General features: G+C 42.4%; 3 protein-coding genes across 7 annotated transcripts; 2 read left to right on the top strand and 1 right to left on the bottom strand.

The window, feature by feature from the left end:
* The first annotated feature begins 4289 nt into the window (after positions 1 to 4289).
* tent4b (terminal nucleotidyltransferase 4B) lies at positions 4290 to 28217 on the top strand. Its single transcript, XM_080490071.1, has 12 exons — positions 4290 to 5212; positions 17778 to 17901; positions 20752 to 20798; positions 21898 to 22018; positions 23746 to 23853; positions 24325 to 24453; positions 25681 to 25894; positions 25976 to 26102; positions 26235 to 26338; positions 26454 to 26665; positions 26760 to 26906; positions 27786 to 28217. Exons 1-12 carry the CDS (start codon positions 4668 to 4670, stop codon positions 27942 to 27944), a joined length of 2037 nt encoding a protein of 678 aa, XP_080346197.1. The 5' UTR covers positions 4290 to 4667; the 3' UTR covers positions 27945 to 28217.
* A 3392-nt stretch (positions 28218 to 31609) lies between these two features.
* On the top strand, positions 31610 to 100894 carry adcy7 (adenylate cyclase 7). 2 transcript variants are annotated; one of them, XM_080458025.1, is made up of 27 exons: positions 31610 to 31735; positions 65052 to 65752; positions 70804 to 71001; positions 71142 to 71306; positions 73652 to 73801; positions 77333 to 77493; positions 81399 to 81510; positions 81835 to 81962; positions 82289 to 82447; positions 82677 to 82809; positions 83373 to 83561; positions 83801 to 83844; positions 86732 to 86791; positions 88057 to 88134; positions 89474 to 89543; positions 89665 to 89762; positions 89866 to 89950; positions 91507 to 91644; positions 91777 to 91830; positions 93165 to 93361; positions 93590 to 93701; positions 94802 to 94960; positions 96740 to 96886; positions 97006 to 97113; positions 97191 to 97305; positions 99474 to 99598; positions 99700 to 100894. In XM_080458025.1, the coding sequence occupies exons 2-27, from the start codon at positions 65588 to 65590 to the stop codon at positions 99844 to 99846; spliced, it is 3297 nt and encodes a 1098-aa protein (XP_080314151.1). In that variant the 5' UTR covers positions 31610 to 31735; positions 65052 to 65587; the 3' UTR covers positions 99847 to 100894. The 2 variants fall into 2 exon arrangements, with proteins under 2 accessions (XP_080314151.1, XP_080314152.1); XM_080458026.1 differs by lacking the exon at positions 86732 to 86791.
* Positions 100814 to 110261, bottom strand: brd7 (bromodomain containing 7). Of its 4 annotated transcripts, none has more exons than XM_080458027.1 (17): positions 110138 to 110246; positions 109591 to 109784; positions 109419 to 109512; positions 109264 to 109324; positions 108190 to 108334; positions 107916 to 108026; positions 105636 to 105805; positions 104862 to 104976; positions 104508 to 104583; positions 104222 to 104329; positions 104007 to 104142; positions 103039 to 103153; positions 102903 to 102950; positions 102121 to 102202; positions 101681 to 101824; positions 101188 to 101319; positions 100814 to 101096 (listed from the first exon to the last, which is right to left on the bottom strand). In XM_080458027.1, the coding sequence occupies exons 1-17, from the start codon at positions 110184 to 110186 to the stop codon at positions 101026 to 101028; spliced, it is 1851 nt and encodes a 616-aa protein (XP_080314153.1). In that variant the 5' UTR covers positions 110187 to 110246; the 3' UTR covers positions 100814 to 101025. The 4 variants fall into 4 exon arrangements, with proteins under 4 accessions (XP_080314153.1, XP_080314156.1, XP_080314154.1 ...); XM_080458030.1 differs by having other exon boundaries at positions 100924 to 101096; positions 102903 to 102947; positions 103039 to 103150; positions 110138 to 110261; XM_080458028.1 differs by having other exon boundaries at positions 100924 to 101096; positions 103039 to 103150; positions 110138 to 110249.
* Positions 110262 to 116013: the final 5752 nt, after the last annotated feature.

Here is a 116013-nt window from a genome sequence, read left to right as displayed (position 1 = left end):
GCTGCCTCACCTTGAAACCCCAAGTGGAATACAAGTCCGTGTTTGAGTGTCCATGAATGTTTTTCATGTTTGTCTGCTCTCAGCTTTTTAACACCCTAGCGCTGTGTACAGGCTCACAACCATTTTTGGACTATATAAGAAATACCAAATAAGTTTTTAGAGGGGCTTTTCTTGCCTTATTTTGTTTTTGTTTGTTAGTTCACAGACAAAAACCAAACAATGAGATGTAACAATACAACTTAGACTTGATATAACAGATCAGGTTTTGCATCCACTAATGTGTAACCACTGCTGCTATTATCACTGACTACCACAGCTAGAATTATGATGAGTCAATCAGTGGATGCGCACTTATGTGGCCTAAAGTACAATTACCAAGTGTTGATCACACACACATTTATATTTAGGCTTTGTCAAAGGTTTACTCCATTACCTGAGCCATTCAAACTTGTTTTTGAGTCTTTTCTTGCTGTAATTATAGCAACACTCAGTGAAGTTTTCGCGGCGTGTACACCCGCCCTGCCAGCTGAGGCAGTGTCCGTACTGATAGTTTGTTTCATGGATGCAAACCAAAGTTTGAAAGAAAAAAAAAATACAAATACAAATGTTTATTCATTTGTTCTTTGGACTCCTGTGTTCAATGAAGCTGGTTTATAGTTCATTTAAAGGAGAAGTCTGGCCTAACATTGTCCTCTAGTTTTCTTTTTTAGTGCTCTCCAGGTTGTAAACGGCAGCATGAACATCTTACTCGAAGTAGCAATCCCAGCATGGCTCTTATTGATCAGACCAACTGTGACCAGTGTGAGCATGCTCTAAAACATGTGAAGTGAAAGTCAACCAAAGGCTGTTAGTTTTTCAATTTAAGTTGTCCAGTTGTTTTCATGCCTGTTATGAAAGATGAGCTTCGATTGTACTCACAACAAAAGATAAGTTGTACTTAATATGTTGGAGTCGTGGTGTGTGTAAATCTCTGCTTCACAGTCTATGACTTCCTGTTCTGATACCTGGCAGTGTGTCCTGACAGTTTGCTGATGGTCTGATGGGTCTGCAATCCCCCGTCCATACTATAGTCTGTGCAAGAAAAATAAAATGTTCCTGGAACATATTGTACCAGCTCGAGGCATGACTGCCCCCCGACTGCTTTAGAGGGATTTAAAACATTCCTGAGACACGCAATAAGAAATCACTGATGTCATTCTTTGGCACGACTGCCTGATGTCCACATTTCATTCCACCGGACGCTCCACTGAGTGCACTTGTACATCAGAGAGGTTTGCAACCAGATGACGGGGCCCTTGTGGACATGAAAATGTCCTTACAGAACGCGCTTACCCTCAGACTGCCTGATCCATCTCGACCTCTTGTTCAGGCTGATGAAAAGAACGACTGCATGACTTCTCTTTCTTTTCGGGAATTCAGATTTGCTCTGGCCAGTTGCATATATCAGCTCCAGCCTGTTGCAGCTGGCCTTCCCAGGCGTCTGACAGCCGTCAAAGCAGCTGAGAACTTGGCGAATTGCCTCAGAAATACTGTTGGTTTTGTTTATTACAGCTCCTTTTGTTGCTTAAGCGGTTTCACTGCTGTTGTTTTACAGAAAACCGAACATGTCCCTGCGTTGAACTGACTGAGAGACCACATGGTGAACATCACTGTGAAAAATGTACAACATTTAATTAACTGGTTTGGTTACTTTAATGCTGTTATTCCAACAGGTTTCTGTGCACGGTTAAGAAACAATGCACCTCTGACAGCCTAGATTCAATTTTACAATTTTGATATGATGATCCTCAATATGAAAATGTCAGGAGAATTTCCCAGTTAAAAACCTCAGGTAGACAGAAAACACAGGAATCACACTGAGAGTGATTTAAAAAAGTTTAAGACAATTTTATTACATTATTCTTGCAAGAAGAGTACACAGCACAACCTTTGCATGATTGTCCAGGAAGTCAGACAGCGCCTTCTTAAAGACTGAATTGTTCTGAGTCTGCATTGAAGGACACCAAAGGCAGCACAGGGGTTCCAAGAGTGCTGACACAGGTCATCCTTGAACACAGACTGCAAATTACACATCATTCTTTATGAGACAAAACAAGATTTCTCTCACAGAAAATAACCCTAAAATCAGCACTCACAGCTGAATGATGTGTGTTGCTGTTTTTAATCAAGCACGGTGTGACACATTTCTCCTACATGCTCACACGAAGCTGTTTTTTTGGTTGATCTGCGTCACACAATTTCACACAAGACAAAGTTAGATGCGTAAAAATGTTCCAGCACTGTTACTTCGGATGTGATCTGAAGATCTGAGATGTGTGGAAAATGAGGATCCCGAGAAGAAGGAACAGACCTGAAAATCACTTTGAGTGTGACGCCCACGCGGCACAAATGGTCGTACATGGTAAATAGTAAATGTACTTGAGAACAAATGTTCATTACTCTGACGAAGTGTGTTTTTCAAAATTCACATTGATCATCAGAATTTATTCTTTGTGACGTTTTCAAGTTTTATCATCACAAAAGTGGCTGCACAGCGGTGTAGTGGATAGCGCTCACCTGATGGTGAGAATGTCCCCAGTTAGAAGCCTCTGTATACCATGTGTATACCCCCCCCCCCCCCCCCCCCCCCAAAAAAAAAAACAAAAAACTACTACTAACGGCCACAAAAAATATACATTTGAGGCTAATTGGTGACTATGAAGTGGAGCCTTTCTGTGTGGAGTTTACATATTCTCCCTATGCACAGGTTTTCTGCAGGTACTCTGGTTTCTGGTTAATTAGATGAATGCAAATCACCCATTGTGAGTGTGTGTGTGTCTCACCTGTGATGGACTGGGGGCCTGTCCAGGATGTTCCCTGCTTTCACCCATCGTCAGCTGGGATCGCACTGCGGAGGGAAGATGGATGAATGGATCATCATAATGAGCTTTTTTTAAATTCATACAGAACTGGGATTAATGAATGTTCCTAATATACACAATTTGTTCCCAGTTCGCTTGTCACAGAGCTTCCATCTAACTGTTACAAACTATATATTTTTTATATTTTTCCATTCAGTCTCTTACCACGATTTCCTTATACTACAAATGTATCCACTCATTTCTACTATCTGGAGCTTTGTACGCAATATATGTTAGGTCACTCGTTGTTTCTTCCTCCAGAGGTAAAATTACACAAAAACAAGTCAGATTGTCTCTTCACTTTTTAGTGGGAGTTATTTTTCCCTCCACAATACAATATAATTTGATTCAAGCTTCTCAAATAAAGTCAACCTTTGGCGATTGCTGAAAAAAATGCAAACAAGAATGATCATTTTTAAACTTGTAGCTTATTTTAATTTTTTCGTGATTTGAAATGACAGAGTAAATGCAGAAAAATCACAAAAGAAAAAACATTTCCTTTTACAAAGAACAACAGTGACCTACGGCTCTTAGATGGCTGTTTCTTTTTATTCAATCAGTGAACATAATTTGAGATGTTGAGAATTTTGAATCAGAATAATTTTCTAATCCCAGAGGGAACATTTTTGTGATAAAGAATGAGCTTCATTCAAAGAGCATCAGTACCAATGATAATCTTCTTATGAACAATTGGCAGCTTTGGATGAAGTTTGATGGCCGCTGGCAGTGATGATTAATTGGTGACTGCAGGTGTTTTAATGTGAGTGTGTGTCGTGGTCTGTCTCTTTACATTTGTCCTTTGATGGACATACAACCTGTCCAGGTCCTTCAGGGTGTACCCTGCCCTCAGCCATATTTTTTTAGCTGGGATTGGCTCCAGCGCCCCATAACCCTGAACAGGATGAAGAGGGATATAAGATGGATAGATGAATACTGATGATCTGCATCAAAACCTGGTTTAAACAATGAACAGATGAGCCAATAAAATCAAACCAGAAACCAGCAAAAACAAAAATAACACATTGCTTCAGAATGGGATTCCTGAGAAGCTATAAACTGACTAACAACAGCAAAGGTTTGTACTGTTTCTTGGTACCTAAAAGTGTTAATTTAAAGGTGTGGAGTATGTGGGTGGTTTATATGTTTTAACGGGTTTGTGAACATATTCTTGTTCTGTGAGTTCACATTTCAAAGTAAACTGTGTCTGATTATTAGTATAATCACATTAAAGAGCGGGGCTGGTTCATCAGCTGTGATTGGAGAAGAATAAATCAGATCCTGTTATGTAAGAAGAAGAGAAAAAAAACCAAAACACAGTTGTCTGTTGCGTAACTCTACCTGGCCCCGCCCCCTTGTCGCTCCCTCCGCGCACGCGCACACTCCGCCATTGAGGGAGCCAGATCAGGAGGAAAGGGTCAGAGCGGCTCCTCGACTACCAGCGGTTGCACGTTTCCGCGCTCCTCGCCAACCTCCATTTCTCACGCCTTGACTCGCACGCTTCTCGTCGCACGTCCCGTGGGTGATTTCGCCTGACAGCCGTCCCAGTCGCGTCTGTCGGGGAAGGTGTCTCATTCGCCGGGTTTCTAGAAGTAACGGGCGGCGGGGGAGCTCGGCTAGCGGCGGCGATAACGAGGCGATAGCAGGTTAGCTAGCGTTAGCCAGCGACCTGGCTAGCTGCTCACGCGCTGAGCATTGCTCGGTGGCGGAGGGTAGGCTGGGGGGGGGGGGAGGGGGGGAGGGAGGCGGTGTGCCTAGCAGTGCCGTTTGATGGATCCGAGAATCGCCTGGTTCCAGCCAGAACAACGTGGACCCGCTAACAACCTGTGGATGCAGATTTGGGAGACGACACAGGGACTCGGCTATTTGCACGTGAATAACGGTTACAGCGCAGGATCGCAGAGCACGTCGAACCTGAAAGTGACCGTGAACGGGGCGTCGGTGGCCGCCGTCCTGACCGGCAGGAACGGGGCGATCGACTCGACCACCGCCGGCAGCAGGGACGCCAAGACCCAAGGGATGTCGGCATCGACGACGGTCGGGGACCTGATGGAGCAACGGGACTTTATACCACTGGAAGCCAACAGCAACCACAACAACCGAACCGGTGGCAGGGGCGGTGACGGGGGGCAGCAGCAGGGCAGCGGGGTCGCCGTGCTGTGGAGAGGACTCACGGATGGACACCCTAACAAAAGGAAAAGAGACAACAAAGCTAGCACTTTTGGATTCAATTCCAGCCTGTCCAACACGGGGGGCTATGCCGGCTTCACGGGCACGCCATGGAAGGACAGAAACTACTCCGAAGGAATCGTAGGGTAAGAGAGAGTTTGTTGTACTTGACTGTCCCGCGGAGGAAGCCCAGGCTTCACTGTCGCCGGTGCTCAGCAGGGGGAACCCCTGACACCGTGGAGCATGTGGAGGGGTCAGGTGTCGGGAGGGGAGCTCGCTTGATTTTTTTGTTTTGTCTAAATGACAAACACGGAAAGGTTTGAATCTCACCCCACCCATTGAGTTCACCAAGTTTCTGCGGCTCGCGATCTGTCAGATTTACCAGTGGACGCCCACATCAAACATCAAGGCGTTTGAACCAAACCAGTTCGCTGCAGGTGATTAACTCTTGAGCTATTTCAGACTTTAGGAGGCCTGAAAGGCATTTTGACATGTCACTAGGTAACAGTTCATAGAAATTACTTTGCATCAAATGTGACAAAAAAAACAACTTCAGATCTTTACACTGTTTAAATTCTGTAACTTTTCTCCGAACTAAAGTTTCGAGATGTATTCAAATAATGCAAGTTATTATCACTGGATGTTTACAGTGCCTCTCATAAGGCTTTGCCCACTGAAAGGTGCTTCACTAGAGACTGATAAGACAACAGCAGTAAAAATAATAAACCCAGACACTAGTGGTCAAAATCCAAACAATAAACAAACATGATAGCGTCATTACACTCCAATGCTAGTGGTTTAGAAATACAAATCCAGAATAAATGTTGGTATGATATCTTAAAAAAGTTATCTTCTTTTCATACTCATTTAAACAGAGGAGTCTCAAACTTTATTTGTATTTGTTTAGTAAACAATGGCATCTGGTGGACAATAAGTAGATTATGACATTGTGAAATGCTGCTTTTTGGATTTTCACGACTCGATATTAAAAGGTTTATGCAACCAAAAAAGGTGTAGAATAGCATTATGTGTTAAATATAGAATCTCCAGTTTCCATTGTGCTCTAATCGTCTGCGATGCACTTGCATATGGTGATGTATATTGATGTTTCCAGTCCAGAACAATGCTTTTCTTCCTGCCTCACTGTTATCATGTTGGTAGATTAAGAATTACAAACAAAAAACCAAACATTAACAGAAGAAACGTCATGCTGTACACATTACAAGGTGTGGTTTTCGTTATGCTTGGCCAGTCTGTCAACAACATGGCTTTAAAAGGCAGAGAGAGCCCTGAGGAAGTAACAGCGTGCTACCTCCAACAAGTGTGACACTTTTACTAGACGTGGGTTACATCACTGTTCCTCCTCCAGCCTCCTGAAGAACACGCATATCAGCTTTCAGTGGGGACGTTTGCAAAAAGAACCTCAACTCCTAATGTACACAACCACGTGTGGTAAAGCGTGTATGTTGTACCCAAACTAGTAATTTAATTTAATAAATAGTAATTGGCAGTAGCTTAATACAATAGTGCATTGTCAAATTCTTTCCGATCTTATAAAGAACATGTGCAATATTTTGTGCTTTCCGTGTTTTATTTGACAAACTGAATTCTCAAGCTGGTGGAAAACTAACTGATCAACCTAGATTAACACATTTTACCCCAAAATGATTTGGATTTATAACCCAATCTTGGTCATCTAAAAATAGAGATACACTATTACAACTTTTTAAAGAAAAAAAGACTTGTTCATGAATGGCTGAGCTGGCACTGAACGATTTCCATTTGTGCATTTCATGTGCTCGTCAAAGCTGAAAGCAGCGACAGTTAAAGTCTGATTATCTTGACAATTTATTTGAAGTAAGCTACTGTGGCAAATCGTGGCTTTGCCTCATTGAAATGCCAAGTTTGAAAGTTGTTTCTCTCATGACTTCCTCTCATAAACATAATTCTCTCCACGCATTGTGTCATGACCGACTTTTGTAGTTTTCTCCGATAGGTGACACATAAACCCGCAGATGCTGAGTGTTTTTTGACTCGAATAATGTTGGATGCAGCACAGCGCCATCTCAACTACATCAGCAGATGTTGGGTCTTAAATCTCAAAGCCAACAAGACAGGTTGAGACCCAAAATATGATGGGCTTATTCTGAATTTAAACTTTAAGCCAGTTTGAGTGAAAATCTGTTTCTGCTCCCACAACATATTTAAAATTAATTTCATATATTGTTAACATTTTGAAACTTCCATTTATATGCCGAGTGTTGAGTCTTCAGACAAAAGGCTACAGTATGAATCCACAAGATGCATGAGGCATTAAGTTGTAATCCCGTATTTACCTCATCTTTCTTACTTTAGTTCAAGTCATAACTTGGAAGAAACTTATTGGTGGGCAGTGTTGTTTTTCCTTGAGACTCTCTTTGAGCGAAGCTCTGCCCTTTTTCGACACCCGTTTTATCAGACGTGTGCAGACAAGCAGAACACCACAGTGCACAGCTCAATGTTTGGCTGATCCTCCTTTATAGTAATATGGGAGCTCAATGTTTGCATAAGGGCATTCCTTAGTGATTAGCGCGGCTAATACCAGAACCTGACCCTCAGAGCCTCAGTCCAAACTGAGAGCCCTCTGTCTGGCCATACTCTGGTCAATCACAATTCTAGCATGTGCTCAGACATTATAGAAAAAGTCCTTTCAAAGGCATGTATGTACTTGTATTGGTAAATCTTTGCTCATGACGAATTGTTTTGCTGCGACAATCAAGTCTGTAAGTGAGATAATGTGCTTTTATTGGTATTTGATTTACAGGTTTGTCTGTCATACAAAGTGCTGTACAGCAGCTTTGTTTCTGTGAACCACATAAACTGATGAGATAAAAACCTACTTGATTGTCTAGAATGCTGTCATCAGCATAGTTATGTTAGGTAAGTCACTTTCTTTAAAGAGAAATTGAACACAGAGCACAGAATTCCACTTCCCAAATCACTTGGGATTATTTGGTTTTGAGAACAGGGCTCTGACAGTCATTGTTATATTTGGTATTCACAAAAGGCTAAAAGGTTGAATATGGGAGTAAGTTGAAGCGCATTTTTCCACGGGACCGTCTCTGCGCTATATTTGGCCATGTGGGTTGGCTGGGGAGGCAGAGGCATGTGCTTATTTGTGTTTGACGTGCTTCCAGTCTTTCTGGAACTGGGAAGATCCAAGCGAAGCAGGCTCTCTGCACGATGGCAGCCGATCAGTGTTTACATGCTCCACACGGCCTCACTTCCATTAAACAAAGCCAAGCCTCTCGCGAGTGGTAGAAACCAGAGCTCTTTCTCTGTTCGTCCAATCAGACCGGCAGCTCGAAGGGAGTGTTTAGGCCCGATTTCTCCCGTCGCGTAGAACGGGTATTTAGATTCTCAATATGGCCAAAGGAAGTCGGAGCAGCCTGGGAGAGTCGTGGCCCATTTCTGTCCTGCTGAACTGTGCTGTGGGGTTTTATTGTTGGGGCAAGATGCACTGTTCCAAAGTTCCTCTCATTACATAACAGAGACGTTGTTGGAGAAAGTGATAGGTGGATGTACTGGTGTTTTTAGAGTATGGCCACACTCGATCACGTCATGTGGCATTGTTTGATAACCCTTTTATGACTGAAGCACATTTCATCAACGTAGCATCACTATGGCAGCATAATTATGGTGGAAGAAACTATCTCAGCACTCCAGTAACATAAATTTCAGTCTGTGAATATTAATGAAAAACTTTAAGCTCTCCACACATACTAGCTTAGTGGTGCAGTACTCTAAACATAGTCACTTGTATTAAATTCTCCAAAAGCTTTTTTTGTTGACCTCAACAAGCCAAGGTTATGTTTTGGCATCAAGTATGTTTTTGTTTCTTTTATGTCTGAACAAAACTAGTAGTTATGCTATTTGTGTTTTGGTGGCATCAAAGATACAAGAGGTTGAAATGAGTTTTCTCAAGAGACTGGTAGTCTTTCATGACAGGGTGAAGAGTTTGTCCTTCTCGGAGGAAATCAAGTAGAGCTGCTGCGTCGCAACATTGCGAGGAGTCAGATAAGGTGGTTAGGGATTCTGATTAGGCTGCTTGTGGTTCGGTGTATGCTTGAGGTGTACCTGGCACAGCCAAGACAAAGGCTTCAAGGCCACCCAGGACCTGCTGGGGAGACTGTAAGTCCAGTTTGGCTTGTGGTTCTCTAAAATAAACTAGAGAGGATGGACTTATGGACATGTACAATTGATACTTTGCTCCATAAGTGTTTTAAGGCTAATAGTTGACTGCACATTTATAGATTTGTAACAGTAACAGCATTTTGGAATTGTATCCAAAACTGCTATTGGTAAACCTTTCAATCAGTCTGGAGAAAAAAATGCATCTGAATCTTTTTACATGTTTAATACAAATCAGGCTCAATTGCGAGCTGTTACCCAACTTTGAACTCCAGTCAGTGTGTGCTGGACCCTGAGGAATTCATGTGTGACTGATGCTTAGTGCTGTACCTGAACGCCTCATGTCTAGGCTCTATTGCTGACAGCTACATGTGTTGGGCCTGCTACTGACACTCTCCAGAGGCGTTCATTTAGCTTCGCTGCTTACAGAAATAACCTTGACTTTGAAATCAGCCCATAAACAGGACCATGTGGTTTTAACCCCTTCATCCCACCACTGCATGAAAAAGCTACCTCTTAATCACTATATCTCTCATCCCAGGTACACTACTATAGCCCTGTCTTGGCGCTCTATGGAGGAATACCTGCAGTGAGCCAAGCCTTTTCCAGTTCAACTGTTCACAGCATGGTTTGTCCTAACTAATCCCAGCAGAATTGGAAAATTATGGGTTTGAGCTACTCTGCTTTTATTCTGACATGTGCATTCACATATGCTTGGCGTCCTATTCTTGCAAAGCAAATTTCTCCCATGGTTCAAAATTAAATATGAAACGTGGTCCTGATTAATTTTCTGCAGTGCCTGACATCGACAACTAGTTCGGAGTGGTGGTGCAGCGCGTCACTTGCAGGCTAATGAAATGTGTGGTTAAGCGCTCACTGATGACTTGCCCTAGCTCAAACATTCACTGTCATTTATTCGGGCAGCCTCAGAGATTTATGAGAGCCTGCGCTCGCTCACAGATAGCACCCCTGTGACTGAAGCTCTAACATTAGAGTTGTGGTTCATCCAGTCACTACTGGCCTTGGCATTGGTGTCACACTGTTATTGTCTTTCTCTGCTCACTGGTTGGCCCTCAGCCAAAGCGTGTAAGCTTGTGGGGAGAGAAGCCTGCGCACTGGTCCTTTGGACTCTAGGTGAAACAGGCCCCCTCTGAACAGCACGTGTGGGCGGCTATCCATAACTCGGCCTTCCATGTGTAGTCAGGAATGTGTTTTTCTTTTTTTTCCTCTCCTTTTCCTGTCCAATGGAAACACTTCCTGTGCTCCAGACTGATATAGTCAGCACAAAAACACACAGCACTTTGCTTTAGAAAAAGAGCTTGTCATTGGACTGTCATGTTCCAGGCTACAGAAAAATAGGGCTGTGTTTGTTTTAAGATATTGACTAATAAAATAATTGGTATACAGTGATGGTTATCTTTTTGGGGGGGATTCTGATGTTTAGACACAAAATGTTGTCTATATGTTTTACCAGCTACTGTGTTTAGTTTAGTGAACTATGGTGAACCAGGTTGTCATGATTCCTCACAATTAAAAATTTAAAGAACGCTAGTTTAAAATAAGTGTTTTTATTTTTCTGTTTATATAAACTCAATAGAAAATAACTGTAATGTGTCTGGAACCTTAACTATTTCTTAAACTGAAAAATATTTGAAACCAAGCAAATGAGTCTGTTTTATTGCATATTTCGTTTTGTGGCTGAAGTCCTTTAGATATAATCACTTAAGCAGATTAATAATGTTTTCAGTAGCAACTTACTGTAAAGCTGTGTTGGTGAGAAAGGATAGACATATAGATGGAACATAAGCCACAGTGATTCTTAACTCGTGTGGTACCCCAAGCCTACTAAACAATTTGTAATGCCATATTTATAGTCCAGATGCTCCTGTTTTGGCCACAGAGCGTCTGCTGCATCAGCCAGGCATGACCAGTAACAGTCAGCTGTATGTGGGTCTCCTGTGTAAGCAGAGCCGGTTCATCCTAGTGGCCAGACACTCAGATCAGTTCATTGATGAAACATTTATGAATTGGCCATCTGCGAGACACCGACACCTCTGCTTCTGTTTGTGGCTGTCCTCATTCTGAACAAGACCGAGAGCGTCAGCTGGATGTGGAGTCCCTAAAGATAAAGTTACACACAATATTGAAATATGCTATGAATATATATGTTCAACCAGAATGCTTTAAGATGCACTCACTGAGATCAGACACTCTGTGCTACATATGACCATGGCCTTTTAGCAGTACATATGTTAACTTCACACTTCCTTCACACTGCTGCATCCCCTGTACCGCAGTCACGTTGTAAAGCAGTTGGAATGAAAACGACTGTCCACCTGATGATTCTGTCTCCAAGGTCTCCTCTGGGCCTTTCTTCCTGTACATTCTGTTACACACCAGACCACACAAGAAATGTGAAGACGTGCCTACTTGCATGCTGAATTTGTGATTAAATTCAACCCAGGTACAGAGCTCCTGAAAACCAGCTGGAGAGATTACAAAAACAGAGATGTGATCAGATTGAGTGAGAGGTTTCACTGTGTGAGATGTAGCCTCCATACATCTGTGTGTTTCCCCATAGTAAGATTCAGTAGTACGTTTTGGGTATTTTTTTTTTTCCATAATAGTGTATAATAGAAGAAAAGGCAGACAGTCACAGCCAGATGCCCCTCATTGGATTTCTAATTTTGCATACTGGATTATGTTGCTCTGTCTGGTGCAATGTTTCAATAGCTGTATTTCTCCATTATTTCAGGAGTAATTTTAGAAATTGTAACCTACAGAAGATTGTTTCCTAAATATATGAGGTCACTGAGCTGAAAGCTTTGATACAGGTCTTTGTCATCAAACTGGTTTATTTACCCAGCAACCCTTTGTTATGCTGGTTTAAATGGAGATGGAGGAAGTGCAGGCTTGAGTTTATTTCAAGTCATCCCATTCATGCATCTTTTTTGCTTTATCTGTTTAATTTCTTTGCAGCTCTTGTAGGAAAATGAGCTTCGATCCCACCTGATCATCAGACACCCAAGACCTATGCTAATGCCAGGTGTGAACTGGCACATTTGGAGCGTTCCACTTGTGATCAAATTGTTCTGGCTGCATGCTTCTACCAGGTGTGAATGGGGCCGGTTTCAATTACCACTGTTGTGTCTGTGGCAGTAGAGGCAGCCTGTTGCTTCAAACTGAGGCACGGTCCAATTTTTCATGCCCTTGTGAAAAGAGATCCATGATGCTGAGGCTGTTTTTGAGTGAAAGTAGTTGTAATAGTAGCTCCAAGTCTTTCATATAGACAGTGCTCTTCTGAAGAGGAGCACCTGGTTACTGGTCTTTCCAGCCAACAGAAATCCCTTGCTTCATCCTATTGTTTCTTGGCACACAAATATTACGACACTAAAGTATTTGTTCCCAAAGCTATGCTACAGGACACAGGTGCAACGTAGCGCCAACATATGAGTAACCCAGTCTGATGAGACAATAACCTTTTTTTTTTTTTTTTTTCTGTTCTGTCCAGCTTAACAGATGGCTCTCATACACATGAAGGCATTTCAGTACCACACCCAGTCTTTCCTCATTTTTCTGTTTCACATATAAATTTGTGCTGGCCTCACTTTGTCCTCCTTCACACTGTACTGCTTTCGCTTTTCCACATTCATTCTCATCTACACATCAGCTGTGTTCGCTTTCCTTTCTGTCCTCTCATTTTTTTCCTCTTCCTTCTAGCAACCTGAAGGCTGACCTTGGCTTCCTGGGCAAGGTGTTGTACTGTCATTGTGTTGTGTACTGTAGGGATGTAGAGTTTCCTGCTGCAGCTCAATTTGACTATTATGCTAGACTAGAAAAACATGAGTCTCTGCATAAGAGTTGAAAGTAAGCAGTCGAGAGGATCCCATCTTTTACACCTAGGTCTTCGTGTAGTGCTAAGTTCAAAGCCAATATCAGAGATCAGATAAATGTGATGTGTTTAACATTGTATTTATGCATTTTGCAGCGAGAGTTGGTGTTAGAAAGAATTTTTCTGTCTGCACTGAGAGTGGCACTATAGACTAAGTGAATCACCTTTCATGTTTATGTTTAACACTGTCCATTGTCCAGTTTCTAGTACTTGGTCCAGGCCTGGCTCAACTCTACTTCCTTAATTTCTATTGATATTGTTCCTAACTGCAGAAAGTAACTCCCCAGAGTAGCAAATCCATAAAGCAGAACAGCTTGAAACTACAGTGAAGCCATTGTCAATGGGCTTGACACAGAATATCGGATGAACATCAAAGGTTGTTGATTATTGTTATGTGGTTGTTTGTCACAGCGGGGAGCCAACTGTTGTTTTTCACAGGATTAAACTTAACGCAAGAGTCTCAAATAAAACAATACTTTGTCCCAAGCTATTGAAAGGGTAGACTGTGCATGAGATGCCAGACCAGGAACATGCAGTGCAATGCCCCGTTCCAGTTATTACCAGCGAGTAATAAAGATAAAACATCTCGGTTCTACAACAGATGGTTTTTCACAACAGTTCTTCAATATTATGTAAAACCTGGTGGCATCAAGCCCGTGGTCTGAGGCACAAAAGCACAACAATCAAGGGAGTCATTGTGGAAAAGGTTCATAGTATTAGATTGGATCTCGTGGCAGTTCCTTTACCACCAGAAATCTTTATTCACTGTAGCACCTGAGCATGTGATGTGTTACCCAGCGTGCAGAAAAAGAAACTGGGCCTGTTTTGATAGCTGATTAGGTGGTTAGGGAATTTCTTGACGTGTGCAGATGTGAGGATTAGATCTCTTCTTCTCTTAATAAATAAATTTGCACTTTAAACTGTTGGCTGAGCAACAACATTATGTATGAGATCATCCTTCTGCTCTGGGAAATTACAGGAGACCAATTTATATCGTTTAGCAAAACAGGAACAGAAAAAGGACTAACATTTCAAGAAATGTAACTGGCTTCGTTTCAGACTCTAGATTAATGTCTGCAAGGAGTGTCGGGGAGAAATACTGAGAGAGGGAGATAAAAAGCTTCCCCCTCCGGGAACTGCAGCTCTCTGGAAACCTGTTCCACAAGATTACGTAACATTACTATGGTATAGGCATGTGGGATTATCTGATAAGCTGTGCCAATGGTCCATGTGCGTCTCCAGGTAGACTGCAGGACTGGAGTGGGATTTCATCCTAAGAGGAGGAGGAGCAAAGGCATGTTTCCCATGAAATGAAATCTTAATGCTGCAAATCATAAAATGTTCACATTATGCTTTTGTAGAAACAAAATACAGCCTAAAAATGACTATCTTGTATGTTTTAATGAGTATGAGCATTAGAAATTACACAGAACTTCATACCCTCTCAGCACATTACATAAAGCTAAACTCATATAAGTGTAAAGTTTAAGTGTTTTAATGATGCAGCATAGATCCGCAGACGGCCATAGTCTCTTAACCGTGAAATGAAAACTAATGTCTTCATAATGCAGCTCATAGCAACTAAGTTTCTGTTCTTCAGAAATGAAACTCAGTGTGTGTTTGTGGCTGGAGCCTCCACAGTGTGCTCAGGGAAAAGAGATTAGTCACTACAACTTTAAATGGTATTTGGCAGTGACTGTGTTGAATGAAGGCCTACAAATCGAATCGGACACTATTAATGTTGTGAAAAAAGCTGCAAGTTTTTGTTTATTAACTCGAGACAAAAGATTGACCTTGTCATTAATGAAGAGAGGCTGGGAGGCATACTTAGGTGTAGTCCGACCGAACAAACCCAGTCAACAATGGACTTGATACAAAGAAAATGCAGTGAAATAAAACCACATCAATCCTTTCTCTTTACGTTTGTGTTTGTGGTCAGCGATCTGAAGATTTTCTGCAGATAAAACAGCTAATACAAGTGTCATTTTGACAGATGTAATATCAGCTGGCTTGTGTTGGGAGAACAGTGCAATATGCAACTCGATGATCTTGTGTTGTGGTTTGGCCTTCATGTCTGGCTGTATTCGGTGAGAGCGGCTTGTAGCGTCTCATTCCCCTGCCCTCATTCATCAGCTTTATCAGTGACACCCTGCGTTCACATTTGCCTAATTTAGACTTGAGTGCAACCATTTCAGCAGAGCTCGCACCAACAATAGCAAATAATTCCGCACTTTTGAGTGTTTGTACATCATGATTATTCATGGAGTGTGCTTGCCTTGATTAAGTGATGCATTTGCACCTGCTGTTTTCAAGTCGACCTTGTCGGCTATTGGGACGAAAGGCTTATATACACACAGAGCCATCTGTCCATACTCTGTGTTCCCTATATCCACATTCAATAGCATCTAAAGTACCGGATATATTGAAAACTGATGACTGACAGATTCTTACTCTGATTCTGTACCCTTTTTAAATAAGACGCATCACATTAAATTCAGATCACATCCATGGACTAGTGAGTTATTTGCAGCTGTGCCATGTGTGGTTTGATATTAGGATTAGTGTTTTTCTCTTATACTGTACCCAGTGGAGGACTTTGGCAGCTGATGATGATATCACAATGTTGCCTTTGGCCTTTTAAGCCTTTTTTAAAAAAAAAAAATTTAATAGCCCATTTTGATATGAGATGCACAATGGTGTGATGCAATTGTATTTAATCTTATTATTACTTATAAGCGAACATGCTTTGGTAGCCTATGTTAAATTTTCCAAGTAGAAGATCAAGTACTTCAATACCCACATTTGGTTTCTTCGCCAGTGTTTTTGTTCAGCAGCTCAGGGGTATTCTTTTTTTCTTTTCTCAAGGTCAATGTGATAAAGTTTAACCCGAGAGAAGATAGTTTTGTAATCTGCCACGTGATTGGTGGGAATTTTGTGTCACTAGCTTCTGTTCATCAAAATTCAAGAAGTAATAAAGGTGAAATACAGTCAACTTCTACTGTACGCAGGTGAAGAGAGCCTGTTGTCTAAATCTCCGACAACACACACACGCACTTCATGCACACGCAAACAAACATGCTGCTCCTCAGGGCGGAAACCAAACAACAGTTGGTCTGCACCAGTAGCCGCAAGTGTTTTTCTTGTCCAGCTTTCTGGCATGCTTTGCTCTGTTCCCTTATTTCATGTACAAAAAGCACAATGTCATATTTCTTCTCAGTGCATTTGCCATCTGTGGATGGGTACAAGGCCGTTACTGACCTAACGTGGGTTCGCTCTGCAGGTCTAGGTACACACGTGTGGGTGTGTGTGTGCCTTGCCTGCATGTTTGTGTTCTTGTCATGCGACTGCCCACAGAGACTTGTCCCTGCGTTTATGTGCACGCCGGTCTGTGAAAACTGGTCATTGAAAAGGTCAGAGCATGTGGGCAGCGTGACCTGTTCCAGGATATAAGCACTACCCTCGCTTTCTCTGTCCCGACTGAGTGCACTTGTTTGTTTAGTTTTTTTTTTTTTGTTGTTTTCACTTATGTGCTGGGCCACAGTAGGAGTTCCTTTTTGGTTTTCTCTCTGTAGAAGAGATGGTAGATTTAGAACAAATCTGAAATGTGTAGGTTTGTATTTGTGTTGCAAATTTGTAATTTATCTTCAACAAATATTAAGGGCCCAGCTTTTCACTGACGCTTTAAGGAAGAAGCTAACCTGCTCTATTGTGGCAGAAACAGACCTGTAGCAGAGAACAGGGGCAAAATGGGTCACAAACTAATACTGGAACTCATGATTTCACTGATAGGCATGAATTGACCTGGAAAGTTAATAATGGACCTATTCAGAGAGCTCGCAGAGACTCCCGCTCTTGTCTTGTTTTTTCAAAGAGTATTTTATTTGCCAAAGTAAAGTTGGATTTTTTTGGTCACACCCAGCTTTTCTTCCTGGTCTTACATAATTTCATATCTTTGGCTTGCTTGCACATCTTCAAATATGCCTTTGTCATACTTGAGATTAGCTTCTTTTGCTTGAATAAACTTAACTGATTCATTCACATGTAACACATACATTTCCTTAACATAAAATATGACCTTTATTGCAATAATTGAGTTTTTGTTGGTAAATATATCAATGAAGACAACACAGATATAGTTAGTGTCCTGTCATTGTGACTCCGTCGGACATTCGTATTTGTTGCTCTGTGGCGAACAGTCCTTTGGCAGCGCACAATGTTTTTTTGTTTTTTTTGTTCTTGTTTTGCATTGCTAGCAAAGGTTGAAGATTGGATCAATGGAATGAGGGCACCTCTAGTTGTGTTAACACTTAGCTGGAATCAGTATGTGCTATGTGATCAGGGAGAAAATCATGGAAAGAATGTTTGGATAACCTATTTTTTGTTTGTCTGGTTAGTAAAGTTAGCGGTATTTATTCTGAAAGCTTGGTCGGTCTCGCATCATTTTGCTTGTTGAACCAATATCTGAAGTTTGTGTGCTCGCCAAATAAGAAATGGCAATCTGACACAAACTGTTGCTTCTGTTTTTCTTTTTTTTTTTATTTAAAAGCATTCTAGATCTAAATTTGGGGTCAGTTCTTTCCGTAAGTGGAATTATATCCAGTATGTGTCCATTAAACTGAACAAAACTAACTGTTCTTTGTTATCTGCAGGTTGCACGAGGAGATCAATGACTTCTACAAGTACATCTCTCCAAGGCCAGAGGAGGAAAAGATGAGACTGGAGGTGGTGGACAGAATAAAGGGAGTCATCTACGACCTGTGGCCCAGTGCTGAGGTAATCTTCACTTCAAAAACTGAACTCAGATTCAGAAAGGTCATGACAAACCCAATTTTAGCTCATAACTGAAAGAAATTGCTGTAAAAGTGCAAACATGAAGCCGCTTTACTGTGAGTTAAACATTATAATTAGTGCCGTCAAATGATTATTTTTAATGAGATTAATCACAGGGATGCTGTGGATTCATTTTGATTTGATATGATTGAATATCATTTATTTTTTTAATGTATATTAATCGTGTTTTGCATCAGCAAACAGACCCAAGAAAGAAGGGAATATATATGCATTTAACATGTTTGTTTCAACAGTTTGTTAAAAAAAACTTCCCTTTTTCTAAACAAACATTTATCCACAATAATGTGGCTCTGTTGCTCCTGACATTGCCACATTGAGATGTGTCACTCAGGAGCTGTCTGCTGATGGAGTTCAAACTATCATGGCAGCTCGGTCACAAACTTTCTCTTGTATTACTGAAATAGTTCAGCGAAAAGTATTTCTGAAAACATTTGAGGCAAGAAGTAAGCTGAATCTGTCTTTGTTTTTGTCCCACTATAGCTAGTTTAGACGTTTTACGAAAGTTTTGCAATGCACCGGACCTCCGCTCCCCGCGCCTCATTTGCATGAGGTTTCCAATAGTCTACTTTATGCAAATGAGCTCAGTTGACACACCACAGCTCGTAACGCATCCAGCAAGCCCCGTGGTGTGTTTCACATAGACAATGAATTGGAAGTGAGAAACTGAGGAATCCTGTGGACACGCATCTGCAGATCAGTTAATTGCATTAAAAATTTTAAAAATCACAATGATGGATTAATCTGCATTAACATGTCAATCTTGACAACCCTAATAATAATACACGGCAAATTTAACTGTGCCAAGACGGGAGTGTTCACATGGGGATTGTACTTGGAAAGAGATTCTCCAATCTGCCAGTGCTGAGTGGCTGAAGTGCTCATAATCACTGCAGTCGGATGATGGAGGGATAGGATAGAGCTTCAGAGTCAGGAGTGATTAGAATATACCATAATTTAGAGTTTGTGGAAAAACTGCATGCTAAAGACTTTGATGACTGTTCAATAGCAAATGCCTAAAATGCTAGATGCTTTGCTTGTTAGTCACTAGTTGGTGCTCATTTATATATATTTTTTGTAATACAACAATCCACATATGCACGAACAGAGAACATTGAAGCTCCTTGAAACTGCCTTTCCTCATTGTAGCTGCAGTATGAATTAAATGTTTCTCCATGTGATCCAGGTGATGGTGCAGTAAATGTACACGTTGGAGGAGTTCTATTAAATTCAGAACACAGTGCGCAGCACAAACGGCTCTCTGGAGTCCTCCATTGTTTAGTCGATGTACTCGTACATGTGCAGAAGTACTTCCACACATGTGCAGTACTCACTCTGCTGCCAGATTTTAAATGGGACTTATTTTTCTTAGGAAGGTGTTAATATAGTTTGTAGAAAGAGGATTAAATGTGAACATGTTCACAACAGTATTTAATTTTTTGCTATCCGTTTTATGATTCAGCCCTATGCAGATCAAACTGGCTTGGTTGTTTGTGGCCCTCTGATTTAATAAGAGTTTGACACCTTTCGTCTAGCACATATAGAAAAAAGATTGATTTGCTTTTGCTGGAACAAACTGATATGTTGGAGGCTGGTGCAGGCTGTAAATCATAAACCTTTGAGAATGATTGAGAACTATGACCAGGTTACTTTGAACACAGCAGCCGCTGCAATCTACTGCTCTGAATTACCACAGTTGGACTGGATGTGATATCAAGCTAGTGGCCCCAAGCTTCAGCCTTGCATAAAGCATCCTCTTGTTTGGCGTTATCGGCCTCCTGCGTGGCGCTCCGGTCGGGCCCCGTTATCAGCGCCACCTCGGGCATTATTGCACCCACTGACTTTGATCCTGCTGATAGAGCAGCATGCTTGAAAGTGTGTCTGCTCAGAGCTTAGCAGGTCCTAAATTCAGGAGCACAATACTGTCCCAATCCTGTTAGGCTTTATTCTTTTTGCACTGCAGAACAAGCAAGATGAACGTGGGCATCCAGTCGGTGTGACTATAGTTTAATTCATTATATCTGAAATGTCAAGAAGGACACCAGATTCGCTGACATCTGATTCCACTAGAGTGTTTTGTTCAACGTCTGCATGTGTTAAAATTTGTCTGGAGAGTGTGAAGTCATGACGGGGTGCAGCTCACCTTCATGGCCACATGCAGTTACCTCAGCCTTCGCAGAAATCTTCAGGGCTGCCTTCATTCACAAACGCAGCTCAACAATCAGCTTAGCCCGGGACATGTGAACCAGAGTTTATACTACTGACTATTGTGGGGAGGAGGTTTAAAGAAGCAATGCCAGGGTCATGGCTTAAGTCTATTTGTGCTTCTCTCTGTTATGCGGGGAGGCTTGGGTATATTTTAGTTCCTTCCAGGTTAAAAGATCAGAGACTAAATAAATTGTTTTATATGCAAGTTTTAACTATCACAGTGATGTGAAGGATTTTTCATGACATGATATTTATCATCACAATTTTGTTTTCATGCTGTGTTTGGTTTAGTTTTAACTTGTCATTATATCAGCACCATGTGATGCTGTGCAGAAATATTTTTGCAGTCTTGAAGAACAGGTTTTTGGAGTAGTGGAACTGTAGTGTGGGAAAAATGAAAAGATGCGACTTTCGCGCTTGCTTTGCACCTCAATGCAGTCGTATCTGAATATGGAGGAGCTCATATAAAGCTTGTGATATAACATCATGAAAGCGTTTATTATCCAGCAAGACAAAAATCAACCATTTCTGTACAGTGTGTTAACCGTGTTTGTCCTTTGCCTTCAGGTCCAAGTATTTGGGAGTTTCAGCACTGGTCTTTATCTGCCAACAAGGTGAGCTCCTGCTGATTGCAACACTGATTGTGAACCTTCTCTCTATTGGGAAATGAATAGATTGTTTTATATTGCTCATTTTAGTAACACATTTTGACTGTCAAAAGGCTGCAAGACGAATAAAGTGACTCTGATGTTCATCTGAACATTAATGTAACATTCAAATTAAAAAGATCTGTATATTCTTTCCCCCCAAAGCAACTCATACCGCCTTCTGTAGATATATAACTACTACTAAACCAATTATGTTTTTGTGTTTGCCTTCCTCCCCCCCCATTAATTTCTGTATTGTGATCTCTGGTGGATCAGGTGGTTTAGTAGCTTTAGTGCTGTTCATCCTGGATGTTTTAAAAACATTCTGAGCGAGGCCAGCCACGCTGCCTAAAGTCAACAGGAAGGGAAACACAACAGTCAAGTGTCACTTCAACACACTAACACAAACACGTCTCTGGGATTAGTGGACTCTTGACTTCACTCTTAACACCCTTAATAAGGCTAAGTGACACACCGATACTTGCACGTCACTGAGCAGTGTGTGGAACCTATTTTGGGAATACTTTTTAGAGCGTTTGCTTATAATGAAGTTGTATACAACTGGCCTACTCTGTGGATACATATGTGTGTTTGTGCTTCTGCAAGAGGCAAGTCACATCACAGACAGATGGTTTTCCTTCCCTCTTGTGGCGAGAGCCACCATGCAGGGGAGAATTAAAAATAGCTGTATGTAGTTTTGTTTCTGCTGAAAAAAAAGTAAACCTAAAATGTTAATGGCACCAAATAATCTGATAATTTGATGGTCTGGTACAAATCTCTGTCAATTCCAATAAGCAGTACATAGCACAGACGCTTGTCAGATGATTGGCTGTTCGGTTACATGACCTCACCTGAAAGGCATGCGTAGCTAGAGTTGTCCCACTAGGACAGTTTATCATCAGAGTCAACCAATTGGATTCATTGATCTTCCTTTCATTTGAAGTGATTGATGTTGTAAAAACGTTTTGACATGATTGAATGTTGGGGGGGGGGGTCATGCACATGCATTGTACTTTATGTTGGTTTGTATTTCCTGTGTGTAAATCTTCTTTTTACCCCCCCTCAGTGACATCGATCTGGTAGTTTTTGGAAAGTGGGAGACACTCCCGCTCTGGACATTAGAAGAAGCTCTCCGGAAGAGAAATATCGCTGATGAGAATTCTATCAAAGTTTTGGACAAAGCCACGGTAGGCATGATTGGTTAAATAATTTTTGCACTCTTATACCGTTACCGGACTATGTGTCAAAAACATCACAAAAAAGAAAAGACAAGAGTAGCACTGATGTAAAAGATGCTTTATTTTTACAAGAATACATGGAAAACACTTTTGTAAAGGTCTGTTGAGACAATTCTGTCAAGACACTTGCCTAAAGAACAGAGGCAAAATATCTTTGCAGAACACACTTTTAAAAAGTTTTTTCACTGCGTTTTCCTCTTGGTCTGGAAAGACTATACAGTAGCCTTAACATCAATTTATTTGTCCATCTTTTATGCCACTTTAAGTAAATCTGAGTGACGGGGAGCTGGAGTTCGTCCAGTGGGTGAAGGCACAGGGAGAACATGCAAACTCCACACAGAAAGGCCCCCTGGCTTCACCAGGAGTGTTAATCCCTCTATCACTGAGTTTAGCCTAAACTCCATAAGCTAAATATTTCTCCATGCAAATCATCAATAGTTTCTAAAGTGTCCTGATAATCCGCTTCATTAAATCTGTTAAATTCTCCATCTCCTGTCTCTCTTATAAACAACTGCATCTTCTTCAGAGCACAGTGAAGCATCCTCTCATGCTCTGACAGACTCACCATTGTATAAGATTTGAACAAATGTGTCCTTTCTGAAACCCGACGGGACGATTCTGTCGTCACTGAAATCTATGAAAGTACAGTAAACTGGAAAAAATGGTACAAACATCTGTTTTAATTGTGATCATTTTTCTGCTCAAAATAGTTTGTTTAACATCTGATCTTCTGACAAACTCTATCTTTGATTATTATGACATAATCAAAAATTTGTTTTATGAATAAACATTTGAAGGGACCTGTGTATGTTCCTATATATGAGCCAGTAGTCGAACCATTTATTCTTGTTTTGTTGTCAGTTGTAGGACTTGAGACTGTTAGAAAAGGTTCTCAATAAAGTTTAAACATGGTATTAAGCAATCACACTTTCCCTCTCCGTTATTATTTAATCTGGCAGTAAAGATGTAACTTAAACAGTGGGCAAGTTTGGGCGTATATATTGAAACCTAAGAGTCAGTCAGTGATGTTTCCCTTGGTAATTAATTTATGTCGTCAATGATATAAAAGTCTAAGATGCTGACTGATTGTCAGTGTTGAGTTATATCATAAAAAACTGTGACGGTGCCAAAATGCATGTGCACAGGCATGTGAATAAATGACTGCAACCGTCTGCTGCAAGTGATTCACTGTGGTTCGATCCAGGTTGTGTGTGTTGGTGAGTCTGTATTTACAAGAGGCACAGCTGCAGTGTGGGTTTTTGAACTTGTAGCGCTTTTGGTTTGGGATCGTTTCAAAATCACCAGAGAACTCTGATTAGTGGTTTTGAGCTATTTTTGTACCACAATAATGGATTTGTCCCTTCATCTGAGTGCATTTCCTTTACAAACTTAAAGGATTTGTGGAAAGCTTGTCCTTTGTGTTTCCAGTTTTCACTTTTGTTGGGGATTTTTAAGAGCCGATTAGTACGTGAAACCTTTGCTCAAGGATTTTGGGCGAAGGATTAGTGTTGCTGTACGGCTGCTTGTGCGTGCGTTACTTTCAGGTTTACTGTAGACTTGAAGCAGATTACAAATGCAGGGATTGTTTTTTTTTTTTTTATCACAAATTTGATTTAGCCTGGCTGCTGGACGGAGCGATTTGCTCACGGAGTGCTGTGTGTTGTGTGTGTTTGCAGGTTCCCATCATCAAACTGACGGACTCCTTCACTGAGGTCAAGGTGGACATCAGCTTCAACGTGAAGAGCGGCGTCAAAGCTGCCCGGCTCATTAAGGAATTCAAAGAGGTGCTCATCGCATGCTACACTGCTGCTGTCTTAGAAATATATGCAACTGATGGAGGAATGGATGCTACTTTGAGTATTTGAAATATCTTTTGTTTATGAATGATTGTAGATTCTCCGTCATTATTAAAAGGTTCCACACTTACACACAGAGCTTGGTACTGCAACTAAAACTGCCATCAACCTCCTTGAAACTGCTGTGTGATGATAACGTGTGTGAAGAAACCTGTAATGTGGGACTGTATTCTTTTTTGTTTTATGAAAACAGTATCTTGATTGGGTTTTTTTTGTCCAAAAGTGATTTATTAGTGGCTCATCTAACATTTAGGGCACAATTTATTACACTGTTACAAGTTTTCTTCATTCAAATCGACTCATTTCATTCTGACCAGAACAAGTTTTTCCACTACTTGCCACCTCTAGAGGGTGCTGTGCTACAAGCTGCTTACCAAAGCGTCTGCTTCCCTCCCACAGAAATACCCCGTGCTGCCTTACCTGGTCTTGGTGCTGAAGCAGTTCCTTCTGCAGCGGGACCTCAATGAGGTTTTCACCGGTGGGATCGGCTCTTACAGTCTCTTCCTCATGGCTGTCAGCTTCCTGCAGGTTGGTTCTGTTGTTTCAGCTTCGTCAGCCTTCATTTCTTTTATTTGTTCGTGTAGAAGATCAATTTAGAGACACTGATTTACCTTGCAAGCACAGATTTTGATTGAGGGAAATGGCCTTACTGCCTGACACACAAACACAAGAAAGACAAACGCAACACAACAATGTCTCGGAATTAAACTGGGTTTACTTGGTGGGAGGCGAAAGTGTAACTCAGTAGTTTATCATGCCAACTGCAGCAGCTACTGTGTCAGAAATCTACCCACTCCTCTAAACAGACAGGAGACTGAACTTGTTGCATTATTAAAGATGCCAAATATTTCAAAAATGAATAATAATTTAAAGTCCTACCGTCAGAGATCCTGAAACGTGCTCAGAAGGTGTAAAGGTTCATATGTACAAACCTGGTACATTTTGGTTGATTCTTTGTGAGAGCAATACTTCTTGATGATAATATGCTATTAGGAAAGTCTGATTATTCTCTCTGAATTGGTGCCACATTTGAAAGGAATATGCGTTTTTGGGACGATCAGCAGAGCCAAGTATGTGACTTAACACCCACGAAAAGCAATTCCAAATCTTCTGCACAAATGTCAAACAGCCATTTATTTATTTATTTATTTATTCATTTATTCATTCATTCATTCATTCATTCATTCATTCATTCATTCATTCATTCATTCATTCATTCATTCATTCATTCATTCATTCATTCATTCATTCATTCATTTATTTATTTATTAAGACGCTCTCACTATGACTAAACTTAGAGGTCTGAATATTGGAAGACATTTTTACCTGCACGTCTTTCCTGAACTGACTGCCTTTCTGTTGAAAGGGTCATAGATGATGACACTGAGCTGCTGTGAATCTGCTCTTTTGTCACATTTAGCCATATGAATATTACTTCCTGTGAGAAACTCAGTAGTCGATTGAGGTCTTTTGACATTTTGTTTTATCTTGTCACATCTTTCACTGATGAACAAAAATATCGTAGCTATGTGCTGATGTTCAGACCTTTCAGGTTTGTATTGATCATGATGTGAAGGAGACACACAATGATGGAAATAAAATCAACTGTATACGTCAGATGTAAACTCCACTTAGACACAATATAGAAAATACATTCACTCATTATAGATACCTGAAAACTCAAGATTCCTTCTCAATAATGATTTCCACCTTTTGTGACTCCCTCTTTTTGTTTTCTCTCCCTCGATTTGCCAGCTCCACTACAGAGAGGATGTGTGCAGTCCCAACATCAACATTGGTGTTCTGCTCATCGAATTCTTCGAGCTCTACGGTCGCCACTTCAACTACCTGAAGACGGGCATCAGGATAAAGGACGGAGGCTGCTACGTTGCCAAAGACGACGTTCAGAAGAACATGATGGACGGCTACAGGCCCTCCATGCTCTACATCGAGGACCCACTGCAGCCGGGTACGAGGAGCAGACGCCCAGGTAGAGAGTAGTGACCAGAATCAGATGCTCCATTCTAACAAACAGACTTGTGCCCAACAGACAACGACGTTGGCCGGAGTTCATACGGCGCCATGCAGGTGAAGCAGGCATTCGACTACGCCTACGTGCTGCTCAGCCACGCCGTCTCGCCCATCGCCAAGTACTACCCCAACAGTGACAGTGAAAGGTAGGAAACCTCACAGGACAGTTTCACGGGATGGGCTGTCGCTAATCTGGGTCTTCTGTGGTACACAGTACATGTGTACACAAGTGGTGTTGTGCATTCACAAGATTTTCTTACTTCTACTTCCCATGGCAGTATACTTGGCCGAATAATCCGAGTCACTCAGGAGGTGGACGAGTACAGGGAATGGATCCGGAAGAACTGGGGGAGCCAATCTCAGAACGATCTGCCACTCAACAGTACGTTGAAGCTCTTAAATCTCGTTGTTTCTTGGTGTTCTACGGTGTCTTGTGCCAGATGGCTATAACCTTGTGTCTTAGTACGACTCACAATACAATATGTGGTCCTCTGCAGGAAACGACGTCACGTTATTCGAGTCCCAGCAGCTGGACGAGTGCAACAACAATGTTGCAGATGACGACGACGACGACGACGTCGTGGTTCTGCCCTCGGCTCCCAACAGCAAAACCTCTTCCAACTCGTCGTCCCCGTCACTGCGCTCCTCTCCCTCCTCTTCGCCGCTCTCTCCGTCTTCCACGTCCACAACTTCCACCTCCAGCGACGCGGTCAGTCCTGAAGCTTTGCATATCCTCCATCTGGGTTTATCCGTCAGCTGCTTGTTTTTCTATTGGGTCACGCTTTCTGTTGGCTTCCCTTCAGGACTCTGATGGCACGCCGTGCAAAACAGCCAAGCAGCAGACTGGTCGCGGTTCAAGTGCCCACAGAGAAAAGTCGGCTGTGGTCAGTAATCACAGGACGCCGAGCCACACCACCAGCACTCCATCTGGAAACAACAAAGGAGGAAAGGTATGCTCAGCTTGGAATATTTGAGCTGTGACAGCATGATGTACTTGTCAATGTGTCACAGATATGGTTATTGTCACATTTACAGAATAGTTTACTAGTTTAAGGAGATGGAGAAGAAATACTTCAATATGCTATTCTTTTTTTTGCCATTTCTTTGCACTCCCAAAAAACCTTTACTAGACCATGATGCCTGCGTTCTTAGTGAGATTGTAACTGGCTGACATTCTATCTGCACTGGTCTAATTAGAAAATAGGTGAACAGACTTGAAGGAAGAAGGACACAGAGCGACCCTGGCTGCAGCAGCGTTATTGGAGTGTGGCTTCACATTTAAGGGTTGAACCTGCTGCTGCAACGTTCAGATGCTGTTGGATATTACAGTTTTTAATATTTCTGCCAAAAGGAATAAACATGAGCAGATCTAAATCAAACCTCAACAGAATTCAAACAGATTGCGAGCTGTAGTTTTTAGACGTTCTATTGTAATTTGCAGCATGAGGCATCATTAAGAATGTTAAAATAACACTTAAACATTAGTGTTTTGAAGGTAGTAATTAATTGCATATAGACTTCTTTTTTTCTTTTTTTTTTAAATAATGTGCTCATACCTCATTGCTCTAAAGTGAAACAGGTTTTTTTATGCTCCCAGTTTACTGATCTGACACACTCAAGATTGAACTGCTTTGAATTTGGTCCTTGACTAAAATAATATTAACATCCATACATTAAATAACGATGATTCACCTGCTATCAATACTGCTGCAGTCATTTTTAATGTTCTATAAAGTGATCCTCAGATATATATATATATTTTATTTATTTTTTTATTATTGTAACGAAACGCTGCATCATTCAATATGTCTTATGTGGTCTGTTCCCAGGCCAGGATGTCTCGTTCGCATCACAAAAGCGGTCACCACGGGCAGCAGAACTCCTCCTCCAGCACCAAAAGTCATCCCAACAACAAGCCACACCACCAGGGCAACAGCAAGAGGAGGAAAAATGTGCGGGACTCGACACAAGAGGACCTCTGCAGATAGGGCTTCGCTTGGCTCAGCGCCCGCCCCTCCTTCACCCCCGTCCTCGTCTGCAGCCGACTGTCTTGTCCCACATCTGCTGCCAGACTCCAGCCTCGAGAGGTTGCTTGTAGTATTTTTTCGGTGGAGAATAAAAAAGAAAACCTTGAGTCAGTCTCTCTGACGGGCTCACCCCCCCCCCTTCCACGGGTGACAAGTGACAATTTCTAGCAGGAAAAAAAAAAAGCAAAAAAACTGACAAAACAACAAAAAAAGGAATTGTTAATGGAAATGGGTTTAATTACTCGGACCTGAACTGAAATCACAGAACAGTAAACAAACAAAAAAAAAAAAACGCTCATTGGCTTCCCAACAGCTTCTTTTAGGGAGCTTTTTTTTTTTTTTTGCCCTTCTCACAGCCAGCACCTGCACAACATGCCTCTTGCGCCTCCTGCTGTACAGGAAGAGACAGGTCGGGTGTCTGGAAATCCACTCTGGAGCAATACCTGGAACTGCTGGCTGGAATATAGGAACAAAAAAAAAAATTTTATTAGAAAAAAAAAGAAGAAGAAAAGCTGATGGCTGAAATGTACAAAAATTGAAAAAAAAAATGTTATGTTGAACAACAAATGTGTACACAGATTTTTTAAAAGACGGTCATTTACAAATGCAATCAGTAAGAGTGGAACTTAACTTATGCATGAGGTTTTTCTTTTTTCCATTGGTTGATTTATTGTATTTTCCTCTATTGGTTGAACCTGTTTCGTTATGTCTAAACAAGTTATTCAAAGATTTGTAGGAGAGAAAAAAAAAATGAACGAACAAAAAAAAAAAAAAAAAAAAGTTAACAAGTAAAATGACTTTGTTTCGTATGACCTTTTTACAAGATATACCGATTGAAGTCATGTAAACATGCACATCATTGAGCCCGCTGCTTTTTTAGGGGGCTCTGATTGCCAACAGAAATCATCAGCAGCATCTCTTAACTCCTGGTTGCTCCCTGTGAGCGTGCTACAGTGTTGATGTTTAATCGAGCCAGTGCGCCACGTCACGCCCCCTAGAGGTGACTGGAAGCAGCTCAACAGTACAGCACAGTGTAGAGGCTTTAAGACGACAGGTAGAAATGAATGATTATGGTTTTTATTCAAAAGAGAAAGCAAATCCTACACTTGAAATGTGTCAACAATACAACTGTGGGTGATAATCTTTTTTTTCACCATTTTTTGGGAGGGGAGGGGATAATTTACCAACCACAAAATCATTTGTATTTGTTAAATGTATTTATTTTTTCATTAATTGTATAAGCATAGTATGCATAAATGGAATATTAACATTAGAGCCCATATCTTTGAAATCGAAGAATTTGCTGGGAGGTGCGGTAGGAACTGGTGTCTTCAGGTACAGTGGGGAGGGGAAAAAAGCCTTTTATTATTTCATTTTGTTTTGTTTTGTTCCAGTGACAGTTGAGTGACCAAGTTACTTTGAAAATTTAAGACATTTTACATATGAATGCATTTTTTTTTTTTTTTTTTTGCTTTGTTTTAATATGTGGCTGGTCTGCTTACTCTAAAAGGGAGATGATTGATTTATTTTTTTCCTCCAATTTATATAAACTGTCAAACACTTGTTTCAAAAATGTCAATGTCCTGCTGTCATTGCAGTTCCTTAACTAACCTGCAGATGGAGTCATTGCTCTAAATCTTAATCCACACAGAGGCAATGCTTGTATACTGCATTTTGGAGCGTTAGTTTGTGATTGACTGATAATGGGCTGATATCTTAACGGAATGGGCAGCTGCACATAGAAAACCTGATACGAAGCACAGTGCAACCCCCCCTCTCCCCCCTCCCAACATCTCCCAAATGTGACAAGTATCACCCACGGTGAAACAAGTATCCAGCAATAAGCACCTCTTTACGTTACATAATACTACTCCACAGTTCCTCCTGCAGCCACATAATGTCCTGCTCACCGCTGAGCCAGGTAAATATGTGTTGCACAGTGAAGCACATTTCAGTCCACTTACTGTATATTTGGTGTTGAATTTTTTATTTTTTTCTAAGCACGGTTCCACTTCCTCCCCACCCTTCAACATCCACCAGTTGTGGTTGAAATGCAGTATATAAGCGCTGGTCTTTGTGATGGACAGACGAACAGGAAAGATAATTGAAGTTCGCTGTGCCATGTTGAATGTCCACTGACCATCTCTCCTCACTGCAAGAAGGCTTCACACCCAACTGTACCCATCTGAAACGTTGTTTCTCTGCAGCTATTTACAAATCATGCAATAAAAACAGTACCATCAAGCCATGTGTGGAGACGGCTTTCTTTGCGTTTGTGGCTTTGCTGTGAAGGAGTTGCACGAGGGCTACCTGAGATGTGACGTCAGTGATGGAGATTACAATCCAGTGACGTGGGACTAATCAATCCATGACTGGCTGGTGACCAAATGTGACGGAACACAGCTGGTTTGGTGTCTTTATCATTTAAAAATACTTCATGCTGATTAGTGCACAACTAAGACCTTGACTGTACATTTAGCTTATCTTTCCCTTCTACATGTGGCGCTCTCGAGGTTTAGCGAGTTGTTTTGTGCTTTAAAAAAGTGAATTAATAGATAATTTATTGAGGACCAACACAGAGGGAAGCACGGGTGAGATGGTTGGCACCGTCAACTCACAGGAAGAAGACTGATTTCAGACCTGATGGTAAATGTGGAGTTTGCCTCTTCTCCCTGTGTCCGAATGAGTTTTTCTAAGCTTTTCTCAATCAAGTTCCACATCGCACAACTTCTCTCCTGCTGGAACTTTATGCAAAGTCACAACTGTACCGCCAAAAACTTTCATTTCATTTAGTCTTCATTCCGTTTAAGACGGCAAACTCAGTGTGTTTTAATGAAATGAATTTTCTCTCATGTATGAAGGAAATAAATCTTTGTGGAAAAAAGAATCCCTCTGATCCCCCCCCCCCCCCCCCCCCCAAAAAAAGGCTCTCAAGCACCCCACACTAACATCCAGATTAGAATCTTGAATTCTCCCACTAATCTTTGTAACTTCCACTAACGCCCCCATTATAAATCATCTTCCTCCTCTAACATCCAGATTATAGAGCATCTCCATTCCCCAACACCCAGATTATAGAGCATCTTCCTTCCCCAACACCCAGATTATAGAGCATCTTCCCCCCACCCGATCTGGATTATAGAGCACCCTCCTCCACGAACACCCGGATTATAGAGCACCTCCCCCATCCACACCTGGATTATAGAGCATCTTCCTCTCACCTGATCCGGATTATAGAGCACCGTCCCCCACGCACATCTGGATTATAGAGCATCTTCCTCCCACCCGATCTGGATTATAGAGCATCTTCTATCTTCCTCCCACTAATTGATGTTACTTCAGTAAAATCCAGATACAGTTTATAGCAAAGAAAATGGAATAACAGCGACATATTTAAGGTTTATGTCTAGGTTTATGAATGTAACAGAACTGAATGTGCCTGTTTTAATTGAATATATCTATCTCCCCCACCCGGGGCCACGCACCTCGCACTGTGACGCGCAGGATGCCGCCGTGCGTGTCACCGCTGGGTCGGTCCTCTCACGTTATAACGAGAGAGAGAGAGAGAGAGAGAGAGAGAGAGAGAGAGATAGAGAGAGAGAGAGAGAAGCTCGTGGAGGAGGGGCGTTCTCGCTCCGAGCGGCGCGCTCACGGACAGAGGGAAAGTAGCGCGCAGCAGCACGCGCTCCCAGTCTGTGCCCGTCGGGTCGCTAATGACCGCTCGCCGCCCGGACTCCCTCCGAACCTCTCAGGTAAAGATGTTTAAGTCGTTTGTCTGTGAAGCGGAGCGACCAGCGCTCCTTCCCACTGTCGCGCCTCAGCTCGGAGGAAGCCTCGGTGTCCCTGCGCGAGGAGAAAAAGATAAATATGACAAAAAGACGAGTCTTCGGAGAAAAGTTTCCCCACCTGTTAAAGCTTCTCGATGCGGGTCGACTTTTGTGCAGATGTTTGCCTCTGGGCTTCGAGAAGCGGGGCTTTATTGGGGCTTTTCTCCAGGCTGCTCTTGTCATCCAGAAGAAGCAGAAGTTGATTTGGAGCTTTTGGGCTCAGTTGAGGCATCAGAGGCAGCTTCTCCTCTGCTCACAGTTGATGCTGGTCTGAACCTGCATGACGACCAACATTCAATCAGATGAGGGTGCAAATGTTTACATGCTGATTTCTTATGTTCTCACGTCGGATAAAACCTGATTTGAAAAAGTCCTTGGATGTGTTTCCCTCCTTTGTGTGATCCTGTGTTGACCGGTTCTCCTGGACTGTGTGTCGGGGATCCATGAGAAGATGTCCACAATCCCCGGCGGACTAGAATCAGTACCTGTTTCTATTCGTCTGTAGTATTACTGTTATACTATTCTTTTCACTCTGCCAGAGCATCAGCTCAAACGTAAGGCTCAGTGTTTCTGGGATGAATTTTCCAGCTGACAAATCTGTCAGATTATGTTTGGCCTCTTTCAGTTTCACCCCCAAAATATTTTGAAATCAGGGAATGTTTGTGTTCATCCAAGTATGCAGAAGTGCTCCTGCGCTGACTGACGCTGACTTGGAACGTGATGCTGGGGGATTATTCCCAGAGGTTGACCAGGACCTCAGCCTCGGTCAGAGCTCCGGCTCACACTAAAGAAGAGCGTTCAAACAGAAATCCCACTGCTTTGTGGACGAGTCCTGTTCTAATGCGGGCACTAGTCCCAGTCTTAGATTCGCCCACATCTGCACTGTTATAAATGTGATGTTAATCAGGATTTGAACATTTATATATTGTGTGACCTTAATATGCATGTGGCTGATTCTTAATCATGGTGGATTATTATACAGAGCTGTGGCTGTAGCTTTTAGTCGGCACTGGATGAGAACGTAATGCCATGATGTCGTATTACTTAACAATGAATTAAAGAGAGACAATGTACAATTTCTAAACTTTAATGTCAGGTTATTGATCATTTCATACACTTTTCTATCTACTGAAGTATAACATGGTAGCATGTTTCAATGAAAGAAAACAAACACAGTTTTGACGGCATTTAAATGGGAGAAAAAAGATTTATTATTAATAAAATAGAAACTCCGTTTCTACACGAGATTGCTCACTTGTGACAACGTCATGTGAACCAGGGGTAATGTGGAGCCTTTCTCAAATCGCTTACCAACATATTACAGTGAATGGATTAAATTGTCATCCTGTTTACCGCAGGGCCAAATTGTAACTAATTATTTAACAATAAATGACAATTGGCACTACTAGTTTAATGTACAGTGGTAACTGATCAGCTGTAAATTAGCAGGAGCCTTCACAATGAGAGTAATGGGGAGTTTCTCAGGGCTGTTTTAGATGATTACAAATGTTTTGTCTCGGTTTTCCTCTCAGAGCAGGCTGCCCTTTCCACCCTTGCGACCTCCAACCCCGTAAGGAGACTCTGGACCCCCACCACTGATATTAGCAATCATAATAGGGCAAACACAGAGATACACACTTACGCTCACCTGCGACCAATTTATAGTTTAAACTGCACATCTCTTAGTTACATGAGTTGCCTCCAGTATTCCTGATTGAACATGTAAACTCCAGACTGTAATTTACCCAATATCTCTTAGAGAGGCGACGGTGCTAACCACTGAGCCACTGTGTCTTCCTACAGTAAACCACTTTGAAGAAACATAAACAGAAAGTTCTGGCTTTATGAGGGTTTATGTTTCCATTAGTTGCATGATGCTGCTATATTTATTAAACCACAATACCAAAAAAGTTAATTATTAATACACCAGATATTAATGCCTCACCACTCAAAATTCATACTTTTTTGCTTAAGTAAGCATAAATGCTTGAACTGCAAAAAAAAAAAGAAGAAAAAAAAAGTGTTTTATGTTGAAACTTTAAAGATCGGATGTGATTCAGCGTGAAGTTAAGTGCGTGTTTTGTAATGAACGACCCAAATATTACCACGTTGTTGTCAGGATTTGACTGGCATCTGAGCTTGGCACCCCCATGGACTATAAACACTGGATGAAAAGCAGCGGTGGAGTGTGTCCTAAGTGGCAGCAGGAGATTGTGTCGCTCTGCTTGTGTCTTGTAAAAACTTTATAGAAACTTGTTTGCTCAGGCTTAATAGCTGCAGTTTGCATTGTAAACTAAACGCCTTGCTTGCAATGAAGGAGAGTATAAAACGTGTGAAGCGAGAGGTTGGCCGATGGAGACATTCCTGCCGCCGTAGTGCAGGCCACACATGGCTTTCTGCTCCTGCTGGTTGTAAAGTCGACATACTGTCACTGACTGCACGAGCGCGGCGGACACGGCCTGTGTATGGCGGATACGTATCATTGGGTTGATTGCATCACTAATCCTTTTGGTCAGTTCTGGTTCTGGTAAATGAAGGTAGCTTATAGGGCTGACCAGGGTAATGAGGATGTACTGTACCTCCGCCGATCTGATCCAGCCGGCTAAACGTATTTATTTCATGTCAATCAGATTGATTCTCCAGTTTTGATGAATGGGGACAGGGACCATCTGTTGAGGGTAGCGCTGCACAGACGCACCGGAAACACACCCAGAGTGACGCCAGAGCCCACTGTGCTGTTGTTTTCCACTGAGCCTCTTAACAACCAGTGGTGGAGTTGTTTTGTGTTTCTTTTTTGCTCTGTCACACAACCTCAGCTCACCATGTAGACAGCGTAAAGAAGCGGCTCCTAAACTGTGGTTTAACTGTTCACAGGGGTTTGTCTTGTGTCGTGTATTTTACGAGTACTGTACCCGGCTAAATATAAGACGACTTTAATTATAATATGGCTCCCGCTCTTGTACAGGGATCATAATTGGAAAGAGGTTTTATATGAAGACATGAATTGGATTGTCTAAAGTAAAGATAATAAAAACACGCAATGAAACAATGGGCATAGGCAAACACTGGACACAGGACACATCGGTGTGCGCACACACTGAACGGTACAACTTTGGTGAGGATTTTGGCTGTTTCCTGGTTCTATACAGTCTAATGTATGGCTTCCACACTGAAAAAAGAAAATAGTTGGACCAACTGAATTAAATTGCTTCAATTGGTAACACTTAATGTAAATATCTTGTTCATGTCACATTGAGGATTTGATTTCTAATAATTACTTCCAGTATAAAAAATGATCTAATCTAATCATGCTTTATTTCTCCACCACTTTACGTGGAATGTTTCTCATTGCAGTTGACGAAGTTCATTTCAGTTTTTAGCAAAGCAGAGATAAAGATGCAGCAGACGATAAGTCCTTGTGTGGAAAGTAGCTAAGAGCAGTAGGAAGGTAAAGTTTGAGATGTATTACCACTATATTGCTTACTATTCTACAGTACTGTCTACGCAGTCCCTTAAACCCTGGAAGTTCTGTGTCGAAGTTGTATGCGCCAGGAAGTAGTTCACCTCCATAACACTAGGGGGCGTAGGAGGCTCGGTTGCGAAAAACTCATGAAACTCGTTGGTAGTGTTTATTTTTAGGTTGTGTATTTGTAGCCATAATAAACAATTTAACACAAAGATTGGCTCATTGCAAATTCTAACTTCAGGTGCAAGCCAGAAGACTGTCGTGACGAGCTACAATCTAACTTCCTGCAAGGTGTCATCAATATTATCGCTCTGGACGGCATCGCAAATAGAATTTTCTGCTCTGACCCTGGGCGGTGTGTTCTGTTCACTCTCGTGTTCTGTGTTCGCCAAATGTATCGGTACACGTATCGTCAACGCAGTGACTGCGGAGGGACTTCGTGACGACGCACATCCTGAGCGTAACCTTCGATTTAACAGATGTGTCAATGAAACAGAAATTAAATAAAAAAAAAGTTGTGATGGACGTATGGATTAAATTATGGCAGTGTACAAAACGTGCAACTAAGAATGTTATTGCAAAACAAGCAAAGACAAGACAAGACAAGACCCGACAAGACAAGACAAGACCAGACCCGACTAGACAAGACCCGACACGACACGACAAGACCCGACACGACACGACACGATAAGACATAAGACAAGAGACGGTGCCGTGACGTGACGTGACGTGACGTGACACTTTATTAAGACAAGACAAGATACGGTGAGGTGAGGTGAGGTGAGGTGAGATGACATGACACTTTATTAAGACAAGACTAGACAAGACAAGACAAGAGACGGTGAGGTGAGGTGCGGTGAGGTGAGATGACATGACATGACATGACATGACATGGCACTTTATTAAGACAAGACAAGATACGGTGAGGTGAGGTGAGATGAGATGACACTTTATTAAGACAAGACAAGATGAGGTGAGGTGAGGTGAGGTGAGGTGAGGTGAGGTGAGGTGAGGTGAGGTGAGATGAGATGAGATGAGATGAGATGAGATGAGATGAGATGAGATGAGATGAGATGAGATGAGATGAGATGAGATGAGATGAGATGAGATGAGATGAGATGAGACTGTATTAAAAAAAGACAGGACAGGACAGGACAGGACAGGACAGGACAGGACAGGACAAGACAAGACAAGACAAGACAAGACAAGACAAGACAAGACAAGACAAGACAAGACAAGACAAGACAAGACAAGACAAGACAAGACAAGACTCGATCACCTACAATTAGTTAATCAGCTTCCACCTTCCATTCATAGTCCAAACCTTGTTAATGCCAGGGAAAATAAATCACCTCAGTTGGGTCGTTGTGGACTGATGTGCTCGGACCAGTCGTCATTATCATCAGTCTGAATCTTTTGGTTGGTCTGTTTGTCTGACCAGACTCCGGCCCTGTTCCCGACCAAGCCGCCCTCTTCTCTCTGACTCTCTGAGACGAGGAGTGTTTGTTCCCTTTCGTTCTGAGCCTTTCTGAGTTTTCTTCCACTCATAAAAGAACAAACCCCTCCGTGGTCAAATTTGTTTCTATCCTCTTGTCACCAGTGCTCAGGAGAACGGTGCTGACTTGTGCGGTTTTACCTCAGCGTTCTCTTTGTATAGACTCAGCCTGCACTTGACAGCGACTGTGACCTTGGCAGGAAATATAGGGAACCTCCACAGGAAATGCAGCTTCTCGCTGGTTTTCTTTAGAACCAGGGTTGACGCCGTCTGCACACAAGCTCCCCTTTTGGGCTACTTTCAGAATCGTTCTTGCTGTGCTGCTCGCTGTTGAGGCTTGAGTTGAAGCAAATAGAAAAATGCTTCTTTCCATTAAGGTTTGAAATTAGTGCAAAGAAGAGATAGCAACAGCCCTTTTCATTGCTTGATGCAAGGAACTCTACAAATTCAAACTTGAACCCTACACATGCACGTTTTTATCCAGTTGTACATAATGTGTAGACGTAAATTGTGCTCTGTGTGCATCAAACTGCCAGTTTGAGTGTCCATCTGTATTGCATGGACTTTTTTTTTCCCCTTTTCCCCCGGTCGTCCATTAAGATGTGTTTTGTTGATGGTTGGCCTTGTGATCAACCGCAACTTGGATAAAATAGTACAAAAATTTGCCGTTTGTCCAATTTTAGGAATATAATAGTATTAGCAATAGATGTCAATACTATCACCTTACAATATCCATAAATATTAAATTAATACGATACAGTAGTATGGGCTGAGTATACACTGTAATCATTCAGCGATAGCGCCTCTAACATACATGATAAACATGGTCGGTTAAACCCACAGGCCCTCTTTACTGTTGGATGCTTTCTATTGCTGTTTCAGTGGAGGAAAACCATCGAGAGCTGCCTTTGTTCAGACACGCACGCACGCAAGCACGCACGCACGCACGCACGCACGCACACACACACACACACACACACACACACACACACACACACACACACACACACACACACACACACACACACTCAGGCAGGGATGCTCACATAATTGCCATTTTCAGTTATTAGACCTCATAATGTCTTCCAAATGCTTCTAGCCACTCACAGTGTTGATGACTTCCTATCTTCTCTCTGCCTCTTGTTACCCATCCTAACTTTCACTCATCCTCTCTGTAGCAGCACCCCCCCCCCCCCCCCCCGCCACCCCCCCACCCCCCCCACCCCCCCACCCCCCAGGCTCACAGTGAGTGGGGTTCGTCTTGGTGGACACTGTGCTAATCCTTGAACACACACTGGGGACTAATCTGACTCATTAACTCCAACTCTGGTGCTTCCAGCCAGAGATCAGCTCTAATCCTTCTTCAGCACAGTGCATGTTATCAACCCGGGTCCTCCTCCTTTTTCTTTTTTTTTTGTCGTTTTCTTGCGCTCCTCTCACTCGTAAATGAAGAGTGACATCAAACTCACTTCAGAAAATGCTTCATTATGTGAGGCTATAATGAAGCTGCTGTAGATGAACCAACAGTCTTCTTTTAGCTTCAACCAAAGTATTTATACTCCATTTAGTCAGCAGGTGCCACATCAGAGTGTTTAAGTCCTGGATGTAAACATAGTTCTAAAAACACTGGTCATCAGGTCATTGGTCAGTGAATCAGACCACTTACTGTCAAACACACATGCACCACCAAACTCTCTGGATTGTTTTCACACTGCCTAGGCTTTGTTTGATCTATTTAAAGTTAACCTAACCTTTCCTCGGGGCTCGCCGGTCTGGGCACGAGAGGCAGCAGAGTGGAGATGATGACCTTCACTTTGGGTGATGCCGCTCTCCATCTTTCACTCCCAGGATTTCCCCCCTTTATTGTGCAGCAAAACCGTAAGATGCCCCCCCCCCCCTGCTGTAGAGAAAATAATGAAAATGAGCAGGATGCCACAGGGGCCGGCGGCCCGCAGTCCCCCAAGAGTCAAAGGTTTCTTTCGCTGACGTCATCTCATCCGCAGGAGTCTCGTCTCCTCTGTTTAAACTGTCCACGGCGAGCATTTTTCTTTTTCTTTATGCTTAATGCTTATTTTTCTTGCCCCAGCTCTTTGACTGTGCGAGACTTCAAACTATGGGAATTCACACTGAGAGAGTTAGCGGTTTAAGATCTCATGGTGTTATCATAAGGGATTGTTTTATAACTGGCTGTGATCTTTTAAAATGAACTCTGTCATCTAAAACCTGATATCGTATTAGATAGAAAAAAACATACTTATTAGAATTACATTGCCATAACAGACATGTTGCATCACTGCAACCACAAAGATAAAATAAGAGACTCACAGGGTATCTAGAGAGATCCGGATAAAAACAGGCTTTTTTCACCTGAGCCAAACGTACAGAGCGATAGTCTGAGTCAGCACTGTTAGCGCTTCATCCTGGGAGGCATTCAAGGACTGTTTACTGCGTCAGTCACCTGCATTTTGGAGGCGCTCTGAATTCAGCACAGCATAACTTCAACAGAAGAAGCAAGGATACCCAAGTTTCTTGGTAAATTAATAGTTGAAATGTTGACAATCTAGGTCCAAAACATTTTGAGGGAAAAGCTTCATCAAGGCCCCCCTATTTATTAATTTTTAGTAATCATCGTCATCATAAACAGTATAGTTATTCTATAAATACCCTGAAATATTGTAGTCTAATTTCACACCTCTTGAGGATGTTTGAGTTGTGCATTCACAGATTTGATGATGTTTTTTCCACGCTCTGAGGCAGATGTGGGGAATTCCCCGGTGTTTTTTTAACTTTAAGGCTCCTCAGAGTGGGCGTGGCAGCGAGTGTTTGGCATCACTGTGCGTTTGGGCAAATCAAGACTTGAGAGGGCGTGCAAGCCTTTCTTATATAGGCAATCTGAGAGGAGGACTGCATGGGAAATAGCTCGAGAAAAACGACTCTAGAAAAGTCCTTTTTCTACAGGAAATGCTATTACTGTGAAGCTGTTGTTTTGTCATGTCCCAGACAAGTTTTATTTCTTTGTTTGTTTAGTTTTGGGAAACGAGCCCCCCTGCAGAGTGACACAGTCTCCCTACTATCCACATTATGAACAGCTGGAACATCATTGTTGGGAGACCACTGTGTAATGTGGTCAGGCCTGCTCTTCACTCGTCAGCGTCGCAGCCACTTGTGGTCCCACGCTGTTTCCATACACACTCGGTGTGCCCTCATCCTGCCGGTGGTCGTGTGACAACACTTTGTGCCCCGGTTAAACAGCGGAGATCCTCAAACGTGATGTTCGTGCCCGTGACGTCCCCGATGATGGATTTCAAAACGGAAAAACAAAAAGAAAGGAGAACATTGAGAAAGATTTGTACTATTTATAGCCCAGCATTTTAAGTATTGTTCATGTATATCTTGTGTGCGTTGACAGCCATTTGAAGGCTTCAAATTCAGTCTTCATCTGGAGGTGACCTTCAGTTTGGCAGACTGGCACAAAATTTGCAGCGAGTTCCTCCTGAAATGTACTTCAATCACGATACATGAACAGAACTATAAATTCTGTCGCCGAATCCACTACACATCTGTTCACCTCCATAGAATGTTCCCTGGCACCTCGAATCTCTGTTCTAAATGTGAAATGCATAAAGGGACTTTTATTCACTTGTTTTGGTCATGTGATCACATTCAGACTTTCTGGAAGGGGGTTCGCTCTATACTTCAGGAGATCACTGGTAAAGAGTTTTCGCTCCTTCTTTCTGTCTTCTAAACCACAATCCAGAAATTCTTTTCAATAAGGACACTAAATCCTTGTTAACAATGCTTTTGTTTTTAGCTAAAGAATGTATCTTGCTGTGGGGGTCAACTCCCCAGGTCCCTGTAGTCGACATGTGGTCATCGTAGATTTCTGCATTCATCCCTCTTGAAAAACTCACTCATGACCTAAAACATCAATCTGATAAATTCTGGAGGATATGTAAACCATCGTATTCCTTCCTTCATAAACTATGAACGATCAACTGTAATTACTGACTGTTTTCCCTTTTATTTATGCTAAATGCTACTGTCTCCTGTCGTCTTTATGTTTATATTCACTTCTCCACTTCCTTATTTCTTGTATAAGTATGTGATTTTTGGGGCGGGGCTTTTGTTGTTGCGTTTTTATCTTTTTTTGTCTCCATTGTTTGTGTAAAAAACTTAAGAAATCAATAAAAAGAGCATTAAAATGAATGTAAATAAATACAGTCTTCAACAGCTCTCCTGGATTATAAATGCTGCGATACGAGCCGCTCAGGTCCTACAGCATCTCTGGGTAAACGAGACCTGCCAAGCGCTGCTGGGAGCAGTTGTCTTGGTTTGGTGCAGGTTGATGTGCTACGTTATTTCAGTGGAGTGAGTATATGCCAGTTTTTATTTTATTTTATTTTATTTTTTTTGTGGCATAGCCTACATGCTGCCTTGATGATCCACTTTTAGTTTGCTGTTTTAAAACCGTTGTCTCCTCCTCCACTGGGAGGCTGACGGCTTTCTGACGGCTCTGAATGACAGATAAGCAGTACCTCATACACGAATAAAACAATAACTGATGAATATTTCTGGTGCAAACTAGTGAAAGGACCAACATTTAATCACACTGATATATACTTTTGCTCCCAGCAGATGTTGATCATGTTTGTTTTTCCATCTTTTCGGGTCAGTTTGTAGGCCAAAGCTCCCGATGTGCTGCCATTGTTGAAATGTTATCTAAGCTATTGCATTGTGTTCTCTATTATCCTGATTTAGTGTCTCATTTCAGTCAGACATATTTAGGACTGCTAATGCATCTTGGCCAGTAAAGCTCTTGAGAGGCCAACAAAGGCCGTACTTTTGCTTCTTTTGCTGTTAGCAGAGGATTAGTGCAGCTGAGATGGGATGCTTTGGAGTGCCATTAGAGAAATGCCTCTTCGCCCTTTTTGTTAAATCGTTCCATTTCCTGGGCACCGTCCCCGCCTACAGCCCTTTTGTGAAAACACTCATTATGATCTGCCTTTAGCTGTCAGGTGATAAAATGATTTTCGATGTATGGCACACACTCAGAGTCAAAGTGAATCATTTATTTATATCTAAATAGATGCAATCGATCAGATATTCAGACTTGTGAATCCAGCTACTGTACATGGCTCTGATGTGGCAGCGTGAGACAATACCAGTGCAAAATGCTTTAAGTCACGTGGAAACATGTGCGATGACCTTGTGTGTCTGTAACTTCAGAGTGTTGAACTACCCTGAAGCCAGCGTGAGCCGGCGCCCGCCTCCTGCGAACGCTCGTTTGAGTGAGGATTGTGCTGATGTGTGGGTGTCTTATTTTCTTCTTTCTCTCTTTCTCTCTCTCGCTCTCTCTCACTCTCTTTTCCCAATTTCATTTCCAGAGCATTGTGCCTGCTGCAGCTCAAGGACATTATATAATGCTTATGAGAGCACCCCATCTGGAGAAGTGCCATTGAGACACAGAGTTTGCAGAACTCTGGGAGTGAAAAAAAAAACCAACCTCACCTGTGAAAGACATTAGTAACGACAGCGATTGGATGCAGAGAGCGATACGTGGGATCCAGGTGCACAGGTTGAAGGAACCACCAAACTCTGCTATCATCTGTAGTCGGTAGCTTTTGGTGAGTGAGATAACACCTGGAATGATATTGTTAATATTACCTGACCCACAATGCATGAACTCCGGTGGTATGCTTATTCACGGAGCACCTACGGAGTGACGTTTGAGAGTAATTAGCTGGTACACAGGTGTGTACTTGATGCCTGCTGCTTTGTGTTGTTTTTGTATGCGATGATGCATCGGCTCTTTCAGTAATGTGCACCGCTTGTGTGCCACCGGGAGGTTTGTGGCATTTTGCTGTTTCAACAAGCCACTCATTGTGCTTGGCTGGTTAATGAGTGATTTGCCAGGATTGGCTCTCTGTTGGAGAAGAAGAGCTGGTAGATGAGCCATCAAATGAATAGAAGTTGAGAAGCTAAGATAAAAGCTGGGTATGCTGCTGGATCAAAGCTCGGTGGCAGCGGGGCCGCTCAATTCAAACCGCTCTAGATAAGATTAAATATTCATCATGTGCGTTGTGTGTGTGTGTGTGTGTGTGTGTGTGTGTGTGTGTGTGTGTGTGTGTGTGTGTGTGTGTGTGTGTGTGTGTGTGTGTGTGTGTGTGTGTGTGTGTGTGTGTTTTGAAAAGAGAGGCACTTATGCTGTTACTTAGCCAACAATGCATGGCTGTGCAATATCTCATAAACCTACATGTCTAATAATTGCATTTCGTTTGCGGTTACAATCCCCAAACGCAGAGCGATATGAGACTCAGACCACTTTAATCCCACATGTTCGTATTATCACTCGGCATATTCCTGATGACTAATATCTCTTTAATTACAACGAGATGACTGGTTTATGAAAGGGAAACGATTTGTCTTGTAGTTAGGTATTTCAAACATTGCCGGTGAAGATATTGTATTTATTAAGAGCCCCTCGGCACCTTTAATCACATTTTTTAACAACTTTATCAGGTTTTAAATGCAGAAATACAAGGCACTTTGTGCAAGGTGAACTAGTGTCCCGACGTGGTGCCTTCATATTCCATATATTACATTATTATTATACACATATAGACTTGTAACAAGCTTTTTTTACAGTATAGTGAAGATAATCGAAAACAAAAGGCTTTGAGATTGTCCTTTTTTCCAATTGGTTCATTGATTGTACAATTGGAAGCTATTCCAGTCTAGTGATATTGTCAATATAACATCCACTGGAACACTGTTGCATCCCTCGTTCAATAAATCAGTGGCTATTTGTTGCCTTGATATGTTATCAATGATAGTTTGCAAAAAATTGTTGCAAAAGGTACGAGACATTTTGCACACTCAAATGTGGGAGTTTCTCATTTCTGTCGCATCACCGTCTCATGTAGTCGCTGAAGCGCCAGCAAAGTAAAGCTCATATTTCAAGCTGCCTTTAGGAAACTCTGAGATCCTCCATGAGATGTGGGCGCAGCTTCCTACAAGGCACAAATACAAGTGATCAACAAACCTGCCCCTGTTGTTGTGACATCTGTTCTGCGCAGAGAATTAGCCGAGTTTATTCTCAGTGTGAAAATCTCGGAGAAATTGGCCCAGAGCCCACAGAAATATCCCTTTTTTTTTTGTTGTTTTATATTCAGTCTGTGTGAAAATACAAATAAGAAAAAAAACTTTGCTCGATGAAACGATGTTGGAAAACGTAAGTAAAAACAAAACACCAGCGACAGGTGAGACCTTCATCCTTTGTCTGTCGGTTTAAGCAGAATCATTCAGCTCGTCTCTTGTCAGTTTGTTATCAAGCGTCGCTGACAGGTTTAACAAAACATGTGTATATCTGACATACTTCCACATCATTTATTCAGGGGAACACAAGCCCACTCGTTGAGCGCACGATGAAAAGACACTTCAGACTCAAACTGTTCAGAGTGAGCATCTCATACAGTGTCATTCACATGTACACGGTAGTCCTGCTGTGTATCGGTTGCTAGACTTTGGCTGTAAGTGCAGTCGGTGCAGTGGGATTCATTCTCAGAACATAAATTTTGAGCTAAGCTAATCACCTCCTCCTGTAGCCCTTGTTAGCCCGGTCCCTGTCATCAGCAGATCTGGTTTCTGTCACAGACGCAAGCGCACGCTCACTGCATCCATTGTGAGGCTGTCTCACGGGCCACTGCTGTCACTCTCTGGGATGAAGAGGTCCAGTGGAGCAATGCGAAAGCTTGAGGCTCACATGTCACACAGTCAAAAGAATGCTGATCCATTAATGAACTACGGTCGGCTTCTCTGTACTGCGGGGTCGGCCTTGCTTTTTAGGCTTAAGGCCGCCGTTATAATCTAAATGCATTCGTGACATCATCTTGTCTGCCATCGTACGAGAAAAAAGGGTTTCACTCTTACAGCCTTGCAAGCTCACTGCCGCTCATCTCCAGGGGCAGAAATCATGTGTTCACTAATCAATAATGAACATCTGGCTCTTATCTGCATCTCTTCTAATCTAACTCCGTCACTTATTTGTCCTGACATAACTTCAAATCGGTGGCCGCTTTCATAACAGCATCCATCTCTGACTAACTGTGCAGTGGCTGCAGGTTCCCTTTTTCTGAAGCTGTCCTTGCAGAGTTGTTAGGGAAATGAGTCACGGTTGCCAAGGAAATGAGATGGTGTGCGGTCGACTGTACGTTGCAGTAAAGGCTACTGGAGAGCTGTCAGAGCACCGTACTCCGCTCGAGATCTGTAGAAACACATTCAGACTTTGGAGAGGTGAGAAGAGGAACGGACGGGAAGGTGGAAAAGTGGAAGGAGCAAGAGGAGTGTGAGAGGAAATGCAGACGGCGTGTTTATTTCCTGACACTTAAAAGCGGCCTCAACTTTCTATACACCGAGTTTCCCGTGAATAGAGTCAATCACACCAGAAACACTTTCTTTCAGTAGGTTGGAGGCCGTGTGTACGTTACTGTCGGTAAAGGTTTTAGAGGTGACCGGGTCATACCAAACTTCCAGCACCTTCTTCATGATGAAACGTGTTGCTTCTGCACTGTGTAGGGAATGAAATGTACTATAGTTCAAAAGCATTGATTGCTAACAGCTGGCAGGAGCTGGACAAAAAGCTCTTTGTCTTCATCGTTGTATGTGTGATGCAAGGAAGGGTGAGTGTGTGTGTGTGTGTGTGTGTGTGTGTGTGTGTGTGTGTGTGTGTGTGTGTGCGTGTGTGACGTGTAACCATTTCTCAGTGTTAAGTGTTCAGTTGAGATTAGATTTGGACAGCGGTGAGAAATGATTTGGAAAGTTTTAGTACGTCGGGAAATTCCAGCGTCTCTGAAAAGGGAAGGACAGTAAAAGCATCTTTCTGAACTGCTTCATGTGAACTTTGAATCGGATTGATTTGAGATATACCTCTTTACTTCATCTGTTTTTTGATGAATAACATTTAATGGCAATTAAATAATTACAGAAATCAATAAGTTCTTTCAAAGTTTTAAACGGTTCTGTTTGCAAATATAAAACTATGTCAACGTATTGTAAATGCGTTTATCTGTGACAATCTTCAGGTTCAGGAACTGACTTAATAATGCCTGAACAGTTATGAAAATGATTGGTTACTCGACAGTTGCAGCCCTGATTAGCCTTTTATTCATTCTGCCTGTTATCATATTTGGTAGTAACTTGAGTTACTGGTGTATAAAACTAAGAAACATCTATAGAATGTCATTTTGATGGTTTATTTTGATGGGATTTAACATGGTTGTCTTTCTTGTGTCCATGTGGCGTTGAAAACACTAGAACTCTGCCTCTGTTTCAGCTGCACAAACATAGTTATTAAGGCTGACAACATGGTTAAAAATTAACAATGTTTAAGAGGACAGCGTTAACTACAGTTGTACTGATTCTTATTCTCCATTGTTGGGTTTTGAGTCTGATCCTTGTATTTAGACTCATAAAAGTGCTCCAATACATCCCACCTGATACCCGAAGCTCGACTGACATTAACCTTCTTAGCAGAGCAGCGAAACTTTAATTTATGAACGAGGGTTGTGTGGATTACCGATACGATCATATGTGTAGCTGAATGGATTCTGAGATCTCAGTGATGGTGAGAGGCCTTTTGTGTAGTCAACCCCCTTATCTACATGTCGGCAAGATCGGACCTGGTGGTCTTGAAAATGTCAAGTTGTGCAGACCAGACCGAGGCAAACAGGAAGTATGAACATTATTCAACATTATGCCTCATCCCTGGTGGTAACAGGCCCAAAGTCAGACACAAAAACTCAGTTTGACGGTGTGGATATGGAGTGACAGTCAGGAGAATATGTCATTAAGTGAATGAACAGGAGGTGAAGGCAGCCTGAACAGGAGAGACAGACAACAACACACGCACTCACTCAGTGAACCTCCAGTTAACCTCACACGCATGAACACAGAAACTCCAGACTGGATTTGAATGCACAACATTCTCACCCAAATGTTCGGCACTCGTTTTTGATTTGGAAATAAAATTGTTATGCGTGCCTCCGTAGCGTGAACACAAATCACATCAAAATGACCTTTTGCCAGCAGGTCACTGCCTCATGATGTGTCTGGTAGAAGATATCACAACCTCCATCCCTGCCTCCCTGGTAGTTTGAAAAGTCCTGTTTGACGTAAAGTGATCGACTGTCTAAATGAAAAAGTGCTGCATGTCGACACCAGGGTGGTGTTTTTGTTTACTTTTGAGAAGCCGCCCAAAGAACCGTGACTTTATCAACTCACCATAAACACAGAAACTTGTCATTTATTTGGGATTATTCCCACATAACTGTATAAGCCTATTTCTGCTTTTTCCAAAATAGAGCTGAAAATACTCTACAATATTTAGAACAAAGCAAATGTTTGGCAAAGATATTATAAACACAAAAAAGGCTGCAGCCACAATCTCCATCAAAGGCAGACTAAACACTCCTACAAAGGGACAAATTGTGGAAACACTTCCAAAATGTATTGTCCACATTGACTATGTGATTGAAACCTGACTTTCTTAGCAAATTATCAAGTAATCCGACAATTAATCAATTGTTTAGTGGTTTTACTTGTTATATTACCTGATCTGTGTATTTCTGTTATGTTTTGTTGGTAATAAGTACAAAAACCCCAAAGGAGTCTAACCTTAATCCAAATAAATGTGGTATTTCATTTCATTGTGGGAATATTTAGAAATGCACTGACCTGAAGAGTTGAGTTCATGATTTATTAAAAGCAACAACAAAAGTTTATTTAGTTTGTATGACGTCTTCTCTGTCTTATTGCAAGAAATTCTTTACATTTTGACAGTAAATTGCTTTTATCAGCTTGTATTTGTATTTTATTTATTCCATTCATTTAAAAAAAGAAGACATTTGTTTTTTAATATTAACACAAAAGTTTACAAACATCTGAATGGAAAGGAGCAGAAGGAAGAATAATCTTATGTAATCCGCCCCTTTGTGCCAATAGTCAGTTGACAACAGCATAAGAAAACAACAACAAACAACAAAATGTCTGTGATCATTGAGAAGCAGAAGTATCTTCTGAACCTTGGTATTATGATTATCAGATCCAGTACATACAGGTCTGACTGTGCTTTATAACATGTGATATATTTTTTATAACTAATTTAGAAACTACACATCAGATCAAGTATTAATAAGTATTTATTAGTTCATATTAGCTGGGAGTTTGAATTAGAGATGTTTCTTCTTTCTCTAAGCTGTATTCAGGGTGGGATTTGCTGGAGGGATTATGAGGAAGTCCACTTCCTCCGTCCTCTGGTCTATCATCCCCGCTTCGGCTGAATAATTTCAATTGCTAGACATGATAATAATTTTCCTCCTCCACAGACTGGATAAAGTGCATCAAATGTATGTATTTTAAAGTTTAAAGTAGTCCCTTGGATCGCATTGACGGTGAAGCTCTAAATTCATTCACATCCTGTTGCAAATTTTGGTTATAACCTCTTGTATTTTGACGATATAGCCTCAATATTTGGGCATTCTAATCCCCGTTCGCACGACCAGTGGCATTTCTAGATGTAAATACTTGGTGGGGGAAGATTTTATTTCAGGTGTAAAATCGGTGCACAACCTTTTAGCCACAACATTTTAACAGCCATATAGGTGCTGATCCCATGAAAATGTTGAGCCTTGGAGATAGCTGATTGAAAAAAAAAATTCTATTAAAAAAAATAAAAATAAAAAATTAATTAAAAGTAGTAATCGAACCAGGCCAAGCTGATTCATAGATGGAAGCTTAACCACTCAACCTCACTGATCACTCATTTTACCACAAGTTACCTTCAGTTCCTCAGCGAAAGTAAGAGTTTCAAACCCGTCCTCGTAACTAATCGACCTAATTAATTTTTATTCTTAACTGTTTGTTAGCTTTGGCTGCTAACAAGCTGGTATTTGTGACGACTCGCTCCGGTTCTGTGAAGCAGAGCCTCAATCAGCACCAGCCAATCAGCTCTCTCAATGACGTTGTTCGTGGGGCTTCGGGCTTCAAGCCCCACGAGGCATCAAAATCACGTGATCTGAATGAACGGAGCCACAGCCTGAGCATGTGCACTTTCACTTTACTGCATCCAATACACACTGCATGGTGAGAGAGGGGTGAGCCCCACTAATGCACCATCGGTGTGGATCAGGAGGAAACACAACCTGAAACCGCAAGAGGAGACCAATAACCAGGGAGTACAGTCCTCACACTGTAATTATGTGCTATATAAGAGGAAGTTTTATTAGAATTAATAGCATACTTTGCAGGCAGTCCTTTAAGATGACACCAGATGGAGCTCAGCCCCACCTGCCCCTAATGACCAGTCGCCCCTGCACACGGCAACGTTTCAAGTGACAACACCTCATCCGTTAAACAAACGGATCCCCAAAAACTGAAGAAAGTTTTGCGGCTACACTTGGATTCGTTGTCGTGTAAAGGGGACCTAAGTGCAAGTTAGAAGCGTTAAGGTCCCGTCCAAATGGACACAAATATAGGTTCATAAGCATACTTCTTTTTAAAAAATTAGATAGTCAAAATTTCCTCAGTATTTTTAAAGAGTGAAAAAGCACATTTTTGAAAGTGGTTACTGGGTGAATAAATGTAAATTTATCTGGTGAAAATGCTTACATGATAACCCCACCTCTCCCTTAACCTGCATTAGCTAACCCTGCCAACCAACAACACAGTGATGGTGGATTCCAGCCTTGTGTTGGTCCTCCAGAAGCTTGTTCTGGATTTTACAACAAAACCTTCTACTCCTTTTCTAGTCTTCTTTTCAGCAACAACAAAGGAAGCTAAGAACAGCATACGCCACATGCTCTTGGACAGACTGGGCTGTTTTGAGTTTCATATGTGCGCTTCATGTCTTCTTTGTTCTTGGCTTTATTTCTGTGGCGGTGTCATAACGTCACTACTGGATTCGTACAGCATTTTGACTGCTTTTGGTTGTCCGTGCTGCGGTTGCACGTTTGGAAAGTCTCTGCAATCGATGCACATTCAAAATGTAGTATGAGTCTATACGTTCTTTGCTACACATTACATTATTTCATTTATTACATCGATTTTTACCAAAATAATAGGTTCTATAGCTTTGTGCGTTGATAAAGCATCACATATTGCACCCTGGCTATATATAAAAGCGTTTCATTTGTATGCTACTTGTGGAATAATCAGTTGCATCGCACACAGTGTACACAGACTGGTCCTTTGTCGTTTTGGTTTGTAGTCCTGCACCACACATTGGATGAGGTCTTCACACCTGGACCACTTCGACTATATGCAGCACAGAGTCAGACTGTGACTCATGTTCGAGAAGGGCCGCTGTGAAATCATTTTAAAGCCAGTTGCTGCAGAGCCGACAGATGCTCGGTAGGAGTAACCTCGGCTTCACCCGGCTCAGCTGAAAACTCCTCTCCCCACAGAAACCTAAGGAAGGGTGCTGCTGCCTGGAGACATTCCTGACTGTGTGGCCGACGCTTCCCTCAACATTCCTCATCTCCTGGCGGCAAAACATGAGGGGGGTAGCTTTTCTGAAACGTGTACCTGTAGCCCTGCCCAGTACTGTCAGACGGCCACAGACAGGGCTCCTATTGAAAGCAATGAAAGAGAGTGGTCTCCCACTTCTCCAGCCAATGTAAAGACCACCTCACGGAGGAGCTACGAGGCCCGACTGAACACAAATTGGCTGACATTTATCTGAAGAGGCTGGTAGAGGAACAAACATTTTACGAGAGCTAATGAAGACACTCAGCGGAGAGACAAGGATACAATTAGTTAAATCCTCAGCCTCCATCCACTCCAGTCACCCATAGCTCTCAGGGGGCATTTGAGGTAATGAGATCTCTCTGTGCTCCTTCTGCGTCACTCCCACCGTCTGACCTCTCTGATGCTGCACAGCTGTAATTGAGGGCTTAGCAGAGTGTGCTGTGCCATGCTTCGCTTATAGCACATGCAGTCAGCATTTCTGCTCTCCGTCACACATGTGATATTTTTCTCTGCACAGCTGTTCACCCAACACGTCTGCAGTCACTACGTCCACCTTCCGCTGAGGCGCTTGGAGCTAAATGTTTGGCTTACTCAGGTAATTTATAATGTGCTGTTTATTGCTGCTGGGAAATGTGTCACGGCCATTTGGCCTGAACCAATTAGACTCATCCAGCAGCCATAGTTCAATGCCAACAGACCAGCTTCAGCTCTGAAGCTGACACCTCGATCAGAGGCAGCGCCGCTTCAAGCCGAGCCACCCTTCTACTGGTCGAAGCCTTTTCCAGTCGACCTCTGAACGCGGCAGGGGCAGTCGGGGTTTAAGTGCTTGGATAAAGGGCAGCTTGTCAGCAGAGTTTTGAGCGTCACCTCGCTCCCCTTGGCTGCTGTCAGAATTTTTTCCTGAGCCATGTTCTTTGGGTCCGTCTGGATGGGGAGCTCTTTGTGAGTGTGCAGACAGGGTGCGTTTGACAGCACTCATTGGTCCTCAGTGTTTGGGCCGGTGCCAGGCTGCTGTTGGACAACTTACAGAGCAACTCCTCCCTGCTTGCACACCCGCTGCCAGACAGAGGCCAAGCCAAGGAAAAGATGGAAGCCATTTTAGTCTACTGTGCCGCTTACTCCCACATCTGTTTGTCTGTTATTGCTGTTGATGGAATGCTGTTTAATTTCTTTTAATGATGTGTCATTTAGAATGCAAGTTTATAATGTCTGGTTGCCTATTCACATGTGCCCACCTGCTGTGACGTAGAAGACCATTTACAATGGGCACAAAAGGTTAAAAGATTACTGGGGGGGCTTAAAATTAATTCACAAAGCTCAAAGCACTAAAACTTTTTTGTTCAATTTATTAATTTGTATTTTCATACAGATAATGGGTTACACCTACTCCCTCCCAATCACTGTGTGCACAGATGTTTTGACGACTAATGATCTCCTTCTGTTCACCCACAATCGCTGCATAAATAATTCGTCTACGTGGCGCAAGTGAGTGGTGACGTTTCTCCTGTGGCCGGATGTGTTGTCGATAAAGTAAAGATATCAATTTTGAAGATAGCAGGAAGAGGAAATTTAACAACGCAGATATCACTTTTCAGCAGGTGGATGGTGACCATTAAATCCAATAATAATAATAATAATAATAATCACAATTGACTCAGAAAGAAATCTATACAGTTAGAATGGTAAACTAAAATAAACTAAAATATTTTTAAGGATGTTTGAGGATGAGAAACAATAGGATGTGGTAACCCGTGCAAGGCTTTTAATATGAATACAGGGAACTATATATATATAGAAAGGCGTGGGGCATCATTCAGTTAGCGGCTTCTGAAGGTGGAATATTAGCGGCATCGTAACGTAACCGTGTGCAAAATAAGATAACGTTGCACTATTTTCTGGCAGCAGAAAACACTTGAGTGAGAAATCCTGTCTCACTGACTTCTATGGAAGAAAATGACATGAGGAGATGTCCAAATTGCCTTTTCCAGCCTCTTAGTGGCATTTTGTTTTTTAATAATGAGGCTGGTTTCCTTTCAGTTACACACAATGTGGTAATGTTGAATGTTTGATGTTGATTATGGGGAATTGTAGATGTCACAAAGCCATGGATGTGGTGGTGCTTTTCTTTTATAAAGACTTGTTAAAATTTGATGAAAACGTTGCTTTCAATATTGCTGTGTATTGTGATACCCTTCTAGTGTGATTATGTACTCAGCCCTAATAAACAGCCTGCTCATATAAAATATACTGTGATCAGTATCTGCACTTTACTAATGTAAGCATTATTTATCTTCTCTGTTCATGTCCATTATGATTTCTCGTGATATGTCAGTATCTGCCTGGAACATTCGCTCCCAGGATACACGATAGAGTAACTGCGTCCATTGTTTGCCTACCAACCTGGCAACCTACAGTACTTCTTGCTCCACTGCCTGTCACACAGCATAAATCACATTGGTGATACAAGACACGTTATATGTTTGGCAAACTGGAAACTTTAGTATTTTAAAAGTTCTGTGTAACGTTTTCATCAAAGCAGTAATAACTACTCAGTTTTTGTCACACGCACACTCTGATGTGATGTTCACAATATAATCTGTTTAAAGGCCTGTATCAATAATGTCCAACAGTCGATATAAAATAGTTTTTCATCCTTTTTATTGAACCCGTTCTGTAAGTTGCACATTGACCGTGGCTCTTACGTTTCTCCATGATCTTCAGTGTCCTTATGTGCTGTCAAAATGTAGACTTGCATTCGCACTCTGCAGTGATTTCAGCATGAATCTCTATTTTCAGCAGGAATTCAGTCTCATATATTTTTTTTTTCCATGAAGTATTTGCCGATGTAAATTTATTGAATCTTGTTGCTTTTGCTAAAATGTGATACACATGACCTCCCCTCTGATTTACGTCATTCTTGGCTATTATGTGTTCGGTGCTGTGGTAGAGACCTTGAATGTTTCTAAGTAGGAAAGAAGAGCGTGACAGGCAGCAGTAAGCCTGAACACGATCACAGCTTCATCGTTTCATATATTCTTACACAGGAATCATTGTAACCAGGGATGACGACACAGGGCATGCTTTAACTCGGGGAAATGTAAATTCTCTCAATCTAAAAGCTTTAGTCCAATGTCGATTTATGCAATTAAACATTAGAACAGCCAAAGTGAAAAGCCTTGATTTGCTGCGTTATTTAAATCAGGAATTTTGAGGTTTTGACTTAGCCTCCAAATTCTCCAGATTTTAATCCAATGGAGCTTCAGTGGGACGTGCTGGACAAACAAATCTCATCAATGGAGGCCCACCCCGCAACTTCCAGGACTTAAATAATCTGCTCCTCACATCTCAGTGTCAGATACCACAGCATGTCATCAGAGGTCCACTGGAGTCCACATGTCAATGTGTCCGGGCTGATTTAGCAGTAGAGGAACTTACACAATGTGAGCCAGAAGGTCTTAATGTTGTGGTTGAGTATTTGGACAAAATGGTGTTTTTTGCAGTAAGTGAGTGAAATATATGGAGACATAAGAAAAAAGGTTAATAGTGCAGGAGATGTGGACAGACTCATAAGCTGCCATTTTTAGCTTTGCCAACGAAAGTTGGGGCGAAGGTTATGTTTATGTTTGCGTGTATGCATGTGTGTGTGTGTGTGTGTGTGTGTGTGTGTGTGTGTGTGTGTGTGTGTGTGTGTGTGTGTGTGTGTGTGTGTGTGTGTGTGTGTGTGTGTGTGTGTGTGTGTGTTTGTGCGTGTGTGTGCGTGCATGGATGTACGTACTGTATATTTTACTAACTTTTCGCAAAAACTGTTTTCATACCCGAATTGCATGAACGGTTCAGGGATGGTTTGACATCATCCAAGGACCACTCCATTAGACTTTGGGAGCCAACAGATCCTGGAGAGGTAAGATATTTACTCCATTGTAGACACGCTGGAGCTCCACTCTGAGCCGTCCGTCGGCGCTGAAGCTGCTGTTAGCCGTCCGCTCCACGCCCCCCTTCTCCACTCTCAGCCAATCACAAGCCAGCTCATTCTAATCCTGTGTTCAAGTAACACAAAAGAATGGGAATCAACAGGACATCATTTAACGTTGCAACAAGATGAAGCAATTCAAACGACCTTGACAAATGATGGAAGGAGTGAAATGGTGGATATACTCTATCGAGTGCCTTTTCTAGTTTCTATTATTCATTCATTCATTCATTTTCTTCCGCTTATCATTTTCCGGGTCGCGGGGGTGGCAGTTTGAGCACCGTCACCCAGATCACATTGTACCGATTAAGAACCTTCCTGCAGGTGGTGAGCCCACGGGAACACGAACCCACTACCCTGAGATTGTGAGTCTCATGCTCTACCAACTGAGCTAGCTGGGGACTTAGTTTCTATTATCTAACTCCATTGTCAAGGATCCATTAACCTAAATTTACTTTTAATGTGCGTCCAGACCTCCCCCTGTTCAGAAAAAGAATAACAAGCTAATATCGAGGCTCATAAATGCATTTCCAGACTCAATATGTCTGCATGCACTGCACATATTTTGCATTTCATTTCAGCGAATTGAATTTAATCCGAATGTAAAGCCACCTCCTGTATCTCTGGTTCACTTTCTCCAAACATCACGAGTTTACCTTTACAGCTGGAGTGTAATCAATGAGCTGTAGTATTACATGTTTGCGTTGGTGTATCTCTCTTTATTTCCCTTGGGAGCTCGACCTGTTTATGTGTTTCCACTCTAGGCTTACGGCCTTTAGTGACCTCGCCACAGGATGCAGGTCAGACATCACAGTTGACAGCTACGGGTGTGGTGGCAAAGTGACACATCTCGCACACACACACCAGTACAGCCATGCATTCACAGCAATATAAGAATTGTGTAAAATGAAGCCGTAGAGGAGTTTTATTGCCACCTCGGCCTTTGTGGTCTTGCCGATTCCCAGTGTGGCCTCTCTTCTCAAAGATAATACACAGGATGTTTCAGGAGGAATATAATAGGATATGTTTCCCGTTAAATCCTGGAAATCTCCTGTGGGGAATACTTAATCCTTGCTTCATCAAAGGGCCTTATACAGATACTGTTGGCCGGCTGGAGTCTTTGTGCACTCCCGTGTCAACCCAGTGTCTGTTTGGCTCATTGTTCTTTGGTGTTTAAAGGAATTTTTATACATGCTGGCCAACAGTGAAAGTCAACCAGTGGAGTTATGGCTGCTTTTGCACTGTGAATCATGAGCACAGTTAAAACAACACCAATTATGACAGTAGATTGTAGAAAACATGCACCAGATGGCCCCGTCAGCAGCCAGAGCTTTATGATAGCCTGGAAAATTACCATCATCATGCTGATCTGAAGCTGTCACCAGTTTCTGTTGCAGTAGCTTTGTGTGATATCTCCACTAGGTTCTGCTTAGATGTGTAAACAACTCTGTACTGTGCTGCCTGCAGATGTTGTGGTTTCTATTTGGATGCCGGTTGTAAGCTGACTGGCCCGCTAAGGGATAATTATGGTTTTCTTATTGGTGGTGTCAGTGGTGAAAGGGGCTGGGCATACACCGGGGCCCCGCTGCTCCAGAGCTGCATGATGGAGTGAGTCCAGTTACGAAACCTGAAATGGGGATGTGGTTGGCTACAACAGTTGGAAACAATGGTGTGTCTCACTGTGGCACATTCTTTCCTGTTGTGTTTTTTCTTTCCTCCAGGTCATTTCCAAAATATGCTTCTTTTGGAAATAGAAAAAAACTGTGAAACTCATATTTCAATGTGCAAAACTGAACGTTTTTAAAGTTTTTTTCTTGTAGAAGCACTCAAATATGCAGTGGAGTGAATTTTACTTGTGTACTATTTGAGGGCTGACATGGGTGACAGAAAGCGAGAAGTTCCGAGGTTTGCAGTTAGTCTTGTGGGCTGCTTTCAAAAATCTTCAGACGTTCTCGAATTGGTGAAGCCTGTAGTTATACTGATAAAATCGATGTCTGTGAGTAGCTGTTTTGTCAAAAAACACGTTTTTTTGGGGGGGGGGGGGGGGAAGCACATGATTTTCTTTGCAAGCAAGCTGACATGTGAGCGATGTGTGAACTGAGGACTTCAATCTGGGCTGGGAATGACTCAGATAGTCTACTACTGTATGAAAACAAAATAATGTTTACATGCATTAAAAAAACTGATATCACGCTAATAGGGATCTTAACTCTAAAGAAGATGTCATTAGAGATGCTTTTGTCAACACTACTTATTCAGTGAATCCACAGTTTCTGATCAGTCACAACTCATTCAGCTAAATAATACAAACGCTTTTCTGAGAGTCCTCGAATTTTTAACTGTGCCTCCATTATGTTAAGGACTATGTGAAAAGCTGCTCGGCCACACTTCTCCTTTGTGAGACTGCAGGTGTTTTTCAATCCCAACAAGCGCATGAGTAGGAAATGGCTTCGACTAATCCAATCACTGCCATTTCAATATTGGATTTGCCCCACGGTTGATATGTTTAGATCTAAATTGTATGTATCTTTAAATCAATAAACTCCTCTTTGTGTTGCTGCTTGTGTCATAATGATGGCTTCACTTGTGGCGGTGGTGCGACGCGGCCGCAGTTTGTGGAAGTAAATGTGAAACACTCGAGCAGCAACGTTCCGCTTCCGAGCACGTGGCGCTCCTCCTGCTTGCACTTCCTGTATTTATTCTGAGCAGTGGCATTTAAGGCTGAAATCAGCGCTGAAATAGCATCCTGTTAATATTGTTAGGTATCAGCAGCTCCTCCTGGTGAATGCGCTTAATTCAATACCAGTAGACAGTACTGGGAGGAGAGGAGGAGACATGGGAAAGGACGCTGAGCCTAATCTAATCTGCAAGCTGCATTTCTGTATATATATATATATATATATCAGTCATTAGTTTGTAGAAAAGCTTCTGTGAGCTCTTGCAAGGTTACATAGGTGCTCTCAGTTCTGCCTGGGCAGGTTGAAATTGTTCCATGTGCTTGGTGAAGATAATATTTATAGATCCTGGTAGGTTTTGTGGTTCATGTTTTTAAAAAATGGCCCGTTACTATTTACACTTTACAAAAGGTTTTCATGCTTAAGAACTTATTGCCTTCCCTCTTTATGGAGCTCGGTTAAATCATGACTTTGTACATGCAACACGCATTTATGAGCACATGGTTGTCCAATAATTGTGCCGTATTACTGGCACACTGGCTTTACATTTGGCACTCAAAGTAGGAAATGGCAACGCTGACATTTCCAACACTTTTAAATCCACCATAAAATCCCATCCATCCATCTTCTTTACTGCTTTTTCCAATTCTACAGGTCGGGTTACAAGTCCATCATATATTTTCTTTGGACTGTAGAGGGGAAGCTGGAGTAGCCAGAAGAAAACCCACATACACAGATGGGGGAGAACATGCAGACTCCGCACAGAAAGCCCCCAATGCTAGGATTAGAGCCGGAGATATTCTGGCTGTGAGATTAGAGACCTAACCACTACACTTCTGTGTGTCCATCCAATAAATTCTCCAAACTTTAAAATTAGTTGCTGCAGACGACCAAGATAAACTTCTAAAGTGTGTAAGCCGAATTGAATTCTTGTTTGAACATTTCCTGACTTGGTTCATGGGATTTATGGGGAGAAAGAATATCATAATAATATTGACACTGAATCACATCATAGTTTACATGCATACTGATTAGGGCCGGGCAAAAGATCTATTTAATCAATTTATTGAATTTGTCGCTAAAAAAGATTTTTATTTTGCAAACTCGAGTTTTATTTCCCCCACAGTTTTTCCACATTTTTCGCGTTCCGTTCTACCATTCCTTATAGGATTCCGTAGTTGCTGTTGCACTTTTGCTTAAACCTGGGTTAAAGCTTGATTTTGAGGATGACTGAGCCTCGTTTACTTTTTATTTTGTGATTGTTTATTTTAGCTCTGAGGAAAATCACAGCAATAAAGTTGCACTTTTGACAATATACCCCGAAACGAAATCACGCAGCCTTAATACTGATTCAAATGGTCCGCAGATCAACAGCAAGTGTAAACCGTTACACGATTATAACGTAAAGAAAATTAAAGTTTAAAATGAAAGTGTGTTTCTGCATTAAATTGTAACCTACAAAAGTAAGCTGCTTCGGAGTTTTATTTGCTAACAGCAATAACTAAACATAAACCTTCCTCATATGAGTGGTTCAAGTGTATATTATGAACTAACCAGAGAGGAGATTGCAATGTTTACTCTCTTTAATGCTTGGTCGAAGAAAGTCAGCTCCACAGGGAATGCCCGATTCCTTTGGTCTGGAGTTCTTTTACCCACGCAAACTTTAACCCTGGATGTGTGCAGTGTGGGCTCAGAATGTTGTTCTCCTTCCTTTGACAGAGGTCACTCTTTGTCCCTTTTTTGTCCAGGCTTATTGAATGCCAACAGAAAGGCGGCTGTAAAAGCAGAGTGATTTGCTTTGGAAGGAGTCCTGCCTGTTTGCTCGCTGTGAAAAGGCTTTGAATCGGACCGAGGGTTGGTGAAGATCCGATCCGATCTCTAGATAAGCTCACTTTATTACCAATGAAGTGATTATTTGCCATAAAGAGAATGAATTGTCAATTTTAGGCCTTTACTCACTCATGAGCCTGCAGCTCTTTGCTCCAAACCTTTGCCAATTAAAATAGCTTTAAAGCTGCTGGCCTTTAATGGGACTCGATGGATGATTAATAAACAACCTTCAAGCTGAAAAAAACTCATTAAATAGGTTCAGATTTAGTATTACGTGGCCCAGAACCAAAACAACAGACACTGCGTCACTATCCAAATACTCCAGGGCTGCACTTCATCCAGCAGCTTCAAAGACGTTTTCCTGTTTGAGGAATTGTCTGGTGTTTGCAGGCAGCTGCGCAGACACCTACTCCCGCCCTGTTTCCATAGACGTTTCACATGTCGTTCTGCGAGCACATCAGGATGAGACCAGATCAGAGTGCAAACACTCTGCACAAACATCAGCACGGTTTATTGATAAGACTTGATAACACTGTTCTGTTTGGTCATTAATTTGTTTGTATTAATTGACGGGACGCCATGTTTTCTCATTGTCCGTCTTTCAGATCAAAATGATATTTACTTTAGTTTATTGTTAGTGTGAGCATGGAATCCCAGATAACAAACAACACTCACCGATTACTTCAGTGATACATTGTTTTTAAAAGTGCTAATAAAAATGTTTGCAATCAATTATAAAGTCTGATCCAAGAGTCTAAAACCTGCGGCTCTGGAGCCACGTGACTCGCTGAAACTTTCACTAAATTATGCCTAAATATACATTTGAGCTTATTTTTTTTAACTTTATTTACACACCAGAGTCATTTTCAAAATGAATTTTATCCCTTGGATGAAATAGGTTTTAAGAAAGACACAATAACTAAATACAAAAAATAGCTAAAATCATCAGAAAAGAAAATTAAAAAAATACTAAAATTACGACAATTGCTCAAAGGAAAAAAAGGTTTTAAAATAAAAAACAAAAAACAAACAAACACGTTAAACTGCTTAGAATAGAGATGAAATGTTTAAAACAGATTAAATGTCCTTTCTTCCTGTGGCCGTCAGACTCCACATCTCCTCCCTGTGAACAGTGAGGAGCTGTATTTTGATTCATTTCATCATTTCTGTGCTTCTCTTAGTCACTGTTAAGCCTTAAACATATTTAAATCTAAAATTACTTTGATTTTCGAACTGCCGAATACAATTATTCAACTTTTTTTTGTATTTATTCTGAGAGAGGAGCAATGCTCAAAGGAATTTCCCTCTGGGATTAATAACGTAATTCTATTCTATTCTATTCTTAAATGTCAAAATTGTCAGAAAGATATTGGAAAACAATAATGAAACTGATAGAATTGGGTACAAAAACAGCAAACGTAATGAAATGTAATGACATGTAATGAAATGTTTACCATCCTGTATATAGGAAACTTTAGAAGCGGCGTCAGCCTCATCTTAAAGGTTAAACATGATTCACGACTCCAAACAACTTTGATTTGGTGGAAAATTACAAAAAAGAGTCTTTTCAGTCATTAAAGCTGCAGAGCCCTGGTCTAGTCCAGCGTAATTTCCCAACCAGCCCGTTTTCCACATTCACAGCAGTCACGTTGTCGTTCTCCTGAGCTGAAACACACGCGGAGAGAGAGAGAGAGAGAGAGAGAGAGAGAGAGAGAGGGAGAGGGAGAGAGAGAGAGAGAGAGGGAGAGAGAGAGAGAGAGAGAGAGAGAGAGAGAGAGAGAGAGAGAGAGAGAGAGAGAGAGAGAGAGAGAGAGAGCACCCAGCCTCTGTCGCACGTCACCCCCTCTTTTCTTTGACACAGCAACCGGTGCGTTCCTGCCGCTCAGAAGCAAGAGCTCAGTGACGTTAGTCGGTTTTTGTACGGCTGCTGTTGAAGGATTCGGTGACGCCAGCTTTATAAGGGTTCTATGCGTTTCCCTCAGTTGCTAAGCTTTTCTAGTGAAAGAGCTGGCAGTGGGTTCAGGAGAAACTCTGCTCCATTGAGGCGCACTTCCCTCCCTGTCTGCTTCTCTCGGCTCGGTGCTCCAGCACAGCAACAGGTCCCATGGCGCTGCTTTCTTTCTTTTGCTATGGTAACTTTAGCAGCAGCAGCAGCAGCTTTAACATCTGGTGAATGGGAGCTCTCACAGCGTCGAACGATTGTGTCTGAAAGCAGGACGGCGCCCCAAAACCATGGCTCATCTGACCTCCGTTGTTGAGCTTTGAGCATCTTTTTTTTTGTTCTTCATAAATGAATTATTGGGTAGCTTATAGTCATGTTGGCTTCAGTCCACCATCAGATTGTTTTCTGGTCTTGCCACTCTGTGGTTTTTCAGAGTGCTTGAGAGAGTCTAACAAACCATAAAAGTCAGTGTGTTCACAGGGACGGGGATTAAACTAAACACCTAAATCAGGATTTCTCCCTGAAAACATGTGTGGCCCAGCACCCAAGGATTTTGAATAAAAGTGTTTTTTTTTTGTATTTTCTTCTGGCATTGAGCCTACATAAATCCTTTTTTAAATATTATTTATTTTCATATTTCAATAAAAATGCCTCGTGTGATATCAGAATACTTAAATTACTAATCCCATCAGAAAGTCTTACGAAATCAGTCATTTAATTTAATCTTAAAGACTTCCAAATGTAGAGGATCTAAATTAAAAGGACGCTTCAATGCCTGCCATTCGTCGGTGGAAGCAGCTGCTGCTGAGTTGGTTTAGTGATAGTAGGTCATCTTAAGTACCGAGGTTGGTGGTTCAATACCGCATCCGGCCGTGTCCATATATTAAAATGACCTTAAGAAAAACAGTGAACTACCAACATAAGCATATCATTGGTGTGTTTGTGTGCGTGTGTGTGTGTGTGTGTGTGTGTGTGTGTGTGTGTGTGTGTGTGTGTGTGTGTGTGTGGATGAATCTGACTAACTGTCATAACCTGGAGAGGTGAAAATGTGCGTCACAAGTGAAACTACATTTTCCATTCGGGCTGAGTTCAGTTGTGCTCTCATGTGGAAGCAGCCGCACCAGGATGCACAATTACTGCCTCAGTTGTAAGTTTGCCTTGAGGTTTGTTCTTGAAGCACATCACCTTTGATCAAACACAGTAAATAGAAATACTTTAACACTGCCACTTAAAATGGGCATACTTCTGTCTCCATTGTCAATTTGTCGAATCCTTCACAGTTTTCTTTTCCTCTCCAGTCGGTATAAACATGCTTATGTCATCATGGGAATATTTTTCTGTATTGTTGGCATCCTCGCCACCAAAGTTGAGATCATAATAACTAAAGATGTGCACCCGAACCGGCACCTACAGGCTATAAGTGTGATTAGATTTTTGAGACTGTTTTTCTCCAGATTCCACATCGACATTATACCCTGGAGTCTGAATTATGATGAATTTGACTCGTTATTTTTCAGAGACCAAACAGTCAAAAGCGAAATAAGTGTTACCCCTGAACTCACATCAAACATAATGCCACAATTTCATCCGGTGCAGCACAAATACTGTGCTGATGATATTACGAAACACCTGAATTTCTCTTTCCTTTGCCTTGACATTCGGTGCACTCAATTCTTCAAAATCATGACTGAGCATCCGATGTTTTATGCTCTGAACACATTTGTTCCCTCCTTGAAAACTGCCTTTCCATCCATCCATCTAAAGCCAATCTGGACTCATCAATACTAAGTGATCATGCGTCAAGTCTTCTCTTGACGAAGATCATCTAAAAAGTGTAATTGAAGAACTCTTCTGATGATCCTGTCATGTTTTGGTCCTTTTCAGGTCTCCAATGACAGCCTTAAAACATTTTCCCCTGTATTTCCTTTGTATTATTTTCAATGTGATTTACCCTGATGAATACTAGAACCCCTGGAAAACTGAGTTTTCTGGCCCAGTATATTACCGGCTTGATGAAACACAGGCTTTTATTTTAATAATGAGTGACAGCTAATATCTAAACTCAACAAAATTACATAAGTTCCACACACGTTATATGCTTTAACCTCCAGGTGAAACATTCGGGAATTGAAATGTAAAATGAACGTCTTTTGTTTGTCATTATCCTGCAAATCCTGCAAATAACCAGGATGAAAGCAAGTGATTACTTTGCCTCATTGTGCAGTATTTTCTCAAGTAGGAAGGTAGATCTGAAGATATCACATAGTTTCCTTGAGGTCTGCTCTTTGTTTGATAACGTCTCTCGTGTTCCCTCGCCGGTACGAACTGTCTGGACTGTTTGTGTTGCGTCTCAACCGCTTCATACACTCAGTGCACTCGATTTCCCCTGGTTTAGTTTCCACTCTTACCACTGACTTGTTCCAGTACCATCGGCTGGCGAGCACTTTTACCCGAACTCCACATTCCCATGTAGGCGATCACTAATGTTCCTGATATCTTTATTCCGGCCTAACTTGCTTGTCTCGATGACATTTATAGTAACAAGTGCGACTGAGAGCGAATCAGTGCGAGACTCAGTTGCTCCCAGGTTTGAGATCTAAACATTGTGTTTGGCCATCATGTGGAGTAAATGACTCCCTCGGTTTAGAGCCACTAAACATCCATGCAGGCTTCCTTTGTAACACACCAGCTGGTTTTTTTATTGATGCAGGTTGAAGGCACCGTACCCCACCGCTGCCGTGGCCTTTGTTTTTTTACCTCTATGTTCGCCCTACTGATTTTACTGCCTTCAGACTGCCGGTAGGTGTGATATCTGAAGCCGGGGAGAGCCGAGGAGATGCTGCTCAGCATCGGCAGCGACAATGAAAGGGAAGCTTAAGAGTGGTCGTAAAGCAGTCATCGCACCCATGCACATTTTAACTCTACTAAAGCTTAGGCACTGACCCTTCATTCACACACAATGTAATAGGTCTGCTTTTTTTTCTTGACCCTGCTTTTACCCCCTCTTACGTTTTTTTCTTTTCTTTTTACGGCACATAGCATCTGTTGCAGTTGCTATGTGAGAGACGACCATGAAGCAGCATAATTAAATGGAGGGAACAAGGTTTTTATTGACAGCAGTGCGAAGTTCATATTGTTTCCATTGATCTTGAAGCCTGCGTCTCCTCCTCTCTGCCAGATAAATATGTATTGGAAAGCTGGTGATACACAGCTACATGCTGATTGTCTTGTTCTTGAGCAAAGGTTTCGCATTTCTTTGAAAGGATTTTAATCTCAATGTGAGTCATTTACTTCCGCTTCCTAGAACCTTTCTTTCATCTCAGACCGTGGCGTCCTTGGATGGTATCGCACAGTATGGTTATATGGACTCGCGCAGGATGGCCAAACAGCTTGAGTTGTTTAAAGAGAAAATATGCAACAACGCTGCTTTCAGGAGACAATTAACACAGAATGGGAGCTTGTTTCACATCGACAATTGTCTCTTTGTAAATTAATTATACAAACCTCAGGTGGATTGTTTGTTCTCTATTAAATCTTTATAGATGGATAATTGAAATGTTTTTGAAGACATCCCAGCTGATTCGTCGAAGCAGAAATACACTGAGATTTACAGAGATAGTTTAAGAGCATGGTACAGTAATTGTTAACAAAATTGAAGCCCTTGATTCAAATTAAAACTGAGAAGTATAATTTAGATTGATACACTCTCCAGACAGGTTTGGATCTGGTCAGGGTATTGCTGATTAAAAAAAACACTGAACCAATACTTTCTGTGATCCATTACCCCCCTTCGTCTTGTTTACATGTGTGCAGTTGTAGGTAATCTAAATTGATCGATTCCCTTGGTTTGGCTACTTTTTTGACAGAAACCTCAGTCTGGGTTCCGTCTCGGCTGGGAAGTCAGACGCTTTGTGTGTTTGTGTAGAAGTCCTCCCCATGATGTGGTATTATTCAGCTAATGGCTCCTAATGCGAGCTCCTCTCACTCCCCAGTGCGGTTATCTTGACAGCTGCTTCCCATGAAAGCTGCGGCCAAAATACTGCAGGTCCAAGGTAGAAATGGGGCTTTCTGGATTTGGAAATTTCCGTGGTCCAGTTATGAGTAAGCTTGTGCTCATCAAGGTCTCCGGATATTTACAGCTGGCTCCCACAATACTCCCAGTGAATCAGCTTAAATGTTTGAATACTTTCTTTGTATCAGTCAGTTTTACAAATGTCTCCTTAAGCAATAATTCCTCCAGATTGCATGGAATAATCCGTGACTTGAATGATTCTATCAGTTGATTTTTGTGTTGTTTGTGTGTGTTTGTGTGTGTTCATTTTCTGATCTTCTCTCATTCCAGGTACCTGAATCCTGGTGGGATCCCCATTGACCTTTGTTCTCCCCCCACCCCATCAGCTCCCGTTCTCCTCCTGCTCTTCCTACATACCCCTCTCTCCTCCCCTTTCAAAAAGACGAGGAAGAAAAAAAGCTCCCCTCCTACTGTGTGTCTCCCTGTCTCGGGCTTATTACTCAAACCCTCTGAAGAGAGCAACACAGTCGCTGGCAGAGGATGAAGCGGGTCTGCTTGCCAACAGCAGACAGAGGATAGAAGACACAAAAGGCCTAGCGAAGTGTAGAGAGACTGTGAGCGAGGCTGAGAGGACAACCAGTGCACAGAGCCACTACAAAACAGAGGGAAGCAACAGCAGCGATCAAGATGCTCCGACGAAGGAAAGATACACGTTTCACTTCAGCGTCATGAGGTAGCAAGGACCTGCAAGCATCTCCAACTGTGGAACTCTTTTTTTTTTTTTTTTTTTTCCTCCACAAACCTCTGGGTTACCAAACTTATACTTGGAGACGTCTGCTATGCCTGTGTGAGTAGTGTTAGTAGCCATGCCAGCCAAGGGAAAGTACCTGCTGAATAATCAGGAGCTGAAAAATGAGGCACTGTACCGCAAGTTCTCCTGCATCAGCCAGTATCAGCCTCTGGTGCTCCTGCTGGGCCTCTCCATGCTCTGCTGTGGGATCCTCCTCATCCTCTTCTTCGCCCTACGACTGGTGAGTCCTCACAACCACGCTACCACAGCGGGTATTAAAGGATGGTTGATCATCATAAGGGAGCGGGGTAAATAAATGTAACTTTAATCTTCACCTCTGGCAGCAGATTTTTCTTAATACTCGTAATCTTTCCTGCCAGACGCCTCTCAGGCCTGGGAACAGAGACGTTTGCCATTGGTCACTAGTTGTTTTGGAGTCTTGCACCGGAATTATGAATATTTTATGCCGGAAGCAACAGTGACTTTTTTAAATGTTTGGAGAAAAAAAAAAGAAGCTTTTTTCTGATCATGATTTTAAGGCGTTTTTAAGGAAATCTCTCAAATCCTGATTCATAATTATCATTATTAGTTTTCCTTCGTCCTCCTTGTAAACTTTAAAAAAAAAACTTTTTATTGTGGATTGGTACTAAATAAGACAGTTTTCTGCACCTCAAACTTACAAAATACTGCATGATAGTCTTCGTTTTAGTGGAAAATAACCAAAACATGACTCACTAAAAGAAGTAATTACCTGTTGCAGGCCTTCTTTCTGGAAAAGAAGTCATCGCATTACGAAGTGAACCAAGTTTGAAAACACAGCCTGTCCCATTCCGCCGACAGAAGAAAGGGAAGCGGGGTTTATGTGAAGGCTTGCGTCAACCAAGAGGGGGTCATAGATGGGCTACGTGAAAGGCCGACAGGTGTTAGTGTGAAGCCATGAACAGTACACATGTTGACATTAGATACAGAGGATATCACCTTTGTGCTTCAAAAACCTGTCATCCAAATACAGTTTCCTTCAGAAACACAGTACAGTAGCGGGTGAACCGGGAGTGTTAAATATGTGTTAAAATCTTGTTTAAGGGTTTATGTCACACGTATTCGCCAGCTCCCGTAATCACAACCTGGGTCAGGGATGTGTTATTTTCCTCCTTCTGTACTTGATGAAATTATATTAGATAAGCAAATTAATGACTCTGAAACACGCCTCGGTCTATGTAATTGCAAACTGCGATGCGCGTGATAAGAAAACACATTTTCAAGTGCCTTGTTTCAACCACAGTTGAGAAGATCAATAACGGTAATAGCATCTCTGGGTTCGGGTGGCAGTATTCCATGCACGTGCACACTTCACATGACTAAACAGCTTTGAATAGGACACATTATGAAGAACCAATGGATCCCACCACAAGGACAACTTTCATTGATGATGACCACAGTTTATTCAAATTTCAATTTCTTTTCTCTACATAACCGTTTTCTTTAATAGGAAGCCCGTGTTTATGTGAGTGTTGGGGTCAACACAGATACATTTCCACTACACTACAGCATCGCCTGTTCTGCTATTCCCCGCCTAATTTTGTTTTGTCTTGTCTGTCCCATGTCTCTCTCTCCTGTTATTGTGTGTAAATAAGTAACTGCAGGTCTCTACAGAGAGTCTGGTCTCCACCAGTGCCAATGCTTGTCTATCAATCTATTTAGGATTCGAGCACTGAAAGTGCAGGAGGACCCTATTGAAACCAGAGATTATTTATCTTATTTTCTTAAGCTTATTTTACATTTATTTGTCACCTTCTCATAAAATGAGACAATTAGGATTTCTTGTCGAAGTGTATTCACTTAACCCATGGTTTAGATTTTGATTTAAAAAAAAACCTAAAAGATAACATTTTGGAAAATGTCAGGAAAAACCACCTGCATGAACATTTCTTATGTTATTTTAACTCGAGAATAGCAGTAAAGGAATTTTTATTATATGGCACATTGTCCATGATCATTCACATTTGCCCATTCATTCAGGCAAGCACACCCACAGTGCTTTGCTAAAAGACACCTTGGAACATGGTTGGAGGGAGATGACAGATCGAACCACTTTGGGTTTAAAAAACAGCCCAATATAACCGTTTAAAATGAATACTTATTTCATCAAAGACTGAAATGAATGTAATGTGAATGTAACAGGACAAATTCAAATTATTTTTGTAAAGAGCAACAGTGAGAAATTCTTAGTCTAACAGGCGTTACAGGTACAATGTGCCTTTATATAATGATCAACCAACTTCACTTCCACCTTTAGAGTAAAAGATTCCAACTGGCTTCCCTTTGAAAGTGCTTTTGTTGCTGATAAATCCTGACATCCATTGTTAAGAACACCTTTTAATGTAAAATTCCTCAGGAGGTGCAACTTCAACCACAATTTGCTTCTTAGCAAGAGATAATAGGGGCCGCATGAGGTTTTTGAAGTAATAGAAACAGTTCCTCTCTCAATGCATGAAAGTTTGCAGCGCTGCTTTTAGAGTACAGGTATTAGGTGTTTTTTTATGCTTTTGCAGTAACTTCAATCACAGTGAGTACCAAAGTTCAGGAAGCTTCAAACACGAAATCTATTAAATCAAAGTTTACTACAGCAGCAGTTGTTGTTGATGTCCAGTTTTGTGGGGTAAAAGCAATACTTACAGTAAGTACCGGTGTGTGGGGGACTGGTGACCGATCTTTCACCACGGGCTGCAGTCGCTACCCCCTGTGACCTCTGGCTCATTACTGAAAGTGTATCAATGGCTGGATGGACGGATCAATATCCAGTATCGGGTCATACTTAATTACACCTGAGGTTTTCCTGTTGATCGGCGTTTGGAAGGCACCGTGTCACATTAATGAAGCGGGTTTCGACGCTGCGGTCAGTTTGAATTCAGTCGATTTTGAAAACGTGAAATGAAGAACTGTCCTTTCCCACGATGGCTACTCAAATGAAGCTCTCAAACATCATTGCGGAAGTGGAGATGAGTTCGTGATTGTGTAACTGTTTGAATGCCAAGGAGGGCACTGCTAAAATAGACATGCATATTTCTTTTTTGCTTTTACTAGATTATATAATGGGAGAAAGGAAACGCACGTAAGCAATCAAGTGCATCTTCCATAGAACAAATGGCACATTTCTGTCGGGGATTTTTCTCTCCTGCCTCTGCGCACAGGAAGATCAGAGGTCATGTTCAGCTCCAGAGTGCTCCAAATATGCTCCAAATACTTGAACTCCAGTCTTTTCACTGAAGCACAATCTCCTCGTTGAATACACGACCCTGCTGCAGGCAAAATTTAGCTTCATGTGCTTTGTTTCGAATATGAATAGAAGAAAATGAATCTCGAAGGAGCTCGGGAAATGAAATGGTGGTTAAAACAATGCGGCTGTCAGTGTGCAGAAGGTATAATTGTGCCTCCGACTGTGACAGGAAAAGGCAGGTATTCATTGACTTCTGCGGATCTGCCGGGCTTTGTTGATTTTGGCGGGGTGGCAGACGGCGGTTCATGCCGTCAGTCCGGCCGGGCGCACGGCCCTGTCACCGAGGATTCTATTACTTTCTCCCTGCTGGAAAAACCACCCTAACCTTCCTCCTATTGTGCTGCTGCTGACGTTCTGACACGCTCCCTTATTCTTATGTTTCACACTCACACAATAGCTTCATCCCTCATGTTTACACTGTGCATGTGCACTCGCAAACATTGATTTCATATCTGACGCACACACACGCACGCACTCACTCACACACACACGCACGCACGCACGCACGCACGCACGCACACACACACACACACACACGCAGTTTGTAGTCCTGTGATTTTCTTGTCTTATTTCGACATCAAATATGCAAAATCTGCTCCGTCTCCCTCGTTCCATCACTCACTGCCTCTTGTTCCCTTCTTTATTCTCAGCTGTCTCTCCCACACACACAGTTGCCGGGGGTACTGAGTAGTCAGGGGAAAATGTTGACATGGAGCGTGTATTACAGCAAAGGAGGGGCAGGATGTTGCTTGGAGGTTGGGAGCCGGCCACCGGTGTCAGAAAGTCACCGTCAACTTATACAACTCCTCTCCAGCAGTGGACATTGGGTGGACAGCAGCGCCGAGATGAATACTAGCAGGACGGGTGTAAAGTGCCACTTGTACCTCCATTCTCATTCCTGGATTTGATGAAAGGGCGGTTTTAAGCGGTCTGTAGTTTGGATTCTTTTAATGTTATCCAAACATAGCGTGTTTACATGTGAGTCGTAGAAGGAATTTAATGGTCAACACAGATGACTGTTGTTTTGTTTCTCACCAGTGACAAATTCAGAAGTAGGGTGTATGGAGGTAAAAATGTAAATACAAGTCTAACATATAGCTGTGTGGACAGGGTCAAACATCATAGCTGTATTTACCCCCCCCCCCCCCCCTTTTTTTTTTAAATCTCTGGTTGATGTAAAATAATTGCTCTTTTTCTGCTTACAAAAAGGTTTTGTCAAGACTCACAGCTACACAGGGAGCGGGAAGTGCTTTAGTCCACATTTGGCCTTTTCCAGTGCTGCCATGGTTACCAGAAAGCTCCACATACAATGCAGAGATGGCCTTCTCCTCAAAGAGATCTATTAACACTGACTTTGTGTGTCTGTCTCACTCTTGAGCACTCCTTTAACTCCTTGTTTTCCCTCGTGTGCTCCCTCCATCGCCCACTCTCTTTCTCTCCAGTTAAACGCCCGTGCACGTTTGCATAAACGTATTTGTTGCCTACGCTTTATGCCGGTGACATTTTCTACACAAACATACTCACGAGCAGGCTTCTTTGTTGCACGCACATGCGCACGTACGCGCCGTCCATCCACTATACGGTAATTCAATCAGGAAGACGGTGGCCTGGAGCGAGCGGGACACGGAGCAGAAGCAGATGTGATGAAAAATGTCTGGAATCGTACGGAGGCTGCGACGCTCAGGCTGATAGTCACTGTCTGTCTGGAGAGTCATACTCTTGTTTGGCCCCTCAGGTTTAACAATGCAAGTGCAATACTGACTAACAAACAGAGAGCTGCTGAACATACCTGGTTAATGTTCAGTAAATCGTTCATGACAGGTCATTTGTACCTGTGTACCTGCAACTCATATCAAACTCTTTCAAACATCTAAAATCATATAAACTTTGATGAAACAGCATCACAGGACACTGTACCACAGCGTCCATGTTAACTGGCAATAACTGGTCAAGCCTGTGTGACGGTGTGACTGTAATTAAATGTGTGTTTATTTTTCTCTCCCCGGCCGCTGCAGAGTGCAGAGGAACATTGTGCCTTTGTGAGCGTGGTGAGCGGCAGCCTGTGTGTGTTCCTCGCCGTGTTTGTGCTGGTGTGCACAGACATGCTCTCGCAGCGATGGAGGCGTCTGCTCGGCCTGATCGTCTGGGCCACGCACCTCACCCTGGGATACACCTTCATCTTCAACAGCCCCGTCATCCTGCCTTGGGACCAGGTATGTTCAGCTCACGGCTGGGAACAGTTTTTTTTTGGGGGGGAGAAAAGTAGATTTGTCTTCAGGGGAGAATTTAACAGCAGAGACCTAAATTAACATTTATGAACAAATGACTGAATCTTCTTCCTTTCTGTTTCCAGGTGCCTTTCTTCCTCTTCATCATTTTCACAGTGTACACCATGCTGCCGTTCCAGCTGTGGTACGCCGTGGTGTTGAGTGTCATTTCCTCCCTGTCCCACATTTTGGCCCTGACACTCCGCCTCACCCTTTACAGCGAGGAGACCCCTCCCTATCTCGCCCACCAGGTAAAAACCATTTCAGTTATTTTGGTTCATGGATATAAAGTTTTACTTGTATTAAAGCAGTTGTTCGGTAGGTTTTAAACAATCAACTAAGTGTCACAGAAAGTGTAGAGGGCAGTATTTTTTAGAATTATGAAAAGATTGAGCTCACTTTCTGTCGAGTCGACTCGTGAAACGATTGATTTTCTTTATGTACATTATAAGACTAAGCTTTATTTATTTGTTTGTTTATTGTATCCTAATGGTCTACTGTCCAAGTTGCCATGGCTTGCAGTTGTGACCCCTGTACCAGAGAGCTGCTGCTGTTGATCTCCACTGTGTCCTGAGCAAAGTTATGAAGGAACTATTAGCGCTTTTTGAATGGGATTTAATTATGCAGCACACACTTTGCTTCAACTCTCTGTAACGACTTGGGAAGTCAGATGACCTATTGCTGGAATTTTTTGTGAGCGCTATTGAACTGTAGGAAGGCCAGTTTATGTTTTTTTTTAAATTAGTGTTTTTTTTACTTACATTTAGACAAAATCTAACCTTTTTGGGGGGTTGCTTTGAATAATTGATGTTATTGCCAAATTAGGGCTCAAATTCATGGAAGTCAAACTCTCAGCTTTGTAATGTCAGGCCTGTTTGAAACAAGATCCAGTGATCAGGTGTCCCCTCCTACAAGCTGAGAAACAGATGCTTCATTAGGCAGCTTCACTAAACATAAATTTAAATCAGTGACAGTATGAAAAGTAGCTTGAGTGGTGCCAAAATGTTACCAGAACCACCTGGAATACAAGCCTGCCAAAAAAAACCAAAACGTCATCAGCTGAGTACCACATATTTCAGTGTTTTCACATTCTTTCAGGAACACTTTATAACCGGATCTTGCAGCCCTCGGCCCTCCTACAGTAGTTAAAACATTGCAATTCAGCCAATTTTCTATAATGTTACATTTCTCTCTTGTTATATCTCCTTCAGAAAACTGAGAATTAACAGAAATTCTGTGACATTTACTGGAGTCGACTCCAAAGAAGGAGCCGTCAACATCAGAGGAGAGCCCTCTCACCCCGTCATGTCCCGTTCACCTCCCTCCCCTCAGGCTGTTGTGACTTTTAATGCCCACTATGACTGTCATGCTGCAATTGCCTAACTGAATTCCATCATATTTTATGTACATTGATAATAAAGGCATGTCATCTAAAAAAAATAAAAAAATAAATAAAAGCTTCAAATGTTAATAAATATAATAAAGTCAATTTATAGTTATCTTAGATCATCATTGAAGCTGTAATGTGACCACAAGAGAGCATTCCAGCAATATCCTCATTAAACATGCCATTATTCCATCCAAACTACGATGCAGTGAGATTATTTCCTGGTGGTTTTGTTGCTTCTGCGCCACATCCTGAAAAGTGACTTATCAAAGATGGCCTCTGTTTTGTGTTCCACGATTTTGAAGCTTGTTAAATATTTTTTCTCCCCTGTTTTTAATGCGAAATGTTGAGGACCTGTTTTATTTGTTATTCTGTGCCATTTCCGTTGGTAGGCCTTTCTGTAGATTCTTGCAGTCTATGCAAACTCCATTTGAAAAGAGACATTTGTTCTGTTTCCCAGAGCTGTGAGAAGAGAGTAGTGTCATTCCTTTCCTTTGTTTGGGGTTTCTTACGGATTGTTCCTCGCTCATCATCTGGGAAGAACTTTTTTTTCTCATGTGGTGTCTGATGACTGTTTTGAGATTGGTCTGAAATTAAAAGTGGGTATGGCTAAAGTGGGAAAATTCGGCGCTACTTGTGATTTATGTAATATGCTGGACAGATGGATCTTGGTTCTTGTGAAACCTCGAGAAAGCAAACAAAGTTATCTGTTGTCATGAAGTGTGTCTCCAACTTTAATATACAGAGATGTGTACTCTCCTGGGAGGATAAGGACAAAAAGTGCATCGGGGTGGTTTGTCCACATTAACCACGCCCACTTCAAATTTCTGATAAATCACATAATAGTTGTCAGACAATGTATAGAGAACAAGCTGCGTAAACTCCCAAACCAGGGCTGTGAGAACATTATTATGTCATATTTGTCTTGCAGTCTTGGGAGTTAAAACTGTGTCTCTGTTCTTGTGAAGTACGTTTAGACTTCAGTTCTTGGTTTGATGTTTCAAAATGATGTCACACATGTGACCACGTTGGATTACATTAGTATTAATTAGTATTAATGCATATAGAGCAATTTCTGATATGAACATGATATTGAACTGACTCCAATATGTAGACTCCAACCCAACGGATGTGACCTTACATGTCAGCATGTGAGGGTGGAACTAAGTGTTTCCATTCCTAACGTCACCTTTGCGTCTCTTTCTCTAGCTGCTGTCCAATGCGGTGGTGTTTCTGTGCGGCAGCGTGGTGGGAGCCTTTCATAAAGTCCTGATGGAGAAAACCCTGAGGCAGACTTTCCAGGACACTCTGAGGTGCCTCAGCATGCGGATGAAGCTGGAGATAGAAAAGAGACAGCAGGTTAGTGTCACAGAGCGACTGTCAAAAGGCTGTTTCATTCCGAGCTGGAAGCACTGAGCAACAGCGACATTTTGCCCCCAAAGTAAAATGGAATTCATCATTAATGAACGTTTATATATTGTTTCCAAACCTCTTGAACGTTTGGCAGCTTAAGCAACAGTGATTCAGTGTCTAACTATGCATAGAAATTCAACAGGAAATGTGTATTTTACCCACATTGTGACTATTTTCACTGCATTGAAAACCTCACTAAGCAGAAACCATCAGTGCAAACAAACAAATGATGAAAATAACTCATTCGTAATGGTTAATGCCAAACTCTTATAAATTTATTTTGTCTTTAAGCTTTGCCTTTGGCTGGCCTCCTATTGACTCTCCCATGAATGTTTTCATTGCGACTAACAAATCCGCCTCAAATTAGATTTTCCTGCGATGCCTTTTAAATTAGATGCATCTGCACTGACTTGCTTCGACTTCAGAGGCCGTTTTAAAACAATTTTCTCCCTTTTGTGATTTGTTTTGACTGTCGCTTAGTATGGGGCATAAAGCACGCTGACAGGGAAGCCGCGGCGTTGCCTGGCAGGGCCAAAAGGAATGATATAATCATTAACATTTAAACCTCATGTTGAATTTGAACCCGGAGGCTGGAAAAAGAGAGAGTGAGCGGTACACAAAATGACAAACTCACGTTGTGTTCCCACATTAGTTTCAGCAGGAGACCGTGATGTTCCTCCAAAATGTTTGTTGGCGACGTGTAAAGGTTGTGAAAATTGCATTCAAACCATGTGATGCTCCTTTTTGACAAAATAATCATGTTCTCTGAACTGATTCAACCTTTTCTTTCACCCAGAACCTCCCCATAAATCAAGTTAATGTGGCTCTGCACAATAAATGTTTTGGTTTCAATATAAATACATACTTACCATGAATGATATAATGCACGGATGCAGACTGAGAAGTAATATTTATAGAGTGCCATGTAATGCGCCCAACCCGCATTTATCAACCGTCTCAGCAAACACCACTTTATGGCAGTGGATATTTTTCGTAATGAAAGTCTGTGACGGGGACTGTGAATGGATGAAGGTTGCAGCACACACACACAAGGACACACAAAGATTGCTTTGTGTGAGTCTTCAGCCTTTCTGACCTCTGCCACCTTGGTTTATTCATTAGAAAAAAAAAGATTTCATTCCACAGATCACTGAAACGGCCAATTTGTGTATTTGCTTTTCTTTTCTTTCTTCTTATTATTAAAAAGAAAAGCTCTGGGAGTTTTAAGTCGAAACACATTCACCTCTCCAAATTAAATGTCATTCTCAGGAGTCCTTGAGATGTCTTCACGGCCTGGACAGTGTCCAGAGACACTCCAGGGAAATAAATAAGACTCGTGATAACACACACAGGGAAAATCCTGACACGTTAGACCAAAAGACCCTGAGATCTGACAAAAGTTAATAACGAGCACAAAGTTGGGCGAAAACTGGTTAAAAAGCAGTGGGTGCATAACGTGTGTCATTAACTGTAATCACAGCAGGAAAAGAATTATACCCAGAGTGGAGGATGCTTTCATTGTTGCTGACTTGCAGGAGTAAATGAAAGGATGCAGGACTTGAGTCAAATACCAGACACTATTCAGCCGTTTTTTTTCTACTTTATTTATTAGACTTTGTAGACAACCAGCACGGTCACCTGAAAAATAAAGCTTAATGAAGACAGGAATGGCTTCACAGCGGGAGAGTTGATGACCTGAGGTGGCCTGTCTGCAGCTCAGATGTAAATCCCTTTGAACGTCTGTGCAGCGAGTTGAAAGCTACTGTTAACACATGCGTCTCTCTTTTCTCATCTGATCTGCCATGGCCACAAAGAAATGAGACGAGAGAAAAGAGAGGTATAATTTAGTCTGCTGTATAAAGGCGAAGGTCATCTGCTTAATTACGTGTTTACAAGAGATATTTGTTGTTAATTTTGAAGCAATTTTGTCAAAGTAATTTAGTTTCATCTGTAGTTGAACTGAACAATGAGACAATTAGGAGGTGAATGTTCACTGCATTTTCTCCCTCAAACCCATACGTACACATGTACACCAACACTCACACATGAATCACCTTTACGTTCACTTTTTAATGAGCGTTGGCAGTAATAACCATCTTGTGAATAATGGAGGAAGCCTGGATTCCCTCAGTGGAGTGAGCTGATGTGCCCCGATGCGCCTCTGATTCTATGAAGAGGGATTAATCTTTTTGGGAGATTTTGCTTTTCTGCATTCCTGTCTTAATCAATCCATTGAACTCTGAACACTTCTCGGGAGTCTGATTGTTGAAGCAGATCAACACTGATGGGGTTGATCTCCAAGTCAAATAACACATTGTCCTGTATCCAAACTGACATGTTTTTTTCTGCCTTGTCATGCTTTGCTAACGTCGCATCATTATTATTTAATTGGCACAACCTTTAACCCTAAGGGTATTAGGGATTTATGGGAAGAATTGTTACACTTGTGGATTGTAATGTTATACTTATTGGTAGCACACTGATTCCCAAAAACACTGTGTCCATTCTTAATATTTAACTGGATTTTGTCTTTGCTGAGAAACATTTTCCATTTCAGCCATCGATTGCTTGTTAGGCTGATGAGCTAAGAGCATCTTGTCTGTGTGGGGCAGTGGTGGCCGAGAGGTTAGAGAAGTGCACTTGGGATAGACAGTTTGCAGATTTGAATCCCACTGCTGACAGGAACCCGAAAAAAACCCGCCTGCTCCCTGGGTGCCGCACTGTATGCACGTATTGTTAAAGTTAACTGTGAATAGGATGGGTTAAAGACAGTGAAAGAATTTCTCCAAGGGGAAACTATGTTTCCTAAATGTGACTGGGATATATTATATTGGCGAGCATTCTTTGAAGTCCCAGGATGAGCTTGGGGGCCTTTTCTGTCTGGAGTTTGCATGTTCCTCCAGGTAACCTGGCTGAAAACATGACAATCTAAAAATACGCATTTGAGGTGAATCCACATTGCTCGTAGGCGTAAATGTGAGTGTGTATAGTTGTCTTCTCTCTCTATTTGCCTTGTTATGGACGAGCATCCTGCCTTCAAACACAGTCGGCATGTACAGTATATCTCAGGATAAAACTGTAGGGAAGATGGATCAATACATATTGACTTTCCTTGCTAAGACATTCATTCATAATCAGAGAATACTGTTTCTAGCTTTTGTACCACAACCTGCTGTCTGTCTTTGTCTCAGGATTAAAAATGGGAAGTGATGAAAAAGAATTAATTCTTTCAATGTTCAATGATTGAAAATGAATAAGGAACTTGACAGGTGAATAGCACTGTCAAGTTTAATGAGAAAGAACTCAGCCTCCCTTGTGTGTGTCTTGGTGTTCTAGTTGTTCTCAGGTAAGCTCTAATTTCAGGGCTTGACCACTCATCATCACATTGAGTGCTGCGGTCAGATAAGCCCCGTGTCCCGGCCTCTCCTGAAATGCAGTTACATAATTGTGTGTGTTCATGTTTTTGTGCGCTTGCAGGAGAACTTGTTGCAGTCTGTACTGCCGGTGTACATCTCCATGAAGATGAAACTGGCCATAATGGAGCGCCTGCAAGACTGCAAGGACAAAGAAGAGCAGCAGCGGCTGGTCAAGGACAACAACTTCCACAGTCTCTATGTGAAGAGGCACGAGAATGTCAGGTACAGTCACACGTCCCACTATAAAACAGAAACATGCAGGATTTCAGATGCATTGGTTATAACCTTATCTGCAGCAACAGACAAGATCAAACCACCAAGTAGCAGTAAGGGTGAAGAAGAGGGGATGTTTGCTGTATTTGTTTTCAAGAGGAGATCATGATACAAAAGACAAAGTAGCTTTTTCAATTTTCTTCAAAAGCGAAGAAGTGAAAGTTTTTGTGGAAACTAATGTGAAGAAGACTGACTGAATTTGTATAGTTACATTGCTGACACGACAGTTTAACATATAGGAGCTTGATCGATTCGAAGCGTTGGGTAAAGGGCAGGTGGAGCAAGCGGTCAACAAAACCATGATGTAGAGACAAAAACCTAAATACAGGGAAAAGCCTGGAGTGTAAGGAAAGCAGAAATCACAGGAACACAACCGACGCTGAAACGCAAACGAACCAGCAAACAAAACTCACAAAAAACTCTCGATAGACTAGTGTACAGTAGACCACATCCACCAGGTGAAGACAGTTCCACGCTCAGGCGCAGGTGAAACACATCAGCGAAGGGTGAACAGTCAGACATGAGGAGGGGAAGTTGAGGAGCCAAACGCAGAAAGTGAAGCTAACACAAGAAACTAAACGTAAACATGACAATTGCAATACCATGAGTGAACCAGGTACGAAGGTTTCAGTCAATATGTACAGATATGTAATATGTAGAGACGCACCATAAAAATACAGGAAGTCTGGTATTTAACCAAAATGTACTACTTGCTGCGACTTGGCTGGCTTGTTTTGTGCAGCATGAGTCGTCTAATTTCACCATTAGATGATGTTTTTGTCCAGTTTGCTGGTAAGGAATCTTTTATTACTATGAGTGGGGGACACACCCTCTCTCCCTTAACGATAAATATTTAATGAGCAGTAAGTGGGACATGTAGATATGTAAGTATATGTTTTTGCAATAACCTGGAAAGAGGCCAGTGAGCCAGTCACTCAAACCTAACACATCAATGTGTGTTTTGTTTAAAAATTCCAGATTATTATATTATTTCTATACAGTCCGTCTGCAGAGAGCAATCTAGTCCAATGCGCCTCCTTCACTTTCAGCTCCATACAAGATGTTTCAATTTCTCGCCACTTGAGGTGTCTACAGGAGGAAGATCTCACCAAATGTGACATCTTGAATTGTTCTCCAATATTATTGGCTGCAGCTTTAATTCAAACTTTAACCTCTTGAGGACTACTACTGCTTTGAGTTGATTTCCTGTGATTGTACATCCTCAAATGCCAAAGCGTACTGTCCACAGAGCTCATCACCTACAACCTTCGGCTATGCATGAAATTAAACTAAGATCTTCTAGTTTCCGGTGATGTGTATAGGAAGTGTGTGAGAAACCTAACAAGGTATAATTAGCATACAGTGAAAAATATGAAAAACCTCTGGAATACTGGGTTGTCAACAATAAACTGTCCTCAGGGAGGACGGTCCTCAAGGTTAAAAAAGTAGTTTTTGTGTATTAGTTTTGCCCAAAAAGTCTAAAGAAGTAAATCTAATCCCTCTTCTAATAAGAGTATCATTTTAATATTGCTGGCCTTTGTGTAAACCTTCATTATTAAAGGCTAACACATAAATGCAATATTTACTCACAGGTATTTAATCTGCTTTCTTTGTTGTTTTAATCTCATTAATCCTCTGTGTCTCAGAAAAACCTGAGTTCACTTCATAAAACAAACAAGGCGGACAAAAGGAAATAAAAGCGGGGCATAAAAAGAGAATTTCTCTTGGCAATTCTCATAATGCTGCGGATTAGTACGTCTGTTTCCAGAGCAGTGACCCAGTTGAAGCTTTTGTTTTATGAGAGTTTCATTAATTTAGCAAGTGCTGACAGACATTGGGGCAGCCTCAACTGAACTTTGGCAGATGGTTTGCCAGCTGATTTTTTTTTTTTTTTTTTTTTTTTTTTTTTTTGTTGTTGTTTTGTTTTTCATGTAGAGAAGAAACAGTCCAGTCTTGCCTCAATAGAGGAATCGCCTTGTGGAATTTCTTAATCTGTAAAAACATTTGAATTGTTTTAATATGCATCTTTAGCATATTGGTATGTATTAATTAAAAAAAATAAAAATAAAAAAATTGATATAAATTAAAAAGCAGTGCAAAAAACTGACTCTTTACCATTCAACCTATTAGGATTCTTTATGTTTCTAGATTAATTTCCTTTCTTAATCAAATAACCCCTCTACTGCTTGCATCTGATAGTTAAAGTTTATTTGAAAAGTTGTTCACCTCAAAGTCAAGTTTTTACTTTGTGCAGATATGTTTTGTAGTTTTTTTTCAACTATCTCAGCTCTTATGAGATTTATTCATATTGTAACCAGTAACTTCTGAGACCTCTGGCCATTGGTTCCTTTCTTCTTCAAATCTTCTTCTTTTCTATTTCTATTACACGTCTGGTTTTCATTTTATGATTTGACAAATTTTAAGATCATCTGCTCCACAATCTGATGTTTACCACATTTCAGGATTGAACGGATCCATCATTTGTGTTCGTGTTAGTTTCAGGTTGTCGTATTGTGGTGGAAAGATGTGGAATGATGGGATACATACCCTCGGTCTGCCCAGTAATGACCTGTGTTTGTTCTTTCTGATGAAGAACGTGGCCTTCAAGCATTTGAAATGACTGCTGGTCGTCTTATGGGCTGCTGTGTTCGGGCCAGGCTTCAGCAGAGCCGGTAATCAGCCTGGTTAGATGTGGTATGCCTCATTACTGCATCATTCAGTTCATGCGGCAGCCCACACAACAGCTCTTTGTGGGCAAATAAACATGCAGTCAGTGGACTTTTGAAGTGATTTTTTTTATTTTTTTTTATTTTTAAGAATATCTTTGTATTAAGTCAGAAATAATAAGAGCGCTGGGTTTTTTCTCAGATGTTGCTGACCGCTTGATTAGCCTGTGAGAATGATCCTGCAGCAGCGACTTCTCATTACTGAACATCTCCAAGTCAAGCTGATTATATCCCATCATGCTTTAGTTTCCATGTGCAGCATTCATCACACAATTATTGACATATCCTCTAACTCGGTGAGATGAACAGTGTTCGTTGTTGAGAGTGCCCCGAGAGACGGAGGTGTGCTGAAGCAGCGAGTCAGGTGCTCTCTTTTTGGTTGGATCGCTGCCAAACTCCCAGCTGCTTTTCCTTGTTGGCGTAGGGGTCTCGGAAAGGTCAGCGCGGATACCGCCGTCCCTCTGCGGTTCGCTTACGACCAGCTCTAATGAAGCTGCGGATATGATTCAGCACTGACGGATTATTAATCAGTCGCCAGTCACATCTGCTGGAGGTTAATGGGAATTTTTGCCTGAAAAGCATCAACCTAATTCAGCCAGCATATAGTGGTCACACTGCAACACATCCACCAAGGAGGTTGTGCAGAGTCAAGCAGCCTTTTTGGCTCATATCTGAACTGCGAATGCTGTAAGCTGAAGTCCTCCCGTCCACTGCACACTGGTTGATTGTCTCCGGGTCCTTCAAGACTGTTGATTGATTGTTCATGAGCAGAAATTCAAGTCAAATTAAGTCTGATGATATTCCACCTTTTTACATTTTTTTCGTGGAAGCTGTAATTACCTGCAGGGTCTGCAGCAAATGTATTCAATTCAACACGGTCATCTCAAACACTTTCACAGAGAAAAACCTAACAATTTCACACGAGCAAGCATAGGAAACTGTGGAAAGGAAAAACTCCCATTTAATGTGAAGAAACCTTTGCAGCAGCAAGTTCACGAAGTGAAGACCTTAAGCGTTACTTTAAAACACGTTATGACTGCAATGTGCATGAATTTTTAATGTCCTATTTGCTGAGTTCTTTTCACCTGTGATGATAAACTTTTATAAAACCGTGTCTATGTGTTACAGCATTCTCTACGCAGACATTGTTGGCTTCACCCGGTTGGCCAGTGACTGTTCCCCCAAAGAGCTTGTCATCATGCTCAATGAATTGTTTGGCAAGTTTGATCAAATCGCCAAGGTGAGTTATTTGTCACGCTAATTGCTGAAACTCTTTAGTCTGACTTGCTGATTGAAGTTTTGCCTCTGAAAACTCTGCCGCCACACTGATCTAATGATTACAAGTGAGTGTGTTCATGACTTCCTGTCATAGGCCTTCATCTGGGAAAATCTGGATCTGGTTGTTTAGTGAGAAAATACTTTAAGGAAGCACTTAATCATGTCCAGGCAGTTAAACCTAATTACTATGACATGCCGGTTTTGGCTGCTCAAAAGTTGTTTCCTAATTTCATTGAGTATTTTTCTTTTTTTTTTTTTTTGGTGTCTTGTTTCTCAATCTGTGAAGGAAAACGAATGTATGAGGATCAAGATCCTCGGAGACTGTTACTACTGTGTGTCTGGGCTGCCGGTCTCACTTCCAAAACACGCCAAGAACTGTGTCAAGATGGGCCTTGACATGTGTGAAGCCATCAAGTGAGTCAGCCATCAGCCCTTTGTGTAACCTCGCAGAACCCCGTGTGGTGTAACGTGAGGCTGAAGGGCAACCGTGTGTCGAGTTATTCTCAGTTCTGTTTACTACAGTGCTTGAATGGTAAATCTGAGGCTTTTGATTCAGTAAAAACAAGAGTTTGTATGTATTAATGTGTATTAAGGATGGCCTCGGGCTCCAGATAAGCAGAGCAAAATCGAAACGACTACACTGTTAATGTACTCCGAAGGACTGTGTTTACACATCAAAACAATCTTCTACACTTTTAAGTTTTTTTATTTTTTTTTTAATGACTGTGAAACTCCTTCAGGCAGGTGCACGAGGCCACGTCAGTGGAAATCAACATGCGAGTGGGAGTCCACTCGGGCAACGTGCTCTGCGGTGTGATCGGCCTTCGCAAGTGGCAGTTTGACGTCTGGTCACATGACGTCACGCTGGCCAATCACATGGAGTCAGGAGGGCTCCCAGGGTGAGTGTGTCGTAAAAAGCTGTCTGCAGTGTATGTTTCATATTATTTTAATGCCACACCCAAGCTGAGAATACCCGCGGTTCTTCTTCACGCTCTTTCTGTGAACCTGAGACGCTTCATACTGCAGCGTTTGGGATGATGTTTTCTAAATTTAAGACTTCCAAAATGACCACCTTGTGGAAAAGGAATAACTTCAAGTTAAATGGTTTTCTTTTTCCTTCTCGGTCAGACGTGTCCACATCACAGAGGCCACTCTGAAGCACCTCAACAAAGCCTACGAAGTGGAAGAAGGCAATGGCCACCTCAGAGACCCCTACCTGAAAGAGCTCAATATCCGGACCTACTTAGTCATTGATCCACGGGTAAGTTTGTAAATGTTCCCTCTCAGGAGGACACATTTCCTCCACACACAATAAGAAATTGACCCTGAGCTTCAGATGCAAGATGTTTTTTTTTTTTTTCTTGCTACGTCATGTAATTTTCCTGTAATTTTTTGGGCCAAAGTTCATGCATGGTGCTGGGTAAGAAAAACCCACGCTCCGATTTGTAAATACAATCAGATGTGTCTGAATCACACACATCACCTCTCAGCTGTCCAAAGCCGAGTGTCAGTCTGCTCTATTCCCAGAATTCCTCCAAAGCTTTCTGAGGTTAAGAACTTTTTCTCCATTGATTTTGTTCGGTCGATCCAGGGTGCAGCCCGGGCACTTCACGAGTCCATAACTGAGACAGACACACTGTCAGCATCGAACCTGCGGTCAATTTAGAGACGACAATTAATCGAAAGCTCATCTTTTGATTACGATAGGAAGCTGGATAACTCAAGTGTTTCTTCTATATCAAGATAAGAAGACGGCATTGGTATAGTGGTATGAGATCTTGAATGCTGAATGTGCTTTGTTTATGTCTTTGTGTTTGTCTCAAGTGTAAAGACCCGTCACTGAACACCCGCCCAGCACCCAAACCTCGGCTGAACGACGGCCTGAAGATGCGGGCGTCTGTGCGAATGACCCGTTACCTTGAATCCTGGGGTGCCGTCAAACCGTTTGCCCACCTCCAGAGCCGGGAGGGCTTCACCCCCGACGCCATCGTCAACGGCAAGACGCGTTTCAAGGTAAAGGTCACCTCATTTCCAATCTTGGTTTTGTGTCCAATCCTTGTTCGTTGGTAATAAGATACAGGTTGGATTTGGAAGTTTATTAAAAAAACAATATATACAATTAACTCACAGGGATTGGAAACATTTCCAGACCAGAAAGTTGCATCAGGGAAATCTGGGTGTGCCGTATTACACACGTCATCATGCATTTTTACAGCGTGAGTAATGTATTATTCTTTTTTTATTTTTTCCAGGACATTCCTCTGCGATCAGCCCCTGTTTCCAATATTCCTGACAGGTAAGACGAGTCCAAAGCTGCCGCTGTCGCTGCACAATTTTACAGTACGTGTCTGTGACTGCAGCAGAGTGTGAAGCTTGGTTTGGATGGAAAAAGACTGTAATTTCACTTATGATTCACCCTGACCTGTCGAGCCAACCCTGTCACTCAGTCGCATTTCTGTGCTCATTGGTTCAAAAGGGAAAGCTGCTATTCCATCTGTTCATTAAACCTAACACCATCTCTCCATTGCATTTCTTTAACAGCAGCATACAAAACTCTTTGTGTCAAAGAGATCACAGGACCATAGATGTTTTCACATCATTGTGGAAGTTATACCGATACAGATGGAGAATAATGAAATAAGTGAGACGCATGTAAGCATTTTATGGAGTATTTTGACATTTGGTAGCATACTCTTACATGTTAGTACTTGTTGCACTTGTTTTGTTAGCAGCTGCATGCAAGATTTCAATACGAGATTTTCTTATAGTTGTTTTTTTAAACCACAAAGAATGCTTCGATTACATTCAATGCAGGACTCATTTAGAGTGAATATAAGCAGTGTATTTATTGTCCTAGACTTGTGTCCGTAATATGTCAGAAGAAACCAATTATCTGTCCAATGTTTTCATATTTTATCTTTTCATTGTGCTCATCAGCCTGCATGCAACGTTTTAGGCTTCCTGCGATCTCCTGCTGAAGCTTTTAAAAGGGTCATAATCTGCAAAACGCGAGTGCAGCAGTAAAATGCCAAGGTTTGATAAGTCGTTCCTTTTGAATTATTCATAAAGGGTCCTTGAGGTTTCCTGACATTGTTCTACATTACGAGACGTCTAAACATGACTTGGACATTTTGTTCCTCCTGCGATGTTGCACAAATGTTACACAAATGTTACCTCTTCATCAATTTTGGCCACAAGCGCTAAACTGCCTAATAAACGGCTCTGGAATCGTGAGTCTGCCTGCAGATAAAGTCCTTTGGTGTGTGTGGAACAGGAAGAACAAGATGTACAAGTAACATTTAACCCTCCTGATATTTTCAGTGGGAGGAAAAGCAAAAATAGTCCAAAGTTAAACTGACCCTGTGTGTGTTTAATCAACCTTAAATGTTTTTCATCGAACATTCAAATCATCAGCTTAACTAATGTTTAGTACAATCCTGTTTTTCCACTCCTATGCGCAGATTATAGTTTGTATATGGTCATCTTGTTTATCTTGTAAATTAAATTCGATAACAATAATTAGGCTTTAGTCTAATGAGACTGTTCTGATATTTGTTGTGGAAACTGAACCAAAAAATACATATAATCCACATGTGCAATAAAGTAATTTAGCTTAGAAGAAAAAGTTTGAGGCGCCAAAGGTTATGTAAAACTGACTCTTTAAATTTCAGGATCAGTTTGACCTCCAACATATAATGCATCAACGTGGTTTTAGATGGTTGTTGGGTCGATTTGATGTAAAAATCATTGTGAGGCACAGCTTGAAGACAGTTTAAACATCCACAGTGTTTATATTTGATTCCTTGATTAATGATTTGTTTCTAACTACTCGCTCAATATATGTTTAACTTACTAGTTGAATGCTTTTTTTTGTGGTGAGATTGCTTTTACAGTTGAAATATGCAACAAAATGATGGTACAGATTGAATAGTGACAATGCTCATTAACATGTAAAACCCAGTTCAAAAATGTTATTATAAAATTAACCAAATAAATCTTTTTGACTGTCCGACACCTCCTGAACCATTTCTTTCAGATATTTCACTTATAGACACATAAATCTAAAGAATTCACTCTGATGTTACTGAATTTCAGTATTTGATCAGGTTCAGTGTGCAGGTATACTTACAATTTCTGCAAGAAATAACCAAGGGTAATTTCTTTTTTTTAATAATTGAAGCAATGTAGACATCACTGTGTTGGTCTTCTCTGATCTGTTTCATCCTTCTGTTTGGAGTTTGCATGTTCTCCCTGTGTGTGTGGGTTCTTCCTTGGTTACCCAGTTTTCTCCCACAGTCCAGAAACAGGCATTTGAGGCAAACTGAGCCTGTGTCTCTCTATCTGTTCCCCGTGATGGACTGGAGATCTGTACAGGATGTACTCTGCCCTCACCAGTTCAAAATGCAAGGCTCACATTTTTTACACTGATTATTTGGTACATTTACATTGTCATTAACAAAATTTAAGCAAATCTAAACTTCCAGACTGGAATTTTTTTCAAAACCAGCTTGCTTTACCCAAAAGTGATCAAACTACTTGAGCCACTTTCCACACCCACAAAGAAGATGAAAATGAGAAAGCTGGTGTTTGATTGTTGCCGGAGTCCACCAGGAGATTTGTGAAATGAAGCCGTCACTAAAAACCCACATTGTGGCGCCGCGTGTCAGCTGCTCCTGCAGGACGGAGCACAGACAATGCACAGACAAATTAATAGTGGTTATAGCTTACAGTGGTTAATGCTTCATCTGCCCTTCTGGCGCAGGCAGTGAGAAAACAGACAAACGTTTAAAGTGTAGCTGCCGATCAGTGGGCAGGACTCACCTACGCAAACAGCGGGGGCTGGAGTAATGCGACCAGAAGAGATAAGTGTGTGCACAGGAGCGTAAGCGTTCTACTCTGCAAGAACATGGGATTGTTTTGTTTTATCTCGGAAACCATTAATTTCATTCATGTATTCACGGTCCACTCAGGCACAGGGAGAACATATCCGAGGCTGAAGCGGCTGTGAAATAAGGTGCACGCCCACTCAGTCTTCATACCTCTGCTTCGCAGAAGGAATTGTCCATGATTAAAATGTAACAGCTGTGCTTCTCGGTCTCCTAATAAGATGTTTGGTTTTGTACATGGATGTGATCTTCTGCTTTGTCGTGACATGTTTGTGTCTGATTATTGAACCCTCACAGCTTTGATGAGTCTCTTGAAGAGCCATTCTCCTTGCCCACCCCTCCATTCAGCAGCCTGAAGTGAGTCGGGCCTCCGTGGCCTGCAAGCTCTTTGCTCCCGACAGAACAGTAGTTATCAACCCGGTGGCTCCATCATGACAATGGGGGAATCAAATTTCCACTGAAAGCACATAGAATTTCCTTCGAGCTTGTAGATTATTATCTTATATTCACTTCAGTATCCTCAGAGAAAATCCTGTCTGGATTTCGTTAGTTTTTATTTCATTCTTTGACAAAAGAAACCCAACACAATATAATACAAAACAAAAGTTTCCAAACTTGTGATCTGCCCCTTTATATCAAACACTGATTTTACAATGAGCATTCGAAACAGATTCGTTGTGATCAAAGTTGATTTTACACACAGTTAGTACAACACACAGTTATTATCTACAAAAATCTGAATTTCATCAAAAAGTTTTTTGCTTTATCATTTTCTTCTGCATTCATAACATATAAACTCAAAGATTTCAAATATTGAAAAAGAATTGTGATAAATATGACCTCTCGTTAGAAAAAATAGGTAACTTACAAAATATTGGCATATGAGACTATGTCTTTTTGATTTTAAAATCATATTGACTAAAATTAAAAATGTAAACAAAAAATAAAAGGATTTTCATCATTTCAAGTTTCACAGTTTGAATCACAACGCAGCTCAACTTTATCTCTCAGGCATTTTAAAAGCAACCACATCTGAACTGAAAGGTCACACATAAATTCACACAATCAAAGATAATTGACAACTACGGGAACTTTTCCATTGCTTTCAGACGCTCATAATGTGACTCCCTCACGGTGACAACTACTGCCGCAGCGAAGAGCCTTGCCGTCCCGACACTAACCCGAGCAGTGGTGGTCCCTTTTCTCAGTGGCTAACCTCCCCGTCTTCGTCACAGGGCAGCGTGTGATCTCCAAAGCCCCCCTAACCTCCGTTAACACTAACCATTAAGTGGGGCTTGTTTGGAGGTGGGGTCTCAGTGTCTTTCCTCCCTGATGGAGTAAAGGGGGGCTGCCTACCAACACATCCCACAGCGATCATCTAACATGCAGCATAACGCTGAGTCTGTCACCCACCCCCCTCTAATACAAACCATCTCCCTCTTTCTCCCACTAACGCTCGGAATCACTTTAACCTCCACGTTGCCTCCAAGCACAGCTATACTGGACCCGAGTAATCCGCATGGCCTGATCTGGTTTCCCAGCATCTGTTCCTGCCAGCATGTGTGTCTCTGTGTTTGTCTGGCTTCCCTCTTCCCTAATGATCTCTGTGCTTTCTGGTGCAGGAACAAATCCCAGAAGAGCAAGTTTGATGAGGAGCTGCACAATGAGATGACCACAACCATAGATGAGCTCAGCAGCAAGTACGTCCATGTTTAACCACCGGTTAACTGATATTTACTTCATGTGCACCAAATCTGTTCTGAAGTGAGCTTGACGAGAGATTCACTTGCAGTAATGCAGCATTTTCTGATTTTCTGATGTTTTTCTGACGCTCACAATGTGAACGAGTGAAAGAAACTGTACGACTCATAACCACATTAGCTTCAACACATCGACTCTTTCATGTAACATGTCACCTTTGTGAGCTTTTACCTTCAGGTGCCTCGTGTCGCTCTTTTCAAAGCTGGTTTATTAGCGTCTGCCGCACCAACTGAACGGAGGAGTCGTTTCTTCTGAGCGTGTGTGTTTAGTTAACGTCTTGGAAACAACCTGATTACATCCTCTAAGATCATAAAACACGAATCACCCATATTTGTGAGAAATCACAGTCATTGTTGATCAAAGGATCAATAGTGGCCTGTTTGTTGGTTGGTAGGTTAATGCAACATTCACAATCAAACTAGAATGCTCCTACAACTATTTAACAAACATAGAAATGTTTATCCCAGTGAAGAATCAGAAGGTACATAATGTAATGTAATATACAGGCATTGTTCTTTTTCTTATAGATACGGAGGTGATATTTTCATAGCCCTTAAAGACTGAATTTGAAAGATTGCCAAAATAGCACAGTCTGCATGAGCCTTCGAATGTGTATTGTCGTACACAGACCCTTCATAAAAACCACAGGCTGCCCGTCACAGCTGCTGTGTGAAGACCACAGATCATTTATAAAACTGCTCGGAAGAAGAGACAATTCTCTAAAAAGCTAATATAGGGTGCTCTTAATCCGCATTGCATTTGTGGATGATACAAATATTTATTTACTTCAGTCAAAATGAAGCAGTTGCATGTCTGCTCACAGAAGGTGTCAGAAATAACCATCCAGGTGAAAAACAAAACAGTTGACAATATCATAAATGTGCTTTTAACTCGTGAATTGTGTCACTTTTCAGCCAAAAAAAAAGGAGCAGATTTTAAATTAACTGTGGGCCAAATGTAACCCATGATTGCTGTCTGGATGGTGCTGGGATAAATAGGGAAATAACTTTTCTTATTGTGCAGACCATAACCAAAGTTTCCATGTTGCTTTTCCCTGTAAAATATTATTTTGTAATTCCTCTAAGCCGCTGAAATAAAAGGTGTCCCTCCTGCTATGTGGGACCTGGTGCTGCTGTCCTCTATAAAACAGCGTCTTACACAGAATCACAACTAATCTTTAAAGCTGAAGCATAAAAGTCAGAGCAATTATCTCCTCATTGTTTTCTCCTTTACTTCCTTCGTTATGTTTATTTTCTGTGGTCGATCTTTCTTTTTCAGGCGGTGGTCAAAATCTGAAGAAAGCAGCAGTTTAGCGCTGTGGTTTCCAAAGAAAGATCTGGAAAAGCAGGTTGGTTTTGACACAAACTTCATTGAAAGTATGAAAAACTTGATGCACATCTCAGTTCAGTTCATTTGGTCTCATCCTGAATAACGAGGTTCATGTTTGGTTCTTGTTTTGTCCTCGTCAGTACCGAGCTCTTGACTTACCGATGTTCAAACATTACGTCGGCTGTGCCACTTTCATCTTCCTCTGTATCTTCTTGGTGCAGATGTTTGTCACTAAAGAGTGAGTATGAATCTTTGAAAAGATTCTGATGTGATGACGAGCGCAGAGAACACTCGCTGTCTTTTGTCCTGGGAGTCGCAGTGATCTGGTTTCTCTCCCTCAGCCGACAGATGTTGGGCATGTCGTTCGGAGTCTTGGTTTGCGTGCTGCTGCTGACCCTCTCCATCTGTTTCGCCGGTCACTTACAGGTCAGTGCCCTTTAGTTGTCCGATTGCACGCAGGTGATCCGGTTTCTTCTCTAACCCCATTTACCATACGAGCTTGCAGGAAGGGGAACAGAGAAGAAAAAGCCTTTCGCGGCTCTCACCAGCGACTTCTGCAGCCGTTCTGGTTGCAGGTGAAGCTTCGGTTCAAAAGGGTTGACATTTGTCCAGCATAACGCTCCCAAGTCGTGTATTACATAATCCACCCTGGGCTTGTGCAACACTACACGTGCATGACTCATGGGTGTTTTTTTAGCTCTAAAGGTCTATTCATTGAATCGAATTTCCTTGCACCAGAAAATAGGAAATTGAATGGGAAATTCTTTGTAGATAATTACAGTGAGACCACAGAGGGAAATGTCAATACTGCAAGCCGTCGAGAAGAATGCGTTTCTACTCACAGCGGCTCTGCAGCACTGTCCTTTCTCATGTTTTCTCACTATTGTTCAGGTTTTATACAGGCAGTGCACAGACCGGATTTATCCTTGGTATCAAAACTAACCGAAGAATTAGTCAAGAATTTGAAATAAAATCATTTGATGGTACAGTAAGCAGAGGTTTAGTGGTTACAACTTTCACTTCACAGTGGAAATCTGTTTGATTTGAGACTTTAAAGCTTTTCTGAGTGGACTTTGCATGTTCTCCCAGTGCCAGTCCCTGTGTTTTGTCTCTGTACACTACTTTTTTGCCACTCTGACCCCTAACTTGGATAAAGCAGGTTTAGAGAACAGATAATCGGTTTCTTACCCTGATCCTGGAGAGCTCCTGTCCTGCAGTGAGAAATTCCTATTTTAGGCTTTGTTAGGCGCTTGATGGTGGTAGAAACATTAGATTCTAGTGTTTTGAGGCAGGGTGACATCTGAACTTTCTTAGACATGTTCTCACCAGGACCCAGGTTGGAGACCACTGGGACAGACGGATGAAACATAAACTCCACCCTTTTATCTGTGATATCATTATGTGATGTGATATTCTTATTTCTGGAAGGGGACATGGCATTGGAAACTCCCTCAGCTTCCCTGGGCACAGGGCATATTACATCCTGTACTGGTTAGTCAATGAATGTAACGATCATATTTTGGGATTGTGGAAGCCAGAATATCTAGAGAAACCATGACCTGCATGAAGAAGACCATGCAAACTCCACACAGAAAGGTTCCGTACCTGGTGAGCGACTCAATGCAAACGCACATGAGAAGTGCTCAGTGAAAGATAGGAAAGGGTGAAATGGTCATGTGTGTGTATGCGTACAGTATGTCGGCCTCTGCCATAATTAGCCAGCGTGAGAATGGAAAATTGTCATGGAAGCTATCTGGATTCACAGCTCCGGAGCTTTCAATAGCTTCGCCGCTGACTCGACAGGCGACGTCTGACATTCAGTCCCCGGTCCTCCCTCACACAGAGATTCCTCCTCTGAAAATAACCGGCCGCTGCTCACTCACATGGCGTCTGGAGATGTCCGTCTGTACAGGAGGCCCATGTACCTGTTTGTCTGTCCTCTCATCTTGTCCCCCTCCTTCAACTCTCTTTATCTACCGCAGCGCCTGTTTCCAGAGAAGCTGTCAAGGTGTCAGTGGCTGCCAGCCGTGTCGGAGGCGGTGGTTAAACGGCCGTGTGTGCGCCTCCCTCTTGCAACCATCACCGCCGCGGCCATCATAATCTTAGCCGTGTTTAACCTGGTAAGGCCGTGTCCGGACCGCCGTGTCCCGGGCTATTTCTAGCCATGGCGCTCTTCACGGACGCCTCCCTGAACTTCAAAGCGCGCTGTCCAGTGGTTGTATCTCGGTCAAATGTTTTTCTGCTCCCTGCAGTGCTTCGCCCGGACAGGTGTGAATGGGGATTTGGCTGACCTCTTCTGTCTGCCTGTGAGTGATGAACTCTTTAACCCTTCGACACCAATATATAAAGTCTCTGTCTGACTGTCACTCAGACATGAACTCACATTGCCACGGCGGTAATATTTCCCCCTTTCAACCTGCTTCAGTCACTAGAACTCATTGATGAATAAAAGCAAAGGCATTAGATCGTGACCGTACAGCAGCTGGGAGCTCAGACTGAGGAAGAGTAACGCTTGCAAATGATGAAGGCTCGGCTAAGGCTGTCTGGCTGATTATTAAATCATTAGACTGCGAGTCATAAAGGCATTTCAGCTGAAGATGCACAGATTATCCCTCCTGCTTTGAAGAAACATTTGAGTATTTTCCTCACTCTGAAGTCAGAACTTCCCGTTTCCGATGTGTCACCATGAGATCTCATATAATGTCAATTGGTTATTACATTTACACAATTATGTGAGGAAATTAATCTCAGTTTAGCTGAGTTTTAACACATAGATTAGGTAATCAGATTACACCTCCCAGTCAAACATTCCAGTCATGACTTGAACTTCATAAGTTTGTATGAACCTGTGTGGAATTAAACTGTTTCTTTATGATTAGTGTGGGAAAACTGAGAGAAATGACAAACAAGAGGATCAAATATTGGCACTAAGTAAATGTGACAGAATAGAAGTAAATATTTGATATGTTGGCATATGGAAGTAAAGCCTAAGTCGAAGCTACGATCACAATTTGAAATGATATTTAAACGTTTGTATCAGTAGTTTTGGAGCCAATAGCTTTTACATCTTAATAAAGAACAATACTGATTGATCAACATTTCCCAATGAGCAAAAAGTCACTATTAATGCAGTTAAATGTGGTTAATACGCAAATCATATTTCAAATAGTTTTAGAGAAGGATACTTTTACATATTTTTTTTTTTTCTAATTTAAGTGCTGTAATATCAGTTTTACTAAACTACAGAATTCTAATATTCTTCGAGGCCTTTGCAATGCATTTTTTTTCTTTTATTGAATTTAAAGTGTTTTATTGCATTTTGGTTCATTTTAATCATGCACGTACCCCTTTTATCTATCATCTAGTCCACTGCTGGACCTGGGATACAATACTTTGTTCCTTCATGTTCTTAATTTGTCTGAATGGGTTTAAATTCAGTCTTGGAACTGAGGATTGTTTTTGCCAAACATCAGAATGAGTAGTGGATGCTGCAGTCACTGGGTGGAGGCCGTAGAGACCTCTATATATTAGGGCGTAGCTCCCTATCTATTCATAAAATACTGAACTAAGCTGCAGATGTGTTGAATCTCATTATTCCTCACAGTTCTAATTCCCGTCCCGTCCTCTTTGTGTCCCTCAGTACTCGGTCTACTGCTGCATCTTGTCCCTGATCGCATGTGGAGTTTTTCTTCGGGTGAGCTTTGAGCTCAAAGTGCTCTTCCTCGCGGTGGCCTCCATAGCGTACTACATCATCATCCTCAGCACCAAGCGGGACCTCTTCGTGGAATACGGGTTTTTCCTGGATAGTCAGATTAATGGCAGCTCAAACTGCAGCAGGTGAGACAGGCACAGCGTGGAAAAGTATGAAGAAATGGTTTGTTTCCTCTTGTTGAAACACTTATTCAGAGACCTGTTATAAGCCAACTTCTAATAGTATTTTTAATAAGTGCAAGCAGTGAAAGTCCTGGCACCATGAGGAGGATTGACACTACATTTTGTCTGTTGGTTTAACAATGGTGTGAAGAATTGTGCTTTTTAAACTGGAGTCTGGAATTCACTTTGCAGCAGAGAAGATGGGTCCATCCTCAGATGTCTCGGGCTGGTAAAGCACCCGCAGATTATGAGCTGCATATACATCACTCTGTTCCTGGTGACCATCCTCATCATCGCACAGCAGGTAACTACAGCCGTCGGCTTTGTTCTTTTCTGTAAGCCAGCTCATTGAGTGGAGAGGTCATAGTACAGTACGTAGACTCACACCTGAACTTCGCATGGCAGCACGTGGTCGAGGGATCAGTGGTGAAGGAGGAAAAGGCAGCGACCGAGCCAAATAGTGTTGGATTCAAAGCTTTACAAAGAGGGAGAGTTTGTGGAAACGTGATTTCGAAAGGATGCAGATATCCTGTGTCACGAGAGAGAACTGACTTCACCAATATTAGATAAGAGAAACACACTGGCTCCTTGGATTTCAGATTTAATTATTAATTAAGTTGTTAATAATTGATGTAGAAACATTTTTTAAATGCAAACAATTTAAAAATTTTCAGAAAGTAACGTAATTTCCAGACTATAAGCCGATACTTTTTCCACAACATTGAAATCTGCAGCTTAAACAATGAGGCTGTGTAAACAGCTTCATGCAGCAGATACATGGGTGATGCGTTCAGGTGCATCACGTAACTCCGACCTTTCTTTTTTTCCTTTTTAAATTTGGTAGGTATATTCAGGTGCGCTCAATAGTCCGGAAATTACAGTACTTTTTTTTTTCATTCATGCTGCGATTTGTAAATAAACCAAAGATGTGAGAAGTGGAAATTTTCCCCAAGAAATTTTGATAAAATAAGTTGACTGTCACACTAATATTTGTTTATTTAAAACAGATTTTTAGAACAAAATGCAAACGTGACACAAGTTAAATTGATGAAAAAAAAAACTTAAGCATGCCAGTTGCATCTCTATATACCGACGTACCTGACTTTTAAGTAATACACCCCCAAAAGGGCTTTTTTGCCGATGGATTCCAACAAGTATGAATATCATAGTTTTAGTTTGATGCAAAATTCCTTACAAAGGCAACAAAAAGTTTCTATGTAGCTTGAGAATAAGCTACGACTTTCACTCTTGACGTTCTATATTTACCTTCATTGGATTTTTGAATGCATTTTGTCTGGTCTGCTACCGAAGTAGCTTTAGCAGCATAAGGCCTAGTCGAGCTTTAACTCCCTGCCAATGCAAAATAAGTAAGTTCTCTCCTTCCTCTGTGACGTCGGCTCCCAGAACGAGTCCTGCTTCCGCCAGGACTTCCTGCTGAAGTACAAGAACCGCACGGAGCAGGACGAGATCGAGACGAGGGAGAACCTGAACCGCCTGCTGCTGGAGAACGTGCTGCCGGCCCACGTGGCCGCGCTGTTTGTCGGGGAGAACAAGAAGAACGAGGTGAGATTTCCACATAGTCAGTTTGGACTTTTAGAGGAAAACAACCTCCCTGCTTGTAATTGATTGATGATCAACGGGACACAATCAGACATTCATCGCTCCTTGTTTGATTCGCATTAGGTCAGTGGATTGTTCTGTTTCCCATAACAAGAGGGGCTGTTTTCTTTCTTTTTGACCAGTCACCGTCTTCTTTCTAGAGATCCAGTGTTGTTTGATATGTTCTTGCCTTTACGTGAGGTCAGCTGTGTAAAAAAACAAAACAGAAAGCTTGCATGTCAACGGGTGAGATATTAATGTTCAAGGACTCGTTCTCGCCCCTGAGAGAAACATGAGAGCGTGCATGTTCAGGGGACAAACTGCGTGGTCGTCAGGTCACCGCCGACAATGACTTTACTGTGGACAGTGGAGAATGACACAGAGCGTCGTATGAGATGTTTCTCAACACAACAGCGGCTCTGTGCCGGGATGCCTCCCAGTGTCCCGCCTCTTAATTAATGACGCTGAGAGTAAAGGTGATAGTGTGGGAACCACACGTCTCCATGGAGCCGTCTCATTACGGCAGATCACTCTGCACTCATGCTCAGGTTTTCAACAGCCTGTACTAAATGTTTTTATCAGTAATTAAACTAAATCTAATTACAAGCTTTTCCACATTGCCCAGAACAATGAGTTTCTATTTTCACTTTCATATTCAGTTTAATGTCAATTCTCAACATTTTATTTTTGACTTTTGTCTGGAGATGCATAACGATAAATAGAATCTACTTCCTATTGCTATGTTTTCTCATGAGTGGCCCTAATACTCTTCTGTAATTTAATGATAATTAATCAGAGAGAATTGAAGTCTCTTTTTACATAATTATTATAGATGGAAGACACAGTTAATTTAACGGTGCTCAAGATATTTTTAATAGTTTTACTGTAAACGTTTCTGAAATTAAGACATTTTTTCAGTACCGTATAGTTTCCAATAGATGCACAGTGCGCGAGTGCAAACCTCAGGGAACATGAATAGTTTTAAAATTAAAAAGAAAGATGAAAAATAGTGAACGGTTTGCTGAAAGCTGTCTAAATAATGTGGACAGTAGAACCTCGGACGAGCCGACACATCGTCGTGGATGGAGAGGTTTTAACTGTTAACACACCTTAATGAGAGGACAGCCTCTCGTCAGTCCTGTGCTGTGACTCGTCTAAGTTCCACTTTCCCTTCACACCAGGGGAGTCAAACATAAGGCCCGTGGGCCAAAACCAGCCCGCAAAATGCTCCAATCCGGCCAAACCACCAAGCAAGGTGGTTTTATGGATTTGTAGGAGGTTTTATTTTTACGTTTCACTGTATTTTGCACCAAAATGTTTCATTAAAATTGACTTTATGTTGAGATTGTAGTTATTTTCAGCACTAATTGTTTGATCTTGCCAAAATTATAGACAATTTCATCACCACAACAAAGCAAAACTTCCTTTGTGTGCTCAACATCTTTGGAAAAGGGGGGTGCTCTTCTATTGGGAACTATACGGTATGTCATGATGACGCCAGTAGTGAGGATCATCTAAGTTACAACAGGGTGTTTCAGCTGCTCAGTTCTGGAGTGAAATGAAGTGATGATGGGATCCAGATGTTTGGGCTCCTGGGGTTTGATTGTGGGAGTCAAACCAGTAAACATCCTTCCGTCCGTTCACTGTCTTCACAGCTTGCAGAGTTTTTACAGGCTTTATTTCTAAATGTGCCTCACGGCTCAACAATACCGATGTCTTTCTGTGTGTTTGTCCCTCCAACAGGATCTGTACTACAAATCCTACGACTGTGTGTGTGTGATGTTCGCCTCGGTGCCAGATTTCAAAGAGTTCTACACAGAGTGCGACATCAACAAGGAGGGCCTGGAGTGTCTGAGGCTGCTCAACGAAATCATCGCCGACTTCGATGAGGTCAGGAAAATAAAAGGAGGGTCCGCCCCCACCAACAGATAGTAAATGTGAACCGTAGCTGCTGACATGGTTTATGGATCCACCCTTCACTCACTCAGTTCTCCTCTCTCTCCTCTCAGCTGCTGTCCAAACCAAAGTTCAGCGGTGTGGAGAAGATCAAGACTATTGGCAGCACGTACATGGCTGCCGCCGGGCTCAGCGGGACGCCCGGGCAGGAGAACAACCAGGTAGGCTCGGAGAGCGCTACGCAACACCGTCTTTAATTGTTCACGAGGTTTTCTGAGTGACTGGACTCTGCTCCCAGGACGAAGAGCGGCAGCAGGCTCAGATCGGGATCATGGTGGAGTTCGCCATCGCTCTGATCGGGAAGCTGGACGGCATCAACAGACATTCCTTCAACAGCTTCCGGCTTCGAGTGGGTGAGTGTGGCTCGGCAGCAGCAGCAGCAGCAGCAGCAGGAGCAGCAGCAGCAGCAGCAGCAGCAGCAGCAGCAGCAGCAGCAGCAGCAGCAGCAGCAGCAGCAGCAGCAGCAGCAGCAGCAGCACAACCTTTTCACTGACTCCTCTCCTCTCGGGCCGGCACAATGACCCAGCCAGCCGGTTTCCGTGGTTACACAGATGACTGACGTGCAGCCCATGTTTCTTGCAGTGTGAGCGGCAGATTTCATTGAGGACGTTGCAGATTCTCTCTCACCCTGCTGGTTTATCACTTCATGGCTGCAGGAATCTTCAGATTCTTCACTGCACACAAGAGTTAAAGGTCATAAATGATGTCTAAGTTACAGTGGAGGTAGAAGAGTCTGGGGAACCTTGTTCTCAGGGTGTTGTGTCTGCAGTCCAGACAGTTGACTCTGCTCAGGCATCTCGGATCGAAGTCCTGGTTCAAATATTTACATTTCTGTGGAGATAAAAACCTACGTCAGGCATCCGCTATGGGAAGTCTCAGTAAGTGGCATAAATCTCTGTCGGACTATCGTCTCAATCGGCAGCTGTGTCTGAACCCGCCAACTTTAAAACACAGTGAAGTGGATCTTGGCCCAGTTCCTCCCTCCCACCAGTTCTTCTCACTCTGAGCACAGAAACTGAAGTTAGGATGTTTTCTGCAGTGAATTAATTCGTCTCTTTGCTGCGAAAAGTTTCCAAAGTCACTTCACAGTTTCACAAATATGTTCATGCTGGCTGCATTGCCTAAGAGCACTAAGGCTGCTATGTTGTTATTTTTTATAGTTTTGAATCTGCACTTGTTTCCTTCTTTGTTCCCTGAGTATTGTTTTGTTTGCTATTGTGCTACAGACACAGCAGCAACCACCCTAACAATGATGCTGGTGTCAAATTACAAAATACACTTGATTGAGGTTTTTTTCAGTGCCGTTCAGTTGGAGTTGGGCTCTCAGGATGAAACGACATGAAACGACCTGCAGAAGCTGAAGCAGCTTGTTTCAGTCACAATGAACTGAGTAGAGGCGCGACAAATAGAGGCTCTATGAGACACGGATAGATTTCATCTGTAGATCAGTGAACACATATCTAGAGCTCCAGAACATAGAAAGGAAAATGTTAGAGGTGGCGAGAAATGAGCATCTTCGCATTCCGTTTTACAAAAGCAGCTGGTTTGGCAAAAATGTAAATATGCAGCTCAATAAACCCGGTGTGAGAGTCAGCAGTGCCGTCAGCAGGTAGACTCTAGTCCCTAGACTCTAGTCCCTAGACTCTAGACTCTAAACTCTAGCGATTCTCCTCCCAGAACTACAGTTAAAAGAAATATATTGATATCCAAACATTTTTTTCTTTCATTAGAAAACACACATTCATTTTTTCGACTGTATTTATATCAAGTGAAAAATTTGAAATGTAAAATAAACATTCTTGCAAAAATAGTTGGAAGAGTTGTGGCAGTTTTCAGGTTGTTCATTTTAAAAACTTCCAAGTCTGGTTCTATATTATGGATCACAACATCTGTCAACAATAATGTCAGATTATTTGTCTTGGTCTAAAGCACCAAATAGGCACTGCTGACCCGATGAGTGGAACTGGATTATTTCCATCATCAAATCTTGAAAAACACTTTAAGGTTTTCAATTTATTCTTTAAAACTGAACTCTCACAATAGAACCAAGAAAAACAGACCTGACAAATTGCCTTCTATATACTGTTTATTTGCACAATTCAGCACTGATCTACCAATATTTATCTATTTATCTTTTATCTTTCATGTGCCTTCAGTTCCTTTATTATTGTTAATGTGATATCGTGCGCAACTTTCATTATTTGTCCTCTAGATTTTTATTGTTATTCTTCCATCCCATAACAACAGTTATTTCAGTGAGGAACAGGTACTTAAAACATTTCACTGCACATTATACTACGTCTAATTGTTGTGTGTGACGAATAAAGGACTTGACTTGAAAAATTAGTTTTGACATATTGATTGTGTTTTTAACAATCTTTGATTTCCTGCTGGCCGGGAGGGAGGACGGGTTGTTTCCTTACATTCCTCTCACAGTTTCCTCTCCTTGTTGCCTTGCGTTCTTTGTAGATTCGACCTGATAACGACACGCTCCTCAACTCCGGTTGTTTTCCTTCCACAGGTATCAATCATGGCCCGGTGATCGCCGGAGTGATCGGAGCGAGGAAGCCTCAGTACGACATCTGGGGAAACACGGTCAACGTGGCCAGCCGGATGGAGAGCACCGGCGAGCTTGGAAAGATCCAGGTACAGGATCATTCCAATCTTTCTTCTAAATGTCTGAAATAGTTCCTCGTGTCTGCCTTGGCGCCAGTCGATCTGTTTTGAATCCATCGTCCTCGTCGCAGGTAACGATGGAAACGTCGGCCGTGCTGAAGAACCTGGGCTACTCCTGCGAGTGTCGCGGGTTCATCAACGTGAAGGGGAAAGGCGAGCTGAAAACCTTCTTTGTGTGCACCGACATGAGCAAGCAGCAGGGTATGGGTCTGAGCTGAGGCCCGCCGCCCGGCGTGGAGACAGACTCTTGCACACAAGGTCCAGAGTTTACAGACTGTTGCACGCCGCCCGGCGTCGGCGCCACGGGACCAGCTGCAGTGTGTTCCTGCGATGTCGTTGGTTTTAGAGGAGCGGCTCCTCCGCTCCTCGCTGGACGTTACATTCAACACGTTGCACCCTCTCGTCCGATCAGGCGAAGGCCGCTGAGGGAAATGAATGGTCAGTATGTACAATCACTCTCCTGTTCTAGCCGCAGACACCTTTTTTTCCCCCCCGCGTCCAGTGATTTAGTCACTTTTGTTTTGTCTCTTAACTAAATGTGATAGAAACACGTGTATTGTACTAACGCCAAATACAGTTGTTATTTTATACGACCCGCTGGGTCCTTTGCAAAAGACAAACAACAGATTCTGTTCGGATCATATTTTGAAAGTCTGTGATGGTTCCTCTGCTCTTACTGTGTAATGAGCAAGACATTTGAAAAGTTTTAATGTCACCGACAGGAGTTAGACAAAGGCGTCCCTCCTTCCTGAGAATAATAGGCCAAGCTACAAATCCTAACACCACCTGCTGATGAGTAGAACCGTTCACCTGAAGAGACTCTGGATGCATTTTTTTGGTTCTGCTCATTCTAACAATTGTTTATTAGGAAATAGATAAATCAGTGTGCTGTACGTACGCCATCTGTTTAAAGTGTTTACTCAGCTCGGATAAGAAGTCTGCTCTCAGTGTCCTTTTTGCTGCCCGTCTGCATATATGCTGCAACGAGGGAACTCCGTGGCGCTCTCTTCAGTGTCCTGTGAATGTTTTTAAGCGGCCTCGGCTCAGACGACCAGCCGACCCGATCCCGATCGCTCTCTGTGCCTCTGAAACTCGATTTGTCTCGTGGCCTTATGTCCTGAGATCAACATCTTGTCATTGTGGTTACATAATAATGATAATAATACTATTATTAATAATAGCGTATTGCCCTTTCTGTGAACAAATGTGTCTTTTGTACAGTTGCAGAATGTAATAAATGTTTTCTTAAGCCTGCCGTTTGTGCTGCAGTGGACGACGGGAGCCGGCGTTTCTATCACAAACACTTTATTGGCTGAAATGCATAAAAATGTCACACAAAGAGCACCTTTTGTACAAATCTTAAGTTATTACACTGAAAGATAGGAGCTGGGAATTCATCAGACAGCGACGGCCGGGACAACATCTGGACAGCTGGAGCAGGTTTCCATCGGTTCAGCCGGCTCCTGCACTGGAGACGTGGAAGAGTGTGTCAGACGCAAGTTGAGTTTGGACTGAACTTTGCTGTACGAGTTACGATTAACGCTCTCAAGGTGTTTTACCTGTAGTGAGGTCTATGAACGGCTCGGCGGGGACGGCGACCCCCATGGCTTTCCTAATACCGTAGACGCTGCTGACGTCGCAGGGGGCCACCTGGCCGGTCAGCTGGGCCAGGTTTCCCGTCACCTTCTCGGCTGCACAGAGAGATCAGAGGAGGAATCGACACAGGCTTCTTTGTGTGTGAGGAAATGAGAGTCCAGGCCCGTCGTCTGTCGTAGTTCAACAGTAGGTTGTCCCAGAAATGTAAAGAGTTTAGACTCAATAAATAAATCAACGTGTCTAACACGTAATGTAAAAATGAAATGACTGTTAAATGCATCTGTGGCAATGAAGTCCACCATAATATGAATCAGAACACTGTGCGGCCACAAACTCTCCTCTGAAGTCTAAAGTCAAACCACAGCTGGACTCTTCAGAGGAAAAACGAAGTGCTGGAGGTCTACAGCTGCTGTGAGCGGCGGTAACAGAGGGGCTCCTGCACCGACGGGATCTTACCCAGCTCCAGCTCCTTGGCGGTCGGGGCCAGCAGGCAGATCATGTTGGGCGGCTGCTTGGCGCTCAGACGCTCCTTCTGTGCCTCCTGCAGGTCGCGCAGCAGCTTCGTGGTCTCGTCCAGTTTCTGCTGGAATTGCAGGGCCTCTGCCAGAGAAGAAGGAAAGACGCACAGTCAGTTAATACTTCCTCCGGGTTGCTCCGGTTACCTTGTGGTGAAACCCCCTCCCTTGAACAGAAGACATGCATTGTTGTGCGACACAGACCCTCAGTGTTACTGCTACAGCAACACACCGGGGGGGTGGGGGGGGGGGGGGGGGGGGGGGGTTGTAGGATGATAAATGACGAACCAGGTCATGACACAGCAAAGATAATTTAGATTCCAAGCTTTTCAACTTCATACACTCAGTTCAGTGTTTAAAAAGCCAAGTGAGATGTTTTACCCTCGGAGAGTTCCTCGGCCATCTGCAGGCCGACGGCAGAGCGAAGGAAGTCCAGCCTGTTGGGTTTTTCGGCTCCAGCTACCTGCGGGAGACACGGGGGGGGCATGTTTAGTCAGATGAGAGAAGCTCATTCCAAGTCAGACAGCTGATGCTTCAAGGGATCATCCTGGGCTTTTGTCACGCTGCTTCTTTGCTTCCCATAAAATCAAGCTTCTACAGCAACATCGGAGGAACGGGGGGGGGGGGGGGGGGTACTGGAGCGCAGCCAGAAACAGCAAACAGGCAGCACAGAGGGGATGCTGTGTGTCTGGCGTTGAGTTCTGTGCTTGGGTTTCTTCCGCTGCTCTGAGGAACGATTCAGCGTCGCGGCCAGCGTGCGCTGAAAGAAAACACAGTCCCCTCCAAATTCTCCGACAGCGGGCCCCGAGCGAGCGGCGTGGCCGTGTTGCTGAGGAGAAATGTTCTTTCCATGGCTGGACGGAGGGCAGCTCGCGGCGGGGCCTCTCGCCGTGTTGACACAGCTGGTGGATGTAGTGACCAGATCGGCCGGGGCCGTCTATAACAAATTAAATGAAGTATCCACGTATGGGCTTGGGTTCGAGGACGCGTGACGGCGGGAGCTGCTCCCACTCTCGGAGTACGAGCTGCAGCGGCATGGCGCTCAATGAGTCTCGCCATTCGATAGACTTGATGCCCGGTTGTTTCCATCGCGCTGCACCTTTGTGTAAAACAAGCCAGTTTCCTGCTGAGCGGCTTTCTGTCTGGAGTTTTAGGAATCTCACCTCCTTCTCATCCTTGTCCACTGGGGTGTTGGCTGGCGCCACCACCTGCTGGACACGAGAAAATGAGCCCATCAGACAGTTGCATGTTCAGCTTGACCGGCTCCCATTGGCCCAAGAAGCGGCAGTGTGTGCTTACCGGCTCGCTGTCCTTCAGGGTTCGGGAGTGTTCTCCGTTGGTCATGGCGTCCAGCAGGTTGTCGGCCAGTTTGTACACGTACTCGTCTGGTTTGGACAGGAAGTCTGACAAGCTGCTGAACAAACATGCACAATAACACCATCACGGCCTCGGCTGCAGGGCGAATAAAAACAATCTCAATCACTTTGTTGCCGAGGAACAAAGTCGTCACTAAACCCTGCATCTCCTACACAGAGGGAAGAAACAAGTGAGGATGTGCTGCTAAAACACAGAGATGATTTGGGCTACAAGCTGAGGAAGGCTGCTCTTTTTCACCACATGGTCTTCATCAACAACGTTTTCCTTCCTCACTTGTCAGCTGTTGTTCTGACGCCATTTGTCCGTTCTTCTGAACGGACAAATGGCGTGACGGCACAGTCCATGGCTCGGAGTATGCCGTTCCACTGTCTTGAGCAAAATGTGCTTCGTTTATGTTGGTTGGCAGCAGCCGTGTTTTGCTGCGTACATTCAAACGGTTGTGACGAAACCGTGCGCGTGGCGTGTTGAGATGTTTCGCTTCGCTTGTACGAGGGACGACAAGCTTTTTGATTGTGCTGGAACTCGCCAACACTGAGCGGAAGAGAACGATGTTATGAAGAGGAGCCAAGTGACCCACTGAAACAAGTTTGAGGAGCTTGAAGGGAGCGTATGTTTTTAAAAAAAAAAACATTTCATCCACTCATGTATCCTTCATGCTCATTTACATCTTGATTCAACCCTCCTGTAGTCTGAGGCACAAGCTGCAGTAAACGTGGCGCCACGCCAGGAGACAATAACATAAGAGCGGAGGAAATCACACTGGGTGTGATGACGTCAGGCGGCGGCCCGTTGACCTCCCCCGAGGAACATCTGGAAAGCGCTGACGCAGCGATGCCTCCAGTGACGTTTTTTACAAACCCGCCACTGAGCGGGAGTGCGTCTGCACATACCTGTCTGAGCCCTGCTGACTGGACTCCTCTCCGAAGAAGCAGTAGATGAGGTCGGAGTCGTCCTTGCCGACGTTGGCGAAGCTGGAGTCGTAGGTGGGCGCGTAGGACGTGAACGGGCCGTAGTTCATGTAGGACACTGTGGAGAGACGACTCGCTGTCAGTTTCTGGTGGCCGGGTGACGCGCAGACGCACATTAATGAGGAGCGGTGCAGCACCCGGAGTGATCCGGTTCCTCTTGTCCTCCCTGAAGCCCTGCAGGCTGTTCACGCCGCTCTGCAGCCGATTGGACATCATACCCAGTTTGACGGGACAGTAGCCAACATCTGGAACGGGACGTGAACAAATTGTCTTTGTGTCAAGAGTTACACCAAACTAAACAAAACCTCAAAACGACACGTATTTAGGTTGTTGTTCTTCGACACAAGTACAGAGAGAAACAACTTCATTTTGATTTCAAATTAAAAGTTGCCTCAGCATTTAGTTTGATCATTCTGAACTGACCTCCTGCTGAAGGATCTGCTGGGTTCAGGATGGCCAGTGTGGTCGAGCCGTCAGACTTCCGCCGGGCAAACTCCAACTGGAACAGTGAAGTTTTTTTTTTTTAGAAAACACATCAATCATTTAAGATGAACACTCGTTTGAAGCTGCTGATTATGAGGACGTAAAAACCCTCTAAACTGAAATGAGCTTTTGTTTGGTGACATGGTGGGGGTGTGTGTGTGTGTGTGTGTGTGTGTGTGTGTGTGTGTGTGTGTGTGTGTGTGTGTGTGTGTGTGTGTGTGTGTGTGTGTGTGTGTGTGTGTGTGTGTGTGTTGATCAGCGGCAGCGTTGTGACTCCATTCTGGAGGCGCTCACGTCGGACTGAAGCACTCTGTTGGACAGCTTCCCTCCAGACTCCTCCATGACCTTGCGGATTTCCTCCAGCTCTTTCTCTGCCTTCGCCGCCTCGTCCTTGGTGTCCTTTTCCTGTCTGCGAACCAAAGGCAGATTGAAAGACGGCGGATGAGACGCTGTGGCCGTGAGCGAAAAGGTTTTTTTTTTTTTAAATCTGTGCCGACAACAAAAAAGAACCACGCAGCAGGAAGGAACTTCTGCTGGAGCTCTTATCCAACACCTACATTCTGCGTTCATTCCTCTCACAATCTACCTGCAAGTTTTTTGCTGACGTCAATAAACGCCACCATGAGTTGTTGTTTTTTTTGCACAGGGCCATCTCCTATGAGCTGAAGGTATTAAGTAAGCTGGATGAAAAGCCGGCACAACTAACAGGCTTCCTGAGGCTGATCCTCTGACTGTGACTCAGACTCTGACAGTTGTAATTTCGCTCGTCAGCTTCAGTTACATCATGATCGCTCAACAACAAAGCCCACGCAGAAGGTGTAGCGCCACAAGAGGAAACAAGCCCCAGCATGCTCTGAGGCATTCCTCACATTCTGAGCCTGCGGCTTTACAATGGAAAAGATGATTGGCTGAGAGGAAACCGTCCCCGGCTTCATGCTGTAGTTTGGGGTGGTTTTTTTTCTCTGCTTAATTTGGTAGAAATGTGACGTGGTCGCTTCCCAGTGTTCAGTGTTGGTCGCAGTGAGATGGTGAGAGCGTGTCGGACTGCAACGCAGCAGCTCGCAGCACCTGGGCGTGCTGGGAGTCTGGGAGCGCTCGCTGCTGTTCTCGGTGCTGGGGGCGCCGTCTTTCTGCTCCGAGCTGCTGCCGCCCCCTTCCTCAGACTTCAGGCTCAGCTTGGCCGCCGGGTCGAGGCCGGACATGAAGTCGATGCTCTGCTTCAGGCTGTCCAGCCGCTCCTGTCAGCAAACACACAGACGTTTGGTCACAGAGAAGCAGGAGAGGCAAGTCAAACCGCTGGCGCCGCGGAGGAGACGTTCACGGCTCTCTGCTGCCTCCACCTGTTGCTCTGGCGGCAAAGCAAAGCCAGCGTCACTCCACCAGCTCCATGGGAACACAAGCACAACTCCGCTTTTAAAGCGACGCTACGTTTTCTAACAACATTTTTATGAGTGCCAGTTTTGTATACAGGAATGGATGTTTGTCTCTCTCTGTTTTTTCCTTCAACCAACCCAAACAAACACAACGGCTAATGAAGAGCCAATTAGATTTAATGTGTGATTCATTTCAGCAGGTGTGAAAACTCAGCAAACTGAAGTTGAGGTACAAGAAATTTATTAAAAAAAAGGAAACGTTTCCCCATAATAGATTTAAAACTACGATACTATGTTAGATTTTCAAAAAAACTGAAGTTATTTCCAGTTTTATTTAAAAATGATGGCTGTAAGTAATAATAAATAATAATAAGAATTTAAATAATTCAGATCTAATCTTTTAAATAACTTTACATTCAAATGTCATGAGTATAAAAGTAATTAACTGCCCCCCCCAAAAAAACATTATTGAATTGAAAAGATATTTTTCCAGGGTGTATACAAAAAAAAAAGAGACTTATTTCCCTGCTGTTTGTTTGGTCTAACGTTAAAAAGTACAGTGTTATTGCTGCTCAATCAGGAGCAAAAAGCAAAAAAACCCAACGGTTTTTTAAATTTCAGAATCAGATCAGATTTATCAAATAAAAACAAAATCTTTACTGAGCATTGTTTGTCTGTATATCTTGCTAAGAACAACTTAAGATTGTCATTGTCACAACAGAAACACACTGATTAGTCAATAAATGTGTTCGCCTCACTGAACAGGAAGAAACTCTTTAAATTGTCTGTGTTCTTTAACTGCTAAAATAACCTTGTTTCAGCTTTAAACAAGAATTTATTTTTTGTATTTTGAGTCTTTTATTCTAAAAGCCTGAAAATCTGTTAGCTGTGGATTGTTAATGAGGGCCAAAGAAGAGTTTGACGGCTTTTTGTCCGGCTTTAGGAGCCACATTCTCTATGTTTAGGCCAATTGAAGGCTCAAACAACTAATGTATTTTCTGTGAGGGACCGAGGCGGTCACCCCGACTCGGGATGTGTTCGGCCTGGTGGTGGTTGCGAGGATGAGAAAAGTTAAATTAGATTTATTTCAAAGGTTCTTTTTGCAAATGTTGAAAAACTCATTCACTCCCAGCCTCACAGCAGGCTGCCCGCCGCAGACTTGCTCATTCAGTCTGTCCAGCCTCCTTAAATAAGGCCCGCCCCACCCTTAATTTGGCCAATCAGGACAGGCCGGAATAAAACAAATGTCCAAGGGGTATTTAACCCACCGGAAATTAACATGACTGAAAAATAATAATAATAAAGTATCTGAGCAAACAGAAAAACCATTATAACATTTAACTCATATACAATACACTATTTTAACCCGTCGCCAATTCCTCACTATACATATTTACACGTACCTATACAAACAATGCACCCCTACACCTAGTGGACTGTGCCATCTGCCGTCTGACGGCTGAAATGCAGCTCCTCCAGCGGCACGCGCTCCGCTGAGGAAAAGTCTGATGGGCCAGTGCAGGAAGTGCGTGCGGTGTGTTCTGTTGGGAGTTTTGCCACTATACAGAAGTTATACAGTGTGCCACTGACACGGGATGTAGGGGGTACCTCCCTACAGGCCCAGGATGTTTGATAACTACTGTCAGCCGTGGTGATTGATGGATTTTCCATCTCTGTTGTGGCAAAATGTGCGCTGACAGGCACTCCGGCCTCACCCACGCCAGTGCAGGTGACGCGACGCCACAACCCGTCTCCAACCCACACTCCCCATGTTCACAAGCACTCCCGTTTTTCCACAGTGTGCAGGTGCCCTCAAGTCTTTATTTTAAAGGGAGAAGGCAATATCACCTTCTCACATTCATCCAGAAAACACAGATACATTATGAATATTTAAAATAACCCCTTGGTGTCGTTGTAATTCACAAAACAGTGAAAAGAAAGCGAGGATTTCTGCTGTGAATGTGCAGCTTCGTACCTGGCTGAGGATCTTCATCCCAGAGTGCAGCAGTTTCCGAGCTGCTTTGTGATAAATGGTCTCCGGCTTGTTGTAAGTCATGGCGTTTTGACACATAACCTGGAAATCCCCCTGCATGAAAACAATAAACCACATACTGAAGACGTGTTCACACCCAGTCAGACAAGCTCAAGATGTTAAACTCCTGTTGCTTTATTGTTATTTTGGTTTATCAAACTGTGTGTCGAGACCTGAATTCTAACAACACAGCAACGTGCCTAACGCCCACAGATACCTTGAGCTCCTCCACTGACTGGTAGCACTCTTTCTTGACTTTTTCCTTCATGGTGCTGAAGTCCATGGGATGCCTGATGACGCAGGAGTAGCCGGGAGCAATGAGGTCGGTCACCGGAAATGAGAAGAACGCACTGGGATCCTTCCTACAGAGGAAACAAGCAGTTCAGGAAGACATTAATATTAGATAAATATGTGCCAAAGCTGAGGCGTGAAGACACAGAAGCACAGTTGTGCTGAATCAGGAGATGATGACAGACTGAAGATATTTGAAAGGAGAGGATACTAACGTCACTGGGGGTTCTTTCTGAACTGAAAGTTGTAGGGTCTTTCTTTGTTTGAATTTACAGCATCAAGAGATACTTTGACATTAACTTACACTGTTAGTTACGTAGCAGATCAAATTAAAACCTACATATCAAAATGAATTCTTAATTGTGCGTAATAACACAGAGTCCCCATGAAATGGAAAATTAAATAATAAAATTCTTCAGTTTTTAACCATGTATCAGTCCGCTTGTTCAGTTTTTTTTATAATCCGTGTCAAAATATTGTCAAAGCACATGTGTTGTATTTTGGATCACGTTCAGAAGAACAATCCTGCACTAACAGGCGTTCAGTAACTCATCAGACTGAAACCCTAATCATCAACTGAAGTTTTACACTAAAGCTACAACGAGGGCTGCATAATTCATCGTCACTGGAATATCAGCATGCGTACAGATCGCAAAAGACCGACCTGTGATAAAGTGCATGTTCCCATGTACTGTGCAATAATGCTTTGCATGTCAATATATATCTAACGCTCCCCCTGGAAAGGCCCTGGCCGCTATTGCTGTGAGGCAAGAGAGGAAACCACTGCAACAACATGTGGCTCTGGGCTGGATAGCTCACATGTTATTAACCTGTGCATTCACATGCATTGGCATCAAGTTGTAATAACAGGTTACAAAACTAGAAAGTGATTACAATAGAGTATTATTCCCCAACTTCAGTTGTCCTTGTGCAAACATACATGCGCTCCGTGTGTGTGTAAAGCTACAGAGAAAATGTGTGTTAATAATCCATGCTGTACCTCTGGAGCTGCCTGATGAGCTGATTCAAAGCCTCCTGCAGAGGAGTTTGTTCTTTTTCAGCTGGAAAGAGCAAAATGTTAAGTAAGAAATACAATCAAAGTCAGATTTGAGATGGAAAGCGATCATTTTGTGATGAGACACATAAAGAGATCACCTTCCAGTTTATCAAGCTCTGATCTGATGGGAGTTCTGCTTTGCTCTCTGTCATCGTCTCCATCTGCATCCTGTCCCTTCTTCTTCTTGGTCATCTAAACAAAACACCAATAAACTAAAGTCCAGACAAACACATTCCCTTAAAGCGTGTAAATACGAGGTGAGGACTTTACCTTTTTCTTCCCCTTGTCTTCCTCTGGTGATCCCAGGCTCTTTTCTTTATCTTTCTTCTTCTTCTTCTTCTTCTCTTTGGATTTATCTCCGTCCGCCGGCTGATCATCGTAAAACGTGTCCAGACTGGAGCTGCCAGTCGTCACTTCGTTTCCAGACACTTTTAAAACGAGTTTCAGGGGCCTCTCTCCGTAATCTGAACACATCAAACCAATCAATCATCAGCCCAATAATAATAAACACGCCGCTAACAGCAGATGCTACCAACAGTAGCCGCGAACACTTGTTTCGGTCAAAAAAGCGGGATGCTATAGAGGATTGTCAAATCTCAGGCTCCATAACTCAAAGCAAAATATACGAAAGTGACAAAAACATGAATGAAAATTGGATAAAAATCAGCCCGATAGTCGCGAACAACAGCTAGCTAATAGCGAGCAGGATGCTAACACAGCGAACAACCGCAAGAAGAGCTCCAGTTTTTACACTAGAAACACGTTTACTTATGTCAGGGTATGTGGTTGAATTGTAGCGCTCTCAGACACAAAATACCTTCATATCCGTGTTTTTCGGACTTGTGCTTCTTGTGTTTCTTGCCCATTGTGTGTGTTTTGAAACCGGCCGGTCGATCTCTCTGCTCGCTGTACAGTGCTGGCTTGGAAAGGGTGCCCCCTGTCGGCCCGGCGGTGGTATCACTACAAACTGTAATATTCTTTTTATTCGGCAGAGGGCGCGATAAGCCTTGAAGACAACTTCATACAGAGAGACGTTTAGTCCTCCATATGGAACGCCTGAATAGAATAGAATAGAATAGAATAGAAATACCTAAATAATCCCACCCAGAGGGATATTTTTTAATTATGGTGTTACAATAATTTCATTTAGTCACCCTGACATTTCCACCCATCCAAGGGCAGGGTACACCTTAACAGGTCACCAGTCCATCACAGTACAAACACGGAGCGCTACCAGGACACACTTGCAAAAGAGATAGTTAATCTCAATGTGTTTTCTCCTGAATAAATAAAGGCTAAATGAATGAAAAGAGAGACAGACAACCACAAACACTCACATTCATGCATGGATGCAATTTAGGGTCACCAAAAAACCTCACATGCATGCATGTTTTTGGACTGTGGGAGAAAACCCATGCACACACTGGGAGAACGTGCAACACATGCTCCACACATAATGGCCCAGGATCTGAACGCATGACCTTCGGCGAGGCGAGAGCACTTACCACTGTTGCTCCGTGCGGCTCCCACTTACAACCAATTTATTCATAAAAGTGTGAGTTTGAATAAAATCAATGGCTTTATCCTCCACCATCCTTTGTATTAGAATTTCTTCACAAAAAGGAAAAGAGTCATGCAGGGAAAATCCTCCTGACCCTCAGCTCTTTCCAATTGCTGCACCCCTCTGAAGCTTGCTGGTGCTCCCTAAGGGAGGTCCACACTGTCAGAACCACTAGTGGATGTGGATTTAACTGTGTAATCTCACGTTATGAAACCTTGGAATATTCAATGACAGATGTCAAGAAACTATCTTTGAGCTATAGTTAGGATTCTCAAACATTCCTCTTGAGCAAGATGGGATGCTTCTTTCAACTCCAATGGGCCATCGAAATATAGTCAAGTATGGTTGAGATACATTTTACAGATGATTAAAGGAGTTTCCCAAATAGTCAAGGAGCACTCCAGTGCAAAAGTAATTCAATTTAATAGGGTTGTGATGATTGCAGGTGACAACAATCAAATAGATTTCAAAAGAACAAACTTTTAAGTGTCCTGTTTTAGTAGCGCCTTCTTGAAAAATCCTTCCAAAACATTACAGCCTCCATATCCCAGAATGCATCATAATAGCAAAAGTCATTGATTTATTACTGCTTTATGAATGCTTAAGTTTGTCAAAACTTCTTACCCAACGTATTGTGAAGACGACCCTGAGAGCATCATCAAGATTGTTTTTGGCAGGGTTGCATTCAGACACACACAAAAAAAGACATTTTAGCTGTTTAAACTAGCTGAGAATAATATTCCTTAGACTTGCATAACACGTAAGTATTCTTGAAAGACCTTCCTAGTGTTTACATTAGCCAACATACTTGTGCCAGCGAGCCTTTTCATAAGACAAGTTCACAAATGAAGTAACTCCATCTTGAATAAATAAAGAGCCCTAATCTCCAAAGGCAGACGGATGACACTTGGTTGGATTTAGGCTTTTGCAGGATCTGTGTACATTCTGGAGTTCCTCTGCCTCGCAGAGCCTTTATGCTCCGTTAAATCAGCACACCTTGTACCGGCTGATGAGTGACAGATGTTTTATTCATGGGGGAAAAGATAGTGTGCATTCTTTGAAGCACATTCCAGGTTTTATGAAGAGGGCAAAAGATGAGGGCCGAAGGTTTGAAAGGAATGAAGATTGACTGAATTTCAGCCATTCCTGCCGTCAGATGAAGAGGTGAGTCTGAAGCTCTGTTGATGTTTGAGTGTCCTATCTAAGCAAAGCCGTTCTCGGCACATTACGTCCTGACATATCAGTCATGACATATCAGCGCCACGGTGCATTCTTCACATGCAGATTGTTTTGCTGCCACATTGATGAAGAGCCACAAGATCATCAACACATCTTTATCTGGAGCGTTTAATATTCAGAGAAATATTTCATTTGGAATCATACCTGAACTATACTTCTTTATCTTCCATAAAACAAATCACACTGAAAAATGCAGTTTGTGGTCGACAGAGTTAGATGATTAAAACGGCTTCTGCTAAACTCTTATTTACCATATTTACTTTGTTTAATCAGCAGTTGCATATTTATTCAAGCTTATTTAAGAATTTACAATAATGTATCTTGTGAAATGATTTGACAACCCTCCTGCTACTTTTCATCATATCTATTTGGCAAAAGGCATTCTCCAACCTCGAGACATTTTATGTAACTGAACTGCCCCCATTTGTATCAAACATTAAGCAATAACCCACAAAATGTGAAGGAAAAACCCAACAACAACACTGTAACATCACTTTTCAGCTCATTGTGGTTATTTTTATCGGGGTTAATTATGGAAACCCAATTCCCATAACACATTAACATTTATTGACTATTCTTATATAAGCTTTGGTTAATGTGGCTTTCAAGTCACATTTGTAATTGGAACATATTTCAAATTAATATAAATTGTGGTTTTCTTCAGTCTGCAAAACATATTGTGAGTCATTCACTGGTTTGAGGGGAGTGTGTCTTAATCAAATCTTGCATACACAAACACTGTAAAAAATATCTCACATATTGACAGACTGAAAATGTTGACGTAACCAAGATCAGACCCTCGCTTGTAGAGATCAGACAGTTCATCATCCAGAAGTTTAAATCTATATATTTGAATCAGGGGTCAAGCACCGGCAAAGGTATGACAATCTACAAGACAAAATCATAAAACCAAGAATCCATGAGAGAAAATGCTGGAATATCTCCAGACAAAAGCAAAGACAATCTGGAAAACAATAGGTGAGAGAGTGTATCAGTAGACTGAACTGATCATAAATAAAACAGGAAGTCAGATCAAAGCAGATAATTGTCACAGTGCACAAGAGACATGGAATGTAGGGTAGTTCTTGGGAGTCGAAGCATAACTGCAGCAGAGCTTCACACCTTGATAATGAGGAGGGGATCAATTTGTGGTTTTTTTTTAGATTTTCTTAAACACAGGTTCCGAAGTGGGGAAATTCTAAAACGCCAGCTTGGCTTTGAGGTGTGGACGGGCAAAGATGCACATTTGTGGAAAATGATAATGTCATCGCCCTCGGCCCCCCTCCCCCTGCCATGATGCTCTCCGTGATGTCACTTGATAACAACAATGGCAGACTACATGCTCCAGGTTGTGCTGCAGAAGCCATAGACATGATATATACCTTTATAATGTCTATGGCAGAAGCTTCTGACGTCTGGTGTTATTTGGTGAGTTACAGCACCCCCTAAAGACTTAAGACTTTGCTTTATTAATCCCTTGGGGTGACATAAAAGCATATGGACTACATCATGTTGAGCCGCGTTCATATAGACGTGTGGACAGGATTTTTATAAGAAGGCCGGGGAGACAAAAGATAATTTTGGCTTGTGTGCAAAGGGCCTTAGTGTGTGGCTGGTGTGTGACGACAGTTAGCCTGCCTCTGGTAGGACTGGGAAGTACGAGACAAGGACAGTCTAGCTTTCTTTCTTCCAGGTGAGAAGTCATTGTCTGACAAGGACAGCTTCTGTCGGAATTGAGGCCTCCCTCTTCCAGGGAACAGTAAATTCTGGTATCCAAAAATACTCGACAACACACTAGAAAGGGGCCGAGACAGGCAGCGACCTGCTTCCTATTCAATTCATAATAACTGTTTGCTCCAGAAAGTCTGTTGCAGGGATGAGATGCAACATAGCCTGCCTCCCTCTTCTGCTTATACTGTATCTCTCCATCTACCCTTTGAACTGGGGTTGGTACCCAGAAGAAAGGCTGGCAGTAGCCCAAAGGAAGGAACAGAACTCCGTCCAGAAGAAAGATGTGAAATGAGGTTCCTGATCTGAAACAACATCCTAAAGTAGACCATGGAGGCGAAAAACATGAGACAAGAGCACCGCTTTTGTATGCTTGGCTTAAGGCAACTTAGAGCAGCTTCGGTAGAACGGTAAAATATGCCATTGTGGAGAAGTGGTCAACAATGTTTAAATGCGTTATCTGCTGACGGAGGGAGTCTGGTCACAAAGTCTATCGAGATATTGGACCATAGTTGCTTGGATAAAAGCAGAATTTGCTGGAGGCCAGCTGATGGGATCTTGAGGGATTATTCTGGGTACTCACTTGACATGAACAAACTATTTCTCCCTCCTTCTTCTCCGTGCTGGGCCACTAGAACTGTTAGTGAAGAAAACTCAGAGCTCGTCTCATCTTTACCTTAACTCCGACCTGGCAGACTCTGGAACAGTTGGATGTACGTAGTTAAGAGGGACAGCTATCTGTGACCTACATCTCCTTGAGTGCTCGTCCAACCTTACCCATGATGCCCAAGGGGACTGCTCCTATGACACAGGAAGCAGGAAGGATGTTACTATCTACGTCAGTGGTAGAATCTGTTGTAAACTGTCTGGGCAGAGTATCAGCTTTGGCATTACTGGAGATGAAGAAGGGCTATAAACAAATCCCACCTAGTCCATCTGGAAGTCCAGATTGTTATTGTCAGGGTAAACCAGAAACGGTTGCTCCAGCCAGTGTTCCATTGCTCCAATGCCATCTCGATCACCACAGGTTTGCGGTTTCCAACATCATAGTTCCTTTCTGCAGGCGAAAGCCTCCTGGAAAAGAAGACGGAGCGGTGAAGCTTGCTCTTCTCACACAAGCGCTGTCAGAGGATAGCTCCTACCCCCACATCTGAGGCGTCGACTTCCACAAACTGGAGTCTAGGGTCAGGATGGGTGAGAAATCTTGTCCAGTTTGATGGCCCAAGAGATGAGGGAGTACGGGTCACCAGGAAGGTCAATGGGGAGCCATGTGGTCCTTTATCTCCTCTGAAAGCCCCTCTTGGAGGGAAGAAACAAGGGTGCTGTTGTTCCAAGCATTGTCTGAAGCAAGTGTGTGAAACAGGATAGCATAGTTCACTCCACGGCCTCGGCCTTGCTGCGGTCGGAGGGTTTCCTGGCCAGCGTCTGGTCCAGAAGTAGTATGGTCAAAAACCTTCAGAAATCCCTCATCTGTTAAACCCGACTAGCCAGTGAGTTTATCAACTTTTTCAGGTAGGAATGGTGCTCCGGTTCTGTCTGTAGATGTAGAATACCAGTAGAAAGACAAGTCACTTGTCTTAGGCTGGACCTGGTCCAAAATGGCAGTCTTGAAAGGATCTGATTCAGTTGAATCTGTCATGGCCAGACTGTACTGTGATGGCATCACTTGCAGAGATAATCCAGTTGAATATCCAATAAGTTAAAATGTATTTATTGGACTCAGGAGTCATGCACAAGAATTGGTACACGAGGCAAGGAAACAAAAATTTCCAAGACAAAAACAACTAAACCAAGACTTTATGAGAGAAAAAGCTGGAATGACCTTAAACAACAGCAAAGAGAATCTAGCAAACAACAGGTGAGTGAGTGAGTGAGTGAGTGAGTGAGTGAGTGAGTGAGTGAGTGAGTGAGTGAGTGATCAATAATAAAGTGCAGATGTGATGAGCAGAGGAAACAGGAAGTAAAGTTTGAGACCATGTGCACAGTGTCTGGGTACAAAATAAAAGAGTAAGTGAGATCAAAGCAGATAATTGTCAGACAACAAAAAACATGCAAAAAGAAAATGTAAAAAACAAAAGATGATATCTACAAGTTTATATAAATGGGATTTCTCACATGCTTGTGAAATGAGGTACTTATATCCCAAGTATCTAATATATGAGAGT

Source organism: Lipophrys pholis, assembly GCF_963383615.2.
Source record: "Lipophrys pholis genome assembly, chromosome: 2".
NCBI lineage: Eukaryota > Metazoa > Chordata > Actinopteri > Blenniiformes > Blenniidae > Lipophrys > Lipophrys pholis.
Note: the sequence above shows the minus strand (reverse complement) of the source record. Positions and strands in the feature narration are given on the sequence as shown.

Excerpts from the sequence above, each read along its gene's own strand:
- tent4b (XM_080490071.1), top strand. The coding sequence starts at position 4,668 with ATGGATCCGAGAATCGCCTGGTTCCAGCCAGAACAACGTGGACCCGCT. Across the intron at positions 22,019-23,745 it reads AAGTTTTGGACAAAGCCACG|GTTCCCATCATCAAACTGAC; the intron begins GTAGGCATGATT and ends GTGTGTTTGCAG. Across the intron at positions 26,103-26,234 it reads CCCAACAGTGACAGTGAAAG|TATACTTGGCCGAATAATCC; the intron begins GTAGGAAACCTC and ends TTCCCATGGCAG.
- adcy7 (XM_080458025.1), top strand. The coding sequence starts at position 65,588 with ATGCCAGCCAAGGGAAAGTACCTGCTGAATAATCAGGAGCTGAAAAAT. Across the intron at positions 82,810-83,372 it reads ACTTAGTCATTGATCCACGG|TGTAAAGACCCGTCACTGAA; the intron begins GTAAGTTTGTAA and ends GTTTGTCTCAAG. Across the intron at positions 93,362-93,589 it reads GGCAGCTCAAACTGCAGCAG|CAGAGAAGATGGGTCCATCC; the intron begins GTGAGACAGGCA and ends TTCACTTTGCAG.
- brd7 (XM_080458027.1), bottom strand. The coding sequence starts at position 110,186 with ATGGGCAAGAAACACAAGAAGCACAAGTCCGAAAAACACGGATATGAA. Across the intron at positions 104,143-104,221 it reads GAGGAACCGGATCACTCCGG|TGTCCTACATGAACTACGGC; the intron begins GTGCTGCACCGC and ends GTCTCTCCACAG. Across the intron at positions 103,154-104,006 it reads AGTCAGCAGGGCTCAGACAG|CAGCTTGTCAGACTTCCTGT; the intron begins GTATGTGCAGAC and ends ATGTTTGTTCAG.